The sequence below is a fragment of the Bombina bombina genome, chromosome 4 (assembly GCF_027579735.1).
Source record: "Bombina bombina isolate aBomBom1 chromosome 4, aBomBom1.pri, whole genome shotgun sequence".
Lineage (NCBI taxonomy): Eukaryota > Metazoa > Chordata > Amphibia > Anura > Bombinatoridae > Bombina > Bombina bombina.
Genome location: NC_069502.1, coordinates 163503462 through 163647640, shown reverse-complemented (window position 1 = coordinate 163647640; position 144179 = coordinate 163503462). Strand labels below are relative to the sequence as shown.

General features: G+C 38.1%; 1 protein-coding gene across 1 annotated transcript; it reads right to left on the bottom strand.

Annotated features, from left to right (window-relative positions):
• Window positions 1–35746: 35746 nt before the first annotated feature.
• On the bottom strand, window positions 35747–102658 carry NTSR2 (neurotensin receptor 2). The gene is made up of 4 exons (XM_053711277.1): window positions 102032–102658; window positions 96967–97249; window positions 44754–44844; window positions 35747–35972 (listed from the first exon to the last, which is right to left on the bottom strand). The coding sequence occupies exons 1-4, from the start codon at window positions 102656–102658 to the stop codon at window positions 35747–35749; spliced, it is 1227 nt and encodes a 408-aa protein (XP_053567252.1).
• Between the last annotated feature and the right edge of the window lie 41521 nt (window positions 102659–144179).

Here is a 144179-nt window from a genome sequence, read left to right as displayed (position 1 = left end):
AGCGAAGGATGACTGCATATGTTTTCACCGTAAAACTTTATTACAAAATGCGCAATGATCAAAAATGACGTGATCAAAGAGCGTAGGGATAAGCAATTGCTAGACTATAACTATTTTGACGTAATTTTTTAAAAAAGTGCACGAAATTCAATTTACGAGAATAAGTTTACAAAAATTATTTCAAAATATAAGATTTGAAATTTACTAAAATATTCAATTTAAAATTCGATTTTGTATTTATAATTACAGATGGCAGAATATATATATTATGCATTATTTCAACATAGAAGAATTCAAAGGAGAAGAAGGAGGTTGATAACACATCATAAAAATATGATAGAAATATTGAATGAAAATGATGTTGAACAATTTGAAGGATTAATTTCAGAACCAACAACCACAAGGACACACAGAACCCAGAACATACAGAGAAAGACAATTTGTAAGTGACAGGCCTGATGATATTGTATTTCAAAGATTTAGATTTAACAAATCAGTTATAATTACACTTTACAAATTATTTAAAGATGATTTGGATCCTAGAACAAGGAGAAATAGAGCAATACCATGAATTGTTAAATTATTGACCACACTTCATTTTTTGGGAACAGGTTCTTTCCAACATACCACCAGTTCAATAACAGGTGTGTCACAAAGTGCTTTTTCCAGATTTCTTAACCAGGTAATTAATGTTTTCAAGAAAAATATTGACAGATTTATTACATTTCCAATTACTGAAAATGAAAAAAATATAATTAAGGAATATTTCTATGAACATTATGGAATACCAAATACTCTAGGATGTATTGACTGCACACACATACAAATTTGTGCACCAATTAATCATCTAGAAACATATTTTAACAGAAAGGGGTGGCACTCTCTAAACACTCAAGTAGTATGTGACCACAAATACAAAATTATTTCTCTGTTGTCAGCTTTTCCAGGGAGTGCACATGATTCTTATATTCTAAACCAATCACTCCTTTATGAAGATATGAATGCAGGAATTTGTGGAAATGGTTTGATACTTGGTAAGTTATGTACTAAGATGTTTAATTATCTAATACATAAAATAAATTATTTGTAATAATAACCATAAATCATATATCCAACAGGAGATGCAGGATACCCATGTTACAAATGGTTAATCACACCTGTCTCCAAACCAGCAAACAGAAAAGAAATGAAGTTCAATGATGCACACTCAAAAGCAAGCTCAGCTATTGAACGTACATTTGGACTTCTTAAAAGTAGATTCCGTTGTATAGATAAAACTGGAGGAGCATTGAAATATCAACCGACAAAGGCTGCAGACATAATAACTTTGTGTTGTATGCTTCATAATTTAGTCATTGAAAATAATCTAGATATTGTTGTAGATTATGATTATGAACATGGAATAATTCAAAACGAATTTTCTTCACAGGACCCTGCTGTAAACACCAGTGTGAGGGAACACATGATTAATAATTATATTTTATTTAAAAATTTATAATTTCATTGCATTGCATTGCTTTACTTATGAATACAATTGTATTAATTTTCTTTTTTTTCCCAAAATAAACAGAAGTCAGAAATAATACATGAGTTTGGACATTTAATATTTATAATATACACATCTGAATTTCTAAGTTCAAGGTTGATAATACAATTGATCAATAGACACTTTCAAAAGAAATTACGAATACAGAATTACACATATGAAGTGGGTATTTAACATTACGCAAACCAAATAAAATATTTGCAACATATGTCGAATGAAGAAAACACGCCCATTTCGAATACATACACGCAAACAATTTCAAACACTTTCAATCATTACAATATTATATTCGCACTCCAGTGCGCACATCTTTATATCATATAATTTTACAAACGAGCTTTCTATCTTTGAGCTCTTAGGGTTAGGTTTAGAGGTTAATAACTTTAGTATAGTGGCAGCGATTTTGGGGGCAGCAGATTAGGGGTTAATAACAGTAAAGTAGATTGTGGCGATGTTAGGGACAGCAGATTATGGGTTAATAATATTTAACTAGTGTTTACGATGTGGGAATGCGGCGGTTTAGGAGTTAATATCTTTATTATAGTGGCAGCGATGTCTGGAGATTAGGGGTTAATAATTTTATTTTAGTGTTTGCGATGCGGGAGGGCCTCGGTTTAGGGTTTTATAGGTAGTTTATGGGTGTTAGTGTACTTTTTAGCACTTTAGTTATGAGTTTTATGCTACAGCATTGTAGCGCAAAACCCATAACTACTGACTTTCAGTTTACGGTATAGATCTTGACGGTATAGGCTGTATCGCTCACTTTTTGGCTGGACAGGCAAACTCGTAATACCGGCGCTATGGAAGTCCCATTGAAAAAGGACTTTTTGAAAGCTGCGGTAGTTACGTTGCGTTACGGCCAAAAAAGTGTGCGGTACAGATATACCTGCAAGAGATATTTATAGTCCACAGAAACCATCTATTAGTACAAAAGTTAATGTGCAAGAAGGAAGTACAAGTCAAATACAATGTGTACAAAACAGCAGAATAAAAACTTAGGGTGTACCATTTGTGAATGTGTTAGGTGATGCCTCATTTTTAAATATATAGTAGAATATTGTTTCTATAGAAGAGTTTTATAGAAACAATATTCATTTATACATTTTAAGGGGCACCGCTCCAGGGAGATGGACTACGAAGAGAGCGTATGTATGGGGATGGGAATATGGTTGAGGTTGGGGGAGGAAGAGGAGGAGAGGGAAGAGAGAGAAAAAAAAACAACAACACATACCCATGGGCAGCATGTTAGGTATTCAGTATCTCAGTCCGGGTACTCCACAACCCAAGGTGACCAGATCTCAAAATAGAAATATACTCTGTCCAGGACTCTGTATGGGTAGAGCGCCATCGGTTTAATATATTGTGTGATGGAAGTGATGTGTGTGAAAGAAGGTAGATCCTTGCTATTGCTAGTTTAGTGGCCATGAAGAGGTAGATTATCAACGCTGTATTTGCTGGGCTTAAATTTGCAATTTGCATATATAGTAAACAGACCTCCGGGGAGTAGGATGGGGTGATGTGTAGTTGGGTTATGACTTTATATAACTTTCTCCAGGTCATCTGTATTTTGGGACAGGACCACCATACATGTAGAGCCGTACCCAATTGTCCACACTCTCTCCAGCACAAGGGGGAATTTGTACCGTATATCTTAATTAGTGTAGTGGGTCATATTTGATATTATTGCTAATAAATATTTCTACCCCTCTGGCTTTGGATGGGAAGGAGTTTTCAATCACTATCGGGTATATTTTGTACGTGTGTGTAGTGTCTGTGATTGATAACCAGTGGGTTTCCTGGATAAAGGCAACATCCGCTTTAAGCTTTTGTAAGTAATTTAATAAAAGGCTTCTTTTCAAAGGTGAATTGAGCCCTTGGATGTTTAGTGAAACCAGTGGGAATCCCTGCATTCTGTAGGGAAAGGGAAAAAGGGAGAGGGTAGAGTGGAAGAGGGGGTAGGGGAAAAACGCTCTAATTTCTTCTGGAGTGGTGAGCAAGGAATTGTGTGCTGAGTATACTGAAATATTGTTACTTAGAGTAAACGGATATAAATATAATAGTGTAGCTGATGAAGTTTTCTAATTGGGGGGAGTCAGTGGCTGAGAGCCGCTTTGGATTATAAGGGCTGTTGGGCTGTGAAGGGAGTTTTATTAGATAGCTAGTTATAAAAAGAGGGAAAACCAAAGTAGGGTGTTAGTAATCATAGGACGATTGTAGGGTAGCAACAGGGCATTATCAGAATGGGGGTAAGATAAGTTGTGAGGTATTTAAACAGGGAGTGGATAATGGTGGAGGTTCCCAGGAGTGTCCCCCCAGTTATAGTATGGCCTAGTGCTGTGAATAGGGAGGTCCTACAGGTGTAGACTTCTAAGTGGAGCGGATGTCTAATTAGATGTTTAAGCGGGTTGACTTGGAATAGTGAATATAGTATGGGTATTGTAAGTGTTGTATATGTGTCATAGGGTTGGAAGCATTTATCATACAAATACAACAAAACTCAATAAACTTTAAAATAAATAACACATTTAAAGGAACATAACTAAATGTTTTCAATTATTGGACCCATACCTGTACTATGCCTAAATGAAGAGCTAACAGGGTGAACACAATTATGTTAACCGCTATTTAACATGTAGTTTACAGTATACTAAATGAAGATTAACATTAACTGCAGTATCTAAACAATCCAAAGGCCTTAAATCATGGATATAATTGTAAAGGTGGGTCAAGTATATACGACTAACACTAACTAAGTCCGGCATGTAGCTTAAATCGACTGCCTGGCAGTGTTGAGGAAAGTTTAGGCTGGACAGGAGTGTCTGCCTGGGAGAAGCGTTAAGGTTAGTGTAATCAAGCAGTGCACAAGGATGTTACTTCTGCCTAATAAAGAGTACTTTAAAAGAAGGTTGTAACCTGAACTCTTGTCAGCACTGGGTGCTATCCCAATTTATGTACTAATTTAAGGAATTGCTAACATTGCAGGCAAAGTAAATATGTATTGAGCAGCTTACATAAGCTCTGGATAGTAGTAGAACTAACTATGTGATAATACCTATATGCAAGTTTAAGTGGTAACAAGTCATGCATAATCTCAAACAGAGTACCTGTGTCTTGATCTCAATTAGGATGGGGTAGTTCAAAAGTTTAACTAATGAAACATTCAAAACAATGCAAATTAGTTTAAGAGAGTGTCCCCAAGTGAATAATTATAACTTTAGTAAAGGATACATCGGGGCCAGTGACAAGAGGGTAAGATAAGTACCCGTACGTAGGCCCAAGGTAACCCTAAACGGTAACTGAAGTCAAGTAGCAAGGAAAGGAGAAGCCAGAGGATTCAGGATATGTCCCTTGAGTGGGTCATGTATTTCCTTTTAGTTTGTTGAGGCGGTTTTAGAGATGGTTGCCACTCAGGAGCCTCTGAGTTAAGAGCTCTTGGGTTCTCAGATGACTTATCATTGGAATCCACAGAGTGGGAGAGTCCAAGTGATTAGAGAAGCTTCATACCTTGATCCGGTGAAGAAATGATGTAGGAATGGTCACCAGGTTGAAAATAAATCTTTACTGGAAATCCCTATCTATACTTCACGTTGTGTTGACGAAGGGTTTGGGTGAACTGCTGAAATGTTCGCCTTTTAGCAAGAGTATGTGGAAAGAGGTCTGGGTATATTTGGATAGACTGGTATGGATCTTTCAAGGTTTTGTTGATGAAGGAGGCTCTCCGGATCTTCGCCTTACTTGTATAGTAATGTAATCTGACAATAACATCTCTAGGAGTATCCAAGGCTGTGTTCTTAGGACGTAGAGCCCTGTGGGCCCTATCAATCAGAAGATCCTTGTCTTGTAGCGTTCCTTGTAATTCTTTGAATAGACCAATGAGATATCCATGCAAATCAGGTGTACCAACATCCTCCGCTATACCCCTTATCCTGAGATTGTTACGGCATTACCTATCTTCAAGGTCCGCCAGCTTAGATTCGAGGTCTGAAATATTTTCCATTAGGTTCTGGGTATAAGAAAGGAGGTTTGCATGGTCCACACCTAGATCCTCATGTTTCCTCTCCAGAGTCTCCGTACGCTCTCCTAGGGTAGAGATGTCCATTTTGAGCTTGCTCACAGATTGTTTGAGGTCCTGTTTAAGGGATGTGTAGTGAGTATCCATTTTGTCAGATAGGGCATTGATAGAGTCCAGTATCAATGAATGTGAGAAAGAAAGTCTACCTGTGCCTGGATTAACTGATTTATAAATTCCTTTGAATGAGATAGTGGATTCTCTAGAATCATCATCAGAGGCCTCTTGGTCATAGTGACTTTTACTATTGAAATGGTCGGCCAGAGTCCTTTTGGGGTTTTCTTGGTGTTTTTGTTTCTTCTTCATGGCATGGTCATCTTGTAGAATACGGTATGTCCCCTTTCTTTGATTAAAGGTATGTAGATTTTAGGCCTTGACCCCGAATATATATGGAAACTGGGGGTAGCAAATCCGGCACCCCCTGCCTCAGGTGATTAGCACTGCATGGCCAAACACTTAAACCAAATAGGAAGTAGGGGTCATGTCATCAGCATGGCCAGAATTTCGAATTGTCAACTGGTGGGATTTAAATGGCTTATACGTGGTTAGAGACTGAGATTTGCATGGAGATAGCTCCTCTCCCGGGGAGTTGCCTCCTATAGGCTAAGTCGGTAAAAGGAGCAGGAATAAGACCCTCAGAGAATTAGGACCTGTGGGAAAGGGAGGAGGGGAGCCTAGCCCCTAGCATTAGGGAATTATCTAAAACAACATACTTGTTATATATTATGGAGCAAACTTCAGTTTTTACAGTGTTCACTGCTTAAAATATTAGCCCAGGAATACTGAGTTAAAATGAGTACTGGATTTATGGTCCCCTTAAAGAAATCCCTGCAGCTCTTAGCTATGAGGGGTGTTTCAATGTGGGATGATAGAATAGGCCTGGCTTTGCAGGGCGGACCCTTGTGCTGATATATTTGGGAGTTTCAAACAGTGTTCCAAATATAGTAGATGCAAACACTGTGTGCGTGGTGTTATGCCCCAGTATGCGTGTGAAAAACACTTCAGCGGTTCCTCCCAGGTTTTAGCCTATGCTAGGCCGTGTGGTGTGTTAGGGGAGGTCGTGCTGCCCTGGTAAATTAAGGGTAGGTGTATAGGCAGGACCTTGTATATTAGTTAACAAGACCTGGGACTTTAACCCCTTAATGACCACAATGTACCCTGTATGTCACTGGTCGTTAAGGGGTTTTTCAGGACATAATAGCACAAGTCTAGCAAGAACACACTATTAATGCCCTCCCTCCAGAAGGCTTTGTGGAATAGAGCAGTCTCAATGCTGGTGGAAAGACCGCGCTATAAAACAATCAAGTCCCAAAAAAAGGCCAGCGACATACAGGGTACGTCGCTGGTCCTTAAGGGGTTAAATAAATAAAATGGAGGAGTTATATCTGTTTTGCTTATCTGACCGTATTTTTAGGTCTTGGTTGGTGTTGCATGTCCTCCCAAGTCATGTTCTGTAGGAAGTGGTCTATCAAAATGGAAGTGAACTTTATTTGGAGTATGCCGACTAGACACTGGGACACCTGACTATACTTCTATACAGGTCCCCAAAGTCATGGACTCACTGTTTATCTCTCTGTTTGAGTATTAGAGGGTCTGATGCTGCAATCCAAATGCTGCGTGTAGGTCTGCGCACTAACTGAGTTGCTGAGGGAAGATGGCGGAATTTTCAAGTTATCTTAAGGAAGTGCTTAGTCCAGAGAGATCCGCTTCATATACTGCTCTGCCATGTGGTGTGAGATCCAGGCTCCTGTAAAAGGATAGGTGGTCTATCCGCAGTGCCGACTAAGGGCTTGAATCGATCTCCCGCCAGTCCCCACACAATCTCAGTACTGTAACGGAATTCCCAGCTGTCCGGTATAATTTCATTGATCAGGACCATTTCAGGACCAAACGGCTAGTATACTACATTACGTGTGTAGTCAGCCGTGCAGTAGCAAGGGAATAAATAATTTTCGGGGGTTACAATAGGGGTATCAGCCTCATTCTTGTGAAGGTCTAGAGAGCTCTGCACTACCATGTCCAGTCTGCTCCGTAGCTAGCTCCGCCTCCCAAAAGCAGCTCTTAATGCTGGAATTCCTGAAAGAACCAAGTAAAACAAACAGTTCTATAAAGAGCTACTCAAAAAGCCAGAATTCACTCTGTACTAGACTCTATAAACACACTATTTAACTTAAAGGGATACTAAACCCACATTTTTTCTTTAATGATTCAGATAGAGCATGCAATTTTAAGCAATTTTCTAATTTGCACCTATTATCAATTTTTCTTCGTTCTCTTGGTATCTTTATTTAAAAAGCAGGAATGTAAAGCTTAGGAGCCAGTCCATTTTTGCTTAGGTACCTGGGTTATGCTTGCTTATTGGTGGCTAAATGTTTTGCTGTACAACATGTCTGTTGAATTAATTTTGGGTGACTGCCAGTTATGTGTTTATTGAATAATGGAGGTTTACAAATTATATGGACTTGCAGGGTTTTGCAGCCTTGAACCATCCATCCCCCTCAACCTTTTGGTCACACAAGTGAGTGTACTTTTTGGGGGGGATTAAACAGTACAGACATGGACCCTTCGACAGTTGAAACATATTTGTACCTTATTTACCCCTAAATAGTACATATTTGTCCCTTAAGGTGTAATTATAATCCATTGAGGGTACAACCCAGCAGCTGTACCCTAAGGGGGTGAATTATCAAGTGGCAGGCGGACGTGATTCGCTGTGTCTGCCCAACATCGCTAAATGCCAACAGCATATGCTGTCAGCATTTAACATTGCACAAACATTTCTGGTGAAATACTTGTGCAATACCGTGCACATTCACAGCCAATCGGCCACTAGCATGGGGTGTCAATCATCCCGATCGTATCTGATCGGGCTGATTGCTGTCTGCCACCTCAGAGGTGGCAGATGAGTTAAGGAGCAGTAGTCTTATGACCACTGCTTCTTAAGTTTCCAGCAAGCCTGAATCTTCTGGGGTAGATTGCAGCATTCGCTGCTTGATAAATCTACCCGAAAGTGTTCACAAACGGACCACAACCGTACCTTTTTTCAGACAGTGTACCTTGAGTTTATTTCTAGTTTTGCAAAAAAAGTGAGGTTATTTTTAAGCCCACATTAAGCAAAATAAAACTATAAGACCTACATGTGTAATAAGCTTAGATAATTCTGGTATAAATTGCAAGATAACGTTTTATATGCTTATTGGAGGCTTACATTTAACCAACAATGAGCAAGCATAACCCCATAACAACCAAATAGGGGCCGGCGCCTATGCATCACATTCCTGCTTTTTAAATAAAGATAGCAAGAGAATGAAGAAAAATTGATAATAGGTGTAAATTAGAACATTGCTATCTGAATCATGAAAGAAAAAAATTGGGTTTAGTGTCCCTTTAGTTTACTGAGCATTATCCTGTATGTATGTATGTATCTCTCTGTCACATAGAGAAATGTAGTCCCTTAGCAAGATACACAGGTAACAGTATTAAATGTGCCTTTAGGTCATCCCATTGTGGATCTTATAGCACTAACAGATGATTTTATATCATTTTGTCTGAGTGTTGAACATAGAGCATTAGGTCCCTAGCTTCCTGGTACAGAGCTCTTCCTGGTGTTTGCACACTTTAAATGCCACTGACCTGAATTTTACAGATAACTAGTAAATTACCATCCAGTTATATCCATTCCTTTGTTACAATTCTTCTACTGCAGTAAGCATCTAGAATTTATGGCATATGTACATTTCCTGGGCTCTCAGATGTCCTTGCTTTTTCTTGTCTGCTTTTTTTTTCTGTTCACATTTTTATAAGGCAAAATCAATTTGTTAGTATACTTCTCTTGCTCTTTTGCAAGTGTTCAGCATATCCTTTGATGTAAAAACATGATGCATCCAATTTTCCTCACTTCACTTCAGTCCTATATTCATGTTCCTTTAGGTCTGCTCACCTCATAATTACAGCTTGATGCTAGTCACAAACACATTTCCTCCTTCCATCAGTCTGTCTTGGATAATTAAGTTCAGAAAACTGATCTTATTAATTTCCTTTGATTCTGACTTTGTGTTCAGAAAAAAATGCAAGAGGAATGATTTGCACAACATGACATGATGCTAGAGTACATTTACTCATATTTGTATATCTATCTACGTATCTATCTATCTATCTATCTATCTATCTATCTATCTATCTATCTACCTAATCTATATCTATCTGTCTATCTATCTATCCATATCTATCTATCTAAAAATCTATCTATCTATCTATCTATCGATTGATCTATCTATCATCTACTGCAGTGTTTTTCAACCAGTGTGCCGTGGCACACTAGTGTGCCGTGAGAGATGCTCAGGTGTGCCACGGCAGACTGACAACAGTGTGATATATTTTTTAAACTTTGCTTGTTTTTTACTCCCAGTGCAGGGGTAGTTTGTAGGAGGCATGGCATAACAGCACAATACATACAGTATGTGTGTCTTTGTGTGTATGTGTATATATATATATGCTGTATTAGGCTACAATGTGTGATTTTTAAAAAAATTTGGGATGGTGGTGTGCCACAGGATTTTTTAATGTAAAAAAGTGTGCCACGGCAAAAAAAAGGTTAAAAATCACTGATCTACTGTATCTATTATTATATATAAATAAATCATTCTATATATGTTAATATTTATGGTGCATAATTTGTTGAATGAAATATTTAATGTTGGGGGGCGGAGTCTGCAGCGCACAATAATGGTCGCATACTTTTAGTGCTCCGGTTATCACTGCTTTAAAATTGACACAAATTAAGCCCTTTAAAAGTATTGGTATACTTGCCTGACACTTACTCAGCACCGGAGGTCTGTTCTGGCACTGCATAGGCGGCGGCCATTTTTCCAGGGAAGTTATTCACTACAGATAAGCCTATACTTTCTCACACACAATCTAAGACTCCTTTTCTCAGCAGCACATTCTACTTTCTCCACCTACTATACCTGCCATGGGGAGCGCTTACCAGATTTTAACTGAAATTAGCAGACTCCTAGACTCATACAAACCTACATTTGCTGCAGCTTTAAACAGTACCTTTGATCCTACAGGTAATATTGGATCCTAGACAGAGGTCTGCCTAAGCCCAGCTAATGAGAACAATGATGGCCATGATGCTCTGGGGCCCCAGCATCCACTGCATGCTTCGGAAACCTCAAGGAAGACAGCTGGGTATATGACATGACATGAAATGACATGCCATTTGACCGAGCGGCTTGACCTTCTAAGTCGTCAAGTACCTTACTTATCCTATTTTACAAACACACAAATAATAGATAAGCCGAGTCATAACTTTGATATAAAATTGGCCTCAGACCTTTTATTAAATATAAACCTTTAAATCACTTATAAATAACACTTATATAAATAACCATCACTATATTGTGATTAATAACTTTGTCATCATCAAATTTCATTATATCATAACTGTACCATCAAGTGGTGCTAGTTCCCTTACTAGTAACATGGCCGTCATTCCACTGGACCCAACTAATTAATTGCTGATCCCTTCAAAATCGTATTTCCATTTTTTCCCTAAGGGACCCCATGCCCCTATAAATATATACCACATGCACTACCACCCCATGGAGAGGCAATTGGTAAACACACCACTCATTTGGCCATATTCATTTTTCTACTGTGAAGGAACTAGCACCCCCGCAACTGCTGCAACAAAGAAAAATACGAGACAAAAAAAAAAAAAAAAAAGCCAGATAAAGGGTGGGCGGTGTGTGATATTGAGAAATCTACCAAAAGGGCTTGATAGATGCACCTCCAAGAATTCAACGTTTGTTTCTGGGACTTCAAAGGTATGACTTCACCTTGGATTTTATACCTGGCAAGGAGTTAGTGGTAGCGGATGCTCTGTCACGAGCTTACTTACCATTTAACAATGAGGACTTACAGTTGCAGAAAGAGGTGACTGTTCACGTCAATCTGATCTTGAAGACAGCCCCGTTTAGTCATGCAATGTGGGCAGCAATAGAACAGGCTACAGAAACAGATGCTCTTTTAAGTCAAGTGAAGAAAGCAGTTTCTAGTGGCAAATCTAAGACACTAATGCCATCACTGTATAGACCATACATTTCTGAAATTTCTTTGATAAAAGGGGTACTTTTGAAAGGACAAAAGATAATTGTACCAGCGAGTTTGCAAAGTCAAATACTGAAAAGACTACATGAAGGTCATTCAGGTATAGAAAAGACAAAAAGACGAGCTAGAGACATTTTGTACTGGCCAAACATGAATGAAAACATTGAGACAATGATCACTCAATGCCGGACTTGCCAAAAATTCAGACCTCAGTTACCTAAAGAGCCTATACTGGATACGGACTTCCCGTTGGCACCCTGGAAAAAGTTAGGAATGGACTTGTTTGTTTTAAAAAATCAGCATTATATCTTAGTAATGGATTACTTCTCTAATTACCCAGAGATAGCATTATTGGAAGATGAGTCAGCAAGTACAGTGATCAAAAAAGTAAAAGCAATTTTGGCGAGACATGGCATTCCAAGAGTAATAATATCAGACAATGGTCCTCAATTCAATTGTAGAGAGTTTAGGGTTTTTGCCAGTACCTATGAATTTGAACATCGAACATCCAGCCCGGGATATCCACAAGCAAATGGATTAGCAGAAGCTGGGAGTAAAGATAGTGAAAAACATACTTCGTAAAGCAACAGATGCAGACGAGGATCCATGTCTGACTCTTCTTAGCTATAGAGCTACTCCTTTAAAATGTGGGAAGTCACCGGCAGAATTATTGTTTGGCAGACAGCTGGTCACATGAGTACCAGTTGTGAAACCTTGGAAAAGGTTCCCACAAAAACATGTAATAGAAACCAAATTGAAACTCAGAGAAAAAAGGAATGAATACTATGACCGAGCTACAAAGCCTTTGGAGAATCTTCAGGTACAAACTCCTGTGTGAATACAAGGTTCAAACAGCTGGAATACTGAAGGAACAGTTATCCAGCAATATTCTCCAAGATTGTATCTTATGTAGTTCAAACCAATGATGGGCAATGTTTACATAGGAATTGTAGACATTTGATGGCTATTCCATCAGTTCACAACAATTCGACAGTGATTGAAACCTGTGAGGATACATTGAACACTCCATTGCAGCTGGAGAATGAAGATGCCAGAGAAACTTTGCAAAGCTCGACTGACTTGCCTGCCAGTGATGCAATGCAAACAATGTCAGGTCGATATATCAAAGACTACAGTTAAAAAAATGTACTTTAAGTTTTCTGTTGTTTAAAAAGAAAAGAAAAAGGGAAATGTGTGATATTGAGATTATCAGTTGGTATGAACCATATCAACCTGTCTCTTGCATTGTGTGTGTGTATAGCATTCTTAATAAAGTTTACAGTTATGAAGACCTGTGCTTGATCTCCTTATATAAACTAAGATAAAACAGGCGGGAGGGAGCTGCTATCACCAGACAAAATTCTGTCAAGTGATTTCCCGCTTCTTTCCCAGCATCTCAAACCCGGCTTTCAAAAACTCCTCCTCTTTACCAAATCGCACAACCAATCCCGGGCCTCTTCCTCCTCCAGGTCAAAAGTACCCTCCCCTCCGTTACGTGTGCTCTGGGAACCTCCTTAACCTTCTAAGTCGTCAAGTACCGGCCCTCCCACCTTACTTATCCTATTTTACAAACACACAAACAATAAATAAGCCGGGACATAACTTTGGTATAAAATTGTCTGCAGCCCTTTTATTAAATATAAACCTTTAAATCACTTATAAATAACACTTATATAAATAACCATTACTATATTGTGATTAATAACTTTGTCATCATCAAATTTCATTATATCATAACTGTACCATCAAGTGGTGCTAGTTCCCTTGCTGGTAACATGGCCATCATTCCACTGGACCCAACTAATTCATTGCTGAGCCCGTCAAAATCATATTTCCATTTTTTCCCTAGGGGACCCCATGCCCCTATAAATATATACCACGTGCACTACCACCCCATGGAGAGGCAATTGGTAAACACACCACTCACTTGGCCATATTCCTTTTTCTACTGTGAAGGAACTAGCACCCCCGCCAACGACTGGCCTGATTCATCAGCCAAGTCCCGCCACACCCACCAGTTCTTTCAGAACTTCCTTAAAATCTAACGGAAACAGCTGCAGGCCAAACTCCCCTTGACCCACTTCATCCAAATCCATGTGACGTGCTACAGTACCCCCAACCCACCTGATAAAAGACCCCATCAACTTATTAATCTTACTCCTGCTCCTTTCCAACCTAACCAAGTCCCATGCCACTCTCCAAACCATTCTCGGCAGAGTATTAGATCAAACAATTCTAATTGTCGGATACAGGTCCCTTATCCTTCCCAGATCTCTCTTGATTCTCCTCACCAACTCCCTCTGTGACATAAAGCCTAAATCGTTCCCACCCGCATGTACAATCAATATTCCCGGAGGGGGAAATTGTTTACAATAGTCAACAAACATTGGTAACACTCCACCCCATTGAAGTCCCCGCACTCCAAACTATTTTACCACCCACAGATCTCGGGGGCATCCCAACTGAAGGCCCTCTACTCTCTTCCTCGCCTCATTCCTGGCCCAATAGATGAAGGAATGCCCTATCACCCAAAAGCTTCTTCATCCTAAAAGAAACAAGACAGACAACAAAGCATCATTCCTTCACACCCTTAATTTCGGGCGACTGTAAACATGAAATCTTTTAGAACCCCACCCCACAATGTTTTTAACCAATTTTTCATCCAGCCCCAACCCTGAAGCTTCAGTAACTACCCCAATGCGAAATGAATGAGAACCAAGTTCAGCAGGATTCAAACCCAAATTTATTAAAACTTTATGAAAAATCACCCTGAACTGGTACTGAGACAAAAAAGATCTATCCCCATGCATCAACAACGAGCCATCAAGCTGAGGCCGTATACTCAGGAACTTTTGCAAACATTGGCATGGACAAATCTTAACACCACTAGGAAACAGCACTACTTTCTTCCCTTTTCCATACTGATCAGTCTTTTCTTTAACAACAATAACATCTTTCACCCCCAAACCCCCCAGTATCCACCGGTTCCTGCTAACCAATCCCGAAATGCGAAAGGCCCCAGAAAATGCCAGATTAAAGGCTGTACGAAACATAACCTAATAAGGAGAGGAATAAATCTCAGGAAGAGTATCCCAAATCCTCCCCAGCAGGGGGAAGGTAATGGGCCTTCTGCCATCTCTGCTACTCTTCTTCTTTTTTAAACCCTTGAGTACCTGTCTGACACAGAACATTTTGGTTACGTCAACTAAACCTAGCAGCTTAAACCGAAATGCCAAGGCAGACAGTTTCTTGTCCATTGCAGCCGAGGATAAACCAATACTCCTCCACAGCCACAACCATTCCAAAAGGGGGCTTTTAAATAATCCACCCCTTCTAGGATTCTCTGCAAAGACAACCAATCCTCCCACTCTTTCCAAACTCTGACATAGGATGACCATGTGCCTTCCGCCAAGGAATCCTTCACCAGTCCAGCCAATCCTCCACTCCAAGCTTCCATAGCTGTTCCGGAAACTGGCACCCCACCTCATCTGCTTGCAGAGCCAATTCTTGAAACCACATCCACTGGAAACGAGATAAAGCATCAGCAATACAGTTACTCGTCCCAGGGATATGCCTCACCCTAACAAACACATTCATACGCAGGCATCTCAGAACCAACACTCTCAGAAGCCTTAACACGGGGGGAGAAGAAGAAGATAGGTTATTCAAGGCAGATACAACCCCCTTGTTATCAGTATAGCAGTAACATCTATCCTCCAGAGTGGATAGATGTTACTGCCGCTAACAGTCAGTTGAACGATCAGAGCGCTTTACTCTTAGACCTAGGAGAAACAATCACATCTGAGAGAATCTCTTCTAAGCGGAGGCTGCATTAACTGTTAAATCCTGCTTGGTGTGAGTTGAAGGACTGGTTCCTGGACTCTTTCTCATGTTTGCTCATTGCCATCCGGGCATGGTTTTTCTGAAGCCTGCAAAACCTCCAGGTTAAAGTTAGAGTAGGGTGACGGTTAAATAAGTGTCCTGTTATATCTGTCTGCGTATAACATGGGCAGCTTTAGTGTCTACAACATGTCCTTGTTGTTAACTGCCTATGTTTTTATATTTCTTTTTAATATTTTTTCAGTTTATGTTCAGTCCTCATGACGGTTACATAGCCAGAGTATAGAGTAAACATTATGATTAAGCCCTACAAGGCTTCTAGACATTATATACATTGTTTTTACTGGTCCCTGTTGTGACTCCCTACAAATATACCTCACTACGAGACTTTGGGGTCTAAAATGTATCCGCATTTATGATAGTTAATTACTGTTGTTATGTTCATTCAATTGAGAATTTACCACTGTCTTTCTATATCGTCAATCCTGTTATGCTATGATACTTTAGCAACATCTCTACTGAGCCATATGTTAGCCTTATAAGGGATATTTTGTTCTTTTAAATATTTCTTTCCTTGCTCTATATGCTAATACATATTTAAAGGAGAGTCAACCCTAACCCTTTATGAGTTCCCTTTGATTTTATTGTGCTACAATAAGCCCAAATGTAACCCCTTTTGCTACTATGGGGCCCATTTATCAAGCTCCGAATGGAGCTTGTGGGCCCGTGTTTCTGGCGAGTCTTCAGGCTCGCCAGAAACACCAGTTATGAAGCAGCGGTCTAAAGACCGCTGCTCCATAACCCTGTCCGCCTGCTCTGATGAGGCGGACAGGAATCGCCGGAAATCAACCCGATCAAGTACGATCGGGTTGATTGACACCTCCCTGCTGGCGGCCGATTGGCCGCAAGTCAGCAGGGGGCAGCGTTGCACCAGCAGCTCTTGTGAGCTGCTGGTGCAATGTTAAATGAGGAGAGCGTATTGCTCTCCGCATTTAGCGAGGTCTTGCGGACCTGATCCGCACTGTCGGATCAGGTCCGCAAGACCTTTGATAAATAGGCCCCTATGTCTTATAGGAGTATCTTCGTCATACTAATTTGCTGGACTCCCCCCTCCTCCCTCCATATAGTACTCATGTATTTCTTGATTTAGCCATAGACTTATTTTGCGGTTTATCTTGCAAATAACGCCATTATTATTATATTTTCAGTTATATTTATGGTTTCTGAGTAGTTTGATTAACATTTTATTCTTTCTCGTTTAACAATATAATTGGTTTATATGAGACATTTCTTCATCATTGTGGGAAATCATCCTTTCTACATTTCTACTTAAACTATCACCATTTATATCTATTAAGTCAACAATCCCATATGCTAGTAAAAAATTGAAATATCCATGTTATTTGTATTATTTTTCAACTCATAGATTGTTTACATATTGCTTTATATTAACATTGCATTTCCCTCTAAATTGTTTATATAAAAAGTTAAATGTATGTTGAGGGGTATTTATCTCACAAAAGTGGTTCCATCTTTAAGGTACATTTGGTAAAAATAATATTTTAGCTTAGAGAAATGTCTCTTATATAAATGTACAGTCATACCTGTTTTGTTTGTTTCTATTTTTTTTTATTTAAATTTTTATATTTTGCCAAACCTTTGCTGCCTGGATTTATATATATATATATATATATATATTATGTATACTTGTATACCTGATGTAATTTGTTTATATTTGCACTAACTTGCTTTGTACAAACTTTTCAATAAAAAAACTATTTACAAAAAAATAAATACATATTTAATGTCGTTTCCTTGATGGGAAATTCCCTTCAGGGGTTTAACTGTCATGTAAGACAACAGGTATTGGCGCACATCCAAACACCTAAGTCCACATATACTTTTTTATTATTATTTGCAGCATATTTAAATATGAAATTAATATGTAAAAAGAAAATATATGTGGACTTAAGTTTTTGAATGTGCGTCAATACCTGTTGTTGTCTTATATGTATTTTAGTCATTTTGGCTGTACCCCCACAATATGAGTGCTAATATATCAAATGTTTTTTTTTTCAGGTGTGCTTAACCAAACCCTCTTGTTGTCATGGTCTATTATAATTGTATTAAAGAAAAGCTGCCGGAATGGGCATATAAATAAGTGCCTTTTACTTTATTTAAGCGTTACATTATACACTGCTTAAGAGAATTTGTTGTTTGCTATCAATTAAGCATTTTGAAGGGATTTGAAAAGAAATGTATATTCCTAATAAATAGTCTAATATGACTTATTTAATTATAATTCTGCCTCTGTACTGGAATCAACCAATGACAATTTGCTCTGATTCACCTCTTGTTTATTGCACAGCATGAAAAAGTCAAAAGCTCAGTATTGCAAGTAAACACATTGATGGGAAATATTTTAGCCTGGGGTGGCAAATTTGTTTGCACGATTGTTAATAAATTTCCCTCCCAATAAATCTTGTGTGACCATGGTAAATTTGACAAGCATATTATCATTTTTTATTATTATTATACATTATTATCACACAAAGTAAAATTAAAAGGTCATTATAGTAGAAAATGAGATGCTTTAATTATATGGAACTATATATAGCATGTAAGTTTTCAGCTATAGTGGAGCTTTAAAGAATTAGTAAAAAAAAATACTAACATTAATTTAATTAGTGTCTGAAGATGTTTTACAAAAAACCTCTCTACAATACAAGTAACCCCCCCAAAAAAATAGCAAAATCTAACTAAAAAAACTAGCCTAGAAAAGAAAAGTAAAAATAAAAACACTATTCTTAATCAGACCTTTTTAGATCCCTCACAGCCTTCGAGAAACTCTGCACTACTCCAAGCATTTCAAAAACTCATATTTTATTCATATACACAATGCTAGGTAAAAAGTTTAATATCCATAAGCCCTCTTATATAAAACAATGGGAACTAGAGCTCCAACGTAAGCTCAAAGAATGACAATGGAATCTAACCTTTATCACGACTAAAAAGTTCTCAATCTCTTCAAACCTAGTATAATTAAACTACAAGATCCTTTCCAGATGGTACCTCACACCCCACAGACTCCATAAGATTTACCCTAGGGCCTCTTCCCTTTGCTGGAGACAATGCGGTGAAATAGGAACCATGATACACATTTGGTGGTCATGTCCCAAAATCAAACCATTATGGCAGAGCTTTCCAAACTTTTCATGTTGGTGACACACTTTTTAGACCTACATCATTTCGCGACACAGTAATTAATTCAGTTGTACTGGCAAACAGGAGGTTAAACTAACTTGTTTTAATGATACGGACACATACATAAATTATATAATAATAAAATGCATTTACAAGTAACAGTATGTAAGTATGTGCAAGAATTAAAAAAAGTTTAATAACACCAATAGCTACTTACTATTTTAATGGGATTTATGAGGTTGATAGGATGAACACAATTTCTGAATATTTGGTGGAATATTAGATAAAGACACTCGCATTTCATAATCAAGCATTTTTAAGCTTCCACTTCCTTTCCATATATTAAGAGCAGGAGCAGCAATGCACTACTGGGAGCTAGTTGCAAAGAAAACCCACTGACTTCAGCTCAGCGTTTAAACTGCCGCCCTCAAAGCTCGGTGAGTCTGATTGATTACTGCCCGCACTGCAAACACACTGCTGTTCCACTCACTGATTACACATGCAGTCACGAGCCAATTAAGGAGACTACACCTGCAGTCAGGAGCCAATGTGCTGCCAAAGCCGCCAAAGGGAATAGTTTCAGTTCCCACTGAGCTGCGCCAATTGGTTAAGATGATCTGTGACTCACTAGGTATCAATCACGTGTCAACCATGTGATATGCATAGCAGGCAGATGGAAAGTCAGAAACCCCAAAAAAATAAATTTAAAAAAATTTGTGCTGAAGCAGGGACACACCTACACACTGCTACCGACACACTAGTGTGTCCCGACACACAGTTTGGAAAGCACTGCATTATGGGATCAGATCTCCATGTGTATCTATAACAAAATGGGATCTAGGATTAATCTAGACCCCTCCATTATCCTCCTAAACCAGATCCCTAAAATTAATTGTGCATGCCGTAATAATATACTTCTATGCATGACAACTTGCGCTAAAAGACTGATTTCCAGGCTATGGAAAAGCAAGCTGTGCCAACCTACTCCCAATGGTTATCTGATGTCGACTTGTTTCACTATAGTTTTCTGGGCAAACATGATTTTATATTAGATGTTATTTTCATTTGGAACAAAATACAAACCACATAAGAACATAAAGACAATTTATTTTCACAGTTCTTAAAACAAAGGTAATGCTACCTTCACTCCTCAAACTTTTGAAACTCATTTTATATTACAAAAACCCTACAAAATCCCTATTAGAATTGTAATTGCTTTGAATGATATGTATATCTATTACTTCTAGCAAAGAGTTAAGCTAAAATATTAACCTAGAACTTTTAACGATTACTATTCTCACTATCAAAAGCTTATTGTATAATAACCCATAAGTCGTAACAACCTGTTGTTCTGATATACATTTATGGTGATGTTTTTGTACCACTTCTATACACTTGTACTTTAAAATGTTTAATAAAAAACTAACGGCTAGATTACGAGTTTTGCGTTATGAGTGAAAAAGCAGCGTTATTGCTCTTTTTCACTGCCGCTGCCAGGGCCGCCATCAGGGGGTGACAGGGGTGACTCCTGTCAGGGGCCCAATGAGCCAGTGGGGCCCCATGAGGCAAGAACTAAAAAAAAAAAAAAAAAATTTTTTTTTTTTTTTTTTTTTTTTTAAATTTTGGCAGCCACTAATTGAGCATGGGGAATGTTATTGTAAGGAGTAAAGTATTAGCATTTGAGAGGATTTCTTAGTGTGCACTAAACCACTATGCGCAGTGTGAGACAGACTTGGCACTTTGTACAGTGTGTGCCTGAGTCAGACGGCAGATCACTTTAATTTGCAGAGGAGGTAGGACTTACTTAGCAAATGTTTTTCTTTATTTGTGCAATTTTGGATTGTAACTTCAGTGTGGTAGTAGTTGTTTGGTGGGGCTAGGGGTCCATAAAAACACATTTTTTTTTAGCAGCAGTGTATTTATGATTATTTTGACAATGCTGTAGAAATTCTATATTTAAAAACATGCAGACATGTTTCCTCCTCAATACACAAATGGTAGATGCCCTTTTGGCAGATATGCATTTTATTTATTTATATATATATATATATATAAAATATATTACATTCCAGTTTACTGCCCCTTTATGCAAGGACTTTCCAGATGAAAGGAGGCATTTTATCTAAGATTTTTACATCTGCATAAAATTTTATACTCTCAGACTAAGATTGCTCAGTGTTTTAAAAATTGTTCAGTTTACACTACAGCTGACTTAATTTTGAAATACATAACAACAAGCCTAAATCCTGCATATAACCAGATCTAATGGTATGAGTACCACAGCTTATGGTCCCACCAAGACCATATAGAGTACAGCATTTTCAACATCCATAAGTACAGCTGACAGCTGGGACAATTTGTACACTATATTTGAAGTGGTGCTCTTGGTTGGGGAAAATGGGGAAAAAAACAAACAAACAAACATATGTCAACCTTTTAAAGGTACTTTTCTTCATCTAGCCATCTACCCAGCTCATTAATGTACAATTTTGAATTCACAGAATTATTTTTGTTTGCACATTTACAAATATGATTCTTTAAAAAGTGATCTCTTAATTTCTAAAAAATTTTTTATCATGCATGTCACACACTGTTGATTTAGGGGATGCAAGGTGCATAAATGTTTCATCCTGTGAGTGTTTCTGTGGGTGTCTATGTTTATGTCTTTGTGCTTTGGTTTGTGTCTCTATGAGTGTGTATGTATTTTTTTTTTATCTATGGGTCTCTCTGTGAGGGTGGGTGTGTATGTTTGTCTTTGTGTATTTTCTCTGGATGCCTCTGTGAGGGTGGGTGTGTATGTGTGTGTTTTCTGTGGATGTCTCTGTGAGGGTGTGTGTGTGTGTGTATGTATGTATGTATGTCTGTGTTTTCTGTTGATGTCTCTGTGAGGGTGTGTGTTTTATGTGGGTGTCTCTGTGAGGGTGTGTGTATGTCTTTGTGTGTTTTCTGTGGATGTCTCAGTGAGAGTGTGTGTGTGTATGTATGTCTTTCTGTGTTTATGTGGTTGTCTCTCTGTGTGTGTATGTCTTTGTGTGTTTTCTGTGGGTGTCTCTGCGTGTATGTCTTTGTGTGTATTCTGAGGCTGTCTCTGTTGGTGTTTCCTTGGGTGTATTTGCAAGTTTGAGTTTGTGTGTGTGTGTCCATTGTCTGTTGCTTTTTAGGACATTTTGATCTTACTACTAATTATTCACATCTTTCTACAGACTTTGAGACTAACAAGACCTTTCCAGAAGTAACCAATCCACCATTTAACCTTTAAATTATTGTTTAGGCAGTTCAGGGCCCTTCCTTTCAACCACTGCATGCTGTTGTCATAATTTAGTTGTCATCTTCCTTTACAAAAATATAATCAGAACTACATATTTTGTTTTCTAAATCTCCTTTTTTTTTTTTTTACAAAACTGTAGTTTACCTCATTACTTGTCAGGTCAATGTAAACAAGTGCTAAGTGTCTGTTTGGGTGTCTGTGTCTGAGTGTGTTTCTTTGCGTGTCTGCTGGAGTGTCTATATGTGAATCCTTATGTGTGAGTGTGTTTGTGTGTTTCAGTGTATGAGTGTGTCTGTGTGTGTGTTTGTATGTTACTACCTTTACAACATTTTCAAGTTTAAATAGACAATTAAAAATAAAGTGCATATACGTTTTAGTCACTTGGTCAAAAATTGCAAATGTCAAAGGTGGGGGGGGGGGGGGCCCTGATCAATGGTTGAGTCAGGGGCCCCAAAATTTCTAGTGGCGGCCCTGGCCGCTGCTATTACGAGTTTTGTAGGTATTGCTGTACTGCACACCTTTTTGACCGTAACACAACGTAACTACCGCACTTTTTAAAAAGTCCTTTTTCAATGGGACTTCCATAGCGCCGTTATTACAAGTTTGCCTGTCCGGCCAAAAAGTGAGCGGTACAGCCCATAACTACAAGATCCATACCGTAAACTGAAGTAGTTATGGGTTTTACACTACAAAGCTGTAACATAAAACTCATAACTAAAGTGTTACAAAGTACACTAACACCCATAAACTACCTATTAACCCCTAAACCAAGGCCCTCCCACATCTCAAACACTAAAATAAAATTATTAACCGCTAATCTGCAGCTCCGGACATCTCCGCCAATATAATAAACATATTAACCCCTAAACCGCCGCACTCCTGCATAGTAAACACTAGTTAAATATTATTAACCCCTAATCTGCTGCCCCCAATGTTGCCGCAACTATACTAAAGTTATTAACCCCTAAACCTCTGGCCTTTCACATCACTAACACTAAATAAATATATTAACCCCTAACCCTAAGTCTAACCCTAACCCTAACACCCCTAACTTTAATATAATTAAAATAAATCTAAATAAAACCTACTATTATTACCTAAATAATAGCTATTTAAAACTAAATTCTTACCTATAAAATAAACCCTAAGTTTGCTACAATATAACTAATAGTTACATTGTAGCTAGCTTAAGTTTTATTTTTATTTCACAGCTAAGTTTGTATTTATTTTAACTAGGTAGACTAGTTAGTAAATAGTTATTAACTATTTACTAACTGCCTAGTTAAAATAAATACAAATTTACCTGTAAAATAAAACCTAACCTGTCTTATACTAACACCTAACATTACACTAAAATTAAATAAATTAGTTCATTTAATTATAAATTAGTTAATTTAATTTAAATACAATTAACTAAATTACAAAAAAAAATAAACACTAAATTACACAAAATAAAAAAGAAATGATCAAACATTTAAACTAATTACACCTAATCTAATAGCCCTATGAAAATAAAAAGCCCTCTCAAAATAAAAAAACCCTAGCCTAAACTAAACTGCCAATAGCCCTTAAGATGGCCTTTTGCAGTGCATTGCCCCAAAGAAATCAGCTCTTTACCTGTAAAAAAAAATACAAACACCCCCCAACAGTAAAACCCACCACCCACACAACCAAACCCCCCAAATAAAATCCTATCTAAAAAAACCTAAGTTCCCCATTGCCCTGAAAAGGGCATTTGAATGGGCATTGCCCTTAAAAGGGCATTTAGCTCTTTTTCGTTGACCAAACCCCTAATCTAAAAATAAAACCCACCCAATAAACCCTTAATAAAACCTAACACTAACCTCCGAAGATCCACTTACAGTTTTTGAAGACCGGACATCCATCCTCAATGAAGCCGGGAGAAGTCTTCATCTAAGCAAGCAGAAGTCCTCAAAGAAGCCGGGAGAAGTCTTCATCCAAGTGGCAAGAAGTCATCCTCCAGGCGGGCAGAAGTCTTCATTCAGACGGCATCTTCTATCTTCATCCTTCCGACACGGAGCGGCTCCATCTTCAAGACATTCAGCGCGGAGCATCCTCTTCTTTCGAATCCTCTTGAAGAATGAAGGCTCCTTTAAATGACGTCATCCAAGAGGGCGTCCCTTGAATTCTGATTGGCTGATAGAATTCTATCAGCCAATCGGAATTAAAGGGTAAAAAATCCTATTGGCTGATCCAATCAGCCAATAGGATTGAGCTTGCATTATATTGGCTGTTCCAATCAGCCAATAGAATGCAAGCTCCATCGTGGTGCCTGAGCTTGTCCCATTTGGCCAGATGCGGTGACTAACCTTTCCAGTTTTGCTTTTAAATCTTAGCTGAGAGCTTGTAAGTGAGTGCTGGGTTTTCTCTGTGTGTTGTATTAATTTGTTTTGTAATTTTCCCTATGGTTCTTGCACCCAGACCTGTCTGGGGTTAACTGCTTGTGGCTCTGGGGACAGCACAGCTTCCTGTGAGTGCCAGTGGCACCCAGGGCTGAGCATGTTGCAGGGTCATAGGATGTGTACCCGGTCCGGTATGAGAGTGCAGTTCCCTTCCGTGTTTTGTATATGTCTAGGGTGATTACATATTCCTGTGCACCCTTTTTTGTTTTCAGTTTGTTTGGATTTGAAAGCTTGCATTGTGTGGCTGTTTTAGGGTCTCAGGTATTGGAGAGGACCTTGACGTGGTGCCTGAGCTTGTCCCATTTGGCCAGATGCGGTGACTAACCTTTCCAGTTTTGCTTTTAAATCTTAGCTGAGAGCTTGTAAGTGAGTGCTGGGTTTTCTCTGTGTGTTGTATTAATTTGTTTTGTAATTTTCCCTATGGTTCTTGCACCCAGACCTGTCTGGGGTTAACTGCTTGTGGCTCTGGGGACAGCACAGCTTCCTGTGAGTGCCAGTGGCACCCAGGGCTGAGCATGTTGCAGGGTCATAGGATGTGTACCCGGTCCGGTATGAGAGTGCAGTTCCCTTCCGTGTTTTGTATATGTCTAGGGTGATTACATATTCCTGTGCACCCTTTTTTTGTTTTCAGTTTGTTTGGATTTGAAAGCTTGCATTGTGTGGCTGTTTTAGGGTCTCAGGTATTGGAGAGGACCTTGACGTGGTGCCTGAGCTTGTCCCATTTGGCCAGATGCGGTGACTAACCTTTCCAGTTTTGCTTTTAAATCTTAGCTGAGAGCTTGTAAGTGAGTGCTGGGTTTTCTCTGTGATTGCATCAGCCAATATGATTTTTTATTCCTTTAATTCCAATTGGCTGAAAGGACCACTTCTTGCCGCTTGGATGAAGACATCTCCCGGCTTCGTTGAGGACTTCTGCCTGCTTGGATGAAGACTTCTCCCGGCTTCGTTGAGGATGGATGTCCGGTCTTCAAAAACTGTAAGTGGATCTTCGGGGGTTAGTGTTAGGTTTTATTAAGGGTTTATTGGGTGGGTTTTATTTTTAGATTAGGGGTTTGGGCAACCAAAAAGAGCTAAATACCCTTTTAAGGGCAATGCCCATCCGAATGCCCTTTTCAGGGCAATTGGGAGCTTATGTTTTTTTAGATAGGATTTTATTTGGGGGTTTGGTTGTGTGGGTGGTGAGTTTTACTGTTGGGGGGGTGTTTGTATTTTTTTTAAAAGGTAAAAGAGCTGATTTGTTTTGGGGCAATGCCCCGCAAAAGGCCCTTTGAAGGGCTATCGGCAGTTAAGTTTAGGCTATGGGTTTTTTTATTTTGGGGGGCTTTTTTATTTTGATAGGGCTTATAGATTAGGTGTAATTAGTTTAAATATTTGATCATTTCTTTTTTATTTTGTGTAATTTAGTGTTTATTTTTTATTTTACAGGTAAATTTGGATTTATTTTAACTAGGTAGCTAGTAAATAGTTAATAACTATTTACTAACTAGTCTACCTAGTTAAAATAAATACAAACTTAGCTGTGAAATAAAAATAAAACCTAAGCTAGCTACAATGTAACTATTGGTTATATTGTAGCAAGCTTAGGTTTTTTTTATAGGTAAGTATTTAGTTTTAAGTAGGTATTATTTAGGTAATAATAGTAGGTTTTATTTAGATTTATTATAATTATATTAAAGTTAGGGGTGTTAGGGTTAGGGTTAGACTTAGGTTTAGGGGTTAATATATTTATTTAGTGTTAGTGATGTGGGAGGCCAGAGGTTTAGGGGTTAATAACTTTAGTATAGTGGCGGCGGCGACGACGTTGGCGGCGGCAGATTAGGGGTTAATAAATTTATGTAGGTGGCGGCGACATTGGGGGCGGCAGATTAGGGGTTAATAAATGTAATGTAGGTGTCTGCGATGTCAGGGGCGGCAGATTAGGGATGTTTAGACTCTGGGTTTATGTTAGGGTGTTAGGTGTAAACATAAATTTTATTTCCCCATAGGAATCAATGGGGCTGCGTTACGGAGCTTTAAGCTCCTTTATTGCAGGTGTTAGGCTTTTTTTTAGCCAGCTCTCCCCATTGATGTCTATGGGGAAATCGTGCACGAGCACATAAAACCAGTTCAAAGCAGCGCTGGTATTTGTGTGCGGCATGGAGCTCAACTCTGCCATATTCCCTGCTAACGCCGGGTTTTTGCAAACCTGTAATAGCAGCGCTATTACGCAAAACTAGTAATTTGGCCGTAAGTATATAAAAACAAAAAAACAAAAACCTTATTCTTAAAAATAAAAAAACACCCCAAAGAAAGCCCTAACTAACCTTCAAAATGGTACTCACCATTTAGAAATCTAGCCCATCTTGATTTGATTTTGGGCCCTCTTTGCCCCGGTTCCTGGCGCCTGGGGCCTATCTTCTGGCGGCAGAGGGGGACTTTGGCAGTCTCTTCTGCCGCCTCCACTCTGCAACTTCTTTTCTTCAGCTATCTTCTACAAACCCTCCTCTTTATGCGTTCGCTGAAATTCTGGAAGTGTGGAACCCCAATTTATAGGAGTATCACTTAATTCCGATTGGATGAATTTAAATCAGCCAATCCCAAACCATTAATTAGGGCTTAAACTCCTAACCACCCCTCATACCTGTTTGGGGGTTGATTAGGTGATTATTGATGGTTACCATTTATTAGGCCTTAATCTCCTAACCACCCCTCATACCTGTATGGGGGTTGATTAGGTGATAAGGTTAGGGCATCTTAGGGGTTAATAGTGCATATATCTACAATTTTTAAAAATATAATGCATTTTTATGTATGATACATATTCTTTTTTTTTTTTATATAATTTTTATTGAGATGAGAAAACATGCAATCCAATATATAACATTTCTCCAGCTTATCAAGTAACAAAGTGCACGGATATTACAGAAAAATATAGAATAGAACATCCTGTAAACACTATCATAGAATAATGCAAGGTATTAGGGGGTAGGATTATCTTAAAATGTATAGGTTCGTACGAAGAGATAAACCAGTTATGTGTCACCTCATTTTTTAGTTTTTACTTATTGATATGGTCATATATCCCCCTTTATTATATTTAGGCAACTTATAACGTTTTATCCCCAAGTAGTAAGCTAGGGTCTCTCATGGACCTCTAAATCCTGGTTTTTACTGAGGGGGATTATAGAGGGGGTAGGGAATGAGTAGAATAAGGTTTTCTAAGGATGTAATTTCCTGCGCCTATCAAATAGGCAGAGTATGGGGGGGTGGGGGGTGGCACCATCAAATGAAAACATCAAATATCACATACAAACGGTAACCATTTAAGATCTGACTATAAAGAATTAGTACCTCACTACCATGACTATATCACTATATAAGCATAGCCTGGTTACTAACACTTTAATAAAGCATAATAACTAATAGGGTTAGCAAAAATGGCATCACTGCCCATTAGAGCATAAGGGAACTAGTATAGTTTAAACAAGATGCATAGATATAATTATGCACTCAATAATAGACCTTCATTTATCATATCCCAGCAGTATAATACAGGATAATTACAGTTTTAACTTCCCTACATATATTGCTACCATAGATTATATACAATGAAAAGATATGGCCTCTAATAGATCTTAATATTTGCGTTGATGTGTTAAGTCTACTAATGGCCAGTGTAATCAATAACTTATGCCCATTAGTGAATAAGGGAACTAGCATAGTTTAAAGTGTATATATGTTAATGTACGCTCAATGATAGACCATAAGTCATGAGATATTGTGATCTAATAAGACCTATTAGACCTCCATAATAGATATTAGTTATTCCTAAAATGTACCAACACTAGGTTCATGTCTAAAACCTGGATAATATTAGGCAATAATAGCCTGAAATGTAAGTTTGGCTGCATTGTGCAGTATAATCACTTTATGCTGTCCCGGCCGTAGACAGCCTGTAATATATGTAAAATGGATCAGTACTGCCAAACAATGTACAACTTAACACCAACTTGAAGCAATGTTTGCTATAGACACAGTATAGGTAATAACATATGGCTAGATTACGAGTTTTGCGGTATGAGTGAAAAAGCAGCGTTATGGCTCTTTTTCACTACCGCTGGTATTACGAGTCTTGCAGGTTTAGCTGCACCGCACACTTTTTTAGCCGGAATGCAACGTAACTACTGCAGCTTTCCAAAAGTCCTTTTTCAATGGGACTTCCACAGCGCTGGTATTATGAGTTTGCCTGGGAGGCCAAAAAGTGAGCGGTACAGCCTAAAACTACAAGATCCATAACGTAAACTGAAAGTCAGTAGTTATGAGTTTTATGCTACAACGCCGTAACATAAAACTCATAACTAAAGTCCTAAAAAGTTCACTAACACCCATAAAGTACCCAATAACCCCTAAACCTAGGCCCCCCGCACTGCAAACACTAAAATAAAATTATTAACCCCTAATCTGCTGCTCCAGACATCGCCACCACTATAATAAACATATTAACCCCTAAACCGCGGCACTCACGCATCGTAAACACTAGTTAAATATTATTAACCCCTAACATCGCCGCAACATACATTACTGTTATTAACCCCTAATCTGCTGCCCACAATATCGCCGCCACTATACTAAAGTTATTAACCCCTAAACCTAACCCTAAGTCTAACCCTAACACCCACTAACTTTAATATAATTAAAATAAATTTAAATAAAACCTACTATTAATAACTAAATAATTCCTATTTAAAACTAAATACCTATAAAATAAACCCTAAGCTAGCTACTATATAACTAATAGTTACATTGTATCTATCTTAGTTTTATTTTTATTTCACAGCTAAGTTTGTATTTATTTTAACTAGGTAGTCTAGTTAGTAAATAGTTATTAACTATTTACTAGCTACCTAGTTAAAATAAATACAAATTTACCTGTAATATAAAATCTAACCTGCCTTACACTAACACCTAATCTTACACTACAATTAAATAATTTACATTAATTAAATACAATTAACTAAATTACAGAAAACAAACAAACACTAAATTACACAAAATAAAAAAAAGAAATTATCAAATATTTAAACTAATTACACCTAATCTAATAGCCCTATCAAAATAAAAAAGCCCCAAAAATAAAAAAAAAACCTAGCCTACACTAAACTACCAATAGCCCTTCAAAGGGCCTTTTGCGGAGCATTGCCCCAAAGAAATCAGCTCTTTTACCTGTAAAAAAATAACACAAACAACCCCCAACAGTAAAACCCACCACCCACACAACCAAACCCCCCAAATAAAAACCTATCTAAAAAACCTAAGCTCCCCATTGCCCTGAAAAGGGCATTTGGATGGGCATTGCCCTTTAAAGGGCATTTAGCTCTTTTTCAGCCCAAACCCTAAGCTAAAAATAAAACCCACCCAATAAACCCTTAATAAAACATAACACTAACCCCCGAAGATCCACTTACAGTTTTTGAAGACCCGATATCCATCCTCAACGAAGCGGCAGAAGTCCTCAACGAAGCAGCAGAAGTCTTCATCCAAGCGGGCCGAAGTCTTCATCCAAACGGGCAGAAGTCTTCATCCAGATGGCATCTTCTATCTTCATCCATCCGGCGCGGAGCGGTTTCATCTTCAAGATATCCGGCGCGGAGCATCCTCTTCTTCCGACGACTTTTCTCGAATAAAGGTTCCTTTAAGTGAAGTCATCCAAGATGGCGTCCCTTGAATTCCGATTGGCTGATAGAATTCTATCAGCCAATCGGAATTGAAGGTAAAAAAATCCTATTGGCTGATCCAATCAGCCAATAGGATTGAGCTTGCATTCTATTGGCTGTTCCAATCAGCCAATAGAACGCAAGCTCAATCCTATTGGTTGATTATCTGCCAGACAAATATTTGACATTTTTCAGGCCAGAAGTCAGGGCCCCTCATCTCCGATCTTGTCACGATATATAGCGATGCAGCATTGTTTTGCAGATCGTTATACATATCAGCTATATCTCCTGGTCGACAGATCAGGAAATCTGAGACTCGCTCCCTTGGATCAGCCGCATCCCACAAGGTCAGGTTAGTCCAACACCTCGCTCCTGCTTTGCGGTATGTGGCGGCCTTCCTGAAGTGGTGGCAAAGGGGCACTGGTCGGCAGCTTCTCATTTTGTGTTTTAACAAAGTGATTGTGGATATGTCCAAGCATTGCCGCTTTAAAGTTTGTGAAGATGGCTTGTAGGCGTTGCAAAATGTCCTCCATGTGTGAGGTTGTGAAGGTGGTAGTAAGGCAACCGTAACCGTAGCTTATATTTATAATAATATAGATGGTATTTTTGTTGTGGTATGTAAAGCTAAATAGATTGTCCATTCTGTTTTATTTGTTTTTCTGTTGTTTTCTTGAATTGTTTGTAAAATAAAACCTCACTTCTATATTATAGATCTCTGAATGATGTACATTTGTAATGGTATGTGCTTCATCTACATACTATTTATTGTAACCCACTAAGGCTTAGTTTCCATAGACATGGTAAAATTTGGAAACTAGTGGTAACATAAATATTCTCTATAGACTTTAATGGAGATAAAAAAAATTATCACCAGTTTCCAAAGTTTACATCAATGGAACTAGGCCTTACTGAGGTGCTAGAACTAGAATATTAAATCAGCCAGGAACTCCAAATATCTCTATAAAGTGTCTGTTTCATCAGTTTACCATTTTAAATGTTTATTTCAGCAAAAGTAAGACTCAAAAAACAGACTATTTTATTAAAAAAAATTTTTTATTAACATTTCTGCATAAAAAATAAAAGAATATAGTGAACTCATATACTCATGTTACAATAATTTATTTTTTAATAAAATTACCTACTTAAACAACATCAAAAATGAAACATGACAGTTATATGCAGTAAAATATCTATATGCCATTTCATTGGTTATTACCATTAAAGGGACATGAAACCTTTTGAGATTGTAATATAAATTGCAATATAAAATGTTTAGTTGTGCACAGTAACAAACGTTCTTATATATTCATTTATTTGAGTAGTTTTCTTGTAATAGAAGAATATTCCAGACCTCACAAGCTTAACCCTGCTACATTCTGCACAACCATTGTTTGATCATTGTAGATACTTCTTTATATATGTTCCTGATTGGTCTCCACAGAGAAAATATGGGGGTCAATTTATTAAAGACCGGGCGGACATGATTCGCTGTAGCGAATCATGTCTGCCCAGCATTGCTAAATGCATACGCTGTCGGCATTTAACATTGCACAAGCATTTCACAAGAAATCATATTGTATCTGATCGGGATGATTGCAATCCGCCACCTAAAGGTACGCTGCTTCGCTTCTTAACTTAGGTTTCAGGCGGACCTGAAACTTTGGGCAGAGCAAGAGGTCTTTAAAAGGCTATGTTCAGGGAATAATACCAGTTTAATGCATTTAAAAAATATACGGCTAGATTACGAGTTGTGCGTTATGAGCTGTGCATTGCTAACTTGCAGTTTATGCTCACCGCTCACTTACCTGCAGCGCTGGTATTATGGGTTTTTATCAACCCGGCGTTAACAGGCAAGAAGTGTGCGTAGAGCAAAATTGCACTACACACTTCACTCCAATACCAGCGCTGCTTAAGTGAGCGGTGAGCTGGTTGTATGTACTCGTGCACGATTTTCCCACAGACATCAATGGGGAGAGCCGGCTGAGAAAAAGTCTAACACCTGCAAAAAAGCAGCGTAAAACTCAGTAACGCAGCCCCATTGATTCATATGGGGAAACTAAAGTTATGTTTACACCTAACAGCCTAACATGAACCCCAAGTCTAAACACCCCTAATCTTACACTTATTAACCCCTAATCTGCCACCCCCGACATTGCCGACACTTGCATTATATTTATTATCCCCTAATCTGCCGCTCCGGACATCGCCGCCAACTACATAATTCTTATTAGCCCCTAATCTGCTGCCCCCAATATCGCCGCCACCTACATTATATTTATTAACCCCTAATCTGCTGCTCCCAATGTCGCCGCCACAATACTAAATTTATTAACCCCTAATCTGCCGCCCCAACGTCACCGCCACTATATTAAATGTATTAACCCCTAAATCTAAGTCTAACCCTAACACCCCCTAAGCTAAATATAATTTAAATAAATATAAATAAAATTCCTATCATTACCTAAATAATTCCTATTTAAAACTAAATACTTACCTATAAAATAAACCCTAAAATAGCTACAATATAACTAATAGTTACATTGTAGCTAGCTTAGGGATTATTTTTATTTTACAGGCAAGTTTGTATTTATTTTAACTAGGTAGAATAGTTACTAAATAGTTATTAACTATTTAATAACTACCTAGCTAAAATAAATTAAAATTTACCTGTAAAATAAAACCTAACATATGTTACAATAACACCTAACACTACACTACATTTCCCTACATTAAATACAATTAAATAAATTTAATAAAATTAGCTCAGGGCAATGGGGAGCTTAGTTTTTTTTAGTTAGGCTTTTATTTGGGGGGTTGGTTGTGTGGGTGGTGGGTTTTACTGTTGGGGGGGGGGGTTTGTATTTTGTTTTACAGGTAAAAGAGCTCATTTCTTTGGTGTAATGCCCCGCAAAAGGCCCTTTTAAGGGCTATTGGTAGTTTAGTTTAGGATAGGTTTTTTTTTTATTTTGGGGGGGCTTTTTATTTTTATAGGGCTATTAGATTAGGTGTAATTAGTTTAAAGATCTTGTAATTTGTTTTTTATTTTCTGTAATTTAGTGTTTTTTTGTAATTTAGCTAATTTTATTTAATTTATTTAATTGTATTTAATGTAGGGAATTTATTTAATTGTAGTGTAGTGTTTGGTGTTATTGTAACATATGTTAGGTTTTATTTTACAGGTAAATTTGTATTTATTTTAGCTAGGTAGTTATTAAATCGTTAATAACTATTTAGTAACTATTCTACCTAGTTAAAATAAATACAAACTTGCCTGCAAAATAAAAATAAACCCTAAGCTAGCTACAATGTAACTATTAGTTATATTGTAGCAAGCTTAGGGTTTATTTTATAGGTAAGTATTTAGTTTTAAATAGGAATAATTTAGGTAATGATAGGAATTTTCTTTAGATTTATTTAAATTATATTTAAGTTAGGGGGTGTTAGGGGGTGTTAGGCTTAGACTTAGATTTAGAGGTTAATACATTTAATATAGTGGCTGCGACTTTGGGGGTGGCAGATTAGGGGTTAATAAGTGTAGGTAGGTTGCGGCGACATTTGGGGCAGGAGATTAGGGGTTAATAAGTATAATGTAGGTGGTGGCGATGTCCGGAGTGGCAGATTAGGGGTTAATAAATGTAGGTAGGCGGCTGCGATGTTAGGGATGGCAGATTAGGGGTTAATAATATTTAACTAGTGTTTGCGAGGTGGGAGTGCGGCTGTTTTAGGGGTTAATATGTTTATTCTAGTGGCGGCGATGTCCGGAGCGGCAGATTAGGGGTTAACATTTTTATTATAGTGTTTGCGGTGCGGGAGGTCCTCGGTTTAGGGGTTAATAGGTAGTTTATGGGTGTTAGTTAGTGTACTTTTTAGCACTTTAGTTATGAGTTTTATGCTACAGCTTTGTAGCATAAAACTCATAACTACTGACTTTAGAATGCGTTAGGAATCTTGGTGGTAGAGGGTGTACCGCTCACTTTTTGGCCTCCCAGGCAGACTCATAATACCGGCGCTATGGAAGTCCCATAGAAAAAAGCCTTTACAAAATTTACGTAAGTTGCTTTGCGTTAAGGCCAAAAGAGTGCGCAGTACACCAATACCTGCAAGACTCGTAACAGCAGCGTGCGTAAAAAAACAGCGTTAGGACCTGTTAACGCTGCTTTTTTACCTTAACACACAACTCGTAATCTAGCCGCAATTTTGCTTTCGTCAAGTGCATCACTGCCTGCATGTAAATGACTTATCATTTTTTCATGAGCAGGGATAGTCAATCCAATTATGTTTCTAGCCCTTAGGCAGCTAAGTGTTGGTGCATAGTGAAGGGTGCTCCCCGACTTTAATGGGAATGACAGTAACGTCACCACAAGCATGTTTTTAAGATGTCACAGAAGTGTGAAACATGAAAGTGCCAGCCAGGGAAGGGAGATGGATGGGTAGGTTGTTTTAAACCCATTGATCTCAGCTCACTTACTAGCCACATATCTCCAAGATCTCTCATTTGAAAGAGATTTGCCTTCCAACAATTAAAAAAAAAAGAAGTAAAAAGCAAAGCACATGGTGTTGTGCTGAGGAATGGGTCTTTATGGGCTCAATAAGAAAGATGGTATTCTAGAGTCTCCAATAAAATTTATTTCACATTGGACAAATCCCTCTCTTAAAAAAATAATAATGTTTGCATAGCCTGGGGTAACACTAATCACCGGCAAAAAGTGCTTTTATTTCTGAACTGGTACAAAGGGACCCCTTCTAGTTTATATTATAAACCTCAACAGTCCATATGGGCTGCTCTTTCCAATTTACCGCTCCCACTCATACTCTAGCTCCAGTCGACTTCTGCTCTTTGTGCGGGGCCGGGCAGCGAGTGTATTACAAGTTGAAAGTAAATATTTTTCACTTGTGCACTAACTCGGCACGCGCAAAGAACAGAAGTTACAATATCGAAAAAGAACATTTTGCTGCCCGGAAAAAAACAAACCCTAATCTAGGTAAACATTAGCTTTTTAACTTGCTTGTAATTGATTAATGTAACCACTGACATGTGCAGTCCCTGCTTCCAGACCATAAACATAGCTGCTTAATATGCACCTACAGATGCCCAGTACAGTTTCTGACTGGCAGTCAAGGGCATGGAACACTGAATGTTAGCTCTTGTAATACTTCTGTCCTTAGTCTACCTTCCCTGTCTTATCTTTTTCTATTGCATCCTCTGTATAGTACTGCAGAGTAAATGTAGGCTTTAAAGATAATAAGATGATAATGTAATAATTGTACCAGAAGGTTTTATCACATTTTCACCCAGGAATACAAGTCTCTTAGGCAGTTGCCTACATTTCCTAATAAGAGGTTTACAATCAAATAAATGGGTCACAACAACAGTACTACTCGCTCTGATGGTACAAAATTACCACCTATTTCATTAATATGAGGGGAAAAAATGATTTCCTCACATTTCTATAGCCATGGGAAGATTACAAAAGTAACACATTTGTTCTCATTAAGATAGGTGCTTTTAACATTCATCATTTTAAAAAACATCACGCTGTGTGTTATATATTAATATATTTCAAATAAAGCAAATTTATGGTTTCTCATTTAACTGGGAACAACACAGATATTCTTCTTCAGACTGTGAGAAGACTGCATGGTTACAGAAAATGTTACATTTTTCTTGCTTTCCCAAGAAATTCCAAGAGTCTCAAAAAACAGCTGCCTGAAGGAAGAAGAGACCACATTATACAGCACAGGGTTCACTGCTGAGCTGGCATAGAACAGGAAGTTTGTCACCATGTAGAAGTAATGATAAAAAGTATACAGGAAGCTGCAATACAGAAAAGGGCACATATTCAGCCAATGTGACAAAAGCTGGAAACTTAAAATTACATTAAACTTAAAAATATCCTCCCCCATTATTATTAATTTATTATTTATTAGTTACATTTTTTACTCACCCTAGAGTAATACTCGCCAGGAATGACTTATCTTTCAAAAAGGGATAGACAAAACCAAAGGGGCCTCCCTATTTAGTCTCTATTTAATTTTGTATATGGACGTAGTAGTCAGAAGAGTGGTTTTGTCCCACCTTTATTTCCTGACTTGATGCTTAGTGCTAGGGTGTGTTGGCTTTTTAATTTAGACTTCCTTGACTTCTTGCCTGTCTCCTATATTTCCAATTGTTCCCTGGAGTCTAGTGTGCATCCCAGTATCCCAGTACTTTCTGGGTTGTCTTAATGATGGTAGAACTTCTCCTCTATTCTCTAGTGGTGTGTTTTTAGTCACATTCTGGGTTATCTTAGTCTCTTGGCAAGATCTTTTGCAATGGGTGCTACATCCTTGATGACATCACACTGCGTATGCACATGCAGCCGAATTTATCCAGATGTTTCAATAAAAAAGACCTTTCCTGACTTGTTACAGACCTTTGCTCATACTGATGTGCGCACTCAGACAAGAATACTGCAGGGTCTATGCCTTCTAAAAGAAAAAAGTAATCCAGAGTGGCAGAGTTCTCCAGTTTGTGCTGCAACTCCTGTTTTGCTTCCACTGTGCTAGTGCGCTGCATTGGTTCACTACCTCCTTATATTTTCCCATCAGTCTGTCCAGTTTGCCTCTAAAAAGTATGGAAGGAAGAATCTTCCATTGGAATTAGTCATTGTCCTTTGCTTTTCTGTTTGAGTTCTCTCGTTAGTTATGGTTACTTATTACAAAAAACTCACCTGCATATAGAGAAATCACTTTTTTAGCATTACATTGAAATGTAGATGTCTTTCACATCCAGAAACCTGCATAGTGAGATAAAAAGCTCTCACTAAAATCTTTCTTTCTAAAATACTTTGTGGACCTTGCAGTACTGACTAGACTTTTTAGATAATCTCAACAGACCAAAATGTTTTAGAGAATCGAGCCATTAGCCTAAAGTACAAGAATCTTCTGACGGTCTTAATGATGGTGGATGTGTTCAGATAGCTCAAAAAGATTTGTGCTTTATGCTTTAAGCTTTGTGTTAAGCTTTAAGCTTTAAGCTTTGTGTTACTTGTACAAATGTATGAATGTGCTTCCTGAACCTAATTTACTTCACATTTATAATTATTCATCTGCTGACTTACTGAGGTTGATAATAATATTGGTTGAAAACAAAATCCCCTGTTCCTGCAGTATTTAGATTTTCTTCATTGCTTCAATTATTGCTCAATTTCTTTTAAAAGGGCAATTGCTCATTCCACCGAAAATCTCTTAAAGGGACATTATACACTAGAATTTTCTTTGCATAAATGTTTTGTAGATGACCCATTTATATAGCCTATACAGTTTAAAAAACAAAACAAAACTATTGTTTTGCTTATTTTTAAATAACATTGAACTGATTTTCAGACTCATAACCAAGCCTCAAAGTTTTTTTTGCTATACAACCACTTGCAGTGGATGTTGCCACTAATCTTTAAACATTGTTAAACTGGGAGCTTCTAAGTAAGTTTTTTAAAAGGTTTTATACTGGATCTTTAGATCATAATCTGTGCATATTATTCTTTATAGTAGTGCCTATTATATGCAGTAAAATGAAAATTGGTGTATACTGTCCCTTTAAATTGCATATGCATTTGCCAGTGGATGATTCGGGTGCTTTTTAGAGAGTTCATGGCAAGGAAAATTTAACTGAAATGAAGGAATTTTCTGTTTTAGACTAGATCTGGTAGGGATTTTCATTCCCAAGTAACAGGTCCAGTCCATAAAAAAGGAAAAGGCAGACCCTCCCAAAAAAAGAACTCTCAGTGATGTTTCACCTATCCAAATGGGTGCATATTGTATCCATACTAAGATTCCTGAATTGCAATGGTTGCAGATTACTGGGTCCTGGTGGTCATCAACAAATATTATTCTATTGACTTTCTGATTTTCACTTCTACTGCTTAAGAAATCTGAGAAGAAATTGTGCTCCAATTTATTTCAAAGCTTCTTAAAGATATCAGACGGTTTCAGTCAGTCAAAACAACCAAGGTTTTTACTCAAAACATTGTTCTGTTCAAAACGATAAATGAAATCTGGAGAACAGTTCTGGATCCCAGACTCCTGAAAAAAAAATCTAAGGGAAGAAAATTCAAGATGGAGTCACTGGCTACAGTGGCAAGCTTCATTGACAAATTTCTTTCCTTATATCTATAGATCTCAAGGATGCATGTTTTCACATTCTCGTGTTATTGAGTCATAAGAAGTTTCCAAGATTTGTGGTAGCAGATCACCTCTTATAGCAGACGTCAGAAAAAATGAGCTTCTGTTACTCACTATTTGGATTACAATTGCTAGATTCACAAAATAAAGTTCATGTGAATCTCCACAGATAACTAGTATTACCCTTCTTCAAATAGCACAGGTCATCACAGAGAGAAGCCATTTTATTTTGCTTCAACAGATTGTTTTTTTTCCGGGAGCTTTCATTCTTACAGATTGAGATATTGTCTACCTGCGAGCACCTTTTCTTGTTGCTCACCAAGGGGCAAAGGAAAAAAAAAATTCTTTAAGAAAAGATGTTTTCTGTTATTGCAGTGGAGATTGGTTAGGTGAAGAAAGAATTCCTTCAGAGATACACTTTGAACAAAAGAAGCCCACATCAAAACTGGGCATAGATGGACTTAATTTAATAAAACCAGAAAGCGTCTTCTTGACCACAGATAGTTATCTAGGTGGGAGATCTTTTTCATTTAGATTGTTATATCTAAGGCCAATTGGAAAATACATTTGTGACAAAACCAATCTCGCCACTGTACATTGGAGGGCCTGTTATGGAACATTCTTTGGGCTGGAGGTACATGGGCTTAAGGATACCCAGAGACTGCATGGAAATATGGAATTTTATATGCTGGACACCCCATGTACTTTCATAACTCTGTCTTATGTCTATGTCACCCTGTATCCATAAATACAGGATGGGTACAGGGTGTGAGTGCCCCTTGTGGGAGCAATTGTGACTCTATAAGCCAAGTGGGCATAAAAGACTTTATAGCTAATAAGAACTGTTCCTATATTCTGTAATAAGATGTATTCTATGTATGTTTAAGATCTGATTGCGTCTCAGGAGTCTGTCTAGGTAAACTGATTGTGTCCTTGTGTGATTATGTTAACTAGACTGCCCAACATCAGATTGTCTGAGTACTTAATATGTTAATCTGTTTTACCTGTGAATAGACAATTCTTAGAGGTTTGATGCATTGTTCATATGTTTGCTTTACTGTTTAACCAATGCCCTCTGTAACCTGAAGCCAGGGTTATATTCAACCCCCCCCCCCCCCATCTGGGGTCAAAACCTGTATAAATACTAGGCATTCAGCCTTTAATAAAGATATTCTGTTTAAACCTGAAAACTGGCTGGTTTGTGAATTGCTGATTCCCTATGCAGGACGTTGTTCCCTGGTATTAACCCTTGGTATCCTGTTGGTACCGTAACAATTGGTGGCAAGCGACGGAATGAACCTTATCGCCCAGAAGAGCAACTACACAAGCCAGTAACCTCAGGAAGAGGGGGATTATTACAATACTGACTAAGATGGAAAAGAGAAAAGTAAATTTTGCAACTTTTAAAAACTTCCTGGAAACAGAAGGAGAGATTGATGGGTACCTTGCGGATTTTGAGAGGCAATGTGCACTACACAAGGTACCCGCAGAGGACTGGGTCACGATATTATCTGGAAAATTATCCGGCCGGGCCAGAGAGGCTTTTCGGGCCATTCCAGATGAGGAAGTCAGGGATTATAATACTGTAAAAGAGGCTCTGCTCTCCAGGTATGCGGTTACACCGGAGGCATACCGGAGGCGGTTCAGAGACACTGTTAAATTAGCTGGAGATTCCTACCTTGAGTGGGCATGTAAGGTGCACCGCACAGCAGCTCACTGGAAAGCGGGATGCCAAGCCATATCTGGGGAAGAGGTGCTGCAGCTATTCCTGTTGGAACATTGCTTCGACAAGTTACCCGCAGGAGTTCGAGAGTGGGTTCGGGACCGTAAACCCTCCACCCTGCAGGAAGCGGCTCGCTTGGCAGATGAGTATACGGATGCCCGCAAACTGGACACTGCTACCACTAAGCCCCCTGCTAGAGTGGAGTACAGACCCCCAGTCACCCCAGCAGCTGCCAGTTACCAAACCCCGGCGCACCGCTATACCACACGGCCTCCGGCCACGAACTACCCTCAGAGAGCCCTGTTCAATTTGCGGGGCTACTCACAACCGATTCGATGCTTTGGATGTAAGCAACTAGGGCACAAAAGACCAGAGTGTCCCCTAAACGCAGCGAACCAAGCGCAGTCCTGGAGAAGACCTGCCGGCGGAATCCCACGTAATCCTCAGCCTGCGGCCCGCTACGTAGAGGCGCAAGAATGCTGGAGCATCCTACATGAGGTAGACCTTGTGCAAGCTGCCCACCGGAATAACCGGCAACTGGTTAAAGTGAATGGGAAGAAGGTCAGTGGTCTACGGGATACTGGTGCTACCATGACCTTGCTTCAAAAGAACTTGGTGTCTGAGAAACAGTACACTGGAGACACTGTGGCTGTGAGGGTAGCAGGGGGCGATGTGTTCAGCCTACCTGTTGCCAGGGTACATTTGGATTGGGGAGTGGGCGCTAGACCTGTGAATGTGGGGGTCAAGAAGGACTTACCTGCTGATGTTCTTCTTGGAAATGACTTGGCCCCCCTTGTTTCTGCCTACGCTCCTATGGGTCCCGCTGATGTTAACTCTGTGACTACCCGTGCCCAGATCCGTGCAGCAGAGACTGACCCACCTGCTGCTAAGCCCCAGGACGCTGAGCTCAGTAAATCTCTATCCGCTATTGATATGTGGAGGTCCCGTTACAATGCGCTGATGAAGGAGAAGAGGAGCGCAGAGGAAAAAGCACATTTAGAACGTGAATCTCTGCTAGACAAGCTGCACCGACAGACTGCAGAAAACACCAGCTTGAGAGTGGGACATGAAACCTTAAAGACAAACTTAGCGACACTTGAGGACAAGCTGACGCTGGCTCATAGTGAGGTGCAGCAACTCAAGGGCACCCTATGTCAGTATGAAGGGATTGTGGATACCTATAAAGAGCAGGTACAGAAAACTCGTAAAGAAGCTGATGGGATTTTGAAGGACTGTTTGGCCCTGGTCTGGGCACTGAGGAATTTGAACCCTTGTTTGTATGGACAGGAATTCTCTCTCATAACGGGAATACAGATGGATTGTCCCAGCAAACTGACATGCCTACCAGGCGCTCTGGTGGTATATGGCACAGTATATACCCTGGACAGCCGAGCATGACAAACCAGAGGGAGAGGAGTTTGATGGTCCTGTCCCCCAGCAGCAGAGGAATATACAGGGAATTGGGAGCCCAGACTCCATTTCCCAGCGGCAGGCTGCGTTACAAGGGGTAGGGACAGTTGGTCCTGTCCCCCAGCAACACGGCTGTTTAGCCAAAGGGGAGACGATTGGTCTCCCCCTCCAGCAGCACAGCTATGTATCCAAAGGGGAGACAGTCGGTCTCCCCCTCCAGCAACCAGGCTCCCACCAGGCTACTTCCATGGTAGTGCTGGCACCCGGGCAGAGTACAGCTGGTCTCTGCCCACCTCGCAACCCACCAATTCAGCGTACCAGTCCCCCACACAGCTGTGGTGAGGCACCTGGACATGGACAAGTTTTCCCCGTACTCAGGTGTAGTAACCATTTATTGTGGGTGGTCTTTACTACTAATTGTGTTTTATGGGTGGGTTGCTGGACTAACCAGGGCACTGACCGGCAGGAGGTCAGATACCCTGTTAGTCTGTTTGGAAAAGGGGAGAGATGTGACAAAACCAATCTCGCCACTGTACATTGGAGGGCCTGTTATGGAACATTCTTTGGGCTGGAGGTACATGGGCTTAAGGATACCCAGAGACTGCATGGAAATATGGAATTTTATATGCTGGACACCCCATGTACTTTCATAACTCTGTCTTATGTCTATGTCACCCTGTATCCATAAATACAGGATGGGTACAGGGTGTGAGTGCCCCTTGTGGGAGCAATTGTGACTCTATAAGCCAAGTGGGCATAAAAGACTTTATAGCTAATAAGAACTGTTCCTATATTCTGTAATAAGATGTATTCTATGTATGTTTAAGATCTGATTGTGTCTCAGGAGTCTGTCTAGGTAAACTGATTGTGTCCTTGTGTGATTATGTTAACTAGACTGCCCAACATCAGATTGTCTGAGTACTTAATATGTTAATCTGTTTTACCTGTGAATAGACAATTCTTAGAGGTTTGATGCATTGTTCATATGTTTGCTTTACTGTTTAACCAATGCCCTCTGTAACCTGAAGCCAGGGTTATATTCAACCCCCCCCCCATCTGGGGTCAAAACCTGTATAAATACTAGGCATTCAGCCTTTAATAAAGATATTCTGTTTAAACCTGAAAACTGGCTGGTTTGTGAATTGCTGATTCCCTATGCAGGACGTTGTTCCCTGGTATTAACCCTTGGTATCCTGTTGGTACCGTAACAACATTTTAATCCTTTTCTACAAATAGACTGTAGAGAAAAGCAGTAAGATTGACATTACATCATCTTATGTGGTTTTATATGTAAAATATGTAAAGTTTTTTCAGCTAGTCCTGACAAAAAATCATCACCTGCTTTGTAGAGACATTATTTTACTGCGCTTAGATTCCTCTACTCAATCATCAGGCAGATTATCTCAGATGATATCAGGTGGATCCAACAGAATGCCATTTGCATTCTTCAATCTTTCAGCAACTGAAAGCTGGTGAAGGTTAGCAATAGTCTTAGCACACATTTTCAGCTATCAAGCCATGTTGTTTTTTAATTAATTTAACCTGTCGGGTTCTCTGGGAGTGGATGCCTTAACTCAAAATTGAAACGGCATCTTCTACAGGGAGTGCAGAATTATTAGGCAAATGAGTATTTTGACCACATCATCCTCTTTATGCATGTTGTCTTACTCCAAGCTGTATAGGCTCGAAAGCCTACTACCAATTAAGCATATTAGGTGATGTGCATCTCTGTAATGAGAAGGGGTGTGGTCTAATGACATCAACACCCTATATCAGGTGTGCATAATGATTAGGCAACTTCCATTCCTTTGGCAAAATGGGTCAAAAGAAGGACTTGACAGGCTCAGAAAAGTCAAAAATAGTGAGATATCTTGCAGAGGGATGCAGCACTCTTAAAATTGCAAAGCTTCTGAAGCGTGATCATTGAACAATCAAGCGTTTCATTCAAAATAGTCAACAGGGTCGCAAGAAGCGTGTGGAAAAACCAAGGCGCAAAATAACTGCCCATGAACTGAGAAAAGTCAAGCGTGCAGCTGCCTAGATGCCACTTGCCACCAGTTTGGCCATATTTCAGAGCTGCAACATCACTGGAGTGCCCAAAAGCACAAGGTGTGCAATACTCAGAGACATGGCCAAGGTAAGAAAGGCTGAAAGACGACCACCACTGAACAAGACACTCAAGCTGAAACGTCAAGACTGGGCCAAGAAATATCTCAAGACTTATTTTTTTAAGGTTTTATGGACTGATGAAATGAGAGTAAGTCTTGATGGGCCAGATGGATGGGCCCGTGGCTGGATTGGTAAAGGGCAGAGAGCTCCAGTCCGACTCAGACGCCAGCAAGGTGGAGGTGGAGTACTGGTTTGGGCTGGTATCATCAAAGATGAGCTTGTGGGGCCTTTTCGGGTTGAGGATGGAGTCAAGCTCAACTCCCAGTCCTACTGCCAGTTTCTGGAAGACACCTTCTTCAAGTAGTGGTACAGGAAGAAGTCTGCATCCTTCAAGAAAAACATGATTTTCATGCAGGACAATGCTCCATCACACGCGTCCAAGTACTCCACAGCGTGGCTGGCAAGAAAGGGTATAAAAGAAGAAAATCTAATGACATGGCCTCCTTGTTCACCTGATCTGAACCCCATTGAGAACCTGTGGTCCATCATCAAATGTGAGATTTACAAGGAGGGAAAACAGTACACCTCTCTGAACAGTGTCTGGGAGGCTGTGGTTGCTGCTGCACGCAATGTTGATGGTGAACAGATCAAAACACTGACAGAATCCATGGATGGCAGGCTTTTGAGTGTCCTTGCAAAGAAAGGTGGCTATATTGGTCACTGATTTGTTTTTGTTTTGTTTTTGAATGTCAGAAATGTATATTTGTGAATGTTGAGATGTTATATTGGTTTCACTGGTAAAAATAAATAATTGAAATGGGTATATATTTGTTTTTTGTTAAGTTGCCTAATAATTATGCACAGTAATAGTCACCTGCACACACAGATATCCCCCTAAAATAGCTATAACTAAAAACAAACTAAAAACTACTTCCAAAACTATTCAGCTTTGATATTAATGAGTTTTTTGGGTTCATTGAGAACATGGTTGTTGTTCAATAATAAAATTAATCCTCAAAAATACAACTTGCCTAATAATTCTGCACTCCCTGTATAGCTGTAATACCTTACTTGCTACTTAAATTATTTAGTTTGGTATACAAAGTGCCCCACTATTCATTAATGGTGTAAAAACAGCATATAGTACATTATGCCAGTCATTGATAAATATTAATTATTATGCTTTCTACTTACGTAGACCAGTCATCATCTGGCACATAGCAGAACATTAATCTCCTTGCATGGTATGGTAACCAACATACAACATAGGCAATAACAATTGCTCCTGCATAAAAAAATAAATAAAGTTATAACAGGAATTATAAGTGTTAAACTTAAAGGGACAGTCTAGTCAAAATTTAACTTTCATGATTCAGATAGGGCATGTAAATTTTATCATCAAATTTGCTTTGTTCTCTTGGTATTCTTAGTTGAAAGCTAACCTAGGAAGGCTCATATGCTAATTTCTAAGCCCTTGAAGGCCGCCTCTTATCTCAATGTACTTGACAGTTTTTCACAGCTAGAGGACATTAGTTCATGTGTGTCATATAGATTAACACTGCGTTGTGCTCACGTCCATGAAAGTGCACTGATTGGCTAAAATCCAAGTCTGTCAAAAGAACTGAGATAAAGAGTAAGTCTGCAGAAGCTTAGATACAAGGTAATCACAGAGGTAAAAAAGTGTATTAATATGACAGTGTTGGTTATGCAAAACTGGGGAATAGGTAATAAAGGGTTTTATCTATCTTTTTTAAACAATACAAATTCTGGAGTAGACTGTCCTTTTTAAAAACAAAGTTTCTGGTAAGATCATTATACAGGTAAGTATTTACTTAAATAAACACTAAGCAGGATGTACTTTTGCAATATATAGGTGGCTTAAAGTTATCTGTTGATGGCTACTCAGTCATAAAAATCACTATCTACCCCCATAGGTTCTTCTTTACTCACCCTTGTTGCCTCTCATAGCCTGAGGTAGTCTTATTTTTCTTTTCTTTCTAATGTTGGTACAACCAATCAGAAGTTGTTCTGCCAACCCCATTCGCAACTGAGCTTGCAACTGATACTGGAAGTCACTTGCTGAAACCACATACAGTAGCTGCACAGCCCTTTATTTACTACTAAGAAGTTAAAACAAGAACAAAAGGCACAGGGGGACGCGCTGCTCTTTTGTCAGTGGGATAGACATCATTCTGTATTATTTTCATGTTACATTTAAACATCTTTTTTCATTATATGTTAAAATGGACCAATGATCAAGTGTATCTGTTCCCTTCTGCTTTTTCTCAGTTCAAAACTTTTTTTTTTACACAGAAATTACTTGACACTGCATATAAGGGCCTGATTCTCTAGTTCACTCAATTCTGTAACAAAAACTGGAAGTCCCAAGGAACAGCAAGCTGCCTCTCATACACTGAGGTAACAAGTTATGCCCTAAACCCGGTGCGTAAGTAATGCTTAAAATGCGATAAGCTCCATACTGCACAAAAGCCAAGTCTTGAATTGACGTGCTCGTGCACGTTTTCCCCATAGACATAAATGGAGAAAAAGTGTTAGAAAAAAATAACACCAGTGATTGTGGAATTGCGATCGCTATAACGCAATCCCCATTGATGTCTATGGGAACAAGAAAGTTATGTAAAAACCTAACACCCTAACATAAACCTCTAGTCTAAATACCCCTAATCCGCCGCCCCGACATCACCAACACTAAAATAAAGTATTAATCCCTAATCTGCCACCAACCTACATCGCTACTAATGAAATAAACATATTAACCTCTAAACCGCCATCCTCCCGCATCACAAATACTATAATAAACCTATTAACCCCTAAACCGCCGACCCCCCACATCGCAACTAATATAATAATCCTATTACCCCTAAACCGCCAGTCCCTCACATCACGACACACTCAATTAAACTATTAACCCCTAAACCTAACACCCGCTTACTTTAAATTAAAGTTACAATATAACTACCTTAAAATAAATAAAAACTTAGCTGTGAAATAAATAAAAAACTAAGATTAAACTATAAATAAACCTAACATAACTATTTTAAAAAACTAAAATAAACTAAAAAAAAAAAAACTAAATTACAGAATTAAAAAATCCTAAAACTACAAAAAAATAACAAAAACTAACATTACGAAAAAAACCTCTAAAATTACAACAAATAAAAAAAATCTAAGATTAAAAAACATAATAAATGAAATTATCCAAAATAATAAAAATTAAACCTAATCTAATACCCCTATAAAAACAAAAAAGCATCGCCAAAATAAAAACACCCCCTAATCTAACAAGGGCCTTTTGTAGGGTATTGCCCTAATCTAACAAAAAACTACAAATAGCCCTTAAAAGGGCCTTTTGTAGGGCATTGCCCTAAGTTAAACAGCTCTTTTACATAAAAAAATTACAAATTACCTCCTAACAGTAAAACCCTCCCACCCATCCAACCCCCAAAAATAAAGAAAACCTAACTCTAAAAAAAACTAAGCAACCCATGTTCAAATCAGCCAATAGGATTTCAGTAGCTCTTTTTTATTTTGGGGGTTGGTTGTGTGTGTGTGGGGGGGGTTACTGTTAGGGTGTACTTTGTAATTGTTTAATGTAAAAGAGCTGTTTAACTTAGGGCAATGCCCTACAAAACGCCCCTTTTAAGGGCTATTTGTAGTTTATTGTTAGATTAGGGGGTGTTTTTATTTTGGGGTGGCTTTTTTGTTTTTATAGAGGTATTAGATTAGGTTTAATTTTTTATTATTTTGGATAATTTTGTTTAATATTTTTGTAATCTTCGATTTTTTTTATTTTTCGTAATTTTAGAGTTTTTTTTGTAATGTTAGTTTTTTTTAATTTTTTCGTAGTGTTAGGATTTTTTGATTTTGTAATTTATTTATTTTTAGTTTATTTTAGTTTTTTAAAATAGTTATGTTAGGTTTATTTATAGTTTAATCTTAGTTTTTTACTTCACAGGTAAGTTTTTATTTATTTTAAGGTAGTTATATTGTAACATTAATTTAAAGTTAGCGGGGAAGTGGTTTAGGGGTTAATAGGTTTATTTTATTAGTTGCAATGTGGGGGGTCGGCAGTTTATGGGTTAATAGGTTTATTATAGTATTTACGATGCCGGGGGTGGCGGTTTAGGGGTTAATATGTTTATTTTATTAGTAGCGATGTGGGTGGGTGAGCGGCGGATTAGGGATTAATACTTTATTTTAGTGTAGGCAATATGGGGGGGTCAGTGGTTTAGGGGTTAATAGGTTTATTTAGTGACGGCGATGTGGGTGGGTGGATGTTTGGCGGATTAGGGGTAATTAGGTTTATTATAGTATTTGCAATGCGGGGAGTGGCGGTTTAGGGGTTAATATGAAGTTTATGGGTGTTAGTGTGCTTAGTAACATTTTTGTTATGAGTTTTGTGAAACATTTTTGTTTCGCAAAATCCATAACTACTGGTCTTTTTTAGCGGAATGGATCGTGTCGGTATAAGTTATAACGCTAGCGTAATAGCCGAACCACACAACCTGTAATATGGGTGACCTGAATATACTACACTCAAAAGCCATTTTTTGAGTGCGGAATCGAGAGTTGCGGTATAGACTGAAACTCTAGCGGTATAGCCGTACCGCCATGACTTGTAATATGGGTGACCTGCCATCCCGCACGTAAAGGCCAATTTTTCAGCAGTATAGCTGTACCGCAAAACTTGTAATTTAGGTGAAAGTTATGACTCTCTCTGAATTAAAGGGAAAGTGAAAATGCCAGGGAGCTCCAGACACTGATATTGATATCATCATTTTCAAGCACATACAAATCAGCTGTTTTCTTCCATTTTCATATACATGACTTTTTCTCTCAGTGCATTAATTGCATTGCACATTTAACACAAACTTGCTGACTTACATTTGGCAAAATAAAACAGTGAGAACCACAGGAGTAAAAATTGCATGAGAATACAATAAGACCTGTAAGGAAACCTCAAACGCACCCAAGGATTTCCCCTGTTCAACCCTCTTGTCAAGGCTGCAAGTCTCATTTTACAAAAGAAATAAACTATTTAATTCAGTTTGAATGTTTACTTTTTGTTAAAACTTCAACTTTACTTTGCATTGTGAAACTACATTGTACATTATATATCATTTTAACTGTGTACATTAAATTTAATCTATTCCTGCATTATATAAATAGGAATTTTGTTGTATAATTTAAATAAGATTTTGTTAAATAAGAATTGTTTTGCACAAATTTTAATATAATCTTTAACGCATATTTTATTACAATTTGCGATTTGTACTGACAGTAGTTAAAAGGACATGAAACCACAAATTCTTCTTTTGTGATTCAAAACAATTTTAAACAACTTTTTAATTAACTTCTACTATCAAATTTGCTTAATTCTCTTTGTATTCTTTGTTTAAGGAGCTGCAAAGCACTACTTGGAACTAACTTAATATATCAGGTGACCCAGTAGTTTATTGTTGCTACTGAGCCTATCTAGGAACGCTTTTCAACAAAGAATACAAAAAGAACAAAGCAAATTAGATAAAAGAAGTACATTTAATAGTTGTTAACATTGCATACTCTATCTGAATCATTAAAGTAATATTTTGATTTTGATGTCCCTTTAAACAGCTAACTTTCCTGAGCATTGTACTGTAATGTGTCTCTGATTCAGTTAAAGGGATATGAAACCCAAATATTTTCTTTCATGATTCAGATAGAGCATGCAATTTTAAGCAACTTTGTCATTTACTCCTATTATCATTTTTTCTTTGTTCTCCTGGTATCTTTATTTCAAAATCAGGAATGTAAAGCTTAGGAGCCAGCCCATTTTTGGTTCAGCACCTGGGTAGTGCTTGTTGATTGGTGTCTAAATGTAGCCACCAATCAAAAAGCGCTACCCAGGTTCTGAACCAAAAATAGGCCGGCTCCTAATCTTACATTTCTGCTTTTCAAATAAAGATACCAAGAGAATGAAGAAACATTGATAATAGTAGTAAATTACAAAGTTTCTTAAAATTGCATGCTCTGTCTGAATCATGAAAGAAAACATTTGGGTTTCATATCCCTTTAAAGATCTATGGTATACCCCTTATCAAAATTAACACCTATCAAGGTAAATTTGCTTTTGTAGAATCCTGTGAAGCACATCGTAGCACTTATCTTTTTAAAGAATCTGGTTTTATTGGAAAGCTTTAGAGGATTGAGCCCCGGAACTGGTCTCCAATCAGCTGTTTTATTAAGTTGTCTTTTATAGATATTATGGCTTTTTATATTATAAATTTTAGTGATTATTTTATGCACCTGTCACTTTTTTTAGCTTAAATCCAAATATATTTTTTCAATAATTAATTTTTGTAACTTAGTTTATTGTACTTTGCTAACAAATTATAAACATGCCAATTTAAACTGTTTCCTGATTAATTCCATGTGCTAAGTAGAGCAGACATCCATATTAATTTAATGCATTAATTTATTTTTCATTTGTAGGCTGTTGAGCACATTCATTAGTATTGCTGATTTTCATTCTCTGCTATTGATGCATCTCCTAAGTAAAAAAAACAAAAACATTTTAAACGTGAGTTTCCAGTAAAACTGCCAATCAGGAAACCTTTTGTAAAAATGAAATCTGGGGGTCGATCCGATAAAAATCGTCGCCCGCAAAAGTCGGCGACGCCAATATTTGCACGGGTTTGGTAGCCTATATACGGCGTAACCTAGAAGTTACGCGCGTATATTTCTGCCGTCGCCCGTAGTTTTTTGGGCCATAGGCAGGTATACCAAACCCGCGCAGTTTGGTATCCAATATGCAGCGTAAGGACTTACGTGGCGAAAATGGAGAAATCTTACTCCATTTTCACCTCGCCACAAAAAGCAGCCGTAAGAAGCCTTACGCTGACTATTGGAGCCCCGTAACTCCCTAAACTGGCTGCTAAAATAAACCTAACACCTAACGCATGCTCAATGTCTATCTCCCTGTCAACCGTGATCCCCCGTCGCAATCCATAATAAAGTATTTAACCCCTAAACCGTCACCATCTACATAAACTAACCCCCTACTGTGAGCCCCTAAAACCGCCATTATCTAACTGATCTATCCCCTAATGTGAACCCCTTACACCGCCGCCATCTATATTAAAATTATTAACCCCTAATTTAATCTACCTACCCCGCCGCCAGCTATATTATCTATATTAACCCTAATTATATTAGGGTTAATATAGTTAATATAGTTGCTATAGTATTTATATAAACTATATTAACTCTATCTAACCCTAACACCCCTAACTAAATTCTTATTAAATAAATCTAATTCATATTATAAACTAAAATATTCCTATTTAAATCTAAATACTTACCTATAAAATAAACCCTAAGATAGCTACAATGTAATTAATAATTACATTATAGCTATGTTAGGGATTATATTTATTTTACAGGTAAATTGTTAATTATTTTAACTAGGTATAATAGCTATTAACCCCTTAATGACCGGACCATTTTTCAATTTTCTTACCCTTAATGACAATGGCTATTTTTACATTTCTGCGGTGTTTGTGTTTAGCTGTAATTTTCCTCTTACTCGTTTACTGTACCCACACATATTATATACCGTTTTTCTCGCCATTAAATGGACTTTCTAAAGATACCATTATTTTCATCATATCTTATAATTTCCTATAAAAAAAATATAAAATATGAGGAAAAAATTGAAAAAAACACACTTTTTCTAACTTTGACCCCCAAAATCTGTTACACATCTACAATCACCAAAAAACACCCATGCTAAATAGTTTCTAAATTTTGTCCTGAGTTTAGAAATACCCAATGTTTACATGTTCTTTACTTTTTTTGCAAGTTATAGGGCCATAAATACAAGTAGCACTTTGCTATTTCCAAACAACTTTTTTTCAAAATTAGCGCTAGTTACATTGGAACCCTGATATCTGTCAGGAATACCTGAATATCCCTTGACATGTATATATTTTTTTTTAGAAGACAACCCAAAGTATTGATCTAGGCCCATTTTGGTATATTTCATGCCACCATTTCACCGCCAAATGTCATCAAATAAAAAAAAAAGTTCACTTTTTCACAAATTTTGTCACAAACTTTAGGTTTCCCACTGAAATTATTTACAAACAGCTTGTGCAATTAAGGCACAAATGGTTGTAAATGCTTCTTTGGGATCCCCTTTGTTCAGAAATAGCAGACTTATATGGCTTTGGCATTGCTTTTTGGTAATTAGAAGGCCACTAAATGCTGCTGCGCACCACACGTAAATTATGCCCAGCAGTGAAGGGGTTAATTAGGTAGGTTGTAGGGAGCTTGCAGGGTTAATTTTAGCTTTAGGGTAGAGATCAGCCTCCCACCTGACACATCCCACCCCCTGATCCCTCCCAAACAGTTCTCTTCCCTCCCCCACCCCACAATTGTCCCCGCCATCTTAAGTACTGGCAGAAAGTCTGCCAGTACTAAATAAAAGGAGTTTTTCTTTTTTTTAATAAAAAAAATTAAAATGTTTTAGCTGTGATGGACCCCTGCTTTAGCCCCAACCTCCATGATCCCCCCCCAGCTCTCTAACCCTCTCCCCTACCTAATTGCCGCCATCTTGGGTACTGGCAGCTGTCTGCCAGTACCCAATTTGCCCCAAAAACAAGTGTTTTTTTTGCAATTTTTTTGCCATTTTTAATGTTTTCTGTAGTGTAGCAGCCCCCCACAATACCCCAACCCCCTCCCCCTCCCAGATCCTTATATATTTATTTATTTTTCATTAATTTTCCCCCCCTCTTCCTTTCTCATTGGTGTCAGTGGCCATGTAATCGGGCGCGCACGCGCGCCCCCGCGCGCCCCCGCACGCTCCCGGCACCCGGCGTGCACATAGCACTTACAGGAACCGGATGCCGGGTAGCGATGGGCCGCCCACCCGCCTCCCTGATATGCTCCCACCCACCAACGAACCGGCACCATCGCTACCGGTGCAGAGAGGGCCACAGAGTGGCTCTCTCTGCATCGGAGTCTTCTGAAAAGGTATTGCAGGATGCCTCCATATGGAGGCATCACTGCAATACCCTGAGAGCTGCTGGAAGCGATTGCGATCGCTTCCAGCACTCTCTTAGACAACTGACGTACCAGGTACGTCTATTGTCATTAACTGTTAGTTAATGCATGACGTACCTGGTACGTCAGTTGTCATTAAGGGGTTAAATAGTTATTACCTATTTAATAGCTACCTAGTTAAAATAATTACCCAATTACCTGTAAAATAAATCCTAACCTAAGTTACAAATACACCTACACTATCAATAAATTAAATAAACTACAAATATCTATCTAAAAATACAATTAAATAAACTAAACTAAATTACAAAAAAAAACAAACACTAAATTACAAAAAATAAAAAAAAGATTACAAGATTTTTAAGCTAATTACACCTATTCTAAGCCCCCTAATAAAATAATAAACCCCCAAAATAAAAAAAATTCTCTACCCTATTCTAAATTAAAAAAAAGTTCAAAGCTCTTTTACCTTACCAGCCCTTAAAAGGGCCTTTTGTGGGGGCATGCCCCAAAGAAAACTGCTCTTTTGCCTGCAAAAAAAAACACAATACCACCCCCCAACATTACAACCCACCACCCACATACCCCTAATCTAACCCAAAGCCCCCTTAAATAAACCTAACACTACCCCCCCTGAAGATCTCCCTACCTTGTATTCACCCCGCCGGGCAGAACTCCTCATCCGATCCGGGCGGGGGTAGGGGGTAGGTAAGGTAGATGGCGGCGGTGTTAGGGGCTCACTTTAGGGTGTTATAGATTTAGTATAGCTGGCGGCGGTTTAGGGGTTAATAATTTTATTAGGTTGCGGCGGGCTCCGGGAGCGGCGGTTTAGGGGTTAATACATATTTTATTGTTAGGCTAGTGAGTGGGGATAGCGGATAGAGGGTTAGACGTGTCGGGCTATGTTAGGGAGGCGTGTTAGGCAGTGCGGGTGATTTAGACTTTAGTCAGGTTTTGCAGGCGCCGGCAGTTTCTAACGTGCCGCAAGTCACTAGCGACGCCAGAAATTTGTACTTGCGCAGATTTCTGGACATCACTGGTTTATCAGACTTACGGCACGTTAGCATCTGACGGCGACATATATGGGATAGCTCGAGTTGCGAGCTAAAACTGCGGGCGACGTGGGTTCCCTCGCTTGACCCGCAAACTATGATCTATATCGGATCGACCCCCTGTTCTCAATAAATCTTCAAGAAGAAGCACAAATTATTTTTCAGGGATCCTGAGCTTTACTGCATTGTTTGACCACAGATAAAGTAATGGCTGAAACCAAAATGATTTTGTCATCTGTGGGTAAATACAATGATGCTGTTTCCGAAATCACATTTCTCATAGTTATCTTTCCTTATATTTGAGCAGTTCATTGGGTTTGGCCTGTTTCAATCTGCCCCTGAGATCAGATACGCAGTCATAATTTACTTGCTGAATTTTTGATGTCAGGTATTTGTGAACCCCAATTAACATCTAGGGCGAAATTACATATGCAACAATGCTTGCAAAAGTTGGCGTCGGCTATTTTTAGTCGGATATTGCTATCACAAATGCGGCACGTATATTTCACCCTTCACCTGCTATTTTTACTCCCATAAACTAGTATAGAACTGGCGTCGCAAGTCTGTATCACATATTCAGCGCAAGGACTTGCATGCACAATATGTACCTCTCAACCAGCAACCCCCCACCACAATAACTAAATAAAATGTATTAACGCCTAATCCACCAACCCCCACATCGCAACATTAAATTAAAATAATGTCTAAAGGGGCATTTGTATGGGCATTGCCCTTAAAAGGGAAATCAGCTCTTTTGCAGGCCATTAAAAAATAAAAAAGCCCTAATCTAAAAAAAAAAACCACCCAAAAAAAACCCTAAAGCCAAAAAATGTACTCACTGTTCCTGAAGTCTGGACATCCATCTTCTTCCAGGTGCTGAAAAGTCTTCATCCAGACAGCTTCATCTTCATCTATCTTCTTTCTTCTTGCCAGAGGTGCGGATGCGGAGCACTGGTCCTCCTCAGCGGCAGCGGTTGTCAGCAACTTATTCAGCGAAGATTAGGTAGATTGCGTTGTGGGGTGTTGGCGGATTAGGGGTTAATAGGGTAATTAGGTACTTTGCGTTGTGGGTAGATGGCCAGTTAGGGGTTAATCACTTTTATTATTAGTTGCGACGTGGGGGGATGGCGGATATAGGGGTTTTGACGTGTCAGGTATGTTTTTTGGAGTCGGGTTGGACTTTTACGGGCGATTTAAACTTTTTTTGTTTTTTACTTAGGCGCCAGCAGATCATATACTGCTGTAAGTCACTAGCGACTCCAGAAATGTCTATTTCCGCACATTTCCAAACATCGCTAGTTTATCCGACTTACTGCAGTATATGATCTGCCACTGCTGTATATGTGATTTACCCGATGTGCGAGGTGAAGTTACAGGCGGCATGGATTTCAGCAGTTGTGCTGAAGCCTACGCCGTATATGTAATCTCGCCCATAAAGTCTCTAACAACTGTACCTAGTCAGTCTGATCTTGAAAAAAAAGATTGGGAATTTATGCTAGACAAATCACATTTTAATCACTAGCAAACGAAAGGTAGGGGTAGATTTATCAAGTGTCGGGTGGACATGATCCGCTGTAGCGGATCAAGTCTGCCCGACATCGCTAAATGCCGACAGCATAGGCTGTTGGCACTTAACATTGCACAAGCATTTCTGGTGAAATGTTTATGCAATTCTGCCCCCTGCACATTTGCGACCAATCGGCCGCTAGCAGGGAGTGTCAATCATCCCGATTGTATCTGATCGGGGTGATTGCTTTCCAACCACCTCAGAGGTGGCGGATGATTTAAGGAGCAGCAGTTTTATGACCGCAGCGTAATAAATCTACCCCATAGAATTTACCTGGCATTAATTTCTTTTCTAAAAATAAACAATATGTCCTAGATAACAAAAAGAGCGTAAAAATGTTAGCGCTATGAGCACTTCCATTTTTATTTTTATTGTTTCTAATTGAAAGTAAAATATTTGCGCTCAAGTGAAAGCCTAGGGAGCGCTAACATCTGGATAATGCAGGTGTGCTAAATCCATAATAGAATTCTTTGGGGGTGCACTTTAATAATCCTTTAGGTCGAGCAATATTTTGAGAGGGCGGAGGCTGCTGATTTGTGCGTGGGCCGTGTTAGGAAGACAAAATGAAATGTGTCTGTAAGGGGTGTAGGCAAGTCTGGGAGGTGTGTGGGTGGTTCAGGTAGTCCCTTAAAACTGGAACATGGAGATATTGCGTGTGGGAAGCAGAATACATCTCACAACCTGTGACAATCATGCAGGATGCCAGGCAGCTGGATGGTACGTATATATTTTTGAGGATATACAGGATATACTGTATGTACAAATATATGGAAAAACAAATGGAGTCAACATTCTAAAATGAAGGGCCTCAATGCCCTCTAGATCTCAGCTGATTACCACGGCAATGACAACAATCTAATTGCTTATTAAATCTTCTAATGCAGAAAAAGAAAACTCACAGTCGTGAAACAAATAGTAATAGAAAGAGAATAAAAAAACATAATGAAGATGAATAACAGAAGCAGATGAAATTGCTGATGGATGAGGAAAGGGAAAGTGAGATATTATAAGCTCAAAGGAACTGGTTCAGAAAATTAACATTAAGTAATCAAATATTTTGTCCTTATTGCTAAAAAAAAATAAACTTAATTATGAGAAACTGCCAATATAAAGTCAGACTAAACCTATTCCTACAAACAGTGCACATCCTAGATGGTCATCAACAAGTAAATATTACAAGAGAAAGCTCCTTGTGCTTCATTACACATAAATATTAGTGCCAAGGAACTATGATATGAAGATATTAGAATTTTAAGAGATATTTCTGCTGGTCCTGGAAGAGAACCTCAGAAGGTCTTCTTCAGAGTAAAGTAACCAATCATATCATTCAATAAACTACTAGGAAATATCATAAAATAGCATTTAAGGGAACATGTATCCATATCCCTACATCTTCTCCCTAAATTCCTAATACATTTCTTTCTATGGTTATTATGTATACAAAAAAAAATTAAAATGTTGGTTAATGCTGATCTTATAATACCCTCAGGTCTCCCCGCTCTTCTATGTAAACAAAACCTTCAAATTATTAATGAAATAATAAACTTAGAGAATGCCCTAGGATCTCCTTCTAAAGCTGATGTAACTTGATGGATACCAGAATTGCTTTGCAATTTTAGGGGCCCATGGTCATACATTCTCATTCTAGGGTTACCACCCTTCCCTTAAAATATGGAATTGTCCCGTCTTTGAGAAAAAAATAGCGCATCCTGTATTGAATCAATTAGGGACGGGGTTTGTCCCGTATTTTCTACTGGTTGACAGCCAGACATCAAACAGTTAAATGTCCCCACAGTCACGAGAGTAATAGGAGTCATGCTTTTTATTTATAAGCATGTCGCCTGACTCGCCTTTGTATTTATTAGGTTTCAAAAACTCAAATTCCCAGCATGCCCAGGGCGGTTTGTTAGTCTATAGACCAGGTAAGGGTCTATGATGTTGTGGACCATAAAGGATCTTGAAGCATGCTGGGATTTGCAGTACCGTATTATTTTAAAACCATTACAATATTTTCGCAAAGATAACTACAATTTCCAGGATGCATTGAATAAATAGACTAATGCCCGACTTTAGCCTCTTGTAAGTTCCTCAGTGCTGTCAGGAAAGTTGTGCCTTACAGTGATGTGTTACATTTTATATTTACTGAACGAATAATACTTTTTGTTTTTCAAATATACTTTACTTGTTCATCATATGTTTATATCTGCTACGTTCTATAAAGAAGCCTCTATATAGCAGATGCTGTAAACGAATGCTTTCAACTATAAACAATATATAAAATACTGAATTAATATGTTTTGCATTGTTACTATAACGTATTGATTTATAAGATGTTTTCGAGAGTATGTGAGATTCCTGCTTTCAAAATAGTGAACGTTTGATGCACAGGAAGAAGAACTTCAGTTATTTTTATTCATGTTTCTTTATTTGTGTATTTATTTTTTTGCAAAAAAAAAAAAAAAGAAAAGAAGAATAAAGAAACACGTAGCACTAGATTCTTAAAAACGTTTAGCTTTCCGATCTAAATGTATATTTAAAAATAAATAAAAATAAAACATGTTTAATTAGTTTTCAAGTTTTTAAACATGAATTACACTAATGCTGTTTAGGCTAGACTTGAAATGACAGTAAATTGAACATGACAGTCGTATTGATAGCAATATGTATTTATAGATTTATTTCATACTAGTGTAAACAAATATTAAATGTCAGCATTTTAAATCGATATACAGTACATTCATTATGTAAGACAGGGTGGAATTCTAAGATCTATTAAGTTTATAGCTATGAGAACTTTTTAAAGAGACATTAAACACTTTGAGATGGTAATAAAAAAATGATAAATGTTATATATTAAAAAAAAATTACAATATATTTTAATTATTTATTTTGTCCCCTATTCCTGTAATTCCATTTTGAAATTGTGAGCATTTCAGTTCCTGATAGAAATAGAAGAGCAGAACACTGTTATATTTTACCCAGCCATTGGCTGCACACTCTAGTGACCTATTTATAACTGTCCCTAATTGGCAACAGCAGAGAAAGTAACCAAAGTTGCAACATGGTAGCTTCCTTTGCTTTATAGACACTAAATGTTTACACTTATTTTGTCACTATTTGAATAACTAATGAAACTTTTAAAAATACATGTTATTATCCGACTAATCTGTTCTGTGAATATATAATTCTATCTAGCATTTATTTAGTGTTTAATGTCCCTTTAAAGGGACAGTAATAGTAAATCATTTACTTTAAGGGATAGTAAAGTAAAAATTAAACTTTAATGATTCAGATAATAGGATATGCAATTTTAAACGACTTTACAAGTTACTTCTATTATCAAATTTGCTTTGTTCTTTTGGTATCCTTTGTTGAAGACTAAAGCCAGGTAGGCTGATAGGAGTGTGCACGTGTCTATAGCAGTCTATGGCAGCAGTATGTATGTATGTACTGTATGTATGTATGTAATGGGGGATGTCCTTTTTGCAGCCACAAACATAGATCAAGGCTTAACTGCATCTAGATCTGGGAATTTTAAAATATTCACTGATATAAATAAAATCTCTGGTAGTGAGAAGGTTAATTAAATATTAATGATATTAAATGCCATTAGTAAAGAGTAGTAAGCGCTCTGGGAATCCTCCTCTCACTTCTGTGTGTCTTCTGACGTGCTTCACGTTGCGCTACACCTCACTTCTGCTGCCTGGTCCTGCAATCAAGGAGTTCCTCCGGGAACTTGAAACAGTCACACTTAGTCCGGTGCTGAAGGAAATAGGTAGGGGAGCCTCATCCACGCCTCCCAAGTATAATAGATCCAACGACGTAGAGTTCCCAGCACTCAGAAGTATGAACACACACACACCGAGTCCTTGTGTGTAAAACCAAAAAGTGTTCTTTATTTCTTAGCTCAATCAATAAAAACAAAGATGAAAACAGATCATGATCAGATCATGACAGAGGTGGAAGCAAACACGTCAAACATGTTTCGTCTGTGATAACGTAACTTCCTTAATGACCTAATGATATTGCATGGCATTAACAATGTGACAGCTGCACATTCTTCTTGCTGCATGCATCCGATGGGAAAAAGCAAGTTCTCAATGTATACATTAAGGGGTTCTCATTGGGTAAGCTTGGCACGTCATCGGGCCTGTGGTCATTGTGGACCCGAGGGGTGTGGCCCCCGCTGTGGCTGGGGTCCCTTATTTTTCTGTATTGAAGTTGGCAACCCTATCTCATTCATACGCTTTATTCATGTTTGGCTATGAACCCATCAGAACCCATCCGATCAGCCAATCAGATTGAGCTCGCATTCTATTGGCTGATCGGAACAGCCAATAGAATGCGAGCTCAATCTGATTGGCTGATTGAATCAGCCAATCGGATTGAACTTGATTCTGATTGGCTGATTCCATCAGCCAATCAGAATTTTCCTACCTTAATTCCGATTGACTGATAGAATCCTATCAGCCAATCGGAATTCGAGGGACGCCATCTTGGATGACGTCCCTTAAAGGAACCGTCATTCGTCGGGAAGTCGTCGTCGGAAGAAGATGGGTCCGCGGTGGAGGTCTTCAAGATGGAGCCGGTCCTCATCGGATGAAGATAGAAGATGCCGCTTGGAAGAAGATGGTTGCCGGTCCGGATCTACTCTTCTTCCCGGATAGGATGAAGACTTTGGAGCCTCTTCTGGACTTCTTTAGCCGTCGGATGATGGATGTCTAGCCCCCGCTTGGGCTTAGATGAAGATATCGGAGCCAGGACGGATCGGTCATACCTGGCATGGTGAAGACAAGGTAGGAAGATCTTCAGGGGCTTAGTGTTAGGTTTATTTAAGGGGGGTTTGGGTTAGATTAGGGGTATGTGGGTGGTGGGTTGTAATGTTGGAGGGGGTATTGTATGTGTTTTTTTACAGGAAAAAGAGCTGAATTCTTTGGGGCATGCCCCGCAAAGGGCCCTGTTCAGGGCTGGTAAGGTAAAAGAGCTTTGAACTTTAGTAATTTAGAATAGGGTAGGGCATTTTTTTATTTTGGGGGTCTTTGTTATTTCATTAGGGGGCTTAGAGTAGGTGTAATTAGTTTAAAATTGTTGTAATATTTTTCTGATGTTTGTAAATATTTATTTATTTTTTGTAACTTAGTTCTTTTTTATTTTTTGTACTTTAGTTAGTTTATTTCATTGTATTTATTTGTAGATATTGTATTTAATTAATGTATTGATAGTGTAGTGTTAGGTTTAATTGTAGGTAATTGTAGGCATTTTATTTAATTAATTTATTGATAGTGTAGTGTTAGGTTTAATTGTAACTTAGGTTAGGATTTATTTTACAGGTAATTTTGTAATTATTTTAACTATTTTAGCTATTAAATAGTTCTTAACTATTTAATAGCTATTGTACCTGGTTAAAATAAATACAAAGTTACCTGTAAAATAAATATTAATCCTAAAATAGCTATAATATAATTATAATTTATATTGTAGCTATATTAGGATTTATTTTACAGGTAAATATTTAGTTTTAAATAGGATTAATTTATTTAATAAGAGTTAATTTATTTCGTTAAATTTAAATTATATTTAAGTTAGGGGGGTGTTAGGGTTAGACTTAGCTTTAGGGGTTAATACATTTATTAGAATAGCGGTGAGCTCCAGTCGGCAGATTAGGGGTTAATGTTTGAAGTTAGGTGTCGGCGATGTTAGGGAGGGCAGATTAGGGGTTAATACTATTTATTATAGGGTTAGTGAGGCGGATTAGGGGTTAATAACTTTATTATAATAGCGGTGCGGTCCGCTCAGAATAAGGGGTTAATAAGTGTAGGCAGGTGGAGGCGACATTGTGGGGGGCAGGTTAGGGGTTAATAAATATAATATAGGGGTCGGCGGTGTTAGGGACAGCAGATTAGGGGTACATAGGGATAATGTAAGTAGCGGCGGTTTACGGAGCGGCAGATTAGGGGTTAATAATAATATGCAGGGGTCAGCGATAGCGTGGGCGGCAGAATAGGGGTTAATAAGTGTAAGGTTAGGGGTCTTTAGACTCGGGGTACATGTTAGGGTGTTAGGTGCAGACGTAGGAAGTGTTTCCCCATAGCAAACAATGGGGCTGCGTTAGGAGCTGAACGCGGCTTTTTTGCAGGTGTTAGGTTTTTTTTCAGCTCAAACAGCCCCATTGTTTCCTATGGGGGAATCGTGCACGAGAACGTTTTTGAGGCTGGCCGCGTCCGTAAGCAACTCTGGTATCGAGAGTTGAAGTTGCGTTAAATATGCTCTACGCTCCTTTTTTGGAGCCTAACGCAGCAATTCTGTGGACTCTCAATACCAGAGTTATTTAAAAGGTGCGGCCAGAAAAAAGCCAGCGTTAGCTACGCGGGTCGTTACCGACAAAACTCTAAATCTAGCCGTTAGGGTTTATTTTACAGGTAAGTAATTAGTTTAAATAGGAATAATTTATTTAATGATAGTGTAGTGTTAGGTGTAATTGTAACTTAGGTTAGGATTTATTTTACAGGTAAATTTGTCTTTATTTTAACTAGGTAGCTATTAAATAGTTAATAACTATTTAACAGCTATTGTACCTAGTTAAAATAAATTGAAATTTGCCTGTAAAATAAAAATAAATCCTAAAATAGCTACAATATAATTATTAGTAATATTGTAGCTATATTAGGGTTTATTTTAAAGGTAAGTATTTCGTTTTAAATAGGATTAATTTAGTTAATAAGAGTTATAATATTTATATGTATTTAATTAATATTTAAGTTAGGGGGGTGTTAGGGTTAGACTTAGGTTTAGGGGTTGATAATTTTATTTTAGTGGCGGCGGTGTAGGGGGGGCAGGATAGGGGTTAAAAAAATTATTATAGGTGGCGGCGGTGTAGAGGGGGGCAAGATGGGGGTTAAAAAATGTATTATAGGTGGCAGCGGTGTAGGGGGGGCAGGATAGGGGTTAAAAATTTTATTATAGGTGGCGACGGTGTAGGGGGGCAGATTAGGGGTCAATAAGTTTAATATAGGTGGCAGCGGGGTCCGGGAGCGGTGGTTTAGGGGTTAAACTATTTATTTAGTTGCGGCAGGGTCCCGGATCGGCAGGATAGGGGTTAAAAAATGTATTATAGGTGGCGACAGTGTAGGGGGGGCAGATTAGGGGTTAATAAGTTTAATATAGGTTGCGGCGGGGTCCGGGAGCGGCGGTATAGGGGTTAAACAATTTATTTAGTTGCGGTGGGGTCCGGGATCGGCAGGATAGGGGTTAAAAAATTTATTATAGGTGGCGGCGGTATAGGGGGGCAGGATAGGGGTTACTAGATATAATGTAGGTGGCGGTGGGCTCTGGGAGCAGTGGTTTAGTTGCAGGGGGCTCCAGGGGCACCGGTATAGGGGGTAGAACAGTATAGTTTAGTGTGGGTGCTTAGTGACAGCTTATCAATAAAGCTGTAGAAAAGCCGAAGAGCAGCGAGATCGGATGAGTGATAACTATCACAGTCCGCTGCTCATCGCCCCGTACTTGGTGCGCGGCTTTTTGACAGCTTTTTTGATAACTTTGGTGAGATTATTTAGGTCCGCGGCAGCGATGGTAGGCGAGCTTAGGCGAGCGTATTGGGCCGGCGAAGGCAGGTAAGTAGACACGTTGATAACTAGGCCTCAATTTGAGTAACCTGTGATATTTCTTATGGGCATCCTCCCACTTAAAAAGATATATCTCAGCTGTGGTTAATGCTATCTCAATGTTGAATGTGACTTTTATCCAGTATTGATATTGTCCCCAAAAGCGTCTGTTAACCGGGTATGTATAGAAATAATGTTGGAATGATGGGGACACGCTACAACACTTCACACATTGATTAGGGGCATGCTGATTCCATTTTGACAGCCTATGAGGTGTGATATAATCTTTATGTAGCAGTCTAGTTTGCGCCACCATATAGGTAACTGCAAGCGTTGCCTGTTTTGTCCAGTTTAAGCTGTCTTTTAAGTCCTGTATCATTACTTCTTTGGGAATATCGGTCTCTAGTTTTGACAGCAACTTAGTTTGGATTTTTATTTCATTATGTTTTATTAGTTGAATGTAAAAATGCGATATAGAAAAGCTCCCCAGACTGAACAAGGTCTGTGGGATGGCAAAGGGTGATTTATCCCAGAATCTTATGTTGGACTTTTGCAGAGATGACACATAGAGTGTTAATTGCAGGTAGGCATAAAAATGCCTATTTGGGACCTGGTACTTGGTTTTCAATTCCTGGAAGGATCTTATTGTGTGCTAAAAAGGATTCAGCACAGCCCCGACCATCTTTATATCGAAGTTCTTCCAGATACGAAACGGCTCATGGTCATTCCCCGCTGGGAAGTCCAGGTTCCCCACCAGAGGTATGAATTTTGGAGTGGGGCCAAACGCTTTTAGGCATGTAAAAATCATACGCCATGCCCTCAGCGGGTCTCAATATAATACGCTGGCAGGCTCTTCCTGTCTGAATAGGGAAGCTAAGCTAGCGCCAGAGGCGCTATCACTGCCTCTTCCAATACTACATCACAGAAGTTACCTGTATTTAGTTGCCAATCCATGAACAGTCTGGTCAGGACTGCCCAGTTGTACAGTTTTAATTTTGGGAGGCCGAGCCCTCATCCCAAATAAGGGAGCTGCAATTTATCCGCCGCTATCTGCGGTTTGCCCCCCTCTAAATGAAACGAGATATAGCACGTGTTAATTGGTTGAGATCTGCCTTAGTCATGAGAAACGGCAGCATGAACAGCGGATAGAGGATTTTAGGCAGGATTGTCATTTTGACTAGGCTGATATGACCCGATAGACCCAGCGGCAGATGAGCCTAATTTGCTAACTAAGAGGAAATGTTTAAACATTTTTCAGAGATATTCATTTTATACATTCTAGAGGGGTTTCTGTGAAGTCGGATGCCCAGATACGTAAGGCCGTCTGAGGCCTCTACAAATGGGTAAGTGTGTCTAGAGCCCGGGTTCCTATGTAGCCACAACACCTCTGATTTGGACATGTTTCTCTTATATCCCGAGAAACTGCCGAATTCTGTGATCGCCTGTAATATGCATGGTAAATGGATTTGTGGTGAGTCTACAAAGAGCAGCATGTCATCCGCATATAATGCTAGATGAAGAGGGACCTCCCACCTCTATTCCTGGTAAGATTTGCCTTAGTTTCAACACAAGTGGTTCTAATGCCAGGTTAAACAACAGTGGCGATAAGGGACAGCCCTGCCTGGTACCTCTCTGTAGCTGAAAGTCAGGTGAGAAAAGCCCGTTAGCTAGGATGCATGCCACAGGAGAAATGTACATGTTTCCTACCATCTCCAAAAAAGGGCCCTTAAAGCCAAAAATCTGCATGGTGTTTAGAAGATGAGGCCACTCCACCTGATCAAAGGCCTTCTCCACATCCAGAGATAGCAGGAAGGCCTCCAAGGTGCGCCACACACCCTCCCCCCCAGGGACCAATAATGGTTAATGACCTGTAGTACTCTATGCAAGTTGACCACCGAAGTGCGCTTAAAGACGAAACCCGTTTGATCCGGGTGTAACAAGTCTGGAAAGATCACTCTCAATCTATTCGAAATAAGTTTCATGAAGAGCTTATAGTCGGTGTTCAGTAGTGATATTGGCCTGTAGGACTATGGCGAGGAGTGATCCTTACCTGGTTTGGGGATGAGGGTGATGTTTGCTGAAGTAAAGCCCTGGGAGGGAGAGGTTTCCATCAAAAGGAAGGAGTTATATAGTCTAATTAGTGTGGAGGTAAGCTGAGGTTGGAGAGTTCTATAAAATTCAGGCGGTAGTCCGTCTGGACCCGGTGCCTTACCAGTCGGTATGTTCCGTAAAGTAAAAGTCAATTCATCACTGGTTATGTGTGCATTTAGGCTGTTTTTCTGATCCTGAGTCAGTTGGGGTAGCTTTAGTGAATGCCAAAATTGTGTTTGTGTTTCCTCAGATGCTGTATCCTGTCAGGTGTACAATTGTGCATAATATTGTGCAAAGCAGCGTGTAATGTCTGCAGGTGTGGTATAGGTCTTGCCCTGAACTCTTAATGCCGCTACTCTGGATTTAGCTGTCCATGTTTTTGACAATGTTGCTAACATCTTGCCTGCTCTACTACCAAATCTATAAAATTTGCCGGCCGTTTTCAACAGTCCAGCAAAAGCCTGCTACTTCGCGAAGGCCTCAAGATCTGCCTTCGCTGCTATGTAAGCCTCATAAGTCGTCCTAGTCTTGGTCTGGAGGTGAGCTTGATATGTTTGTCCCAGGTGTTTTTGTAAAGGTTTTATGTCTGAATTGGATTTTATATCTTAATTTTGAGACATAAGAGATTATGGAGCCCGTTAGGACTGTTTTTGCCACTTCCCAAAACAGCTCTACATTAGCTAGGTGGGCCGCATTGTCAGTGAGGTAATCTGTCCAAGAGTGTTGTAAGATTTTAGTGAATGCTTCAGAAGATGTCAAGTATGTGGGGAATTTGAGCGTCTTCCTATTCGCACGTGACCCAAGAGTCCCTAACGTTATCTCTATTGGTGCGTGATCTGAGAGCAGTATGTTGTGAATCTGGCATTGATAGACCTGTGTGACCAACCCATCGTCAATCAGGAATAGATCAATCCTGGACAGGGTGTGTTTGGCTTAGACAAGCAGGTTTAATCTTTACCCTCTGGGTTCTGTAGTCTCCATATATTACAAGTACCCAAATCTTTGTCAAACATGTCAAAGATATTTTTTTCGTATCTAGCTTTGTAGTTGGATTCATGATCCATCAAAGTGTGGGGCTCTAGCCAGAGTCTATCTAAATTGTGTGTGGGGGAGATGTTAAAGTCACCACCTATTATCAAATACAAGCCTATGTGTGGGGCTAGGGTTTTTATCAGGTCCCTCCAGAAGCTCATCATCCTGTGGCTGGGGGCATAAAGGTTACAAAGAACATAGTCAACTGAGTCAACCATGATGAGAGCTACCATACATCTCCCATCTGTATCCATGTATGTATTATTAATATGAACCGTAAGCTTTTTTCCAAACAGGATAGCTAAACATCGGCTGGTGCTGGTGTGTGATAGAAACGTTACCTGTCCCACCCAATCCCTCTGTAGTTTTTGATGTTCGAGATCTGTTAAATGGGTCTCTTGGATTAAAGCTATGTCTGTTCCTAGTTTCCTGAGATGGGTAAGAATGGCCTTACGTTTTATAGGCAAATTAAGACCTCCCACATTCCACGTAACTATCTTAAGAGGCATAGTTGTCTACAAGTGTATGACTGTGTGCCGACTCTTTGACCATGTGGGGTGTGAAGAAAAAAAAAAAGAGAAAAAAGAAAAGAAAAGGGGGGAGGGGGGAAAAGGAGAAGGCAGGGGGAAGAGGGAGTACAACTCTACATCAACATACACAATATGAAACATCATACAAAATATGTCATTGGCATGGTCATCTGGCATCGAGGAAAAATAACACATTGCAGCAGTAAGGTATATCATTTCTAATCTAACACCAAGATGAAAGGTAGCCAACTGCAATACATGGCTTGATCTCACGTGTTTCTCAAACATTCTCGCTAAGGGTGCGTACAGAGTGAGGTGTGGTTGGTGTCTGTTAGTAATAAATGTAGTTTTTCTACAACTTACATGTCTTAACCCCTCTCTAAGTGTGAGCTCAGTAGTTAGATTAAATCCTGAGCAGAACTCCATGCTAGCCGAAGTGTATCTATTATGGGGAGTTGCCTCTGCGGGCTGTCCCAACTCCCAACAGGGGCTGCTCATAGGATAGGGTAAGATTAGCCTATATAGCTGATAGGTATATGCACAAACAGCATCTGTGGTGCCAGCTATCCCAGGGGAATGCTTGAAGGGGTTGTTTACTACGTGTGGAACTGAAGTTGCCATCACACAAGGCTGAGACGCCCTTCCACTGATTCTGTAACACCCTACGTTGCCTCTCTTGCCTCTAGGAGGACCAATATTCCCACTTAAACTTTGACATTTGTGTCTGGCACTATCTGTAGATATTGATTTCAAGTCATGTACATTCATTACTACAATAGTCATGTCATTGTTTGCTGCTTTTACGTGCCCATGGTTCAATATGTGTAACAGTAATCTAAAAGTACAACAAAACAAAGTCAAATAACATTTCAACATTACCCCAGAGGCTTTGCTAGCAACAATACCCGCCCCCCTTATCCACTCAAAATCAAATATTTGTAACAGTAATAACACATAATTTGTCAACATTACCCCATAAGCCTGGTCAAACTTCCCTCTAGGGTCATGTGACCCCTCCTGACAAGGGTTCCTTATACCCCAGAGTACATCAATATAAGAACTAGGTACCACCATTTACAGCGTCTTTTGGTGTTTGAAGGAGAGGTTTACCAACCTCATAATACATGTCCTTCATATTGGCGGGCGTTGATTCTCAGTTGCTAGATAACTTTTCAGGTCTTGGGGTGAGTGAAAGAATTTAACGCCATGGGGCGCCGGATACAGCAATGCCACCTGTTGTCCTTGCTTATGTAATTGTGAGCATAATGGGGCAAATTCTTTTCTCTGCCTCATCACCTCCATTGAGAAGTCTTGAAAAAGGAGCAGTTTCGAGCCTTCAAAGAGGATTTATTTGTGCGATCGATAGGCTCACAGGATCTTCAACTTCTCCTGAAAATTCAGTCATTTGAAAATGACTTGTCTGGACCTGGCCTTTATCTGGTCTAATGTCCTTTCTGGTCCAACACGGTGGGCCCTCTCTACATCAATGGGCAATACATCAGCATGTATGCCTAGCATCTTGGGGATTGTGAGCGCCGTAAACTCTAGCAAATCTCTACCCCTGATTGACTCTGGTACCCTCACTATGCGTAGGTTGTTGCGGTGACTTCTATTTTCTAAGTCGTTTATGCGCTCTTGAAGTATTTGTGTCTTCTTAACTAATTGCTTGACTGTGGTGTCTGAGGCAAATTGTCTGTCTTCAACCTCAGAAATGCGTGTCTCGGCTAAACTCAGCCATGTGGAAAATTGCCTCACTTCGCTTGTTATTGTATCCACCCCCACATGCAGAGAGTCCATCTTTGGAAGGAAGAAGGATTTCAACTCCTGCAATAATGTGGTATGTTCTGGGCCCGGAGTCATAGCCTGATCCGATGCAACTGGGCTCTCTGTGTGTATGTCGAATAGGTGTTTCTGCTGTTTTTTATCAGAATTCTTTGCTCTTTGAGACATATCAGCTTTAGTAGGGGGTGATAATTTATGGAAATACTTGTCCACTTTCATTAGAATGAAGGGTCTGGGGTATATAGTGCAATGGCCTGCTTGAATATCAGGTGTACTGTGCCCAGCCACGCATAGGTTAATCCTAGTAGGCACTTTTGTAGTCAAATATGTCAGTCTTGTAATGTATGCAGAGAGGGAGTTGCTGATCTGCCTCTCTATCCCTTTTTGTTTCAAATTCTCCCCCCTCTGTTCACTGCACTGTTACTCAATACAAACATATGTGCTCACTCTCTATATACAGAAGGTGTGAGAATGCCATCCACTTTGCAAAGGTACATACAGAGCTCTCTGCATTTCCAGTATGATTGCAGGCCTAAGCCACGTGGCTCCTAGAAATGTGTTGGCGTGCATTCAGCTTATGGAGTTCAATGTCTCATAATGGGCTCTAAACCAGAGGTATCAGTGTGTCAGCCTAATCTGCTATGGCCCGGCAGTATATCTTCACTGTGTGTGGGCTGTTAACAAATAGGTAACCACTGCTCGACTGCTGCCGTAGCTATCCCTTGCTCACTCCTCTCTGCTCACCTCCTCCAAGTGCTGCTGATCCTTCAGCTCCACAGTCTTTACTTAAGCAGGCTTTGTCTCTGGCCAATATGCTGTCTGATGCTTGTTTTGTTTGCAGCCACAGATGTGTCTAGACCACAGGGGCAGATTAGGGATGTTTAGACTCGGGGTTTATGTTAGGGTGTTAGGTGTAAACATAAATTTTCTTTCCCCATAGGAATCAATGGGGCTGCGTTACGGAGCTTTACGCTCCTTTATTGCAGGTGTAAGGCTTTTTTTAGCCGGCTCTCCCCATTGATGTCTATGGGGAAATCGTGCACGAGCACGTAAAACCAGCTCAAAGCAGCGCTGGTATTGGAGTGCGGTATGGAGCTCAACACAACCATATTGCCTGGTAACGCCGGATTTTTGCAAACCTGTAATAGCAGCGCTATTAAAGGTGAGCGGTGGAAATAACTTGCAAGTTATTACCAAGGCGCTCAGAACGCAAAACTCGTAATCTGGCCGTGTGTTATTTAAACCCTTGGTGCTTTGAACTTGGTTCAGCTTTCTGTTGCTGTCTTCTGTTTTGCCTTGCCCCTTATTTCTCGGAGTTCTGAGCAACCTCTTTGCTGTTGTGCCTGGCCTACCTCATTCCTTTAAAAAGACAATAAACCTAATTTTTTTTCTTTTATGGTTCAGATAGAGCATGCACTTTTAAGCAACTTTCTAATTTACTTATTTTATAAATTTTTCTTCGTTATCTTGCTATCTTTATTTAAAAAGCAGGAATGTGATGCATAGGAGCCGGCCCATTTTAGATTAAGAACCTGGGTTATGCTTGTTTATTGGTGGATAAATGTCAATCACCAATTGGCAAGCGCTATCCATGGGACTGAACCTAAAATGGACTGGCTGATTTACATTCCTGCTTTTTAAATAAAGATAGCAAAAGAACAAAGAAAAATTGATAATAGGAGTAAATTAGAAAGTTGCTTAAAATATCATGCTCTATCTGAATAAAAAAATGTGGGTTTAGTGTCCCTGTGTTTAATTTAGTTCTGGTATTTTCCTTTATCTTTCCACCTGACCCCAGGATAAGAAGACTACTGGCGAGGATTGGACTGATTAAGAAATATCCCATGAACATTAAAATTTGTGACTTTAAAGTGTGAATATAAAAAGCTTTATTAAGCATGTTATGTGGGAACAGTGAAAGTAATTAGAAAACAGTAATGTGACATTAAAATAAGGAGTGGGTCAGTGAACAAAAATGCATCAAAAGAGCAATGAAATATCTAGGAAGCCATGCCTGGTTCTCTTGTTCTTTGGTGTTACCTAACCTGTGACAAGGTGTGCACGAAGGGCAGAGCTTGAAATACCCTAGACCTGTAATTTAAGAATAGACATTGAATAGTACTGATGCATTGTTTGACAGTCTTAGAAAAAGTCCAGAATTCATTGTTCAAGATGCAATTGTGGAATCAAGAGAGGACTTTATATAAGTAGAGGTGTGACCAGTCAGAACTAACTAAATTCCAAATGGTGGCTGAAGGCACACAACAGGGTATCAAATACAAAAGTAAAAATAAGTGGATGAATAGCAAAGGTAAAAAAAAAACTAAGCTACCCATTGCCCCTAAAGGGGCATTTGTATGGGCATTGCCCTTAAAAGGGCATTCAGCTCTTTTTCCATGCCCATAAAAGGGCATTTAGCTCTTTTTCAAATTGCCCAAATCCTAATCTGAAAAAAACAAACCCCAAAAAATAAAAAAAATACCTAACACTTACCTCAGAATATCTACGGCTTCTGAAGTCCAGACATCCATCTCCATCCAGGCGACGAGAAATTTTCATCCAGGCGGCGACATCGTCATCCATCGCGGGTGCATTTTCTATCTTTATCCTGGCGGTGCGGCGAAGACATCCAGCGCGGAGCGTCCTCTTCATACGGTCCCCACTGTACACTGAAGCTTCAATGCAAGGTAGCCGTGAGTAGATATTCTGGGGTTAGTGTTAGGTATTTTTTTTCAGAGTTAGTTTTTTCTTGTGGGGGTTGGTTGGGTGGTGGGTTTTACTGTTGGGGGGACTTTGTATTTTTTACAGGTAAAATAGCTGTTTAACTTAGGGCAATGCCCTACAAAAGGCCCTTTTAAGGGCTATTGGTAGTTTATTGTAGGCTAGGGGGTGTTTTTATTTGGGGGGGGGCTTTTTTATTTTATAGGGCTATTAGCTTAGGTGTAATTGTTTTTATTTTTGATAATTTCGTTTATTTTTTGTAAGCTTAGTGTTTTTTATTTTTCGTAATTTAGTGTTTATTATTTTGTGTAATTTCAGATTTTTTAATTTTTCTCGTAGTGTTAGTTTTTTTAAATTTGTAATTTAGATTTTTTAATTGGAAGTATTTTTTTATTTTATTAGAATAGTAAGGTTAGGTTAATTTATTGTTTAATGGTAGGTTTATTTTTATTTCACAGGTAAGTTTTTATTTATTTAAAGATAGTTATATTGTAACTTAGAGGGTGTTATGTTTAGGGGTTAATAGTTTAATTTAGTGTTTTGCGATGTAGGGGGGCAGCGGTTTAGGAGTTAATAGGTTTATTTAGTTGCAGAGATGTGGGAGGCTGGAGGTTTAGGGGTTAATAGGTTTATTTAGTGGTGGCGGTGTGGAGATGAAGATTTAGGGGTTAATAGGTTTATTTAGTGGTGGCGATGTGGGAGGCCAGAGGTTTTGGTGTTAATAACTTTATTATAGTGACGGCAATTTCGGGGAGCGGCAGAATATGGGTTAATAACTAGGTGTCGGTGATGTTGGGTGTGGCGGATTAGGGGTGTTTAGACTAGGGGTTTATGTTAAGGTGTTAGGTTTAAACATAACTTTTTTTACCCATAGACATCAATGGGGTTGCGTTACGGAAATCCGCACTTCAGGTGTTAGTTTTTTTTCTAACACCATTGATGTCTATGAGGGAAATCGTGCACAAGCACGTCAAAGCAGCCCATGGATTTTGTGCTGTATGGAGCTTAACGCCACCATATCGCAAACACAAGGAGGTTTTTCAGTTTTTCATGATGGCAGCGCTATGGAGAGTGAAATAACGCAACTTGGCGCTAGTTTCGCATCCTGTTTGGCGCAAAACTGGTTATCTAGGTGTTTCTAAATTAAATATGATTGTCATAACATTAGACATGCCTTATACAATTACAGTTTCATTATTAAAATTGCTAGGGGGGGGGGCAAGAGAGGCTGTGGGTAACATCTTTGAGAGAGGCTTATACAGCACCTGTGGAATATGCTACCCAGCTTGTGTTCCACTGAATGATGACTCTCAGTGCTGCTGCATGATATTAATGCCTTATCTGAAACCCACAGATAAGTAATGTGTTTGTAGTTTAATCATTGCTTTGTTTTACTGTACTGTAATCACTGCTTAGTATATGTTATTGCAATAAGTTCATAATAAACACTGTTATTATTCTACTGCATTCTCATGCATCAGTTTCCCTTTTTTCAGTACTATCATGAGACCTTTTTTTGAGATTCCCCAGCGCCAGGAGCAAACAAGCTTCCTATTCATAAAGACCATTCCTGTTTTTCATGTAGTTGAATTTAAAAGAAGTGATTTTTGATGAAAGATTCAAACAAGGACACAAGGTAGGTGTAGAGTATCCTTCCATAAGTGACAGCTATTAAACCACATTGTTATTTTTTAGTTAAAATTACAAAGCGGTGGAGGCCAAGTTAGCATAAAGTTAATATTTAGGCAAAAAAATATAACCATATTATCCCTGTCCAGAGTAACTTTTTTTAACCAGAAGATATTATTCATGTCCATAGTTTGTACATTACCTGCCTCTAGATTATACATACAGACAGTAGAGTGACTTAGATGTAAGTCAATGCACCATGTGAATCAGATACTTAGAAAGCTTGTACATAGCAAACCCTCAAAACCTCTTCTCAATTTATAACATGTTAATATATATTTTTCTTCCAACAAGCCTGTTGGAGCAAAAGTAAAAATGTTATTCTTGACACGTTGACTCATAAACAATAACAGCATCTGCCCATGTAGACTGAAGTTTCCCCTAATTAGTAGGAGTAAGGATAATTCCATCTCTTGGATAAATCTCCTGAAAATGGGTCTAACAGAAATATCTTATGATCTTTAAGATATGATATTCCTAGACCTGGCTCTGAGCAAGTCCCACTGGGGTTTATTACTTTTTTTCTCAAGTGGAGAAATTATTACAGCTTTTACCAGATGTGCAAACTAACTTACACGCAAGCTTCTAACTAACGTCAGTCTCCCAGATGTGCAAGCTAACTTACATGCAAGCTTCTAACTAACGTCAGTCTCCCAGATGTACAAGCTAACTTACACGCAAGCTTCTAACTAATGTCAGTCTCCCAGATGTACAAGCTAACTTACACGCAAGCTTCTAACTAACGTCAGTCTCCCAGATGTAGAAGCTAACTTACACGCAAGCTTCTAACTAATGTCAGTCTCCCAGATGTACAAGCTAACTTACACGCAAGCTTCTAACTAACTTCAGTCTCCCAGATGTGCAAGCTAACTTACATGCAAGCTTCTAACTAACGTCAGTCTCCCAGATGTGCAAGCTAACTTACACGCAAGCTTCTAACTAACGTCAGTCTCCCAGATGTGCAAGCTAACTTACACGCAAGCTTCTAACTAACGTCAGTCTCCCAGATGTGCAAGCTAACTTACAAGCTAGATTCTAACTAAAAGGAGTCTCTCATAGTTGCAAACTAACTTACAAGCTTCTAATTAACAGCAGCCTCTCAGATTTGCAAACCAACTTACAAGCAAACTTCTAACTAACAGCAGCTTCTCAGATTTGCAAACTAACTCTCAAGCAAGCTTCTAACTAACTGCAGTCTCACAGATTTCTAACTCTCAAGCAAGCTTCTAACTAACTGCAGTCTCACAGATTTGCAAACTAACATACAAGCACGCTTCTAACTAACTGCAGTCTCACAGATTTGCAAACTAACATACAAGCAAGCTTCTAACTAACTGCAGTCTCACAGATTTGCAAACTAACATACAAGCAAACTTCTAACTAACAACAGTCTCACAGATTTGCAAACTAACATACAAGCAAGCTTCTAACTAACAACAGTCTCACAGATTTGCAAACGAACATACAAGCAAGCTTCTAACTAACTGCAGTCTGACAGATTAGTGAACGAATTTACAAGCAAGCTTCTACCTAACAGCAGTCTCACAGATTTGCAAACTAACATACAAGCAAGCTTCTAACTAACTGCAGTTTTACAGATTTGCAAACTAACATACAAGCAAACTTCTAATTAACAGCAGCTTCTCAGATTTGCAAATTAACTTACAAGCAAGCTTCTAACTAACGTCAGTCTCCCAGATATGCAAGCTAACTTACAAGCAGTCTTCTAACAGGAGCCTCACTGATTTGCAAACTAACATACAAGCAAGCTTCTGACAGCAATCTCACAGATTAGTAATCTAAATTACAAGCATGCTTCTAATTAACAGCAGTCTCACAGATTAGTAAACTAATTTACAAGCAAGCTTCTAATTAACAGCAGTCTCACAGATTTGCAAACTAACTTACAAGCAAGCGTCTAACTAAAAGGAGCCTCTCATATTTACAAACTAACTTACAAGCAAGCTTTTAACTAACGTCAGTCTCCCAGATGTGCAAGCTAATTTACAAGCTAGCTTCAAACTAAAAGGAGTCTCTCATATTTGCAAACTAACTTACAAGTGAGCTTCTAATTAACAGCAGCCTCTCAGATTTGCAAACCAACTTACAAGCAAACTTCTAACTAACTGCAGCCTTCAGATTTGTAAACTAACTTACAAGCAAGCCTCTAACTACAGCAGTCTCCCAGATCTGCAAACTAACTTACAAGCAAGCTTCTAACTAACTGCAGCCTGACAGATTAGTAAACAAATTTACAAGCAAGCTTCTACCTAACAGCAGTCTCACAGATTTGCAAACTAACATACAAGCAAGCTTCTAACTAACTGCAGTTTTACAGATTTGCAAACTAACATACAAGCAAACTTCTAATTAACAGCAGCTTCTCAGATTTGCAAATTAACTTACAAGCAAGCTTCTAACTAACGTCAGTCTCCCAGATATGCAAGCTAACTTACAAGCAGTCTTCTAACAGGAGCCTCACTGATTTGCAAACTAACATACAAGCAAGCTTCTGACAGCAATCTCACAGATTAGTAATCTAAATTACAAACATGCTTCTAATTAACAGCAGTCTCACAGATTAGTAAACTAATTTACAAGCAAGCTTCTAATTAACAGCAGTCTCACAGATTTGCAAACTAACTTACAAGCAAGCGTCTAACTAAAAGGAGCCTCTCATATTTGCAAACTAACTTACAAGCAAGCTTTTAACTAACGTCAGTCTCCCAGATGTGCAAGCTAACTTACAAGCTAGCTTCAAACTAAAAGGAGTCTCTCATATTTGCAAACTAACTTACAAGTGAGCTTCTAATTAACAGCAGCCTCTCAGATTTGCAAACCAACTTACAAGCAAACTTCTAACTAACTGCAGCCTTCAGATTTGTAAACTAACTTACAAGCAAGCCTCTAACTACAGCAGTCTCCCAGATCTGCAAACTAACTTACAAGCAAGCTTCTAACTAACTGCAGTTTTACAGATTTGCAAACTAATATACAAGCAAGCTTCTAATTAACAGCAGCCTCTCAGATTTGCAAATTAACTTACAAGCAAGCTTCTAACTAACAGGAGCCTCAAAGATTTGCAAACTAACTTACAAGCAAGCTTCTAACTAACGTCAGTCTCCCAGATGTGCAAGTTAATTTACAAGCAAGCTTCTAACAGGAGCCTCACAGATTTGCAAACTAACATACAAGCAAGCTTCTAACTAACTGCAGTCTCACAAATTAGTAAACTAATAATTTACAAGCAAGCTTCTAACTAACAGCAGTCTCACAGATTTGCAAACTAACACACAAGCAAGCTTCTAACTAACTGCAGTTTTACAGATTTGCAAACTAACATACAAGCAAACTTCTAATTAACAGCAGACTCTCAGATTTGCAAATTAACTTACAAGCAAGCTTCTAACTAAAAGGAGGCTCAAAGGGGGGGGGGGGGGCGGAGCCAGCTGCCAGACGTGTTTATGTAATGCTCTCACTATAATTTTTGATAAATTTATTAACAGAAGCTTTAATCTCCTAAAACCATACCAAAAAAACCTCAGAGACCGTCTCAATATAGATCCAGTGATGTTTTATTTTGAGAAAATACAGTTGGCAATTGTCTCTTAATAGTAACATACGGTAGGATCTACCATTCCTTCTACAGGCCTGGACTATTACATCCTTCTCCTTTTAAGAACCTGGGTTAAACCTGGGGCTATAACTGCTTCCCCAAACAGCGGGAGTGCTGAAACTACTTACCCAGGACATATAGAAAACGCTCAATCCCCAGTGGCACCCTCAATATGGAGACTCTGGAAGCATGGGAGCAGCGTACCCAACAACTTATAGACGGGCATTTCCAGAGGCTAAAAGAGGACTTCACATCCATTCTGGCTTCTTTAACATCCTCGCTGGAACATGAGGAAGATAATACCGACTCGGAACAAGATGATGATTCCTACAACATCTCAGTACTTACGATCACGGAGAAGTCGGGCACTCCCCTCAGCAGACCTGAGCTGAATCCTCTGTGTTACAGGCCTGGAGGAACAGTAGATCTTCTGTTGTCAGGAGACATAGCGATGGAATCAGGAGTGGAAGATGCTCCGAAAGCTGACGTCTCTCCTATGTGGGCAGTCGCAACGCCGGCAGTCCCATGTACATGACGCCATCCTGCTCAACTAATCTGGCGTTTAGGTAATGTCACAGAGAGTAGGGAATGTTTTGAGGGACCTACGCAACCTTACCACCCAGACAGGACGGAAAATGGAAACGAGGATTGAATCCAAGAATATGCATCTAAGTGCTACAGCTCCCTAGGCACAACATAGTTTTTTCTCCTCTGTGGGAATGACATGCTGGTCTTTGATGGCCCTTTTTACTTTGACATTGACAGACTGACACAGGAACTGTTGAAGAGACAGATTTGCTACGGTGTTGGCTAACACTACTATATAGTCCTCTGTGCTAACGCACTTATATAACTGTTTCAAAAGGTTTATATCTTACTTTCTACTATCTTGTTCTTGTTACAGTGCAGGAGGTTCCTTTGTAAAGCACATTCTGAACTCATGTTGGTTTATTGTTTGTTATTTAGGTTAACTACTGTTCATGATTCTGCACGTAGGGCAGCAGTTTTTCATATATTTTTTTTACGTTATTCCCCCACGCTCTGCACTACAGTCATATTGCAGGGTACCTAACATTGTAATTGTGCATACTTTGATACAGAGGGAAGAGTGGAGAGAGGCCTAGCAGCCGTTTGCACTATATACCGCACCTGTCTTTTGCATTTAGCTATCTAAAGGAATACCTAATGTTTTATGGCAGCATGACAGATCAGTTTTCCTTTACACAGGAGATTATCACTAGAGTGTAGAATGTTTGTAGCATAGTACAGTTTCATATTCTGCATATCTTAGTCAGCCCTAGAAGATTCAGTGTTAGATATAGTGTATCTGCCTTATTACGCCCTGCTTAAACCTTCCTGTGTCATGCAGTTTATTGTTAACTTTTTATACTGATAGTATAATAGCTATAGGCAAAGGATAATTATGCTTTATAACTAAACTAGTTAATTTTTATAGCAGTGTATTATTATGACGAATGTACGTCAACAAAGTCATCAATTTATCTATTGTACTTGCACGCATTCCAACCTTTAGGTTAGAGATGTAAACTTTGCTATTTTACGTTTACAAGAGGGAGGGGAAGAAAAGGGAAAAAAAAGGAAAAAGAAAAGGCTTAACATCACAATAATCCTCCTGTTTGACAACGGTCTCATAATAATCTCCTACTTCTGGCCTCTTTATTTTTTTATTTTTTCTTTATTTTCTCATTGGTCTCTATTTATACCTATATGCACAATGTATGGGATTATATCAACACGTGAGGGCCCCTAGATCATTCTAGCTTATATTTCATAATATATGATACTATTATCCTAGAAACCACTACTCTTAAGCTCATGAGGAACCAAACACCAGTGAGCTACTATATAACATGTAAGTTATTCATCATTCATCAGTTTTTTTTTCTCTTATTTTTATTTCTATTCTTATTATGTGGTGCATCATATGTTATCTTTAGGTCCAGTAAGCTTTAGACTACCCAAAGGGCCATTTACCCTCCATTACATAAGACCCAAAGCGCTATAGTCTGTGTTTTTTGTTAAGGAAACTCTTATTATAACTAAAAATATGTAATACAGCATAGTATACTAATACACCTTGCAGCTTACTCTAAACTCTCTTCCATAGGATAATAACCTCACCCCCCCCCCCCCCCCCGCATTATATACCATTATAGACTACCCTAAATGTTTAAGTTGTCATCTGGGTGAATAACTCATGCATGTAACTATGACCATCATTATTTAATAGTCTATGAGGAATATCCACTTGCTGAGCTAAATATTTTAACATTGAACTCAAGCCTGACGCAGGACCAGACCCCAATCCCTTTTCGCTACTTACTACAGTGATTCTTGTGACTGGCCTGACTATAGATGCATATCCATATCTCTTACTACATGAGACACGCAGGATTATGGACATTTATCATGTTTGGTCTATTTACCTCTCAAGTATTTGGAGACAGTCAGGTGTTGTGTTATTGTTTTAGTGTTTTATTGATTTATTACTATTCTTGTAACTGTATAAAGTGCTTAAGTATCTGTATCAAAGGATGTATTTTCCTTATTAGCCCACATTAGCCATGGCCGTGAATAGACTTCTAAACTAGGTAACGAAGTGAACAGCTTTAAGCCAAACTACAAATAGTTTTTATACCTGGCCACAGATATCCACCATTAGTAATAACCTCCCCTCCATTCATGTTATTCACCCGCCTCCTTCTCCCTTGGTAACTCGGCTCTGTTGTGTGGTTGGTTCCGCCCCCCTCCCCCAGTTCCTACCCAATATTTTGAGCGGCTCTTGCCTGCTGATTTTCTTCCCCTCCCCTATACACTATGGCCCAAAGGTGGCCACCACAAAAGCCAACTCTCCATATCTCTTCATCATTACAATAGAAAATCTTTGAGTACTTTTCCTATTGATGTCGAGATTATCTTTCATATATTATTATGTAAAACGGAGTTTCATTTTCTTACGCCCAAACCCTTTTCTTTTATCTCATCAAGACATGATATGTAATTTTATAATTGCTTACTGATACGTTGTTTTGTTACCCCTAGTGGACAGCTCTTATCTCTTCATAGTCTATTATTTATATTAGTATTTTTGGGTTTTCCAATGTTAGACAACAAATTTGATATGCGAAGCTGTAACGTTTGTCTTGTTTTATTGGGTGATTTTTCATGTACTAGCAATGTTTGTCTTGCCCTAATGCAACTGTTGACAATGGGCGAACCCTGTATGTTATTTTACCTTGAAACTTCAATAAAAATACTTAAAAAAATAAATAAATGGAGGCTCACAGATTTGCAAACTAACTTACAAGCAAGCTTCTAACTAACGTCAGTCTCCCAGATGTGCAAGCTAACTTACAAGCAAGCTTCTAACCAGGGCCGTCTTTAATATTGATTGGACCCTGGGCAAAAATTTTCTTGGTCCCCCCACCCCATGCAATTTTGCTCTCCACCCCAACATCCCAAAAAACAACTAAATCAATTTTTTTTTATTATTATTAGCCCAGCGGTGGATCATCCACTGCTGGGCTAATCATTTTTAAAAAAAAAAATGCAATATTTGAAACTGGACCTAAGCAGTACTAATAAGTAAATAAATATATAAATTCCTCTACTGTGGATTCATTTAATATTCTTTTGAATGTGATTCTGGTGTGAGGTTAGCTGGTTAAAGAGATTTAGGGCAGCCAACAGGAGCAAAGCAAGATAAAGGAGGAAGCATGGAGGTGCAGACAAATATAAGTTTACTGACTGGAACAGCAGAACTACTATGGAAAGCTGTAAAATCTGAGACAGAGAGAAAATAAAAACTATAAAAATAAACCTTGCATTAATGTGTGTTAAGTATCAGCATGACGCTATACATCAGCCACACCAGCACATGTCGCTTCTTTGCTAGGAACAAGTTCCCTCTCACCCTGAACTAGACAATGCTGCATGGGGAGGGGCGTGTGTGCACTCACTTATTCTTCCCCCTGACACCTTTCTACAAAGCACTATTCCCCTAACAAACTTCAGTTAGTTGATCTTAGGGCCACAGCAGAAAGAGCAGGGCTAAGGGGACCAGTAGACTGGATGCTGTCTGTCCAAGGCTGCATGGATACAGTGTGAGATGAGTCACACAGCCTCAAGACTGAAGAGAGCAGCTGCACAGATGCTCAAATCCTCATGTGCCTGCCACTCCAGCTTTCTGCTGCATGCGCCCACAGTCAGCCCTACCCAGAAACAATCCCCACCACCAGAGCAGTTACCTGGTAACAGTGGTAACCTCAGTAGGACCTTTTCTGATGCAGTGGGAAATGGCTGGATGCCGAGTTAGGGCTTTGCATTCAGTGCTGCACAGTGCACATCTAAAACAGCACATCATGGCACTAGCTTGGCATGTCACATGACAACGGCACGGTCTGGCACAGTTATATATAAGCAGAGTACTTTTTACTGTGACAGTATTAGGACTGAATGTGTGTGTTCCCCATGTCACATCAGCAGTCTGGTATGAACCATAAAAAAAAATTTTTTTTTTTTTTTTTTTTTTTTTTTTTTAGGACTCTTGGGCCCCTCAACAGAGACTGGGCCCAGGGCAGCTGCCCCTTTTGCCCTGTGTTAAAGATGGTCCTGCTTCTAACAGCAGTCTAGCAGATTTTCAAATTAACATACAAGCAAGCTTCTGACAGCAGTCTCACAGATTTGCAAACTAACATACAAGCAAGCTTCTAATAGCAGTCTCACAGATTTGCAAACTAACATACAAGCAAGCTTCTGACAGCAGTCCCACAGATTTGCAAACTAACATACAAGCAAGCTTCTGACAGCAGTCTCACAGATTTGCAAACTAACATACAAGCAAGCTTCTGACAGCAGTCTCACAGATTTGCAAACTAACATACAAGCAAGCTTCTGACAACAGAAGTAACAGATTTGCAAACTTAGATACAAGCAAGCTTCTAGTTAACAGCAGCCTCTCAGATTTGCAAACTAACATACAAACAAGCTTCTAATTAACAGGAGTCTAACAAATTTGCAAACTAATTTACAAGCAAACTTCTGACAGCAGTCTCACAGATTTGTAAACATACAAGCAAGCTTCTAACTAAATGCAGTCTCACAGATTTACAAACTAACTTACAAGCGAGCTTCTAACTTACAGGAGCCTCTCAGATTTGCAAACCAACTTACAAGCAAGGTAATTCATCTGACTGATCTCTCCAATCAAGATATGTGTGAAATGGTTTCTTATATTTGTTGGGCTATTCTGAATTAGCTGCAGCTGTTGCTAATGATCCAGTGGAGATAAACTACTTCACAGCTGATTTTGAAAGTGGGAATACTTCTTCTGTCTTTACAACCTGAAATCACTTATACAGATAATGTATGTGACCCAACAACTAACCAGATCAAAACTTTTCAGGCATTGGCTAATGAATTTAACTTAGATAGAAGATACATTTTTGCCTATTTGCAGATTAGACATTTTATTTATACTGAGAAAGCCACTGAGGGAAATGTTTGGTTCGTAGGGCCGCTTGATTCAATTATTAATAGGTACCATATAGGCATTCATTTGCTATTACATATATATATATATATATATATATATATATATATATATATATATATATATATATATATATATATATATATATACATATATATATATATAGAATATTAGCACATAAGGAAGCAGAAGTGAAAATTTGTAAGCTGTATCTTATATGCAAAAGGACATTCCAGGAATAAATTTAGAATTTTTTCAAAAAACGTTTCAGAACGTTTGCAGAATTAGGAAATTTGCATCTAATATAGCGATACGAAAAGCACATTACAAACTGCTCAACAGAGCATATCTTACACATATCATTCACCAGAAAGTGGAATACACGAGCTGTTATGGGATGTCATAGATGTAATTTTCCATCTGCAGATCTACTGCATGTTTTCTATACCTGCATAAAGATCCAAAAATTATGGAAACAAATAGAGTACTGGTTACATATATTTGTGCCATTTAGATTAATTCTTGAGCCCTTACATATAATTTTCTTGATGACACAAGAGAAGGTACAGAATAAATCATTAATTAACACCGCAATTTTATTAACAAGACAGATGATACTAAGAGCCTGTTAAGATAAGAAGGCCCCCAGAATAGCTTCTTTTGTACATAATATTAGATATCAAATGGTACTGGACCAACATGATCCTTTAATCTTTGAGGAGAATATTTTAAAATTGTATATGGCAAAATGGGTTAAAGTAATTCTTGATCAGCCAACTGCAGCTCCTAGGTTGCTTTCGTAAATCACCTGTGTTTCTGCAATTGATACTATCAGATAACTATCCTACTTTCTTTTTTTTCTGTTCTTTTTTCTTAATTTGGTTTCTCTGTTTTCTTCTTTTATATCCCCCTTGTCTCTGATCCATCTCAAGTTAGAAATAAGGTGAGAGGTGGTACAAGAACGTGATTCAGATAAAGCATGCAATTTTAAGCAACTTTCTAATTTACTCCTATTATCAATTTTTCTTCGTTCTCTTGATATCTTTATTTGAAAAACAATGCATCTAAGCTTTTTTTTTCAGAACTCTGGACAGCACTTTTTGATTGGTGGATTAATTCATCCACCAATCAGCAAGAACAACCCAGGTTGTTCACCAAAAATGGGCCGGCATCTAAACTTACATTCTTGCATTTCAAATAAAAATAACGAGAGAATGAAGAAAATTTGATAATAGAAGTAAACTAGAAAGTTGCTTAAAATTTCATGCTCTATCTGAATCACGAAAGAAAAAATTTGGGTTCAGTGTCCCTTTAACTATAAAGCGTAGATAAGGCTATTTCTTCTTTTATCAGATGTGTATACAACAAGTGTTTTGTCAATGGGAGTTATATTTGAAGATATTGCAGTGATTAACTGTTTTTTATTTGTTTGTTTTTTATTATGTCATTATACTGAGCTACTCCAAGTGCATTGATCATTGGCAAATCAACAAATAATATTTGCAATAGCCTTTATGTTTATTGTATGATATAAAGCATTTCTGTACAACTTTGAAACTGAATAAAAAGTATGTTAAAAAAAAAAAATGTATTCAAAATTGTATAGACATTTTCAGGGAAACACCTGCATTGTCTAATAAAGCTCAATAATGTTAGGCTACACACATATGATAATACTTAAAGGGACATTCAACACTTTTTAATGGTAATATAAAATTATAAACTGTGTATGTATATAATACTGTGCAATATATTTTCATTATTTATTTTGTTCTCCTTTCCTGTGATTCTATTCTGAAATTGTGAGCTTTCTAGTTCCTGTTAGAAAGGGAAGTGCACACTCTAGTGACCTATTTATAACTGTCCCTAAATGGCCACAACAGAGAAGGTAACCTAAGTTACAACATGGCAGTTCCTATTGTTTTATAGACACTAAATGTTTGCACTTATTTTGTCAATATTTCAACAAGTAATAAAACTTTAGAATATACATAATCTACATGTTATTCTCAGACTAATCTTTTCTTTGAATGCATCATTCTATCTAATATTTATTTTGAGTTTTAATGTCCCTTTAAGAGTAGTTAGTGGGCTCAGTTGTTAGTCGTCTTTTCTGAGAAGGACTTTAGCAGAGTCCATTGACATTTGAAAACGGGAGTCTGCTCTTTCATAGCCCTGTAAGATGTAGGTATGGCAATTACCTGCAGCAACAGCTACTGTGTTGTTTTCCCTGAGGGGAAAGAGGGAGTCCCTATCTCCCCTTGTTTGTTCTAGAGGGATTAGCAAAGAGTCAAATTTCTTCATAGAATGCAGTTGATCACCATTAAAATATTGATCCCCTGGCCCAGAAATCAGTTAATTTTAATGCTTACAGAGGTATAAGACCCCTTATATCAAAGATTAATTCCCCTTCTTTCAAACACACCCCTATGTTTTTTATATCCACCCCCAATTAAGTCCCCATGCAGTGTCTGATGGGAAGGGGGCAAATTTAGTTTCCCATGACCACCAATTAAACACAAAGGAGTATGGGACCTCAGTTTGGCTTGAGGGGTTCTTCTCTTTACAATAGTGGGTCTTATACCCTTGTCATTATTCTGTGATTGGAATAAAATGGCATTAATTAACATTTTGGCATAAAATGGCAATTACAAATATAATGTATTTATTTTATGGGAGCAGTGGCTCTAAATGAGTCTCATGCCCTAAGGACAGCATACAACACACACACACACACACACACAATACTTCTATCATAAGAGGGCATTACATACTTTCAGTCCCTTTTGATAACAGGTTGTTGTCATTAAAATTGACGTTTATGATGCTCTGGCCTTTAAAGGGGATCCTAGCACCCCAAAATAGGTACTACAAAGGGGCAAGTGACCAGTGTTCCCTCTAAGGTCAGTTTTGTGAGCTGCCTAGCAGTGAAACAGTTAATAAGGGGACCACAACTTGCCGTCTGCATTGTGTAGTAATTGCTCTAGTTAACGGTTTCACTGTTGGGCAACTCACAAAACTGGCTTTAGAGGGAACACTGCAAGTGACCCCTCTTTTAAATTAGAGATCACATGACCAGGCAATAGTAATCACCTAATAGAACCATAGGCATATGAAAACATCAAGGGGCTGGGTAACACCTGTAATACCCTTATGAAACAGAGAGAAACATAAGAACCCTATTTTTTAAAAAAAGCAGCAAACCTTTTCTCCCTTGAAAACAATGACAAATATCTCACAACATTTGATCTATTTTGTAGTTCTAGTGATTTTAAGAAGCCATCACCATAGAATTGTATCATAAGAAATCTTGTAAATGTCATTTGATTGTTATTGTAGTAATTATCATTTGGCAGCAACCACTAGACTTATTCTGTTGTGTGGTTGATGTTAGAGCTCAACAATAAAAGGTTTCACTAAAGAAAATATTACAGCAATAAAACTAAATAGGAGGACTGGGTAAGACTAAAAATAGATGGAATTTTGTGAAATTACTAATACAATGATTTTGGTACAACTATTTTTTTGGGGGGGGGGGTTGGACAGGGGTAGGAGCATTCATAGATTGGCAGAATGCGTTGTCATCTTCCTGGTAAACCCTAATTTTGTGTAATTTTAAAATGTATCTAATATTTATAGTTAAATATTTTATACCTAATTATTTTCTGTACAAACTGCAAGAAGGTGCAATGTGACAAAAATAATTAATTTTATTTGAACATTGTGGGCCAGATTACAAGTGGAGCGCTAAATATTGCTTTTATGAAAGCAATGATAGTGATCCACTGTGTAATACCATTGCACGCTAATGTGCGCTCGTATTAAAAGTTGTCAGTAATGAGAGCGTGCTTCCATAGGTTCCTAATGAAGCTTTATTCTGATGCCGTCAGATTCTCCACTTGTAATCTAGCCCTAAATGTAGAAAATGCAAAACTCTGGTATTTATCGCTTTAATTCTGCTGTTTACCATATCCTAGAAATTGAAAGAAAAATATTTTTTTTGCATTTTATATGGCGGCATTTCCCCATAGCACGATATTTCTGCAAACTAAAGATATTTTGTAACTATTCTTGGTCTGTTTCGAAAAATCAAGATATGATTTGTGTGGCTACCTCACAGAAAAAAATTATGAAACCGATAGAAACTATTTCACAGCCTCTATACCAGTGCTTTCCAAACTGTGTGTCGTGACACATTAGTGTGTCGGCGGCAGTGTGTAGGTGTGTCCCAGCTTCAGCACAAATTTTTTTTTTTAATGTAATTTTTTTTTTTTTGGTTTCCGACTTTCTGCCTGCCTGCTACGCATATCACATGATTGACGCGTGATTGATATCTAGTTGGTCACAGATCATCTTAACCTATTGGCGCAGCTCAGCAGGAACTGAAACTATTCCCATTGGCAGCACATTGGCTCCTGACTGCACGTGTAGTCTCCTCAATCGTGACTGCATGTGTAGTCAGTGAGTGGGACAGCAGTGTGTTTGCAGCGTAGGAAGTAGTCAGTCGGACTCGCAGAGTTCAGAGGGCAGCAGCTTAAATGCTGAGCTGAATTCAGAAGTCAGAGTGTTTTGGTTTTTATTGCAGCTAGCTCCCAGTAGTGCATTGCTGCTCCTGCTCTTGATATATGGATAGGAACGGAAGCTTAAAAATGCTTGATGAGGAAATGTGAGTGTCTTTATCTAATATTCCACCAAATATTCAGAAACTGTGTTCATCCCATCAACCTCATACAGCCCATTAAAATAGTAATTAGTAAGTAGCTATTGGTGGTATTAAACTTTTTTTTAATTCTTGCACTCACATACTGTTACTTGTAAATACATTTCATTATTATATAATTTATGTTTGTGTCGGTATCTCTTAAAACAAGTTAGTTTAACCTCCTGTTTGCTGGTACAACTGAATTACTGTGTCGCAAAATTATATAGGTCTAAAAAGTGTGTCACCAACATGAAAAGTTTGGAAAGGTCTGCTCTATACTGACACTCTACCACATTCTGCTACACTTTTGCTCACCCTCCACACCTTTTCAATCCTTATTGTTTCCCTATGTCATGACTTACTCTCAGTTCATCCTACCTTACATCAGACTTATCTAGGGATGCCACCTCTGACATGTTTTCATGGACACTTATGAGCTATGCATGCTGCAGGGTTAGTAGGGCGGAACATGTATTGTGCCTCTGGCCATCACATGAATAGTGCTGATGAACAGCACAATACATGTTCCACTCTACACACCCTACAGTATATATATATATATATATATATATATATATAAACTCTGCAATATACTTTCATTATTTATTTTGTCCCCTTTTCCTGTAATTCCTTTATGAAATTGTGAGCTTTTCAGTTACTGTTAGAAATGGAAGTGCAGAACACTGTTATATTCTACACAGCCATTAGAGAACTAAACATAATTGGCCACAGCAGAGAAGGAAACCTAAGTTACAACATGGCAGTACCCATTGCTTTATAGACACTAAAAGTTTGCGCTTATTTTGTCACTAAACCACTAATTAAACTTTAAAAAATACATCTACATGTTATTCTCCGACTAATCTTTTCTTTGAATGCATCAATCTATCAAGCATTTATTTCATTTTTAATGTCCCTTTAAGAGTAGTTAGTGGGCTCAGTTGTTAGTTACCTTTTCTGAAAAGAACTTTAGCAGAGTCCATTGACATTTGAAAAAGGGGAGTCCCCTCTTTCATAGCCCTGTAAGATGTAGGTATGGCAATTGCTTGCAGCAACAGTTAAAGGGATAGTCTAGTCAAAATTAAACTTTCATGATGCAGATAGAGCAGGCAATTTTAATCAACTTTCAAATTTACTCCTATTATACATTTTTCTTTGTTCTCTTGGTATCACCTGGGTTCAGCACCTGGGTAGCGCTTGCTGATTTCTGCCTACATCTGACACCAATCAGAAAGGGCTACCCAGGTGCTGAATGAAAAATGGGCCAGTTCCCATGCTTACATTCCTGCTTTTCCAAATAAAGATACCAAGAGAACAAAGAAAAATTGATAATAGGAGTAAGTTAGAAAGTTGCTTAAAATTGCATGCTCTATCTGAATGATGAAAGTTTAATTTTGACTAGACTATCCCTTAACCCTTTGAGCGCTAGTGACGGCTGTCACAGAGTTTCCCACTCTGGTGCTAATGACGGCTCAGAGCCGTCACTAGCACTCTCCCACCTTGAGGGAGATCTGGGGGCTCCCACCCGCTCCTACCCCGGCGATCGTGCCTGTAGAGTGACAGGCATCGCCAGGGCTTCCCATTTTGCGTTGTGACGTCACGCGCAATAACGTGATGACTTCAACCTGCAACTTTATTTATACTTAACAATGTTAAGTATAGGAGCAGGGGGCATGCTGCTTAGAACCCTGTATCTCAGGCATCTAAGCAGCTACAGACCCCCAAGACCCACCATTGGAAAAGGTAATCGCCTAACCTTTCCAATAGTGTATTGGGGGTCTGAAAAAAATTAAAAAAAAGTTAACAAAAAAATTGTTAAAAAAAATTAAAAAAATAAAAAAAACATTAAAAAATCTTAGCACCCAGGTGAGAAAGTGCTTAGCACTCAAAGGGTTAAGTTGCTGTTTTCCCTGAGGGGAAAGAGGGTTCTTATGGAGTTCCTATCTCCACCTGTTTGTTTGAGAGGGACTAGCAAGGAGACAACTTTCTTCACAGAATGCAGTTGATCACCATTAAAAATGCTGATCACCTGCCCCAGTAGAAATTAGATAATTTTAATGCTTACAGAGGGGGCTGTTACAGAGGTATGAGACCCCTTATATCAAAGATTAATTCCCCATCTTTCAAACACACCACTATATTTTTTATATCCATGCCAATTAAGTACACATGCAGTGTCTGAGGGGAAGGGGGCAAATTTAGTTTAGCTCAGTTTGGCTTGAAGAGATTTCCTCTTTACAATAGTGGGTCTTATACACTTGTCATTATTAGGTGATTTGCATAAAATGGCTATAATTAACATATTGGCATAAATTGGCAATTTCAAGTCTAATGTATTTACTCTATGGGGAGAGTGGATCTAAAGGAGTCTCATGCCCTAAGGGCATCATACAACACACACACAATACCTCTATCATAAAAAAGCGCATTACATACTTTCAGTCCCTTTTGATAGCAGGTGATTGTGATTTATGGTGATCTGGCCTTTAAAGGGACAATAGGACCCCAAAATAGGTAGTACACCGTTGCAAGTGACCCCTCTTTTAAATTAGAGATCACTTGACCAGGCAATAGTAATTACCTAATAGAACCATAGGCATATGAAAACATCAGGGGGCTGGGTAACCCCTATGCTGCCCTCATGATACATAGAGAAACATAAGACTCTTATTTGAAAGCAGCAAACGTTTCCTCCCTTGAAAACAATCACACATATCTCACAGCATTTGATCTATTTTGGTGTTCTGTTGATTTTTTAAGAACCCATCACGATATAACTGTATCATAAGAAATCTTGTAACTGCAGCAACCACTAGACTCATTCTGTCGTGTGTTTGATGTTAGAAAGGAATACAACTAAATAGGAAAACTGGGTAAGTGTTAAAATAGATGGTATTTTTTGATATTATATATAGGATGATTTGATTTGGTACAACTATTTTTTGGGGGTTTGGACAGAGGTAGGAGCATTTGCATATTGTCAGAATGAGTAGTCACCTTCCTGAGAAATCCTAATTTTGTGTAATTTTAAAATTTATAGTTAGATATTTTATACCTAGTTATTTTCTGTACAAACTGCAAGAAGGTACAGTGAGACAAAATAATAATTTTAATTTAACATTAAATGTAGAAAAAACAGATCTATAGTATTTTGGGAGTGTAAACAGATGCTAAATATGGCACCTTCAGATGTGTGTTTGAGATATTTAGGAAATTCTGGTGTTTACTATATCCTAGAAATTGAAATTGCTTGCATTTAATATGGCAGCATTTCCCCATAGTACGGAATTTCTGCAAACTAAAGCTATTTTGTACATATTCTTGGTCTGTTCCAAAAATCAAGGTATGATTTGTGTGGCTACCTCACAGAAAAAAATATTGAAACCGAAATGAAAAAACAATCTAGTACAGTTGTGTGAAATGGTTCAGCACCGAAGGGGTTACAATATAACCCCTTCCATATAAGATCAGCACTCTTACATATCTTATTAGAGCCTGAGTCATAGGTAAGTACAGATATACAAAAGACTCCTCTCCTTTTTAGCGGTTTTTCAAATCATTTATTGGTTCCAACATTTTGACAAAGGCCCAGGTTGGGGCAGAAACGTTGGAAAACGTTGAAAAACCTCTAAAAAGGAGAGAAGAGTCTTTTGTATATAATAAAAGGAATTTAAATCCTAAGGAAGCAAGAACTGAATACAGATATGAAGTTCTCCACAGTAGAAAGCAATCAGAAATCATAAGCAGTAGCAGAATTATATGTAGGATGGATAGATAAGCATATAATATTGATATTAATCATATAAACCCTAAGCCAGTATTAGCTAATTATAGATGTGCAGATTTTCACAGTTTTAAGCAGATATTAATCACCCGTTGACTGCTTTTGTTTTGAAATAGATTGAAAGCAAAATAAAAAAAGCAATATTGTGACATTGAGATAACAAAGAGATTGCTGGAAGTGTGTTCATATTAAAATTAAAACATTTTTTCTTGTATTAAAAGGATAGAAAGGTCAACATTGCAATGTGCACAAATGGATTTCAATTTAAAATAGAAGGATTTTTGCATTAAACTTCCATTAAAGGGACACTCTAGTCCAAAATAAACTTTCATGATTCAGATTTTAAACAACTTTCCATTTTACTTTTATCCCCAATTTTGCTTTCTTCTCTTGGTATTCTTTGTTGAAAGCTAAGCCTAGGACGTTCATATGCTAATTTCTTAGACCTTGAAGGCCGACTCTTATCTGAATGCATTTGACAGTTTTTCACCACCAGAGGGTGTTAGTTCCTGTGTGTCATATAGATAACACTGTACTCACGCACGTGGAGTTACCTAAGAGACAGCACTGATTGGCTAAAATGCAAGTCTGTCAAAAGAACTGAAATAAGGGGGCAGTCTGCAGAGGCTTAGATACAAGATAATCACAGAGATAAAAAGTGTATTATTATAACTGTGTTGGTTTTGCAAACCTAAGGAATCTATACTATAATGGCGTTTGTAACACGCATCCTCAAAGGAATGTTGGCTGCAAAGAATCCACCAGGATGCAGCGTAAGCAAACGAAGCCTTACAAAAAAAAACATGCAACCGCCTGCACGAAGCAACGAAAAAAAACGCCCAGAAGAAATAAAAAACCCTAACAACCCGCACAAAGTATTAACAAACACCGAAACCGCCAACATCGCAAAATAATAAAGTAATTAACCCCTAATCCGCAAATAACATAATTAAAATATTAACTCCTAAACCGCCAACCCCCCACATCGCATTAAACCCAATTAACCTATTAACCCCTAAACCGACAAACCCCCTACATCGCAATAAACCTAATTAACCTATTAACTCCTAAACTGCCAACCCCCCACATCACAATAAACCTAATTAACCTATTAACCCCTAAACCGCCAAACCCCCACATCGCAATAAACCTCATTAACCTATCAACTCCTAAACCACCAACCCCCCACAACACAAATAACTAATTTAATTACTAAGCCCCCTAACCTAACACCCCCTAAATTAACCCCAATACTAAGTTACACTTAAATAAAACAACATTTAATTAGAAAAAAATAATCTAAAATTACAAAAAAATAAAAAAACTCTAAAATCACAGAAAAAAATAAACAAAATTATCAAAAATAATTATTTTTTATCTAATCCCTTTGAAAATTAAAAAGCCCCCCCCCCCCCCAAAAAAACACCCCCTAATCTAAACTATCAATAGCTCTTAAAAGGGCCTTTTGTAGGGCATTGCCCTAAGTTAAAGGGACAGTCTAGGCCAAAATAAACTTTCATGATTCAGATAGAGCATGTAATTTTAAACAATTTTCCAATTTACTTTTATCACCAATTTAGCTTTGTTCTCTTGGTATTCTTAGTTGAAAGCTTAACCTAGGAGGTTCATATGCTAATTTCTTAGACCTTGAAGCCCACCTCTTTCAGATTGCATTTTAACAGTTTTTCACCACTAGAGGGTGTTAGTTCACATATTTCATATAGATAACACTGTGCTCGTGCACGTGAAGTAATCTGGGAGCAGGCACTGATTGGCTAGACTGCAAGTCTGTCAAAAGAACTGAAAAAAGGGGCAGTTTGCAGAGGCTTAGATACAAGATAATCACAGAGGTTAAAAGTATTTTATTATAACTGTGTTGGTTATGCAAAACTGGGAAATGGGTAAGAAAGGAATTATCTATCTTTTAAAACAATAAAAATTCTGGTGTAGACTGTCCCTTTAAACAGCTCTTTTACATTTAAAAAATACTAAGTCCCCAGTAACAGTAAACAAACACCCAAAATAAAAAAAAAACATAACACTAAAAAAACCTAAACTACACATTGCCCCTAAAGGGGCATTTGTATGGGCATTGCCCTTAAAAGGACATTTAGCTCGTTTACTGCCCTTAAAAGGGCAATCAGCTCTTTTACAGCCCATTAAATCCCTAATCTTAAAAATAAAAAAGCCTCTAAAAATAAAAAAAAATCCTATAACTAAGCCCGAAATAGGTACTCACCGTTCCTGAAGTTCGGCGGAGAAGGTCTTCTTCCAGACGGCTCCATCATCTTCTATATTCATCCGGAGCGAAGGCAGCATGGAGGTGCGGAGATGGCTTCCCCGATGCACGGATCCTCAGCAGCGGTCCTCAGCCGTGGAGGCTCCTCTTCATGCGATCGTCTGTAGCACACTAAAGATTGAATGCAAGGTACCCCATATTTATTGGGGTACCTTGCATTCCTATTGGCTGAAATTTTGAAATCAGCCAATAGGATGAGAGCTACTGAAATCTTATTGGCTGATTTGAACAACCAATAGGATTTCAGTAGCTCTCATCCTATTGGCTGACTTCAAAATTTCAGCCAATAGGAATGCAAGTTACCCCAAATTGAATGCGGTACCTTGCATTTAATTTTCAGTGTACGCTGGAGATTGGATGAAGAGGAGCATCCACTCCGCTGAGGATTGCTGCCACTAAGGACTGCCGCTAAGAACCGCCGCTGAGGACCGCCGCTCCGGATTCGTGCATCAGGGAAGACCGCTCCGCCGTCTTTGCTCCGGATGAAGATAGAAGATGATGGAGCTGCCTGGAAGAAGACCTTCACCGCCGGACTTCAGGAACAGTGAGTACCTATTTGGGGCTTAGGTTTAGGATTTTTTTATTTTTTTTAAGATTAGAGATTTAATGGGCTGTGAAAGCTGATTGCCCTTTTAAGGGCAGTAAAGGAGCTGAATGCCCTTTTAAGGGCAATGCCTATACAAAAGCCCCTTTAGGGGCAATGGGTAGTTTATTTTTTTTTATTTTGGGGGTGTTGGTTGGGTGGGGAGTTTTACTGTTAGGGGGTAATTGGTATTTTTTTCAAGTAAAAGAGCTGTTTAACTTAGGGAAATGCCCTAAAAAAGGCTTTTAAGGGCTATTGGTAGTTTAGTATTAGATTAGGGGGTGTTTTTATTTTGGGGGGGATTATTTATTTTATAGGGGTATTAGTTTAGGTTTAATTTTTTTATTTTGTATAGCTTTGTTTATTTTTTCTGTAATTTACCTTTTTTTTATTTTTTGTAACTTTAGCTTGGGGGTTTGTATTTTTTAAACATAGACTGCCCTCTGGGCAGACATCACTTACTAGGTAATAAAGGGATTATCTATCTTTTAAAACAATATACATTCCGGTGTAGACTGTCCCTTTAACAAAAATGCTTCTAGTAAAAGTTATTTCTGTTTTTCTGCGGCATACGCGCATATCCTGGGAAGGCCTATGCACCAGTATTCAAGCTCAGCGAGATGTAGATGGTGTGTTTTGCCTCTGTGAAGACAGAATTTGTGTCATTGATGCCACCACTGACTCTCTGAGAAGGTGTGGTGTTTGAATGCTGGTGCACAGCCCTCACAGGATATGTGCATATGCCGCAGAAAAACAGTAATAATGTTTACTACAGGCATTTTTGCTTATTCAAGTATATTGCGGAAAAAACTTCTATTTTACATTGAAATGCTCCCATGCATATTTAATTTTGACCTTTTCATCCCTTTAAGTAGGTATCTCTTTTAGAGATGTGCATTTGTTTTCGGATATAATGCACCAACAAAATTGAAAGAAAACGAAAAAATACCGACAAATGCATTAGAATTTATTCTTTCCTTTAAATGTTTTTTTTTTAAGCTTTATACCTTAACTTGCTCTGGAGAGCGCGCTAACCCGATCTTCTTGCCAGGTCTCGGCCGCGCTAACAGAAGTCTTAGCGCATTTGGCACCGAGGATCTGCACTAAGTTTAGTGCAGGTCTTTGGAGCCAGGGTTCTGGCAAGAAGAGGATTAGGTTAGCGCACTCTCCAGCACGCTTTAGGGTAAGTATCTAGCTACAGATGAGCTTTTCAGCTTTAAAACATTTACATTCATTTTAATGAAAACAAATGTAAATGTTTAATGAAAATTCAATTTTTAACTGACATGAAACCCATATATTACAACTTTCCAATTTACTTCTATTACCAAATTTGCTTTGTTCTACTGGGAGCTAGCTGAGCAGATCAGGTAAGCCAATGACATGAGGCATTTATGCATAGCCACCAATCAGCAGCTAGCTTCCAGTAGGGCTTTGCTGCTCTTGAGCCTACCTAGGTATTCTTTGCAACAAATGATAGCAAGAAAACAAAGCAAATTTGACAATAGAAGTAATTTGGAACGTTGTTTAAAATTGCCTTCTCTATCTGAATAAAGAAAGAAAAAATGTAGATTTTATAGCCCTATCAGTGCATTTTTGACAGTTTTTCCACAGCTATACAGTGCTAGTTCATGTGTGCCATATAGGTAACATTGTGCTCACTCACGTGGAGTTATTTATGACTCAGCACCAGTTGGCTAACATGTAAGTCAAAAGAACTGAAATAGGAGGGCAGTCTACAGGGGCTTAAAGGGATATGAAACCCATTTTTTTTCTTTTATGATTGAGATAGAGCATGCAATTTTAAGCAACTTTTTATTTACACCTATTATCAAATGTTTTTCGTTGGTGGCTCAGCAAGCACTACCCAGGTGATGAACCAAAAATGGACCGGCTCCTAAGCTCACATTCCTGCTTCTTCAAATAAAGATACCAAGAGAACGAAGAAAAATTGATAGGTGTAAATTAGAAAGCTGCTTAAAATTGCATGCTCTATCTTAAAGGGCCATTAAACCCAAAATCTTTCTTTCATGATTCAGATAGAGAATACAAATTTAAACAACATTACAATTTACTTCCATTATTTATTTTGCTTCATTTTTTAAATATCCTTAGTTGAAGAAAAAGCAATGCACATGGTGAGCCAATCACATGAAGCTTCTATGTGCAGCAACCAATCAGAAGCTAGTGAGCATATCTAGATATGCTTTTCATCAAAGAATATAAAGAGAATAAAACAAATTAGATAATATAAGTAAATTAGAAAGATGTTTAAAATTGCATTCTCTTTCTAAATCAAAAAAGAAAAAATGTGGGTGGCATGTCCCTTTAATCATGAAAGAAAAAATTTGGGTTACATATCCCTTTAAACACAAGGTAATCACAGAGGTAAAAAGTATATTAATATAACCGTGTTAGTTATGCAGATCTGGGGAATGGGTAATAAAGGGATTATCTAACTTTTTAAACAATAAGAATTCTGGAGGAGACTGTCCCTTTAAGACTAGCTTTTTTCAATGGGTATATTCTGCTCTGTTCGTAAATAGCACAATTCTGCAATTTTACCAACAAATTGACAGTTTTAAATGCCAGGGCACAGACGTTTTGCCAAGTAAGTGCTATTAGCAAGTCATTTTTTTCTGGTGACTTTTATCTCACTTTAATTGATATAGTCATTTTTATAGGTTCATAGTAAATAATATGAATAGTGAAATAATTAATATATGGAAAATATTGTATGAAATTAGCTTAAAATTTTCGATTTTTTCCTTTGTATTGACAAATTTCACAAATATTTAAGTAAACCAAATTAAAAGTTTTTTCAAGTTTTAAAACTTCAAATTAAAGGGAGAGTAAATTCAAAATAAGTTTAAGTGGATTGGAAAAAGCAAGACTTTTTTAATGTCTTTCCATTTTACTTCTGTTACCAATTTTGCTTAGTTCTCTTGATGTCCTTTATTAAAGAGTAATCCTAGGTGAGCTCAGGAGTGTGCACGTTTCTTTAGCCATCTGTCAGCAACATCTGCAACATTGTTTATAGCTACAATATTGAATGTTGCAAACACTGCTACTATAGACTGCAATAGCCACGTGCACACTCCTAAGACTTTATCAGCCTACCTGCCATTACTCTTCAGCAAAAAATACCAAGAGAACAAAGCAAATGTAATAATTGATGTAAACTGGAAAGTTGTTTAAAGGGACACTGAACCCAAATTTTTTCTTTTGTGATTCAGATAGAGCATGCAATTTTAAACAACTTTCTAATTTACTCCTATGATCAATTTTTCTTCGTTCTCTTGCTATCTTTATTTGAAAAAAGAAGGCATCTAAGCTATTTTTTGGTTCAGCCCCTGGACAGCACTTGTTTATTGGTCGGTTAAATTAATCCACCAATCAGCAAGAACAACCCAGGTTGTTCACCAAAAATGGGCCGGCACCTTAACTTACATTCTTGCTTTCCAAATAAAGATACCAAGATAATGAAGACAATTTAATAATAGGAGTAAATTTGAAATTTGCTTAAAATTGCATGCTCTATCTGAATCACAAAAGAAAAAATGGGGGTTCAGTGTCCCTTTAAAATTGCAGTTTTAACTGAATCATTAAAGTTTAATTTTAACTTTATTGCCAGAATTACTTTGTTCGTTATGACAGATTTGATACAAAAAATACTGAAAATCTCGTTATCCTTCATTATTATTATTAATATTAGTCAGTCTTAAAGCTGCAAGAACAAACACAACAAAACAAGTGAAAATAAATCATTGTTTTCTTAACTAAGCATGAGAATGCTGTGCTGCAGAGCCTGGAAGCGATTGGGCTCACTGCAGACCGTCAGACTATCCTTCTTTATGCTTGATCCTCTTGCAGAATCCATTCTGGGTCCAGCAGAAGAGGAGATGGATTTCTGAGACTGACACGCTCCTTGGGATAAACCCCTGGAGGAGGATTGTGAGGACTTGTAGGAGCGCGAGCGCAGGGCCTCCAGTTGACGCACAGTCACACAATTCAAGCAGGTGATTATAACCAATGGTAGAAGGAAAGATACAAATACATTCACCTGCAGTGAAGACAAAAAAAAGTGTTAGGTACAGACATGACTGTTATGATTATATTAAAACCTGACCTGATACATTTAAATGAACAAAAAACATTGTTTTTTTGTCTCATGATTCAGACAGAGCATGTGATTTTAAACAACTTTCAAATTTACTTCTATTATTTATTTGGTTTGGGTTCACCAGCCATTTCCTGCTCAGAACCAGCAGCTCTCTGTGGTTCCTGAGCAGGACTTTATCTATATGTTTAACCCCTTTGCAAGGTGTGGGGCTTTGAACACACAGAGTTCCTGGCTGAGTAAGTCAAATTTACACAACCCCTTTGCAAGGTGTGGGGCTTTGAACACACCGAGTTCCTGGCTGAGTAAATCAAATTTACACACTCTAGTGAATTAGAGTTTGTTATTTGTCTACTACAATGTCCCTTTAAAGGGACACTCAGTTTAAATTACATTTTCATGATTCAGATACAGCATGCAATTTTAAACAACTTTCCAATTTACTTCCATTAAAAAAAATGTGCACAGTCTGTTATTTTTACACTTTTTGAGTCACCAGATCCTACTGAGCATGTGCAAGAATTCACAGACTATACGTATTTGCATTTGTGATTGGCTGATTGCTATCACATGGTACAAGGGGAGTGGAAATATACATAACTTTGAAATTTGTTATAAAAAAATCTACTACTCATTTGAAGTTCAGACTAAGTGCTATCGCATTGTCTTGTTATCTTGCATTTGTTGATTATGCAAATCTAATGTGTTGACTGGTCCTTTAAGAGAAAACAGACTGACTGAAGCTGGGGCAGTAGAAGCCAGTAAAACAAACATCTACCTTTTTCTAAACCCTTACTTCTTAACCTGACATATATAAATATATATTACCCATATATAAATATATATTACCCATATATAAATATATATTACCCAGAAAACAGTTCTTCTAATTTCTATCCTCAAACCTTCCTGGCTGGTCAGCTGCTTGCTGTGAAAGGTTCACCTCTACTCAGGTAGGGAAATCCTTACAATCTGGTCTTTTTATATTCACACTTTCTGGGGAACAGGGTCCTACTGAGTATATGCACAGGTTCACAGGGTATACGTATACTAGTCTGTGATTGGCTGATGTCTGTCACATGATACAGGGGGGCCAGAAAATGGGAGAAAAAATACATTTGTCAGAAATAAATCTACAGCCTATTTGAAATTCAGAGTAGGTATTAAATTATTGTTTTTTTATTATGCGCTTGTCAATTATGTGATTCAACTGCATTGAGTGGTCCTTTAACTAATAATATTTACGTGTTGCTGTTGGGGTTACTTAGAGCAAATATTTATGCCTGGAGTGTAACTTGCTACAACGAAAAACACTGTGCTAAAAAAATAAAGCTTGTTGTTTGGTCTAATTCATGTGAATAACTGTTGTGAAATCTATATATTTAGCTACTGATACAGTGTTACATTATTTTTAGTTTTTGTTTCAAAGTGAATGTATCAATTGAATTATGTATTCCAGGATCTCTTTGCTGATCATATCCTCCTATGTAGCAACTATCTGTATAGTTATTATATTTATTTAAATTCTATTTTATTGTTATTTTAGGCATTTCATTTTCTTTGTGATACAAACACATTTATTCACAATTTTTGACTGCACAGATTTAAGCCAATGTTAAAATTCTTGTTTACGCTCAGTAGATCCCTTAATTATTTTGTTTAACGTAAAAAAAAAAGTAAAAATTGTTCTTTTAAATAATAATGTGTGCACAAAGTTAATATGATCATCTAAATGTTAATAGTATTACTATACTATATTACTATAAATAGTATTGCAAGGAACTATTTGGATGATTGAAAATAACTATTAACTACATATGCCCTAAATGAATATAATTAAGTGAAAAGCCTGCATTAAAGCATATTAGTCATAGGCAGTGGTCATCAACACTGAATTATGTATCACTTTTGCTTTACCTGTATATATTTTCTGTGATGGCTTCTTAAAACCAAAGAGCATAAAGTAGGCTTTACAAGCATAACCTTGGCACATATATATCCTTAATTTGCAGATTGTTATCTTTACATTTTTGCTGAAGTCAAACAATGGAGAATTTGTTAACACAAGACTGGCAAACTTTCTACAAATGCTAGTTCAGATCCTTCAAGCAGGGATAGTGGAATTTGACCATTGAAAAACAATTGCAGCAAACAATGGGAAGGCATGCAGAAAAGGTTTGAACAGGTTTTTGGAAGGTTTGAACAGTTCAGGTATAAAGAGTACTATTAAAGTTCTGTTATCATGAAAAAATGACATGCTCTCATTCAGTAGATTATCATTATTGACCCTACCCCTGCAAAGGGGTTAAGCACATAGGTAAAGACCTGCTAGAAACCTGCAACTAACTGCTGGTCCTTAGCAGAAATTACTGCTGAGCCAATAAAAACAAAGCAAACATTAAACATTGCTATTAAATTTTGTTTTATAGTTTTTATAGGCAAATACAAATAACAATGGCTTTATTTCTGTTTAAATTGAGTGATAGCAAAAATGCTAATAATTCTTAGGTCTTTTGGGCAAGTTTTTCTCTGAATTTCCCTGTCCTTAAATGGACAAATTAGTCAAAATTAAAATTTCAATAGGGCATGCAATTTTAAACAACTTTCCAATTTACTTTTATCATCAAAATTGCTTTGCTCTCTTGGTATTCTCTAGGTACGCTCATATGCTAATTTCTAAGCCGTTGAACTGCCTCTTATCTCAGTGCATTTTGTCTGTTTTTAACAGTTAGACACTGCTAGTTCATGTGTGCCATATAGATTGCATTGTGCTCACTCCCGTGGAGTTATTTAAGAGTCAGCACGGATTGGCTAAAATGCATGTCTGTCAAAAGAACTGAGATAAGGGCGGAAGTCTGCAGAGGCTTAGAAAAAAGTTAATCACAGAGGTAAAAAAGTGTATTAATATAACAGTGATGGTTATGCAAAACTGGGGAATGGGTAATAAAGAGATTATCGTTTAAATTCTAGAGTAGACTGTACCTTTAAGGGGAGAAGGATATAAAGAAAAAAAATAAGTCTGATAATGGAAGTGAATGGAATACTGTTTATATTTCAAGCTCTTTCTCTATCATTAAAGTTTATTTTGGACTTTTTTGTTTGTTGTTTGTGTTGACTAAGTTTTTAGGAAAGTTTAACTTGATTGTAAACACAAATAATGACACTTTTTACATTCACCCCTTCCTATTATATGATATAGAGGGGCCACATGCATGCTTCATGCTTCAACCAGACTTTTTTAGAATATCTTTTTATAGTTTTTAAGAAAAATTGTCATTTAGTGGCCATATAATAAAAAAGATATCATTGTTATCATCCATACATTATAGTATTGAACACAGAGCAATGCTCGGTTAAAATTGAACTTTTTATATGAAAATATATTTGATATAGCTGATGATTCTTCATATGTGTAATAGATATTTTTCGTATTTAAAAGGACAATTTAAGCTAAGAGTGAGCTCCAAACCTGACAGCAAAAAGACCCATAGCATACCTGAGCCGGTTAGTCCTTGCTTTGAAAGCCAACCAGCTTGGGTGCTGAGAAACACAGGTGTGCCTGGGTTGTTAAACCTATTGCTACATTGTGATCCTGGGATCTTAATAAACCCAAACATAACCTTCTAATTCTCTCCATCACAATGGCTTACTAACAGATGGACAAGCTGTTGAGGATTCAGGGATGTAAAATGTGTGCAGAGGTTTTCATTATTCTCAAAAATATCTAAAAGATTAGGGTTTATATATTAAACTGATTAATATGTATAGTAGAGAGATAGATAGATGATAGATAGAGATAGATAGATGATAGATAGAAATAGATAGATGATAGATTAATAGAGATAGATAGATAGATAGATAGATAGATAGATAGATAGATGATAGATAGAGATAGATAGATGATAGATTAATAGAGATAGATAGATGACAGATAAATTAGACAGATGATAGATAAAGAGATAGATATATAGATAGACAGATAAAGCTAAACCATGTGAAACTAGAAAATAGGCTAGTCATTTATTTTTGAATGTGTCTATGTAACAATAGACTGCCACTCTTTATAAATGACCCAGACTTGAGCACAACACAAGACTGATGCTCAGTGTAATGAATTTTAGATTACTAGCCGCTTAAACAAAACCATCATCAGCTATCAATCAAGGAGGAATAAGACTACACCAGAAAACCCTGCACAAGTGCTATGATATGCACTTGTTTGATTTATGTCTTACATTGCCTTGTATACGCTGAGGCTTATGGCAAAAGGTTTGCTGATCCCACATAGGAAATAAAACAAATAAGCAATTCCTGGTCTGAAAAATCAAGACCAACCCACAGTATCCCATTTTCAGCCAAAAAAGGAATTCATTGCTTTGCAGTAATCTCTAAACACCAGGGTTTAATTATTACTTCTTTCATTAATAGAAACTATTTAAACCATGTTGAGAAAGAAAGAGAAAGAAAGAGAGAAAGAGAGAGAGAGAGAGAGAGAGAGAGAGAGAGAGAGAGAGAGAGAGAGAGAGATACTAGAAAACACTCTCCAATATTATATATAACTTGATTCACTAATAAAGCCGTATGTAACTTAGTGAATCAGATCCACAGACATAACATTCCTCTAGAGAAATAAGAGTACTGTACTGTAATATGGTGGCCAATAACATTAAAAGTAATATACATAAAAGAGCGGACTGACAAGACAACTGAATGAAATGTAATTACCTGTACAAAAACGTTAAGGGTGGCTGTGGTAACTAGGTATGTGCACACTAAAGAGGAGGGCTCGGGAACACCCTCTTCTGTGTTTCTTGTGTATTTTACTCCCATAATAAAAGCCATTGGCAGGGCAAGTGCTAAGGAAGAAATCCATATTAGAGCCAAGATCTTCTTGGTTCTCCTTCTGGACATGACTCGTTTGGCTTTCATTGGATGGCAGATACCGAGGTATCTATCACAGCTCAGGCTGGTAATGTTCAGCACAGTGGCATAGGAGCAGATATCTCTCAGAAAGTAATAACTCCTGCACATCACATCCCCAAATATCCAAGGGTAATGGACCCAGATGAAGTTGTAGAGCTCGATGGGGATGCTGACCAGAAGGATTAGGATGTCTGACAGTGCCAAGCTCACCAGGTGATAATGCACTGTGCCCTGCAAACTCTGTAAGCTCTGCTTCTTCAGCACCAGCTGAATGGTCAGCACATTCCCAATGACGCCTACCAAGAAGATTAGGACATATAGGAAAGTGAAGATCACCTTGGCAGAGATGTGAGTGTCTACTCCAAGCTCCAGAAACAGGTCTCCGCTGGGCTCAGCTGTGGGTGAGCTCAGGTTTCTTAGAGACCACATGTTTTCCCGTTTTTACAAAGCAACACCGAGACTGCTGAGAGAACTAAGCTTCAGGAATGCCCAGTCTTCAGGCACTGTCAGCGCGTCACAGTGAGGTCCTCCTCCTGTCAGTAAAGTCCACAAATGCTGTATAAGAGCCCTTGACGCTTCAAATTATGCATTTGAATCTGTAGGTAACACTGATATCTTATCTATCTATCTTTCTATCTATATATCTATCTATTTATCTCTCTCTATCATCTAATCTATACATCATCTATCTATCTATCTATCTATCTATCTATCTATCTATCTATCTATCTATCAATCTATATATATATATATATATATATATATATATATATATATATATATATATATATCTATTTCTCTATATATATATATATATCATCTAATCTATCATCTATCATCTCTCTATCTATCTATCTATCTATCTATCTATCTCTCTATCTGTCTGTCTATCTATCTATTATCTATTTATCTATCTCTCTATATGTCTGTCTATCTATCTATCTATCTATCTATCTATCTATCTATCTATCTATCTATCTATCTATCTATCTATCTATCTATCTATCTATCTATTATCTATCTATTTATCTCTCTCTCTATCATCTAATCTATATATCATCTATATCTATCTATCTATCTATCTATCTATTTATCTATCTATATATCTATTTCTCTCTCTCTATCTATCATCTAATCTATCTATCTATCTATCATCTATCTATCTAACTATCTGTCTTTCTCTCTCTCTATCTATCTATCTATCTATCTATCTATCTATCATCTATCTATCTATCTATCTATCTATCCTGTCTATAAATCATAAATGTGTATGTCACCACATACCTTAATATTTAATTTGTATATATAATACACCCGCATTTCAAACATAAATATCAAGTGTGTAGACTATATTAATTTGTTTTTGTTAACACCTTTTGCATTTTTTATTTAATATTTTGTAACTTAATTCCAGTATTCTGACATGCATATTCTTTGTATTATTTATTATTATTAACTATTATTATTATTAAATACATTATTTATCCTAGATTATTAAGAGAAGCCTGTAAGCTATATTTCATTTCCGCAGCACCTGGATGCAGAGTATAGGTGTCAGTCTTTGTTGAGTTGAGGCTAATTAATAAGCTTGAAATGGGAGGGGGGGGGGGGTTGGTAACTTTCACAGAAAGGTGAGTTGCTGAAGATCACTATAAATATGCCAATTAAATATGCCAGGAAGCCACTCTTGATCTTTTGTTCAATTTTCATTGTATAATACAAGATAATAAGAGAACAATTTATATATATATATATATATATAAATACAGGACTGGGCACACAAATGCCACTTTGTGTGGGAGAAAGTCTGTTTTTAATTTTACACTTCTGCTAGTTATGACATAACAATATGTCTCATTATTTCAGAACTCATAACAATATGTCTCATTATTTCTACCTGTCCAGGATTATTTTTTTTAAGATAACTAAGCATAAGAAGAAAAAAAAATCTATTATTTTTTTTTTTTTTTTAAGAAAAAATTGTCTCTTAAAATGAATGTTCAGTTATGTGACATTACTTATTTGACATTTTATACACACATTTCTTAAAGCTTGTGTCTTCTACCAAAAATTAATTTCCAATATAATTTTGAATATTTGTAAATTTATTTTGTGCTTTCCTTAAAAAAACAATTTGCGTTCAATTATTTGTTCATTTGTGTTGCCTGCACGACACAACGTTGAAGCCCTGATTTGATTTTGGCCGTAATGTTGTGACAGATATAATGTGGCCACATCAATGTTGTAATGTTGTCAGGTGTTCAAATTCCCTTTAACCTCTTAGAGCAAATTAAAAACCCTCTTTTAAGGGGTTAAACCTGCCACTAACCCTAATCCAGTGGTATATGTAGTGTTTGTAGTGCCATAGTCCATGGGAAATCGGCTACCTTCAATCCCTAACAACTTTGGGTGAGATTACATATGCGGCACAGGCTTAAAGGGACACTGAACCCAAATTTTTTCTTTCGTGATTTAGATTGAGCATGAAATTTTAAGCAACTTTCTAATTTACTCATATTATCAAATTTTCTTCATTCTCTTGGTATCTTTATTTGAAATGCAAGAATCTAAGTTTAGATGCCAGCCCATTTTTGGTGAACAACCTGGTTTGTCCTTGCTGATTGGGGGATAAATTCATCCACCAATAAAAAAGTGCTTTCCAGAGTTCTGAACCGAACAAAAAGCTTAGATGCCTTCTTTTTCAAATAAAGATAGCTAGAGAACGAAGAAAATTTGATAATAGGAGTAAATTATAAAGTTGCTTAAAATTGCATGCTTTATCTGAATCACGTTCTTGTACCACAATTTTGTGATGGTGGTGTGCCACAGGATTTTTTAATGTAAAAAAGTGTGCCACAGCAAAAAAAAGGTTAAAAATCACTGCTCTATCTGAATCACGAAAGAAAAAAATTGGGTTCAGTGTCCCTTTAAGTGTAACTTCTGAAACTTTCGCCGCCCGTAATTTCACCTCGCATATCGGGGTATCACATATACTGCGTCGTCAGATTCTAGACTGGCATAAGTAGGACAAACTGGCGATCTTCAGAAATGTGCGCAAATACACATTTCTGTTGTCGCAAGTAACTTACGTCAGTATTATGTCTGCGTAAAGTGTCAATAAAGAGTAGTTTTATGCAAATGAGGATAACACACATAAAAACGAAACCAGAATTAAGCTAAAAAAGCGACACATAATTACGCTATTCAAAATCCCTATATAAACCCCTGCGCAACCACCATTTTCTTGCATGTGTTTGGATTGTTCGTTAAGCTACAACACACGGCCCAGGAGTGGAGGATTAGTGAGAGCAGAGAAAGCAGCGCAGAATAAATAGTTAGGTCGCATTGGTGGATTGAGTACACTTACTTACACATATTCTGACGTATTGCACACATTGCATACATACGTACATATTTAAATACACCACACTTTTTTTCTAACACCTCACATATTTTATTTTTACAGTGTGATAGGCTGAGTGTTGGTTGTGATTGTGTTAGACTGGACTGGGAGTGAGTGGGAGTGTGTGTAGTGTGATTAGTGTTAGATTAGCAGGGAGAGGTAGGGAGGAGGGGAGAGGGGAGGAGGGGAGAGGAGTGACAGGGAGAGGAGGATAGGAGAGGACAGGAGGAGCATTGCCCCCCCCCCCCGACAGGGAGTAAGTGGAGTGGGGAAAAGGGAGAGCCAGAAGGGATGATAGGAGGAGAGATGGCAGAGAACCCCAGATACGAGGCACATCCAGGAGAGGGACAGAGGAAAGAAAGGGAGGAGGAGGGAGAGGATAGGGAGGAACCCACACTGCCAGGGACATTACAGGGAGGAAGCCAAGTGGCCATGGAGGATGAGAGGCTGACATGTCCCAACTTCTCATTTAATGAAAATGTTGCCCTAGTCCAGGCCATCATGGACAACTACAGTGGCCTCTTCGGGCAGGAGAAGTGCAAAGGCAGTGCCAAAAAAAGGACTGGATGGATGGCGGTAGAGGATGCCGCTAACAGCGTGGCCCAGAAGAGGAGGACTGTAGAGGGCCGGAAAAAGAGGTGGAATCATTATAAGAGGCGGGTCAAAGAGAAGAGGGCAGGAAGCTGTCCACAAGAAGGGAACAGGCGGTGGGCCATCCCTGGAAATGGAGTACAACACCTGGCAGGAGATGATACGCAGGTCCCTGAGTATCACAGCAGTCAGTGGACCTCCAGGGGCTCGTGACTCAGGGGTTGCAACCACAGCACATCATGCTGGTGAGTAACATCACACACATCTGTATTATATGTAATTGCAATACAACATCCTTTAATATCACACATTCATGTACATGATTAGGAACATGGTATTTGGAGTACTAACAAAAACATCTACAATTATACTTGACATTACTACTATATAACACAATGCAATTCATGATGTGAGGTGGAATAGTGCAATACTAACATGTCTCAGAGTAACATAGGCCACAAGCCACATGTAGAGTTTTCATTAAATGGACACTATAGCCATTCTAATACATTTAGCTCAATAAAGCAGGTTCTTTTTTTATTTTATTTTTATAAGGCTTTATTGAGAGAAAACAACATGCATGTTATAAACCATTGGCATACAAACAGCTTGTGGTATCAGTACAGGTATATCATATGGATAGATCAAACTAAAGTAAATTGTGTGACCATAGTGTCACTTAAAGAACACATTATTTCATCATTGACATGTACACATAACTATTGTATGAAACACATCCCTGTATACCCTGTATGAAACACATCCCTGTATACTGCTCATATTCAAATCCCTCACAATGTGCACATGCATGTTAGCGTTTGACATGTGAATCAGTATAGGCCCTAGCATGTATCAATGTACATTGTATGCCCACATAGACATATATCTGACTGTACTAATCCCTCTCATCCTTTAACTCCTCCACAGAACCTCCTGTCACAAGGATAGAAACAGCCATGCCCCCACCACAACAACCACCACCAGTCTTCAGGCAACCACAGGAACAGTGTGCTCCCAGGAATGAGCATGGTTGGATGACTTCAGTTGAGGACCCGGGAGTGATGCCACCGACATTGCCAAATGACCCCTGGCAACATTCCTGGCCAGAGGAATATCCTCCCTTTGGTTTTGAGAGGGAGCCAAGACAGGCACAATCCCCACCATCCTCTTCACTGGGACGTGCTATACCATCCTCTTCCCTGAGACGAGCTCCAACATCTGCAGATGGAAAAACAGCAGAAACTACAGCTGCCCTTCAAGCACCAGAAACTACAACTGCCCCTCAAGCACCAGCAACTACAACTGCCCCTCAAACACCAGAAACTACAGCTGCCCCTCAAGCACCAGAAACTACAGCTGCCCCTCAAGCACCAGAAACTACAGCTGCCCCTCAAGCACCAGAAACTACAGCTGCCCCTCAAGCACCAGAAACTACAACTGCCCCTCAAGCACCAGAAACTACAGCTGCCCCTCAAGCAACAGAAGCACACCCACAAGCATCACCTCTTCTCCAACATTGTGGCCTTCAATAGAGGTTACACAATCATAGCATAGAGCTGCAGAGGGACATTGCAGCATAGTTAAGTGCAAGTGTTCAAAACCAGTTACAGATGATGCGAATTCTGTCTGATATGCAGATGCAGATGGACAATAGATGGAGAGAACAAAATCAACTTTTGGGTGTGTTGGTTGAGCACTTTACACACCAGCAGGACACTGCCTCCAGCCTATCATCTGTGGCCAGCACACCAGCAGAAACACCAGAATCTGCTAGAACAAGGAGAACAAGGAAATCCACTACAGGCACCTCAGCTCCCTCATCCAAGAAGCCAAAAAATAAATAAATATTATTATAGTTCACCATAAATATTGTCCTCTGTTATTTACCATGTAATTGTCATGGTGTGTTTTATTACACTAATATTGTTAAAACATATGATATGACCTGTGTTGAAATGTCAATAAAAAACAGGTAATATTATCATTTTTATGACATATTCTTGTACTATATTCACATCCACATAGTTGTGTATGAAGGGTACATATAGTAATATTCACTTATAAGATGTAAATCAATGTATCTCACATCCAATATAAATTGACACATGGCTATATATAATACTGATGTTACTGATAGGGTGTGGATTGTCAGGTGTTTTAAGGCTGCAGGTGAGAAGTTGTGCTGTTTGTGATTGGTATGACACAATTGCAGAGGAGGAATATTGATTGTAATAATTAAGGGGACAGCAAGGTTTAAAGGGACAGTTTACTCAAAAATGTTCTTCCCTATAATTTGTTCCCAATGATCCACTTTACCTGCTAGAGTGTATTAAATTATTTACAAGTATTTCCTTTACCCTTATGATTGCATTTGAAATATTTTATGTATTCTGTGGTATCCCCAGCAATCCTTAAATATTTTGGCCTTAAGGCCAAGCTGTTTTAACACAGTCAGTAGAATAAATTACACACCCAGTGGGTTCTAGAAGAGATAGGGTAATAAAATGTTAATTTTCCATTGTTCTTGGAAATTGGTGATTGGTTTATGAACAGATATAAAATAAAGAAGCAAGTATATGAATATACTGTGATAAAGTAATGAGATCTGATTATACCTACAAGCTCAAACCATTTTATTAGATTGTGACTTCAAAACACAAAATCAGTTATTTCATATACAGAAATAAACCTTAAAAAGCAAATCACCTACATTTTATACTCTGCAGCTGGTAAAAAAAGTAATTGGAAAGAGAAAAACAATTTTATAGTATACTGTCCCTTTAACTATTTTAAATGCTGCTTTAATGTATGTGTTTGTTAAGGCTTCCAGGGAGTTACGTTGCTTTTTTTAGTCAGTGCAAGGGTTTCTGCTAAAACAAACCAACTGAGGGGGCGTCCAAGTGATAATATTGAAATAAATATGGAAACAGATATAACAGATCTTATCTCAATGAGGAATACAAACAATTAATCTGTTACTAGTGATGTTGCGAACAGTTCGCCGGAGAACAGTTCCCGGCGAACATAGCTTGTTCGCGTTTGCCACTGCGGGCGAACTTATGCGATGTTCGATCCGCCCCCTATTCATCATCATTGAGGAAACTTTGACCCTGTATCTCACAGCCTTCAGACACATTTGAGCCAATCAGCAGCAGACACTCCCTCACAGACCCTCCCAGCTCCTGGGCAGCAGCCATTTTAGATTCATTACGATCCTGCTTTCTTAGTGAGAGGAGGTTTAGTGTTGCTGCTGCTGACATTATAGGGAAATAAATAGCTAGGCTAGTGTATTTAGTGTCCATTACAGTCCTGAAGGACTCATCTAATCTCTGCTGTAAGGACAGCACCCCAAAAAGCCCTTTTTAGGGCTATAACTTCAGTCGTTTTTTTTTTTTATTCGTAATTTTATTTGCATTTGCCTGGCTTTCAGCCTGTGTGTGAATTTTGCTAGTGTAATCTAATTTCATTTTCTATCAGGCCTGTGTCTCAGGCTCACACAGCATATACTGTGGTTAATTGCTCTGTGCCAGCCACCACTCATATCTGCTTAACATTAGTGTAAATTTAAACAACAAAACTTTTAAATCATTTTGCTAGTGTAATCTAATTTCATTTTCTATCAGACATGTGTGTCAGGCTTACACAGCATATACTGTGGTTAATTGCTGTGCCAGCCACCACTCATATCTGCTTAACATTAATGTAAATTTTAAAAAAAAAACTATTAAATCATTTTGCTAGTGTAATCTAATTTCATTTTCCATCAGGCCTGTGTGTCAGGCCCACATCATATAGTGTGATTAATATTTTTTTTTCCACCACTTATATCTGGTGTAACATTAGTGTACATTTTTTTAATTATTTTTTTTTACATCAGTCCTCTTCTAGTGTTATTTAATTTTAGTTACCAGGCCAGCCTGGCTGCCATTAGTGCCAGCCTGTGTGTCAGACTGCCAGCATATACTGTGCCTACTTCCATCCTCAGTGCCAGTCCACCACTCCTATCTGGTATAAAATTAGTTTAAATTTTGTAAAAAAAAACTTTTACACCAGTCTTCTAGTGTTATTTAATTTTAGTTGCCAGGCCAGCCTGCCACTAGTGCCAGCCTGTGTGTCAAGCTGCCAGCACATACTGTGCCTACTTCTATCCTGAGTGCCATCACTCCTATCTGTTGTAACATTAGTGTAACTTTAAAAAAAAACTTTTACATCAGTCTGCTATTGTTATTTAATTGTAGTTGCCTGTCTGCCAGCGTGTGTGCCAGGCCCACTTTCCAACTAGTGCCACGAATCATATTTGTTATAACAGTAGTGTAAATATTTTAAATAAAAACTTTTTTGACTGTGAATCATCAGTCTGCTAGTGCAATTGAATTGCAGTTGCCTGCCTGCCAACGTGTGTGCCAGGCCCACTTGCCAACTAGTGCCACCAATCATATTTGTTATAACAGTATTGTAAATATTTAAAATAAAAACCTTTTTGACTGAGAAACATCAGTCATCTAGTGTAATCTAATTGCAGTTGCCTGCCTGCCAGCGTGTGTGCCAGGCCCACTTGCCAACTAGTGCCACCAATCATATTTTTTATAACAGTAGTGTAAATATTTAAAAAAAATATTTTTTGACTGTGAAACATCAGTCTGCTAGTGTAATCTAATTGCAGTTGCCTTCCTCCCAGCGTGTGTGCCAGGCCCACTTGCCAACTAGTGCCACCAATCATATTTGTTATAACAGTAGTGTAAATATTTAAAAAAAATATTTTTTGACTGTGAAACATCAGTCTGCTAGTGTAATCTTATTGAAGTTGCCTTCAATGTATCTATCTATCAAATCTATCTATCTCATGGTTGTGCAAATGGACTGTTTGCGGTTGTTTGCGGTGCGTTACACGGGGAATTTGGTCTGTCACTGTGAAGCGGGCATAACCCTTACACTACCTGATCGATATAACATCATACCTGATGTTTTAAAGCACGTTATTCCAAACAATTTAGGAATGTTAGGTGATTTAGGCCCTTTATGGGTTAAAACCAGACTCTGCATCAACTATGTAATTTTCTGTGGGAGTTTTGCCATGGATTCCCCTCCGGCATGACACAGTCCAGGTGTTAGTCCTCTTGAAACAACTTTTCCATCACTATTGTGGCCAGAAAGAGTCCTTGTGGGTTTTAAAGTTCGCCTACCTATTGAAGTCAATGGCGGTTCGCCCGTTTCGCCGGTTCGCGAACATTTGCGGAAGTTCGAGTCTGCCATTCGTGAACCTAAATTTTTAGGTTCGCGACATCACTATCTGTTACCAAACATATATGCAATATTAGCCCCCAAAGAATCTGTGCTCTGCACTATTCAAAGGGCCTCAATGGATATCGAGGTATAAGTGGCTGCTCTCCTCTTCACAGATGAATTTTAACCAAACTATGAAGTGAAACACAAAACTGAGGGGCTCCTCATGTGCAGATCAACCAAAAGTGAGCATGAAATGATGCAACCAAAATCCAAAATGGGTACTCACATTTGGCAATAGCACAGCAATGTGCTGGTAGTGACGTGCTGATAGCTCAGGGTGTATCAGCTCACCCTCTCTCCAGGTGTTGCTCAGCCAATTAAATCACAAGAAAGATCCAAGGATATGAAGCTCAACTCCGTGTAGCATTCAAATAGGAAAAACAAAGGTGCTAGAACTGTGCTTAAGTTTAAAAAATTGTTTATTTAGAAACAACAAATTAAAAACAAAAGCAGTGAGTTAAAATAGGGGTGTCCAAGTTTTACCCCCTATCTGCCGTTTTATCAGGCATCTAGCACCTTGCATGGTTCAATGCTATTTAAACCTATTGAAAACCAATGAGCCAACAAACTAACAAATCTCTCCACCCATTATGGGCGTGTATGACACACATGTGTAAGTGGTAATAAAGTTAGTTTGTTCATGTTTTCCCAAAACGAACCCTACATATTAAAAACATATATATATATATATATATATATATATATATATATATATATATATATATAGTAGAGCAAAGGTGAATCCCACGGACGGTCTCCGTGTTGCAGAAAGGATCCAATCAAGCAGGCAAATATGGTAGTTGAATATCAAAAAGCGCCTAACTGGAGGCTATGGGAAATGGGCCTAGGCAGTAGCGGATATGCCTAACTGTCTAACATGAACAATTTTATATATATATAATATTAAAATATATAATATTAAAATGTTAAACAAATTTGTCAGTTATACAAATTTATTGGAGATATAAAATGTAAAATCAAACAATATAGTTAAAAAACATGGATCCATGTATCAAAAAAAGAATACATTTACAATGAATGACAGTCGATAATCGTAATAAAAACACAATATGTTGACATAAATTTCTTAATAAAATTACAGGTCTGAGTTTGCAATGTCACCAGCCGGTTAGGGTGATTGAGTTAATTAAAAGAGTCTCTAGTCCCTTATTTGATGTATCTACTTTTGTGAAAAGTGAAAAAATAATTAATTGTTGAAAAAATTATGGTGAATAAAAATATATCTAGATATAAAAATGTTAAAAGATGTTTTAAAAAATCCAAATGATCAAATTAAAAATCAAAAATCAAAATGTAAATTCAGTAATCAAAAATCAAAAAATCAAAATTTCTCTGTGTCTTAAATCCAAAAAGGTGTTTTTAGTGATTGTGAAATACCCAAAAAGTGAAAAAGACTTGTATCCAAATATTTGTATCCAATGAATTACTCTGTGTTTAGTTGTTGTGTATAATATAGATAGTGACTGCTGAAAAATCCTCCTTCTGAGAGTCCCCTTAGTAGGTGGTTTGTTGTTGGTGTTTTGTTTGTAAGGTATTCGGTCTGTGACAAAGACTCAATCCTTATAAAAAACCTGCAAACAACAAAATCACATAGTGCAATAATGCTACAAATGTGATAGAAATATTAAAAAGTTGCTCACCAATTTCTGTCAACGCGTTTCAGCCTCTTTGTTAGGCCTTTCTCAAGACTATATTTTAGGGTGAGCTATGGTGGCTATTTAAGGCACTCTATACCAATCAAAAGATTGTAGTTTTGGCGCCAAAAACGCTATACTAGCGTGACCCGGAAGTGGTTCTTATAACTCTTTTACCATTCTTACTATACCCCTTTTCAAATATGTTTTTATGTTATCCAAATTACTATTATGTCAGATTCAATTGCTTGAATGTTTAATTCATATAATTCGTTGGTTTAAATCATTGAGCTTGTTGCGATCGATAGACCGGATGTTGTACACAAGCGGAAAAGCGGAAGTGACGTCATTACGCATTGCGTCACTTCCGGTAAACTTTTTGTTTACTAACATTACCGGTTTCTATGCCAATATAGCCGGTGTTTGTTTTTTAACGGTATGATAGCACGTGTTGCATAACATACTCAAGCCCATTATTTTGAATCTGTGTGGAAATATGAAAGTATGTTTTTTTGTTAATAGAGTTGTTATTTCGTTGGATAACATTTAAAACATTTTATGGGAGTTATGATTCATAATGAATTATGGTAATAATAAGATTAGATAGTGTTTAATATACAAAGTTAAATATAATAAGTAAAAGAACTCATATCCGTATATAAAATAGCAATAGTACTTCAAATACTCCAAATGATATATCAAAAAATGAAATAAAACATGTTAACAATTCAGTCATGAATAACAATACTAAAAACAGTGCTAAAAACAATACTAAAATCAGTACTAAAAATAGTTTAGTCTATTAAAATTCTTAAGAATCATGATTCTATGATGGATAAGATTCTTATATTACTGAGGTCTATAATTGGATTAAGAATAGTAATATATGTTTAGGATTAATCTTGGAAATGATTGGATGTTATCTATCAGTTATAATAGCATCTGGGTGTTCTGGTCCACTAATTTGTGTAATAACAGTATCTGAGTGGAGTGTTGTTTTGGTGTTGATGTTGCCTATATTCTCCTCTGTTGTACTCATAAGTCTGATTTTGATCATAATGTCTTTGAGGTCTCTCTTGCCCACAAAATGTGTTAGGGGCTTCTCTGTAATTGTCATTGTACCTCCTATTTGGTCTTTGGTAGTGTCTATACTGTGGATACTCCTGGCTTCTGTTATTATATTGACGTGAAGGGGGATAAAATTCTTGATTGTTATTTCTAGCATAATATTCCCCCTTATATGGTGTATTGGAAAAATGTCTTGGATTATAATGCTGTTGGTTATCTCTACTCTGATGTCTGTGATATCCATTATGTTCCCAACCTCTTCACTGTCTATAAGGACGAAATGTTGTCCTCGGGGTCCTATTATTCATTCTTATATTTGGTCCCTGATGCCATCGGTTAAAGCTTGGTGTATATTCTTGATTCCATGATGTGTGGCTTTGTATATGTTCTTCCCTATTGCTGGGATTGTAATATTCTCTATTCTCATCTCCTATTGGTAATCTTGGTTTATGTCTCCTCCCTCTGTGTGTACATTTTTAACCATTCCCCCTCATTTGTGGTAACCTCATTCCTATTCTCCTTTGTAGTGTTATTCGTCTCATCTGTTATTAATGTTCTTGATCAGTTCTAATTCTCTGTTCAATCACACCTAATTGGAGAGGAGGGAATTATGAAAAGAGTCTACTAACTGCCGAATCCAGATGGATTTTCGATATTGATAGTCTATACCCTAGGGGTTTGAATAATAAAGAAGATCTCTCACACCTACTAAATCTAAAATAATAACCTGCATATAAGTTTGTTTAGGATGACATATAACCGAACAGCATGTATTTTCATACTAGCTCATAGAGTTATTTATCACTAGACACTTTATTACTAATGCGGGGTCAATAGTAGAGAATAAGGCAAAGTAGTGACCTCCTACCACTCTCAATTGTTGATAAAAATCCTATAAAACTATGATAGGAGAACATGTGTCCTAGAATAGTAGAATAGGAGAATAAATTCACTTGATATTAAAACCCAGAACAAGAGAACATATATGTTTTAATTTAACTAAGTTTTATAAAGACGGAAAGGGTAGCAATTTCATTTTATCCGCAGTAATTTAATTATTCTCCTTCAATAAGTGTATTTTTGTATTTTTATATTTTTGTATTTTTATATTATAACTTCATTTTAATATTTTAACTCAAATTTACTCTTATAACATTGTAAATCTCTCAAATATGAAACAAGTGGGATATTAGACAAAGGAAGTTATTTCTTCCTTTTCCCTAATTTTTTCCACTCAGATACTGTTATTACACAAATTAGTGGACCAGAACACCCAGATGCTATTATAACTGATAGATTACATCCAATCATTTCCAAGATTAATCCTAAACATAGATTACTATTCTTAATCCAATTATAGACCTCAGTAAAATAAAAATCTTATCCATCATAGAATCATGATTCTTAAGAATTTTAATAGACTAAACTATTTTTAGTACTGATTTTAGTATTGTTTTTAGCATTGTTTTTAGTATTGTTATTCATGACTGAATTGTTAACATGTTTTATTTCATTTTTTGATATCTCATTTGGAGTATTTGAAGTACTATTGCTATTTTATATACGGATATGAGTTCTTTTACTTATTATATTTAACTTTGTATATTAAACACTATCTAATCTTATTATTACCATAATTCATTATGAATCATAACTCCCATAAAATGTTTTAAATGTTATCCAACGAAATAACAACTCTATTAACAAAAAAACATACTTTCAGATTTCCACACAGATTCAAAATAAGGGGCTTGAGTATGTTATGCAACACGTGCTATCAAACCGTTAAAAAACAAACACCGGATATATTGGCATAGAAACCGGTAATGTTAGTAAACAATAAGTTTACCGGAAGTGACGCAATGCGTAATGACGTCACTTCCGCTTTTCCGCTTGTGTACAACATCCGGTCTATCGATCGCAACAAGCTCAATGATTTAAACCAACGAATTATATGAATTAAACATTCAAGCAATTGAATCTGACATAATAGTAATTTGGATAACATAAAAACATATTTGAAAAGGGGTATAGTAAGAATGGTAAAAGAGTTATAAGAACCACTTCCGGGTCACACTAGTATAGCGTTTTTGGCTCCAAAACTACAATCTTTTGATTGGTATAGAGTGCCTTAAATAGCCACCATAGCTCATCCTAAAATATAGTCTTGAGAAAGGCCTAACAAAGAGGCCGAAACGCGTTGACAGAAATTGGTGAGCAACTTTTTAATATTTCTATCACATTTGTAGCATTATTGCACTATGTCATTTTGTTGTTTGCAGGTTTTTTATAAGGATTGAGTCTTTGTCACACAAAACACCAACAACAAACCACCTACTAAGGGGACTCTCAGAAGGAGGATTTTTCATCAGTCACTATCTATATTATACACAACAACTAAGCACAGAGTAATTCATTGGATACAAATATTTGGATACAAGTCTTTTTCACTTTTTGGGTATTTCACAATCACTAAAAACACCTTTTTGGATTTAAGACACAGAGAAATTTTTATTTTTTGATTTTTGATTACTGAATTTACATTTTGATTTTTGATTTTTAATTTGATCATTTGGATTTTTTAACACATCTTTTAACATTTTTATATCTAGATATATTTTTATTCACCATAATTTTTTCAACAATTAATTATTTTTTCACTTTTCACAAAAGAGTATACATCAAATAAGGGACTAGAGACTCTTTTAATTAACTCAATCACCCTAACCGGTTGGTGACATTGCAAACTCAGACCTGTGATTTTATTAAGAAATTTATGTCAACATATTGTGTTTTTATTACGATTATCGACTGTCATTCATTGTAAATGTATTCTTTTTTTGATACATGTTTTTTAACTATATTGTTTGATTTTACATTTTATATCTCTAATACATTTGTATAACTGACAAATTTGTTTAACATTTTAATATTATATATTTTAATATTATATATATATAAAATTGTTCATGTTAGACAGTTAGGCATATCCGCTACTGCCTAGGCCCATTTCCCATAGCCTCCAGTTAGGCGATTTGCTGATATTCAACTACCATATTTACCACTTTCAGGGGCAGCTAGGTACCCCATTATCGTAAAGCTCTTTTGGGATTATTATGAGCGCTGTGAGATACCATTAAAACCAATCAAGCAGACGCACAGGTTTTTCTTAAACAATCCGTTTTAATGACAACAGAGAAACCAGACGTTTCGGCTCAAACACAAGCCTTTATCAATGGTGTTCAAAACCGGATGTGAAATACCACACAAACCTATACCTTAAATACCCACCCATCCCCCTTGTGAGAACCAATCAGTATACACATTCAAAACACACCCTCGTTCACAAGGCCAACATACCGGGCTTCAATATGCGCACTGTAGTTTCAAAGAAGATGCGGCGTGACGTCAACATGCTCCCTCCGTCTCTAGTGGATCGTCAGTAACCACAGGTGACCATAGAAACAAAATGTAAACAACTGTGCTACACTGGTAGCGCGGAGAAGTGCAGAATTGGATGTGCATCTGACAGATAATAAACAAACATAGGTCAGTGAGTGACCAGACCAACCCCACAAAAAACATATTAATATATCAGAACAAAAGGTATCTAAATATTGATAAACAGGAAGCTAACACTAAAGCCAAAGTTTAAACTGATAACACAGCCCTCTATACTCACAGTATCAAGGTATGTGGGACGTAGCAAGTAACACGGAGGGTAAGGACCCCCAATGTGTCAAACTTTATATCATTAATTTAAATCACATCAAGCATTAAGAAGTAGGTAGAAACACAATTTTGGATGACTCCCAGATGGCCATAACTCATTTATGTTTGTACCAACAGCCAAAGTCTATATTAACATTAAGTCCCCGGGGGGCAACAGTGTCCAAAGTGAAGATCCAGCGGGCTTCCATCCTTAGCAGGGCTAAACCTCTGTCACCACCCCGTCAATGGCGGGGCACATGATCTATCAGCATGACCCGCAAGTAAGAGACAGTATGTCCTGCAGCTGCACAATGTTGTGCAACTGGCTGCTCAGATTGTCCCTTATCAATCGCCTGACGAATTGCTGTTTTATGGTTTGCTAAGCCTTCTTTGAACGATGTAACCGTTTTGCCAATGTAAAATTTTGAACATGGGCAAATAATGGCGTAGACCACATATTCTGAGGTGCATGTTAGTCTGTGCTTGATCTTATACAGCTTATTATTGTGGGGATGTTGAAAAGATGTTCCAGCAATGAGATTATTGCAGGTGACACAATTGCCACATTTGTAACACCCAGGTTTACCTCTCGTTAGCCATGTCTGCTTTTCATAGCAGTGTGTAGGATCACTAAGTACTAATAAATCCCTGAGGTTGCTTGCTCGTTTATATACCAACCGGGGTACAGGAGCATCCACAAAGGGAAGGCTAGTGTCCTTAGAGAGCATCATCCAGTGTTTCTTGATCACAGTCTGGAGCATCCTAGATCCCGGGGTATAAGTGGTTATAAAATTCAGCCGCTTGGGCTGTTCACTCGTGGTCCTTTTCAATATGGACCGATCCTGTGTGAGTTGACTTGCTTCACATCTTTGTTGGCTTATTAAAGTGGGTGGGTAACCCCTCTCCAGGAATTTCTGGGACATTTCTTCAAGTTGTGTCTCCTTTTGGGAGTCATCCGTGTTGTTACGGACGACCCGCAGGAGTTGGGAAGAGCTGACACCATCTCTTTGAAATTTTGGATGAAAGCTCTGGTAGTGGAGGATAGAATTTTTTTTTTTAAATAAATCTTTATTAAGATATTGAAAAAGACAATAAGGAAACACGCTTAAACAAATAAAAAGTAAAACATAGGTTATAACTTTAACAAAAAGTGCTGATCTGAAAGATCCAAAATACCATGTTTTCTGCCTTACAGGTCGAAATTGTCTATTCCGGTGAAAAATAAATGAACATGAGAAAGTATAGACACAGGTTCAATGTTAAAATTATACAATAACCTTTCTCACTAAGCTTTTTAGTTTTTTACATTTTCAAGGATTTAACATTGGAAATTGTGAACAATCACAGGGATTTTCAAGATTAAAGAAAGAAAAGAAGTAAATACGAATGAACAGGAGGGAGGGGGAAGAAGAAGTGGGGCACGAATATATAAATAACAATAGTAGAAAACATGTGCTAAAAACAAACTAGTCCACCTTAGCATTCATATATAATTTTGTATGGAATCCAGATCCAAAGTCTCTATTGAGTCAATACTGGCATATATATTTTTCAAGTTATAGACTGTAGTTTTCCATAATATGTAGCTTATTACTACTTAACTTGTGAATAGTAGTAAGTCAATATAACAAAGTAACAAAGTCTGGCCAAGGGACACTGTAGCTTATTACTACTTAACTTGTGAATAGTAGTAAGTCAATATAACAAAGTAACAAAGTCTGGCCAAATCGACACTTTTTCCTTAGTGAAGGATAATGTGAATTATAGCTTACCAGAATCTTCAGACGCTTACTGTGCCCTGCACATATTATGTGCGCTTCTGATAGAAGTAGAGAATATGCTTACCGGGAACTTCCGACACGGTATTGTGCCTCTTTACAAGCTTACTATGCTTTTCTCCGGTGGTTGATTACAGCGGTTGTTGTTTTCAGCGTCTTCCATTACCCAAGCATGGCTGTGATGATGTCACTCTCACCTCACTTTCTATTGGTTACGGTTTTCTTCCTCTGTTATCCACTATGATGTGCTCAGGACTGATGATCTCAATGTGACAAATGGCCGTTTGTACTCCCTGTACTTGACAGTTCTCTAGATCCTGCAGGGAGAGTCCTTTAGAGATGTTATTATCCCAAAATTAAATCCTCAGCTTTGTAGTAATCTGCTAATAACGTCAAAGCTTTTCGCCCTGGTGTGGGCTTTGTCAAGACGCATCTGTTGTGTGTGGTTGTGAACTTTTAATTATCCCTCCTCTTCTGTTTATTGGTTGAGTAAGCTTCACATCATCGTCATCTTATTTAAGGTGGTAATACTTTTTCTTTTAAGATGGTAATGGTTGATTCTGAATATCTCTATGCGTTTTCTTTGTTTATGATTCCAGCAACAGCTGCACAGGAAGTAAATGGGAGGGAAACATTAGCATTACTGTACTAGAAAAATTGTTATAAGGGAGACGTCCCTAATTTTATATGATTGATTCTGCAAATGTTTTAGATCCACACTTATATCAAATTAAACTGTTTTAATAAAAGCTATTAGAATATATCACCTCTTAGACTCCTTAGCTTCTTTAGCACTTTCTTACTTAATTAATTAATATATTGGTCATGTTATTGGCTCATCAGTGTTCATCTAGCTCTCAGTTTTGCATTGCTACTTCTTCAACAAAGAAGTAAATCAGAAAGTTGTTTAAAATTGTACTTTCTATCTAAATCATGAAAGAAACAATGTCCCTATAGCTATATGATTATATATAGGTATAGATATGCAAAGTTATATATAGGAATATATATTTATAAATACACAGAACATATACTGCTATGTGCAGAACATTTGAATGTGAAATATTTACAGTAAATACATAGTTAAAAGCTTTATTAAATCTGAATATTGCATAAATATGCTTTTACATGTTTTCATCTACTTGTCTGCAAAGGGTTCCAATGCACTTATGTCTATATATGTGTACATATGTGTATAATGTGTTTATATGTGTATATATGTATTTAAATACATATATACACATATAAATACATAAATACATATGTACACACATATAAACATATGTACAGTATATATGTACATATATATATTTAGACATGCATATGTATGTATCTCTGTGTTAAAGCCCTTTGCAGCCTTTTTTTTACACCTGAGACATCATGACCCAGATAACAAGACGCGTGTTACAGCTTTACCGTGATCGTTATGGCCTATACTGCAACGATCCATTCCACAATCAAATGTTTCACAAAACTCATAAAAAATATGTTACAAAGTACACTAACACCCATAAACTACCTATTAACCCCTAAACCGCCACCCCCAGCATCACAAATAATAAAAAAATCTATTAACCCCTAACATTACAAAAAATAACAAACTCCAGGGGCGAAACTACAGGGGGTACAGAGGGTCGCAACTGCGACTGGGTCCCTGAGGGTGGGGGCCCAGCTTAAAATAAAAACTGCCACTGCCTGCACTGATATCAAGTGAGTGTGACATGATGCTTTACTAGTGTCTCTGACTATAGGGGTTAGTGTTTCTGTTTTACCCACTGGTGTTTATGTGTGTGTGTGTGTGTATGTGTGTGTGTGTATTTATGCATGTATGTGTGTGTGTGTGTATGTGTGTGTGTGTATTTATGCATGTATGTGTGTGTGTGTATGTGTGTGTATGTTTGTGGAACCAGCAAATTACAGACCTTGTTACTACAGCATGGGGGGACGGGGGTTAAAAAGTGTCACTATACAGTACCACTATATAACGTGCCACCTCAGCCATGTTTTCCTGGACACTTATGAGTTACACATGCTGCAGGGTGTGCAGGGAGGAACATATATTGTGTTTCTGGACAACCCTATTCATATCCATCCCTGCACACCCTGCAGCATGCGTAACTTATAAGTGTTCTGTATTTTAAGGGACGGGTGGCAACCCTAATATACAGTACGGGGGGGGGCTGGACTATGTCACTGACTACTGTGGTCAAATCTAGGGAAAAGTTCCTTAGTGCCAAGTACCAGGGTATGTTTTCTGGGGACAATCATAGACTCAGTATCTATGAAGTTTTTTGTTTTTTTTGATGAAGGTCAGAAAATTCAAGCTTCTGGAGGACTGTCTTTCTCTTCAGTCCTCTGTTCGTCCATCGGTGGCTGTATGCATAGAAGTAATTGGTCTCATGGTGGCATCTATGGACATTATTCTGTTTGCTCGCTTCCATTTGAGATGTCTACAGTTATGTATGCTCAATCAATGGAACGGAGACCACTCAGATCTCTTTCAGAGGATAGTTTTAGACTCTCAGACAATGATGTCTCTGTCTTAGTAGGTCACCCAGGACCATTTGCCTCAGAGCCCTTTTTCCTGAGACTTTCTTGGGAGATTGTGACCACGGATGCCAGCCTGTTAAGCTGGGGAGCAGTTTGGGGGTCCCTAAGAGCTCAGGGACTTTGGACTCAGGTGGAGTCTATCCTCCCTATTAATATCCTAGAATTGAGAGCAATTCTTAATGCTCTACCAGCTTGGCTTAAACTGAGTTTAGTTCGGTTTATCAGATTTCAATTGGACAACATTACTTTGGTGGTGTATATCAACCACTAAGGAGGAACTCAGAGCTTGTTAGCTATGAAGGAGATGACTCGTATTCTTCAGTGGGAAGAGTCTCACAATTGTCATCTCTCTGCCATTCATATCCCAGGGGTGGAAAACTGGGAAGCGGGTTATCTTAACAGGAAGATGTTTCATCCAGGGGAATGGACTCTCCATCCGGAGGTTTTCTCGATGTTAACCCTGAAATGGGGAGTTCCGGAGCTGGACCTGATGGCATCTCGTCTAAACGCCAAACTTCCTATATACGGAGCAAGATCAAGAGATCCTCAAGCAGCTCTGGTGGACGCCCTGGCAGTGCCATGGGATTTTGGTCTAATTTATCTGCTTCCTCCAGTTCTCCTCCTTCCTCGGGTGATAGCTTGTATCAGACAGGAGCAGGCTTTGGTGATTCTAATAGTTCCAGCGTGGCCTCGCAGAAGTTGGTTTGCGAACTTAGTCTTTCTGAAGCTGACTGGTTGGAGATTGAACGCTTATTCTTGTCCAGACAAGGTTTTTCTGTGAAAGTTATTGAGACTATGATTCAGGCTCATAAGCCTGTTACTCGCAAGATTTATAATAAGGTATGGCGTAAATACCTTCATTGGTGCGGATCTAGGGGTTTTTCTGGTGAGAACTCCCCGTATTCTCTCTTTTATTTTGGGGTGTCTTTTTTATTTTAAACAGGGTATTAGATTAGGATTGACTTTTTTATTTTGTGTAATTTTAGAGTTTGTTCTTTTCTGTAATGTTAGATTTTGTTATTTTGTGTAATTTTAGAGTTTGTTCTTTTCTGTAATGTTAGATTTTGTTATTTTGTGTAATTTTAGAGTTAGTTATTTTTTTGTAATGTTAGGTTTTATTTTATTTTTCTGTTGTGTTAGGATTTTTAAATTTTGTAATTTAGGTTTTTTATTTTTGGTATCTTTTATTTTTTTTTTAAATAGTAATGTTAGGTTTATTTATAGTTTAAGCTTAGGTTTTTTTTATTTCACAGCTAAGTTTTTATTTATTTTAAAGTAGTTATATTGTCGTTAGGTTTATGTGTTTATTTCCTTCATTTTTTCTCCATTAATCTCTATGGGGGAAAATGTGCACGAGCTTTGAACTTTATTATTGTGCGGTATGCGGCTTACAGCACCATACCGCACAACAATTAGGTATAAAAATAGCGGTACGGACCCATTTCACGTGGTGTTTACGCTATGGCTATACCACACAACTTGTAATCTGGGTCGATATCTTTTGAGCTCTTATAACTTTTTTTGTGCAATCATTTTTTTTAAATAAGTTTTATTACGTAGTGTTATTTCTGAGTGTAACTGTAGTTTTACATTTTGATGTGTTTTGTCACATTTTTTTGTTTTGTAAAGCAGTTAACCAGAGTTATGAGGCTGCACTATCCCGATCACGTTTACTTTTAACTTGTAATACGAGCGCTACATCCGACGTAAGCCCAATATGGCTCACGCGTAACTGTTAATGTGTCACTTGTAATCTGGCCCATAATTGGGTTGTTAGTTAGATACATTTTGGGATTCATTAAAAAGGGCAATACTTCCCTAAACTCTCAGTTGTTCCTTTAGGGTATTCTCAATATTTCTTAATAAGGAGAGAGAATTCAGGGCAATAAAGTAAAAAGAAAAATGCAAGTTTCATTCACTTACTACTTCATATATTGAGATGATTTCTCATTGTGTGTTAAACAGAACATGCAGTGCTATAAGCCAGACAAGGGCATTTCTTGGACATTTCTGAAGATCTCTCAGAGCTGCCAAATAATTAATTGAAAGCATTTCCTCTGCAGGAATCACAGATCTATTTAAAGGGACATGAAACCCAACATTTTTCTTTCATGATTCAGATAGCGAATACAATTTTAAAAAATGTTTCCAATTTATTTATTATTAAAAGAAAATAGTACAGACTCAGCATACAATATTTATAAGGAATGTAACAAAGCATGCAAAAAAGCAATCAAATTAGCCAAAATTGAATATGAAAAATTAATTGCCAAGGATTCTAAGTCTAACCCTAAAAGGTTCTTTAAGTACATAAATAGCAAAAAATCTAAGAAGGATAATATAGGTACATTAAAATGTGTGGAGGGTAGCATGATAAATAATGACAGGGAGAAGGCTGAGGTACTAAACCAGTTTTTTTCTTCAGTATACACAAGAGAGGAACCATTGAATGATACTTTGGAACAGAATAGAACATGCCAGTCCATACCACTAACTGGGTTTTGTTTAGAGGATATCAGGAAAAAACTAAAAAATATTAAGGTAAATAAAACTCCAGGCCCAGATGGAATACACCCAAGGGTGTTAAGGGAACTTAGCACTGTTATAGACAAACCTTTACTCTTAATTTTTCAAGACTCATTATCCTCAGGCATGGTACCCCAGGATTGGCGTAAAGCTGATGTGGTGCCACTCTTCAAAAAGGGAAGCAGGGATGATCCAGGAAGCTATAGACCAGTTAGTCTGACATCAATAGTGGGGAAGATATTTGAAGGGATTATAAGGGATTATATTGATGAGCATATTCGTGTAAACAAGATTATGAGTTCTAATCAGCATGGCTTTAGGAGAAATAGATCATGTCAAACTAATCTAATTAGATTCTACGAGGAAGTAAGTAAAAATATAGATAAAGGGGAATCAGTTGATGTGATATACTTAGATTTTGCAAAGGCATTTGATACAGTGCCACATGAGAGATTAATGCACAAAATTAAGGGACTGGGAATAGCTGAAAATGTTAGCTCATGGATAAATAACTGGATAAAAGATAGGGAGCAACGAGTAGCAGTAAATGGATCATACTCAGATTGGACAAAGGTAATCAGTGGCGTCCCCCAGGGATCAGTACTGGGCCCTGTTCTTTTTAATATTTTTATAAATGACTTGGAGCAAGGATTAAATAGCGACATCTCTATTTTTGCAGATGATACTAAGTTAAGTAAGGTCATTAGGTCAGAGCAGGATGAACTCTCTTTGCAAAGGGATTTGCTAAAATTAGAACTATGGGCAAGTGAATGGAAAATGAGATTTAATACGGAAAAATGTAAGGTTCTACATTTTGGAAGTAAAAATAAGCAGGCTATGTATTTTTTAAATGGGACAAGACTTAGCCAAACACAGGAGGAAAGGGATTTGGGAGTAGTAATAGATAACAAGCTAAAGATGAGTGCACAATGCAGGGCAGCGGCTTCAAAGGCTAATAAGATACTAGCATGTATTAAAAGAGGCATTGATTCAAGGGAGGAAAGCATAATTCTGTCATTATATAAAGCCCTGGTAAGACCTCACCTTGAGTTTGGAGTGCAGTTCTGGGGACCGATTGCTAAAAAAGATATTGCAGAACTAGAAAAAGTTCAGAGAAGGGCCACAAAGCTAATAAGGGGATTGGAGAAATTAACCTATGAGGAGAGGCTAGCCAAACTGGGTCTGTTCTCTTTAGAAAAAAGGCGCTTGAGAGGTGACATGATTACTTTATATAAATATATTCAAGGCCCATATACAGAGATGGCAGAAGCTCTTTTTATTCCAAGAAAATTGGTTCTGACAAGAGGTCATAATTTAAGGTTGGAGGAAAGGAGATTTAATCTCCTGCAACGGAAACGTTTTTTCACTGTAAGAGCAATAAAATTGTGGAACTCATTACCAAAGGAGGTAGTGAATGCCAATACCATAGATACATTTAAAAATAGTCTGGATAAATTTCTGTATATAAACAAAATTCATGGATATGATTGCTAGTATTAAATGGGTCACATTTTAATGGGGTTATTTAAGCTTAACTGGAGCTTTTTGTAAGTATTTTAGATTTGTATAGGTTGAACTCGATGGACTTCAGTCTTTTTTCAACCTTATCTACTATGTTACTATGTATGTATTTCAATTATCAAATTTGCTTCATTCCCTTGTTATTCTTATTGAGGAGATATGTAGATAGGTAGCGTGCACGTGTGTGGAGCACTACATGACAAGACATAGTGCTGCCCTCTAGTCCTCTTGCTATTAAAAAACTCTTGCTATGCAGTACTGCAGACACGTGCACACTCTTGAACTTACCTCCCTGCTTTTCAACAAAGGACAACAAGAAAACAAAAAAACATAATAGAAATAAATTGGAAAGTTGTTTAAAATTGTATGTTCTAGCTGAATAATTAAAGACAAACTTTAGCAGTTAGCCAAACTGATGGCAAAGATGAAAGCAAATAACGGCTACAATGCAATGCCAACATTCCATTTTCATTAATATTTGTTTTAGCAGTACTGCCATCCCCTCTGAGCGGCTGATTTTAGTACAGCCCCACTACTTTCTATGGAAACAGCTTTCAGGGAGCAATCTGTGTTCAGTGAGGCCAGCACCTGAAATGTCTGTGACCTGCAAACTTGCAAACCCAGCTATGTTAGTTGCATGTAAGTTTGTTACGTAACTGCTGATTTAATGTGTTGTTTTTTTACTGTTAAAAATGCAAACTTAAATAAGTTTTGTTTGGTCTCAGAATGATGCAAATTAATGAGGCAGATAAGTCAGTATTTATCTCTGTACTTAAAAAAGAGAATTGTTTTTATATTATACTTAACTACTTATTAAATAGTTTATGTTGTTTTAGCAGAAACAATGGTGAAACATGTTAACTTCTCACAAATTACTTAAAGGGATCCCAAACTCACATTTTTTTCTTTCGTGATTCAGATAGAGCATGCAATTTTAAGCAACTTTCTAATTTACTCCTATTATCAAATTTACTTTGTTCTCTTGGTATCTTTATCTGAAAAAGCAGGATTGTAAGCTTAGGAGGTGGCCCATTTTTTTTGTTCAGTACCTGGGTAGCGCTTGCTGATTGGTGGCTACCAAGAGAACAAACAAAAAATGCTAATGGGAGTAAATTAAAAAGTTGCTTAAAATTGCATGCTCTATCTAAATCATGAAATAAAAAAAATTGTGGGTTTCATATCAATTTAATAGATGCATTAGCTCCAAGATCAGCACAAGGAACAGGATTTGTAGGAAAGGACTACAGGGAGTGCAGAATTATTAGGCAAGTTGTATTTTTGAGGATTAATTTTATTATTGAACAACAACCATGTTCTCAATGAACCCAAAAAACTCATTAATATCAAAGCTGAATAGTTTTGGAAGTAGTTTTTAGTTTGTTTTTAGTTATAGCGATGTTAGGGGGATATCTGTGTGTGCATGTGACTATTACTGTGCATAATTATTAGGCAACTTAACAAAAAACAAATATATACCCATTTCACTTATTTATTTTTACCAGTGAAACCAATATAACATCTCAACATTCACAAATATACATTTCTGACATTCAAAAACAAAACAAAAACAAATCAGTGACCAATATAGCCACCTTTCTTTGCAAGGACACTCAAAAGCCTGCCATCCATGGATGCTGTCAGTGTTTTGATCTGTTCACCATCAACATTGCGTGCAGCAGCAACCACAGCCTCCCAGACACTGTTCAGAGAGGTGTACTGTTTTCCCTCCTTGTAAATCTCACATTTGATGATGGACCACAGGTTCTCAATGGGGTTCAGATCAGGTGAACAAGGAGGCCATGTCATTAGATTTTCTTCTTTTATACCCTTTCTTGCCAGCCACGCTGTGGAGTACTTGGACGCGTGTGATGGAGCATTGTCCTGCATGAAAATCATGTTTTTCTTGAAAGATGCAGACTTCTTCCTGTACCACTGCTTGAAGACGGTGTCTTCCAGAAACTGGCAGTAGGACTGGGAGTTGAGCTTGACTCCATCCTCAACCCGAAAAGGCCCCACAAGCTCATCTTTGATGATACCAGCCCAAACCAGTACTCCACCTCCACCTTGCTGGCGTCTGAGTCGGACTGGAGCTCTCTGCCCTTTACCAATCCAGCCACGGGCCCATCCATCTGGCCCATCAAGACTCACTCTCATTTCATCAGTCCATAAAACCTTAGAAAAATCAGTCTTGAGATATTTCTTGGCCCAGTCTTGACGTTTCAGCTTGTGTGTCTTGTTCAGTGGTGGTTTTCTTACCTTGGCCATGTCTCTGAGTATTGCACACCTTGTGCTTTTGGGCACTCCAGTGATGTTGCAGCTCTGAAATATGGCCAAACTGGTGGCAAGTGGCATCTTGGCAGCTGCACGCTTGACTTTTCTCAGTTTATGGGCAGTTATTTTGCGCCTTGGTTTTTCCACACGCTTCTTGCGACCCTGTTGACTATTTTGAATGAAACACTTGATTGTTCGATGATCACGCTTCAGAAGCTTTGCAATTTTAAGAGTGTTGCATCCCTCTGCAAGATATCTCACTATTTTTGACTTTTCTGAGCCTGTCAAGTCCTTCTTTTGACCCATTTTGCCAAAGGAAAGGAAGTTGCCTAATAATTATGCACACCTGATATAGGGTGTTGATGTCATTAGACCACACCCCTTCTCATTACAGAGATGCACATCACCTAATATGCTTAATTGGTAGTAGGCTTTCGAGCCTATACAGCTTGGAGTAAGACAACATGCATAAAGAGGATGATGTGGTCAAAATACTCATTTGCCTAATAATTCTGCACTCCCTGTATATTGGAATCAAAGGGACATTTTAGTACAAAAATAATATAATTTTTAGAGCAATTTTTAAAAAAAGTTTTATAAACAATTTTGCTATAATAAAAAATTGAAGAAAAGATTAAATTACATTTTAAACAGCTTTCATTTTCTTGGTATCCTACTTAAAAGCATACATAGGTAGGCTCAGAAGAACATATATGCCTTTTGTCATTGGCTCACCCAAATTGTGTTCAGCTAACTAGTAGTGCTTCGCTGCTCCTTCAACAAAGGATATCTACAGAATAAAGCAATACCGGAGGCTGCTGGTATATGATACCGCAGGAGTTTTACAGCTGCCTACATCCGGATTTTGTGAGCCTTTTGGAGGGATACATTTTGTATGCAATCTCCTTGGATTTGGTGCTTTGCCCATATGAATTTGGGAATAAGGGGAGTGGACTCGAATGCCCGTTACCATTATGTGGACCGAGAAACCAGAGGGCAGCTTCAACAAGTGTGGTACTATTCTTCCTGCATTTAATGTTTGATAAAGTATGTTATGGAAAAGTCTGATGGCGTAATAGAGGTCGCTTCCCAAGTATATTCGTCTAAATCGATGTGAGATGAGTGTAAAATCCTGAGTAATTTCTTGGGTGAATAAGATTCAGTAAAACAAAGGGATATATCTTTGTTACCTCCTTGTGTTTCTTTATTGCTGACGTGATTTGGATTTTATTTGATATTCTTGTGGTGGATATTAAATTTCTTTTTGCTCTTTTTTGTTTTTAATCTTAATTTGTTATTTTCCAAGCACTAGGAGTGGTGATTTTTACTTCTTATTGGGATTGCTTAGTAATCACATTGTGCAATGCTGGTTTATACATTTTATATATATATATATATATATATATATATATATATATATATATATATATATATATATATATATATATGTATTTGAGGAATGTATAATATTTTTACACTATATAAATAAAGTATAATAATAATAATAATAATAATATTTTTTTTTAAATTATATTTTATATTTAAAGGGACAGTAAACACCAGAATTTTTGTTGTATAAAAAGGTAGATAACCCCTTTATTACCCATTCCCCTATTTTGCATAACCAACACAGTTATAATAATATACTTTTTACCTCTGTGATTACCTTGTATCTATGGCTCTGCAAACTGCCCCCTTATTTCAGTTCTTTTGACAGACTTGCATTTTTCGCCAATCAGTGCTTGCTCTTAGGAGCTTTACGTGCAATGTTATCTATATGAAACACATGAACTAACACCCTCTAGTGGTGAAAAACTGTCAAAATGCATTCATATTAGAGGTGGCCTTTTAGGTCTAAGAAATTAGCATATATACCTTCTAGATTTAGCTTTCAACTAAGAATACCAAGATAACAAAGCAAAATTGGTAATAAAAGTATGCTCTATTTAAATCATGAAAGTTTTTTTTACTTGACTGTCCCATTAAAGAATGCGATTTAAGATGACTAATTCTCCATGGGCACTAACCCAACACCGCATTAGACCTAAAGCACAAAACACTTCACATAGGATTTTATTAATTTGTATTATTTAAATATATATATCTCTGATAGTATTAATGTAAAATAGATACCTATAGGAATAGATATACAGGTATATATATATATATACTGTATATATATAGGAATATATATTTTAGTAAAAATAACATTTTCCTGTATGGGAAGAACATTGGAACTTTAAATATGTCAAGTAAATATACAGTAAAACACATAAATACATATGTACATACACACACATATACAGTATATATTAGAAATGTATATGTATATATATATATATATATATATATATATATATATATATATATATAGAGAGAGAGAGAGAGAGAGAATATAGCCCTTTCCAGTCAAACACCTTATCATATACCATATACCTTTGAGCCCTTATAACTTTTTTTAAATAATTATACGAATAATTTTTATCATATAGTTTTATATGAATGCAACTGTACTTTTAAATGTATTTATGCTGTGTTTAGTGCAACTTTTTTAACAAAATGCACTAATGTTTTCAGTCGTGCTAACCCAACGAGTATAAAATGTAACTGCCCTCTTGCGATCGCATTTACTTTCAACTTGTAATACGAGAGCTATTTCTGTTGCACCCAAAAACCTGGTACTGCTCACACGCAACAGTTGTCGTCCCAGTTGTTATCCAGCCCTAGATTATGAAAGATGGCAAATATGCAAATACCATTTGCAGGAAAAAACATGAACATGTTCTTAATGCTACAACATATATATTATTGTGTGGTGTTTATAGTTTTTGAAATATATGAATACCTTTTCATTATGCAAAAACAAAAACACTTTATAACAATTCTGTTTGCATTAATGGTTCTGACGGTATTAATTAAAATTCTATTTTTATATGTTAATTTAATTTGGTTCTAGCTTATTATTCCATTAAAATTCCGCTCTGTTTGAATTTGCAAATTGAAGAAATGTATTGTATAATATTGCACAAACAGTGCTTCTCCAGCTTTATTATATTTATTTTCTTAAAGGGATATGAAACCCAATTTTTTTTCTTTTGTGATTCAGATAGAGCATGCAATTTTAAGCAACTTTCTAATTTACTCCTATTATCAAATTTCCTTTGTTCTCTTGGAATCTTTATTTGAAAACGCAGAAATGTAAAGCTTAGGAGCCGATCCTAAAATGGAAAAATTGATAATTGGAGTAAATTAGAAAATTGCTTAAAATTGCATGAGCTATGTGCATCATGAAAGAAACAAAAATTATGTTTCATATCCCTTTAAGAAAATAAATATAAATTGATGTTATTAAAGAGTTGTTTATTATCACTTAAAATCAGTGAGGTAAAAATATAACGTTATTAATCAATGTTTAAATGTCTTTCCATATTCACATACATAATGATGAAAATTCAACATCATAAACAGCATTTTTTAATCATAATTATTGGAGCAATTTACCCTTTGAAGAATAAAGAAACAAACATTGAATATTAAATTAAAAGTGCGCACAACAATCCGGCATTTGTTTTTTAATGTGATTTATTTTTTGCTGATGACTTGGCAGAGTTTCTTTTCCATTACAGAGCACAAACCTAGACTTGTATAAGAGTAGAGCGCTAATACAGAGCGCAGCAACTTTTAGCGTAGCTTAGGAGTCTGCTCTGTCACTGGGACGGCCCCGTACTAGTTCTTTAATGAAGAAACAGTCTATTACTCTTAATGATGTTTCTATGTTGTTGGGTATTTTTCCAGACCTGATCCTGTTTAGAATAATTGTTTTAGGAGTAAATTAACCGGACAATCTTTGCATGAAACTGTTTTTCTTCTTATGTGGGATTGTAAAATAAAAATGAAAAGTGCAATAGTTTAACATATTTTGCAAAATCTGAACTCCAACTCGACCTTAAAACTTAAAGGGACACTGAACCCCAATTTTTTCTTTCTTGATTCAGACAGTGCATGCAATTTCAAGCAACTTTCTAATTTACTCCTATTAGCAATTTTTCCTCGTTCTCTTTCTATCTTTATTTGAAAAAGAAGGCATCTAAGCTAAGGAGTCTGTCAATTTTTGGTTCAGACCATGGACAGCACTTGTTTATTGGTGGATGAATTTATCCATCAATCAGCAAGAACAACCCAGTTTGTTCACCAAAAATGGCATCTAAACTTACATTCTTGCTTTTCAAATAAAGATACAAAGAAAATGAAGAAAATGTGATAATAGCAGTAAATTAGAAAGTCGCTTAAAATTGCCTGCTCTATCTGAGTCATGAAAGATTTGGTTCAGTGTCCCTTTAAAGGAATTGATCACAATCTATTGACAATTCGTTTTTGATGGGTTTTCAGCCCAAAAAGTTAGCTTTTGTTTCAATGCAATAACAATAATGTGTTTTCGCCTATTTCTCTTTTATATTTTGTGATTCACACAGAGAATACCATTTTAAAGTAAGTTTCCAATTTACTTCTATTATCACATTTTCTTCATTCCCATGATATTCTGTGTTGAAGAGATAACGAGGTAGGCATCTGGAGCACTACATGGTAGGAAATAGTGCTGTCCTTTAAAACGTTTGAGCGGTCTCTTTCATAAAAGTAAAAAGACATAGTGCTCCATGTACGTAGAGCGAAAGCTGCTCCGGAGCCCTTGCGGGGCAGGTTTGCATTAGACCGCTACTTCTTACACCCTACGCCACCTCTGAGGTGGTGAGGGAAAGTCACTGAGAACTCGCTCGCTCTCGGTGATTGACAGCCCCTTAAGTTGCGCGATTGGTCGCATGAATGAAGGAGTGGGCATTACACACTTCGATGAGTGTGTAATGATACATACGGGCAAGCGGATCAACAGATACGCTGCCCGTGTGTAGCGAAGGTGGGTGGACAGCTTTGCGATTTGAGAAGCTGTCTGTCCGCCGCTTAGTACATGGAGCCCATATAATTATTGTATAGAAAATTAGCAAATCTAGGCAAGTATCCCACTTACTTTTCCCCAGAAATACTCTGTATACATTATTACCAATGCACCAAGGGACTCTGGGTAAGAAATGAAAATTAGATATACAATATCTTACACTTTTTGCTTCCAAGTACTGTTTTAAATACAGCAATCCCCTTTATGAGAGGATGCAGCAATAAAACACACTTCTGGACAGCTGTTTCAAGTTTCTTTTTAAAACTCTCATTAGCAAAGGATAGGTTTAAATTGCTGCTTGGTGAAGCTTATCTCCAGAAAGCAAGGGTGGATACTTGCCTAGATTTGCTATTTTTTTTATACAATCATTCTATGTTTCTTACTTTTGTGAAATGGAAGATGTTAGTCTCATTCTTTTATCTCTAACATATCTTAAAGGGACAGTCAAGTCCAAAAAAAACTTTCATGTTTCAAATAGGGCATGTCATTTTAAACAACTTTCCAATTTACTTTTATCACCAATTTTGCTTTGTTCTTTTGGTATTCTTAATTGAAAGCTAGACCTAGGAAGGCTCATATGATAATTTCTAAGCCCTTGAAGGCCGCCTCTAATCACATGCTTTTGTATTTGCTTCTCACAGCAGGGGAGAGCTAGTTCAGGTAAACCCTATAGATAACATTGTGAGCACGCCCGTGGGTTGTGGCAGACACTGCACTAATTGGCTAAAATGAAAGTCAATAGATAATAAATAAAATGTCATGTGATCAGGGGGCTGTCAGAAGATGCTTAGATACAAGGTAATCACAGAGGTTAAAAGTATATTAATATAACTGTGTTGTTTATGCAAAACTGGGGAATGGGTAATAAAGGGATTATCTATCTTTTAAAACAACAAAAATTCTGGTGTTGACTGTCCCTTTAAATCAGTATTACTTTTTCTCTGGAAATAAGTTTCACACATAACAGCGCTAAAAAGACCTGAAGTATTTAAAAATATTAAATATAAACTACAAGTTTATTATTAGAATAAATGTATAAAAAGGGTTTAAAAGGGATATATTATATGTCAAGGAGACTGTGAAGGGCTCAAATGTGTATTATATACGTGTGAATATTTGTATGTGTACATAAATATATATATATATATATATATATATATATATATATATATATATATATATATATATATATATATTTATATATATATATATTGAAGCAATGAAATCTGCACTTCACCTCTGAGTATATCCCAGTTTATCCAATTCATAAACAGACCTGTGCAGCATCTTAGGAGACCACCCTCTAGGCCTCAGGATACATAGAAGCACAACATAAAAGTGGCACACGGTATTAAGGTTATACCTTTATTCAGGGCCGTCTTTAATATTGATTGGACCCTGGGCAAAAATTTTCTTGGGCCCCACCCCATGCAATTTTGCTCTCCACCCCAACATCCCAAAAAACAACTAAATCAATTTTTTTTTATTATTATTAGCCCAGCGGTGGATCATCCACTGCTGGGCTAATCATTTATAAAAAAAAAAAAAATGCAATATGTGAAACTGGACCTAAGCAGTACTAATAAGTAAATAAATATATAAATTCCCCCACTGTGGATTCATTTAATATTCTTTTGAATGTGATTCTGGTGTGAGGTTAGCTGGTTAAAGAGATTTAGGGCAGCCAACGGGAGCAAAGCAAGGTAAAGGAGGAAGCATGGAGGTGCAGAGAAATATAAGTTTACTGACTGGAACAGCAGAACTACTATGGGAAGCTGTAAAATCTGAGACATAGAGAAAATAAAAACTATAAAAATAAACCTTACATTAATGTGTGAAGTATCAGCATGACGCTATACATCAGCCACACCTGCACATGTCGCTTCTTTGCTAGGAACAAGTTCCCTCTCACCCTGAACTAGACAATGCTGCATGGGGAGGGGCGTGTGTGCACTCACTTATTCTTCCCACTGACACCTTTCTACAAAGCACTATTCCCCTAACAAACTTCAGTTAGTTGATCTTAGGGCCACAGCAGAAAGAGCAGGGCTAAGGGGACCAGTAGACTGGATGCTGTCTGTCCAAGGCTGCATGGATACAGTGTGAGATGAGTCACACAGCCTCAAGACTGAAGAGAGCAGTGTATGCAGCTGCACAGATGCTCAAATACTCATGTGCCTGCCGCTCCAGCTTTCTGCTGCATGCGCCTACAGTCAGCACTACCCAGAAACAATCCCCACCACCAGAGCAGTTACCTGGTAACAGTGGTAACCCCAATAGGACCTTTTCTGATGCAGTTGGAAATGGCTGGATGTAGAGTTAGGGCTTTGCATTCAGTGCTGCACAGTGTACATCTAAAACAGCACATGGCACTAGTTTGGCATGTCACATGACACCGGCACGGTCTGGCACAGTTTTTAAAAAAAATATAAGCAGAGTACTTTTGACTGTGACAGTATTAGGACTGACTGTGTGTGTCCCCCATGTCACATCAGCAGTCTGGTATGAACAATAAAAAAAATGTAAAAAAAAATTTTTTTTTTTTTTTTTTTTTTAGGACTCTTGGGCCCCTCAACAGAGACTGGGCCCAGGGCAGCTGCCCCTTTTGCCCTGTGTTAAAGACGGTCCTGCCTTTATTAGAGCAACATTTGGGGGAACCTGCCCCTTTCTCAAACTAATCCCAAATACAAACTTTACACCATTTATAGACACAAAGATAAAACAGGTAACCAATAAACACACATGGGAAGGGCTAAGAAAAAATGACATCATCACAGCTCATTTCATTAAACATTGGGAAAACTTTCTAACAATAACCCTTTTGTTCCCTATGTGTGTGTTGGACTCTCCTCTCCTTAATTTAAAATTTTCTAAATTATATTTTTACACACAGTTTCTAAGCAGATTAACTAATATTTTGACTTTATTAAATATAATAGTAAATTGATACTGGTGGGTAGCTTGCTGCATTTGTTTTTAATCTGGTAGTCCAACACACACATAGGAAACAAAAGGGTTAATGTTAGAAAGTTTTCCCAATGTTTAATGAAATGAGCTGTGATGATGTCATTTTTTCTTAGCCCTTCCCATGTGTGTTTATTGGTTACCTGTTTTACCTTTTTGTCTATATATGGTGTAAAATTTGTATTTGTGATTAGCTTGAGAAAGGGGCAGGTGCCCCGAAACGTTGTTCTAATAAAGGTATAACCTTAATACCATGTGCCACTTTTGTGTTGTGCTTCTATGTATCCTGAGGCCTAGAGGGTGGTCTCCTAAGGTGCTGCACCGGTCTGTTTATGAATTGGATAAACTGGGATATACTCAGAGGTGAAGTGCGGATTTCATTGCTTCAATACATATTGTACCCTCAGGGATCACAGCACCACCAACATTACAGATAATTTGTGCTTTATTGGAAGTTTATACCTATTTTACTTCAAGAAAAATGGCCTGCGAGACAGGAGTATTTGCCTACTCAGAGCAAGAGGCAGCATGAATAGCTACCCTGACAGTGGGGCCCAGATAGTTCCTGACAGCACCTGATAGAGACTAAAAAAAAAACGAGACCTGGAAAGGGTAATGAAAAGACAGGTGAATCTACAAATACAATCTGCAGCGTTGGCAGAATACTATCGAACCTGACGTATTCCTAGAGGTATGCGGTCCCCCCTCCAACACACTTTCTTCTTGGAAAATACAGAGTTTTGCACCCTCTATCAACAGATTCTAAATAAGTTCTATGGACTTAATTATTCTAAACATTGATTTCTCAAATCGAGAATTGCAGACCTTAACAGCTAGCATTGATGAGCATAAACGCAAACTCCGTGCCCTTTACGATGAAGAGGAGTATATCCGGGTGCTTAATGACTTGCAGCAAACAGTGGATACCTTCAAACAGGTGGTGGAAGAACATAAAGGGCGTAAATTCAAGCGTGATGAGCCTGACTAACGTGTGGGCAATGTATACCGTTGGAACCGCCCACGTCGGAGAACAGCCAATAGTGGGCCAAGATGGGCGGGGTCATGCCAGAGAATGCCGAGGGACGTAGATAGTGGCATGGCCACCAGATCCGAGATTTCCTGATCAGGATGTCCATCGACAACAAGAACTCAGGGTATGTTAACTACAGCCCCAGCACCCGCAACCTCTTCTTTCTCCACTTCTTTTTTAGGGGAGTGCCCACAGGATTCAAGAGAACGAGGAGGCGGATTAGACGCTAAAGGAAACATGGGAGGAGTGGGGACCCACTCACAAGCCAAGCCGACACAACGGAGGTAAACATAATCAACCTCTCTTCTAAAAGCATAACCCAAAATGAAATTGCAATATTAAATAAAGGGCTATAGTTTTGCCCAACTGAGGAAGCTAACACTTTCTCCTTAATGCTGGATTTGACACGTTTCTTTAGGGGACTGAGATTAAGAGCATTTTTTAATAACCCCAAAAGAGACACTACCTCATCTGTTACAGATATACAGGACAAAACCTTACCTATTGATACAGCACAGTTTGACCTTAACCTTAGTTCATTCAACCCCTCAGGTGACAATCTATATAGTGAGGCACAACTCGAATGGCTGGTCTAATTATTACATCTAGTACTGACAAATAACTTTTTTATATTTGACAATCAGTTTTTTTATGCAATAAACAGGCACAGCGATGGGGTCGAATGTGGCCCCATCCTATGCCTGTTTAGTTATGGATGCCATTGAAGAGAGGCATGTATACACAAATCCCCTTTTCAGACGGTACTGTGAAGGGTGGTTCCGCTACATTGATGACTTGTTCGTTGTGTGGCGGGGCCCCCCGGATAAATTAGCAGAGCTCAAATCAGATATTGAAAATGCTGTCCCTTTTTTGAAGTTCAGCAGCAAACTTGATGCAAATAAAGTGGAATTTCTGGACACTATGGTCCTCAAAAACAATGGCAGGTTAACAACTGATCTGTTTGTCAAACCCACAGACAGGAATACCCTGTTACACAGGAGCAGTTTTCATCCGCCTAGAGTATTTAGAGGAGATAGAATAGTTACAGATCCAACCACTAAAGAAGTCAGATCCAGGGACATGAAGGAGAAATTTGTTAGCAGAGGTTATAACATACAGGAGCTAGAGGAAGCTGAGGATTCACTAAAAACCCCAGTCAGAAGTGAGACAATAAACCCCACCAGACTAAACTTTGTGAATTCATACAACACAATGAGCAAGAAAGTGTTTAATATAATTAAAAGAAACTGGTTTCTGTTAAAAGAAGCCTGCCCAGAGATCAAGGAGTTCCAGGAATACCCCAAAGCCTGATACCGTAAAGGCAATACTATTGGTAAAAAAGTTGGTCCATGCCATGCCCACTGCTAATGTTCAAAGTAAAAAAAAAGTTGGTGCGTTGAAGTGCCCGTGTGGGCTTTTATATGTAGGCGAAATGACGCAAAGAATAAGAGACCTCATTTGTCAACAAAAGTCGAGAAAATGTTACACCTCCCAGTACTAGCACATTTTGCAGAAATGGAACACCAGGCTAACCAATTGAGATATTTACTTATTGATAGTGCCCCTAAAAAACAAAGAGGGGGACAGAAATAGGGATTAATTTAACAGGGAAGCCAAGTGGATTTGGCGTCTCAATACTATGTCTCCCAAGGGACTCAATAGAGAGTTTGATCTCCTCCCCTTAATTTAAAATTTGCTAAATTATATTTTTACACACAGTTTCTAAGCAGATTAACTAATATTTTGACTTGTAGAGTATAGAACAATACCGTTACATCAGTTAGGTTGTGATGAAATAGAGAAGCAAATATGATAATAAATTTTAGCTTAAGGGTCATATGAATAGTACTAAATATATCATCAGAAATATGTAATATCTTCATTGAGTTCAGTACTAGTTTGAGACCCTTGGTTTTGAAAGGTTTAGTAACCCTTATCTCTAAATTTAAATGAGCAGGTACAGGAGACACAAGGGCATCAGCATTGAAACCCAGTTAACCTGCCTGAAAATTATACATGATACATGTGAGCATATAATAAGTGAGGTCCTAGTTATATGCTTTTAGGAGGGGTATATCAGGACCCTGATGAGAAAAGATGTCTCTCTTCACCTCTGTTCTAAGATAATAGGTGTTAAGGTAGCGTTAGGTGAAATATAGATCAACACTGTTACATCAAGTGAGTTATTGTAAAATAGAGGAACATGTATGCAGAAAAATCTTAACTTTAGAGATATATGAGTGGCACTAAGTATAACACCATAAATATGTAATAACTACATTAGGATCCGTACTAGGTGGAGTCATGTGGAATGGTATACTTTGAAATCCATGTTACAAACTGCTATTTGTAACTGGCCCATTAAATGGAAAATTGCCCTGCTTCCCTGGATTGTGGAGAAGCCTATTTGCCAGCCTCCTTCCTCATGACTATGGCCCCTGGAAGATTGTGCCCCTGAAAACGTATGAACTTTTATTGGGTGTGTATGGCCCTTTAAGAACCGTCTGGGGACATATTGTGACTTTGGTGAACAATGCCCCTTTAAGACTATGTCCCCAGACCTGTAAAATAACTTGTCCCTGGCTTTCTCCCACTTGGTTCAGTAAATAGGGCTTACTGAACCAAGTACCACACAGGCAGAGTGTTCCACAGAAAGGGAGCACTGTTACAAAAGCATTAGTTTTCATTGTGTGCCATTAAGTGCTATGTGACAGACCCTTCGGTCAGAACTAAAGAGTTAACTTTGTTCAGCTTCAAGAAGCTATTTTCTAAATACAAGTTTGCTGTCATCAGCTCTAATTAAGTTTAGTGATAAACATTCCCATTGTCTAATCACCTCCAGAGTCAGACTGCTAGTGATAAGATGGACTGCATTGTTTTCTTGTGTGTAACTTGTTATCTGCTGAAGTAATGTAATTCTACTATGGCCTGTCAAAGGGCGTTGTCTCTCTATCTAAATGTACCAAATGTGTGATTGGGGATTTTATGCCTCCCCCTGAGAGTGTCCTTTTTGCATGTAACCTCAATAAAAAGCAGGCTGGGTGTTCCAGCATGACAGACCTTTTCTGACCCTCTAACTTGCAGCCTTGACTCATGTTTGTAGGGGACAGCTATAATCACTACAGGGATTGCTATGCTCTTCATACTCCCTTAGCTACTGAGCTCTTGTAAGAGCTCTTGTTCCTGATCCTGCTTCGCTCTACAGAAGGAAGAGGTTCACCTACTGGAGCCTGGTCGTAGGTCCAGGGTGCAGAGCAGACGGCGAGATACCAGCCCAGCAGCGGTGGTTCGTAGAGTCTGCATTACTACGCAGCAGTTATGGTGTCTACGGTGCTGATGATCCTTTGGTGAGCGCTAGGAGCATCCTTTTCTATGGTCCAACTTCCAGCCAGCCTGGAGGCAACCGTAACATTTGGCGGCAGCGGTGGGATGGCGTCCTAGCGCAAGGAGCAGCACCCCAACAGCACTGGTATCGTATGAGAGTTATTGAGGGCAACACTAGCCACTGCGCAGCGTCCCTACCTACAGCAGCATGGAGCTGACAAGACACTGGTCAGAACCCTGTGAAGAGCACCTCAACCGGATCCGTCGCTATGAGGGCGCTGATTTCGTTCCAGAGGTAAAGAGACTACTAGTCCGATATGGTCCATACCCTGCGCAGGAGGTAGTCAGTCGAATCATCCGGAAATTGGATACTGAGAACGAAGCGGCACAAGCCTTTGAGCGCCAACTGTGGAGTTTGAGGGTATGGACACCTGGTTTACAGCGAGAAAGTGAGTTACAGGGAGAGGAGAGCAGCGACCTCCCTCCCCAGCTGCAGTATACCGTGCAGAGGGAAGAGACAACTGTCTCCTTCCCCAACCCCAACCAGAGATACCCGAGGCAGCAGGCCTCATAGACTGGTCCTGGGAGGACCCCCAGCAGGCAGGTGGAGATGGGACCGCAGTCTCTCTACCGGCCCTACAGGGATGCTGGGCAGGCGGCCCAGATCCCCAGCGACAGACCCAGCTACAGGGAGGGGAGAGCATCGACCTCCCTCCCCAGCCGGAGTGTGCCTTCCAGGGAGAGGAGATAACCGGTCTCTCTCCCCAGCCGCAGCATGTTCCACAGGGAGCGGAGAGCATCGACCTCCCTTCCCAACGGCCGCCGGAGTATCAGGAGGAGGAGGTAAGCCAATCTCCCCCTCCCCAGCTAACTCCTAACTTGGGCCCAGGGTTAACAGTGGAGATGTTAACCCCCACTGACCCCCACGTTCCCTTTGCCACCGGGCAGGACTATGCCCCAATTCCCCCAGCAGAAGAGCTGGCATCAGGACAGAGCGCTGCTGGCCTCTGCCCTACAGACCCCCTTGTTACAGGACTGGCCTGCAAACCCCTCCCCCCAGCAGAAGCGCTGGCACCAGGGCAGAGTGCCGCTGGCCTCTGCGCTCCAAGTACCACCAGCTATTTGCCCAGCTGCGCCAGGAAGGCCGAGGATGCTACACTTTCATCCTACAACCTGGAACCTACAGGCCAGTACTACTTATTGTGGGGGGGCTACTTTTCTGCTAATATTTATTTGTGGGTGGGTTGCGAGACTAACTTAGGCACTGACCGACAGAAGGTCAGGTGCCTGGTTAGTCTCACTCCAAAAGGGGAGATATGTTACAAACTGCTATTTGTAACTGGCCCTTTAAATGGAAAATTGCCCTGCTTCCCTGGATTGTGGAGAAGCCTATTTGCCAGCCTCCTTCCTCATGACTATGGCCCCTGGAAGATTGTGCCCCTGAAAACGTATTAACTTTTATTGGGTGTGTATGGCCCTTTAAGAACCGTCTGGGGACATATTGTGACTTTGGTGAACAATGCCCCTTTAAGACTATGTCCCCAGACCTGTAAAATAACTTGTCCCTGGCTTTCTCCCACTTGGTTCAGTAAATAGGGCTTACTGAACCAAGTACCACACAGGCAGAGTGTTCCACAGAAAGGGAGCACTGTTACAAAAGCATTAGTTTTCATTGTGTGCCATTAAGTGCTATGTGACAGACCCTTCGGTCAGAACTAAAGAGTTAACTTTGTTCAGCTTCAAGAAGCTATTTTCTAAATACAAGTTTGCTGGCATCAGCTCTAATTAAGTTTAGTGATAAACATTCCCATTGTCTAATCACCTCCAGAGTCAGACTGCTAGTGATAAGATGGACTGCATTGTTTTCTTGTGTGTAACTTGTTATCTGCTGAAGTAATGTAATTCTACTATGGCCTGTCAAAGGGCGTTGTCTCTCTATCTAAATGTACCAATGTGTGATTGGGGATTTTATGCCTCCCCCTGAGAGTGTCCTTTTTGCATGTAACCTCAATAAAAAGCAGGCTGGGTGTTCCAGCATGACAGACCTTTTCTGACCCTCTAACTTGCAGCCTTGACTCATGTTTGTAGGGGACAGCTATAATCACTACAGGGATTGCTATGCTCTTCATACACCCTTAGCTACTGAGCTCTTGTAAGAGCTCTTGTTCCTGATCCTGCTTCGCCCTACAGAAGGAAGAGGTTCACCTACTGGAGCCTGGTCGTAGGTCCAGGGCGCAGAGCAGACGGCGAGATACCAGCCCAGCAGCGGTGGTTCGTAGAGTCTGCATTACTTATGTTGGCTACTCAGCAGTTATGGTGTCTACGGTGCTGATGATCCTTTGGTGAGCGATAGGAGAATCCTTTTCTATGGTCCAACTTCCAGCAAGCTTGGAGGCAACCGTAACAATCCATGTCTCTTAGTTTAAGTGAGCAGGTACTGTAGACAAAAGGGAACATTGTATTTGTAGTTAATACAGTCTCTGTTGTTCCCATCCACAATTTAGAAGATTAGCCGATACCAGTTCTCATGATATACTTGCAGAGGAGATCAAAGAGGAACCCACCCAGGGACCAGCAAGTTGCATAATGTGGAGACCTTGATCCGTTTGCTATAGGGAAGAAAGCGGTGCTTACAGAGCTATGACCTATTCCTCTCATGAAGCCTACCATCCTTACAGGATCAGCAGAGTGCCTTGGATTTAAATTGGCAGTTCCATAGAAAGCAAGGACAGATGTGTCGCTGGATGAAGATATTGTAACGGGAATGTCAGCCTCAAGCCCCGCCCCGACCAGCCACTTCGGAGCAAGTCACAAGGCAGTAGCAATGATGTTTGGGATAGGATCAGGATAGCTCTTTGGGCTAGGAAGGGTGCCATTGTGAGAGTCCGTGCTGGTAGGCAGCACCGCCATGTTAGGTGGCCGTCATGTAAGTAGGGATGCAAAAGGGTCTCCTGTGGGCAGGTAACGGAGAAAGGTGGATTCCCACTATTGCACTCTGAAGTGACTGTGCTATCTTCCTGGTCTAGGGATATGCAATGGAGGAGTGTGCTGAAATAGGCATCCATTCAAATCTCCAAAGCCGCAAGTGCATCTAAGACCTCCATGTCCATCTTCTTTACTTACAGCTCCAGGGGATTGATTCTATTGTGAATAATGGAGTTCTCATTCACCTCAGCAAAATAAGATCCACTTAGCTCGGCACCCTGAGGAGGGGTAGAGATCATAAGCTGAGGCCTCTTTCTGAGCTCAATGTTAGGCAAATCAGGGGTTCCAATGAGATTAGCTTGATATCTTTTGTATCTGCTAATATTATAGTAGTTG

Coding starts and splice junctions, on each gene's coding strand:
- NTSR2 (XM_053711277.1), bottom strand. CDS start 102,658: ATGTGGTCTCTAAGAAACCTGAGCTCACCCACAGCTGAGCCCAGCGGA. Junction 97,250..102,031: donor CCCTTAACGTTTTTGTACAG/GTAATTACATTT, acceptor TCTTCACTGCAG/GTGAATGTATTTGTATCTTT. Junction 44,845..96,966: donor GCACAGCATTCTCATGCTTA/GTTAAGAAAACA, acceptor TTTTTTATGCAG/GAGCAATTGTTATTGCCTAT.